Source organism: Ornithorhynchus anatinus, chromosome 9, assembly GCF_004115215.2.
Source record: "Ornithorhynchus anatinus isolate Pmale09 chromosome 9, mOrnAna1.pri.v4, whole genome shotgun sequence".
NCBI lineage: Eukaryota > Metazoa > Chordata > Mammalia > Monotremata > Ornithorhynchidae > Ornithorhynchus > Ornithorhynchus anatinus.
In genome coordinates this window covers 46,457,978-46,602,156 of record NC_041736.1, presented here as the reverse complement: position 1 = coordinate 46,602,156, position 144,179 = coordinate 46,457,978, and the positions used below count along the sequence as shown (strand labels likewise).

At 42.8% G+C, this 144,179-nt stretch overlaps 1 protein-coding gene and 2 long non-coding RNA genes across 4 annotated transcripts; 1 reads left to right on the top strand and 2 right to left on the bottom strand.

Annotated features, from left to right (window-relative positions):
• Positions 1-13,022: 13,022 nt before the first annotated feature.
• Positions 13,023-16,184, bottom strand: LOC120638617. Its single transcript, XR_005660368.1, has 2 exons — positions 16,105-16,184; positions 13,023-13,101 (listed from the first exon to the last, which is right to left on the bottom strand). It is a non-coding gene; the product is annotated as an uncharacterized LOC120638617 (long non-coding RNA).
• Positions 16,185-37,264: 21,080 nt separating this feature from the next.
• Positions 37,265-52,822, bottom strand: LOC114814358. Its single transcript, XR_003762156.2, has 4 exons — positions 52,704-52,822; positions 42,012-42,202; positions 37,993-38,154; positions 37,265-37,437 (listed from the first exon to the last, which is right to left on the bottom strand). It is a non-coding gene; the product is annotated as an uncharacterized LOC114814358 (long non-coding RNA).
• A 2,170-nt stretch (positions 52,823-54,992) lies between these two features.
• Positions 54,993-123,297, top strand: SNAP25 (synaptosome associated protein 25). 2 transcript variants are annotated; one of them, XM_029072237.1, is made up of 8 exons: positions 54,993-55,176; positions 95,579-95,716; positions 99,699-99,740; positions 103,383-103,431; positions 112,069-112,186; positions 115,550-115,675; positions 119,370-119,514; positions 122,051-123,297. In XM_029072237.1, the coding sequence occupies exons 2-8, from the start codon at positions 95,645-95,647 to the stop codon at positions 122,117-122,119; spliced, it is 621 nt and encodes a 206-aa protein (XP_028928070.1). In that variant the 5' UTR covers positions 54,993-55,176; positions 95,579-95,644; the 3' UTR covers positions 122,120-123,297. The 2 variants fall into 2 exon arrangements, with proteins under 2 accessions (XP_028928070.1, XP_028928069.1); XM_029072236.1 differs by lacking the exon at positions 112,069-112,186 and adding an exon at positions 112,349-112,466 and having other exon boundaries at positions 54,997-55,176.
• The last annotated feature ends 20,882 nt before the right edge of the window (positions 123,298-144,179 follow it).

Genomic DNA, 144,179 nt, shown 5'->3' with positions numbered 1-144,179 from the left:
AGCATGAAGAGAAGCTGCATAATGTAGTGGTGAGAACAGGCACCTGGGAGTCAGAGGATCTAGATTCTAATCCCAGCTCCGCTGCTTTTCTGCTGTGTGATCACGGCAATTCACTTAACTTCTCTGTGTCTCAGTTTCCTCTTCTGTAAAATAATGAGTCACCATCTGTTTTCCCTCCCTGTGGGACGGAGACTGACCTGATTAATTTGTATCTACCCCAGTGCTTAGAAGAGTGTTTGGTAGAGCCCACAGTAAGTGCTCAATAAATACTTCCGATTGAATGGTAAGTGCAAATCCACTTATCATGGTCTTGGGTCGAGGGAGGAGGACTGTTTTAAAGAGAATTCGTTTTCTCATTTTCATTCCTCTTTCTTCATTTGAACTAATCAATTTATTTACATGGCTTAATACATAAACACGCTAATACCTTTATCACTCCCTCACCCTAGGGTGAAGTTTCTGGCTGATTGAATCAGTGTCTTTTTACAAATATCGGTCCCAAATTGAACACAGTTACTGTATGAGAGTTAACTCTAGTCGTGTGGGTGTTTCCCATAAAACACAGTTTGGAAGCCCATTAAATATCTTTTTAAAGTCTCTGGGCTCCAGAAATGAAGTCCATTCTAAACGTACTTGGGGTTCACTACTACATATTTTAAGTGAGCATTTAATTATATATAATCACGGGGGAAATTATAGCACTCAGAAAGATTTCAGCAACAATTTAAAGTAAATGGGAACCTGATTAAGGCTGGTTAGAATGTAGAAACCTGAGGTGGCCAAAGAATAAATTGCAAGAATTTTTAAACCTGGATTCACACTGAAAAAAAAAAAAAGGAAATTTGAACAAAGCTATGAACACTCTTACTTAATCAGAGAGCTTCTTTCAAGTGGAAAAAGAACCCCGCCTTTGATACGGTTTAATAAACAGCTCCAGTCCAATTAAGGGTGGTTGTTTTTACAAAAGAACAATTATTATTATTATCATTATTGATTTTCTTAGATCAAAATGCACCAACTCCCCACAAGCCTCTAGGCTCCTGAAGGAGAAACCAAAACAACCTCTAAATATCTATCATCCATTAACCAGACCACATATGTCGATCATCCCACATAAGCAGGCAAATGCTTCAGCAGATGGGCTTCACACTGTGTCCTAAAAGCCAGCAAACATGGAGAAAACAAGCCCTTCATTTCATCTCTGCATCCCCTACTCTCCCTCCTTCCTGTTCCCCTCTAGCCTGTAAACTCGTTGTAGGAAGGGAACGTTTCTACCGCTTGCGGTGTACTGAACTCTCCCAAGTGCTTATGACAGTGTTCTGCAGTAAACGGGAAATGCCACTGATTGATCTCCTCAAGTCTCTAGACTATAAACTCATCTGTAGACTGTAAACTCATTGTGGGCAGGGAACGTGTCTGCCAACTCTGGCTGTAATGGAACCTCCCAAGCAGCGTGGCTCAGTGGAAAGAGCACGGGCCTTGGAGTCAGAGGTCATGAGTTCGAATCCCAGCTCTGCCACTTGCCAGCTGTGTGACTGCGGGCAAGTATCTTCACTTCTCTGTGCCTCAGTTACCTCATCTGTAAAATGGGGATTAAGACGGTGAGCCCCACGTGGGACAACCTGATTCCCCTGTGTCTACCCCAGCGCTTAGAACAGTGCTCGGCACACAGTAAGCGTTTAACAAATACCAACATTATTATTACAGTGCTCTGCTCATGGTAAGCGCTCAGTAAATACCATAGATCCGGGGACTCAGCGTAGGAGACACCAGCAGGTCTTACTCTTCTCAGAGGTGACAAGATAGAATAGATCACTGCAAAGGATCCCAGGTTCCAGGCCAGGAATATAGTCTACTGATTAGGGTCTAGACTGCTCCACTAGAGCCCTCATTTGATGTTAGGGTGATGGGTGAGGCAGGATGGTCCAATTAACGCAAATCAGTCTAGGCAGCCAGGAAACAAGGCTAATATTCCCCCACCTAGCTTTGAGACCTCGGGCAAGTTCGTCGCCGCTATTTTCTGAACACTTGCTGCTTGGAAACCACTGTTCTGGACCTTGGCACCTCAATTTCTGAGCTATATATGGAGAGAGGAAGTTAACATCTGCCCTCTGTAACCAACAGCGATGTTGTGAAGTGGAGGTGAAAAAAAAATCCTCAACATGCAATCATGTAAAACCTGTAAAACACTTTGAGTTATTGGGAGGCAGACAGCCCACATAAATACTTTTTCACCTAGTCAATATCAAATGGAAGAAAACTGAGGCTACCTATCAACCTGCATTTGAGAAGTCCTACCCCCCAAAACTGCGGCTTAGCGTAATCTAATATGTAAACCGTAAGCAACCCAGTGATGCAGAGATAGACAAGAAAGTTGAAAATTATATCAAGAAGGTAAGCATGTCCTTGGGGAGACTGGCAAATGGGGGCAACAACGTGGCAACAAGTGTTATATCAAAATAAAGATCCACAAACATGACATGGGCCCTAAATATCCAAAAAGTGGCCTCCTTTCTATGCGAGACTGAAGCCTACAGCAGAAGACACATCCAGCTTCTCTGTCAGTTTCACTAGTACCACCTCTAAAAATCAACAGGACATCAACCCACATCATATGGAAGATCAAGACTACTATGGCAACACCAGCACTGAAGTAGTACTCACAGCAACAAGGCTTCAGCGGGTGGGACACGCGAAAATGTTGTGTGATAACAGACTACTCATACACTGTTGTCTGGTGGAAGGAGGCACACACAAGCAGAATAAATGAGAGAAAATGCACCATATTCTCAAATAATCTGACCTAGCAGGGCATTCTGGGAGACCACCACAGCAGCCTTAATGGGAACCCTTGAGACGTGATGTGGTTTAGTGGATAAAACACGGGACTGGGAGTCAGAAGGACCTGGGTTCTAATCCCAGCCCCGCCACTTGTCTGCTGCGTGATCTTGGATAAATCACTTAACTTCTCCGTGCCTGAGTAACCTCATCTGTAAAATGGGGATTAAGACTGGGAGCCCAATGTGGGACGTGGACTGTGAACAACCTGATTATCTTGTATCGACCCCAGTGCTTAGGACAGTGCCTGGCCCATAGTAAGTGCTTAACAAATACCATTTGAAAAAGCAAATCACTTGAGAGAGAGATTACTCTGTCAGAGGCTTTGCAAAGATATGGGTGCCAAGACACATCTATGCCAACTATGGAACAAATAAATGCATTAGCAACTGATGGCTCCACTCTTAAGTCAAACCATATGGCAGAGTGTGTCGGTCTTATGACAGTTTTTACAGCCACACTAGGATGGGAACTCACCATCAATTAATAGTGTCTCATCTTTGAAAATGAAGAACAGTTTTATATGGCAATTATTACAAATGAGAATAAAGGACTATATTGTATCACACCCCTTCCTGGCAATGTCCGTGCATCGGAAGCACTTCCTTCTTGCCTCCCTGAGCCACGTGAAAGGACTGACCTCATCCTGAATGGAGAAATACGAGGCACAGATAGAAAGCCAAGGCTGCAAAATGTTTCAGGGGTGCAGTCAGAAATAGCAAGTCAGATTCTCAATTTCCAACTCGAAACTCTCCAGAGTAGACCACACTGCTTCCCGCGTTACGGCATCAAGATTGATGGCCGTCTTAAGAGAAATAGCTTGGAGTTTCCCCATAAATCTCTCTGCCACTCATGCAGGAAAGGCTATTTTCACTGAATATTCATGAGTGTGTGGGAGCAGTCGTGGCCTCTGTCACTGGAGGTCTCAGAAGTGTCTAAGCACACATAAGCCTGACTCCCTCTGGCTGCCTTGAAGGTCTGACCGTACTAATTAAACTCCCAGGTGATGGTCCTCACGGACCAAGTGTCAAGCAAGTTAGATTAACCTTGGCTTCCCTTCAAAGTCATGAACCCACTGGGTTAAAACACAGCATGTGCTAGAAACTGACCCTTTCCCTCTTGAGATCTGAGTTGGGAGGAGAGAGACAGGAGAAACAGAAAAGTATTTGGGCACGTGGAACTGAACAAACACATAGAGACTTTGGAGGGCAATAATCACTTTTCCCACAGTTAGTATGGCTTTATAGCTTCACAAAGTTTCACTTGATTCGCCAGTTATAGGATCAGAGAATCACAGATGCTAAAAATTGGAAGGGATTTTCAGAGACCTTGTGGCTTGACCATAATAATTAAGCTCTTTATGGGCAGGGAACATTTCTACCAACTCTGCTGTATTGTACTTTTCCAAGGACTTAGTACAGTGCTCTGCACACATTAAGCACTAAATATTGTTGATTGATTGGCATAAGGTCCTGCCAATGACTGTGTTATTTCTTGAATAAATTAGGCATTTGGGATGTCTGACAAAATTGAGGAACTCTGTGGACAGAGCCCTCTGCCTTACATACTGTATGAAGCCTGTTCTTGAGGAGTTTAATGAGCAAATAGAAAAGACAGGACCCAAAATGGAAAATGATTACACTCAGTTTTTCCTTTTAGCTCGAATGTTGAGGGAATTTGAGCATGTTTGTCAGAGAAGTCTTCCTTAACTTTGGGTTTTGCAAAGACATAGCCATTGTGTTGAAGGAGAACTTAGTGTCTAAATAATAATAATAATAATAATGTTGGTATTTGTTAAGCGCTTACTATGTGCAGAGCACTGTTCTAAGCACTGGGGTAGATACAGGGCAATCAGGTTGTTCCACGTGAGGCTCACAGTCTTAATCCCCATTTTACAGATGAGGGAACTGAGGCACAGAGAAGTTAAGTGACTTGCCTACAGTCACACAGCTGACAAGAGAGGGAGACACACACACCCTGCCAGCCTCTGCCTTAACTTGAGTAAGGCTCTCCAAGGGTGGGGACTAGGTCTACTACTTTGATTATGATTTCCCAAGTGCTTAGAATAGTTCTTTTTCCACAGCAGGCATTCGATACATGCTATTTGCTGATGATGACAATGATGTCTGCCTCAGGTACCCCGCCCAGAAGGCGAAGGGGAGCGGGGAGCACTTCGCATTATTTCAGTGGCTAGAATGTTTGCAGGGAGTTGAGCTGGGGAGAAAAGGAAAAAAAAACAACAACAAAACAAAAGCGTTCATAGTTCACCAAAATCAATCACCTAGTAATTTGAGAAGACTACCAGGGCCAGCTTCCCAAGGTGCTCCCTTACCTTTTTACTTAGAAAAGTAGATTTAAAATAATATTCTGAGTCAAAAGGATTTTTAAAGAGGAAGAGAAAAGGTTGCCCTGGGACAAAGCTCTGCAGTAATGCATTTGCTGCATCCAGGTCAGAGCTGATCCTTAGAGAATAGCTCTGGAACACAATTTAAGTCCTTATTTATCCACCTACTCCTGGGGTTCCATTCTCTTTTTCTCCTATCTGTATCTGTCCATTATTTGGTGTCTCCCCTATTTGACCGTAGGCTCCCTGAGGGCAGGGATTCTTAAGCTATTGTACTCGCCCAAGAATTTACTACAGCGCTTTCCACATAATATATACCCTAAAAAATACTATCAGAATAAGCAACTGCTTGTGTCATTCTCAGGGCTTTCCCAACTAGGTGGTAAAATACTTAAGGTTACTTTACTGTACTTTCCCAAGCATTTGTTTGCACAGTGCTCTGCGGACAGTACCTGCTCAATAAAACACCACTGTCTCATTAGTGTGTGTATCTTCAGGCAGGGAAAGGGGAGAGGGAGACCAAGCAAGCGAATCTTAAAAAAAAAAAAGATTATATTCCCTCTTTAGGGCTCAGAACCCAAAAGTATCACTTATGCTGAAGGAATAAAGTGGATAAGTCACATTCAGAAGCCACATCAAATACAGTCCTGAATCCAATTCATTTTCGAGGGGAAGGAGAGATTGCCAAGGGGAAGAAAATGGAGCAGCTGGAGGTAGAAAACATATCTACTGAGGGATGGGTGAGTGGGCTAGGAGGCAGGAGGGTTGCTAAGAGCAGAAGCCAGAACCCAGATACTGCTCCAGTGCAATTGAGAGAAGAAGAAAGTGATAAGAAGGATGCTGCTATTTTTAATAAACAGCATGTACTCAGTTCTTAAAATGCGCACAGAGAGAGAGATCCAGCAAAGTTAGTGCCTGGCTCCAACTTTTGTTTCTATTTTGCCTTGTGTTCAATAATAAGAGTTAGTTGAGGGCAGGGAACTTCCGCATCATGCTTGTTTAGGGATCCTCGGGTGAAAAAAGTATATGGCTTGGAATTTACTTTCCACCCTCCTCATTTATCCTTCTCATCATTCCTGTACCAACACTGGGTCTCCACCTGGCCCCAGGCCTTGATGCGCAGAAATCTGAGGTACGGGAACGGTTAGGAGAAGCCTCCAGCGGAACCTCGCTAAGTAAGGTACCGGGAATATGGCTTCCCAACAGAACTGAAGGACTAGAGGATTAAAAAAAGGCAGAAATGTTGGTGGAGTAACCTGAGACTGGCAATTAAAGCGTATCTGACAGGCAGGCTGAGTCTGCACAAGGCAAACATCCACTGAAACTCTCTCTGTGGGGGGCTGTCACCCACAAGAGACCTCTCACATGGAATGGAAAGATGGTGGTGACACTAATTCTCTTTCTAATCCTGCCCAGTAAGCTAGGACGTCAGCACACCTGGCTGATTGACGGAAGATATCTGGAATCCCCTCAGCCCCAAGCTCTCCCTCCCTTTCCTCCTGGAAGCTCACAGAGTGGAGCAGAAGCCCGTTGTGGGTAGGGATTGTCTCTACTGCAGAACTGTACTTTCCAAGTGCTTAGTACAGTGCTCTGTACACAGTAAGCGCTCAATAAATACGATTGAATGAATGACTGAACAGCAGTGTGAGGGGACACCCAGAATCCCCGGCATTCATGGGCAACAAGTGCCAGTCGGAACATCAACACACCATCTCCTGCTCCAAAATGCATGTTGGCCCAAGGCTCCAACTACTTGCTTTTAGAAGATCCAGAATACAGTTGGGAATGCCCCTTTGGCTAGATTGAAAACCAGGTGCCATTACAAAACTTGCCTGTTTCAGATATTTTTCTGCTAAAGAATATTGGCTGGTTCTCAGGATGCAGAATAGGACAAGCAATATGGCCTAATGGATAGAGTAGGGATTGAGAAGCAACATGATCTAGTGGAAAGAACACAGTCCTGGGTGTCAGAGGATCATGAGTTCTAATTCTGGCTCCACCACTTGTCTGCTGTGTGACCTTGGGTGAGTCACTTCACTTCTCTGGGCCTCAGTTACCTCATCTGTAAAATGGGGATTGCGACAGTGAGCCCCACATGGGATAGAGTCTATGTCCAACCTGACTACCTTGCATCTCCCCCCGTGCCTAGAACAGTACTTTGATACCTAGTAAGCACTTAAATACCAAAATTATCCTTATTGTTTTTCAACTCGGTTTACCCAGGAGCAAAACCTCTCGGTCCGGACGGGTGGAATGAGTCTGCAGAAATCTGTGACAAGGTCAGAGCTCAGAAACCCCAAGATGGCATCATGCCCATCCAGGCTTGGGGCCTCTTCTAGTACTGTCAAGGGCAGAAGCCAGTTTCACTCTCCTTTCCATCAGGCCCTTCCAGATGGGTGAGCTGAGTGGCTACCTCCTGCCCAACGTACTGACCTCTGAAAACTGATGGCTAATTATTTTAGAGCCATTTCCAAGCCAAAAAAAAACCCAACACAAAACCAAAACAAACAAACTTGACAAAGCCTGGCCAACCAATGGCTGCACTGGCAGCACAAAGACACACTCACACACACAAACAGGAAATCAACTGCACCAAGCTGGCTTCAGTGGAGCTGCTAAATAATTTAGAATGCGAGATGAGAAGCTGTTCCCACAGTGTAGATACGTAATGATTGGAGCCGCTCTACAGTGGCCAAATCGGTTCTCGCTCCCAGCCTGACTGCATACAAATTAAAAATAGAATCGGAGGCTTTAAAGAAAAAAAGCACCACTCGCTACTCGCCGTTTGGTTGTCTTAAGCGGCTCTCTTCGCTTCCACTGTGTCTGTGTAAGTCCCGCTATATATTTATAAGAAATATTTGCATGTCAAGGGAAAGAAGCCCAAGAATTCATTAAAACCACCAGTGTGCTCCTCGGATTTGAGATTTCTTTAAATGTCAAGGTTCTGAGTATTGTGGGCTCACTCTAGGGACCAAAGCAGATACTTCACCTCCATTAAAATCAGCTTGTAGGAAACTCATTTGCCTTTCTTTCTGGCCCCCAATGAAAATCCCAGGCGCAGAATTTAAGCGCTCTCGGGATTTGGGCAGCAGCTCCCTTATTCTCACTAGAAGCTTTGGAGGGATGAGAATTCTGACCTGTTCGTGTGAAAATCTGAAGAATGTGTCAGTGCCAATACTGGTTGGCACTTAAAGGAAATGAAAGTATGATGAGGGCTCAGATTACACTTTTTAATTCAGAAGGGTGCTCTCTCTGTCTCTCTGTCTCTGTGTTCCCTTCCCAAATCTCTTCCTTGTGTAGTCTGCTTCTTCCCTCTCCTCGGTTCCCTTCCTATATTCTTCAACAGTCTTCATACCTCCACTTATCCTTCTATTTCTCCCACATCCTCTTTTTGCCAGATTTCATATTCTCCTCCAGCTTCCTACTCGAGTCTCACTTTGCCATATTCCAAATACTCCCTCTGCTCTCCTCCCACATTCTCTCCATGAGCCATATTTGTGACTGGTTGGACTAGACGCGTCTGACAAGTAGTGCAGCAGCCAGAATGGAGAAGCAGCAAAGAAGAGGCAGTCTTTTCTGTATACTTCAAGTATGCATTCGTACATGCTCCATGAGGAGTGTAATAGAATCGAGTGTATTCATTGAGTGCTTACTGTGTTCGGGGCACTGTATTAAACACTTGGGAGAGCACAAGATAACAGAGTTGGTAGACACATTCGCTGTCGTGCGGCTTAGTGGAAAGAGCACGGGCTCGGGAGTCGGAAGTCATTGGTTCTAATCCCGGCTCCGCCACTTGTCAGCTGTGTGACTTTGGGCAAGTCACTTCACTTCTCTGGGCCTCAGTTACCTCATCTGCAAAACTGGGACTAAGACTGTGAGCCGCACGTGGGACAACCTGATGCCCTTGTATCTATCCCAGCGCTTAGAACAGTGCTTGGCACGTAGTAAGCGCTTAACAAATACCATCATCCATAATGAGCTTACAGTAATGGGGAAGTGTACCAAGTGCTACTTTCACAAGTTCCTCCCCACCCCAACTGCTCTCTCCCTCCCTTTTTTTCCTGCTTCCCTGCCCTCTGGTGTCATTACAGTATTTATGGTATTTAGTCCTTTCGAGGTAACAGGCACTTTGCTTGCTTTAGATTTGTCTGCCAACTCTGTTGTACCGTACAATGCTCTGCACTTAATAGAGGTCAATAAAACCATTTATAAATTCAAAATAATAAAATCAGACATTGTCCCCGTTCCCCATGGGGCTCAATCTAGCAGAATGAGTGACCCGAAATACCAGAGTGAATCTCCTCTGCACACCCATTTTGTTAATTCTTTGATAGGTAGCAGTGGCCACCTACATCAATCACTTGGTATCAACCAAAAATACAGATCCGATTTTAGGGTGATTAACATGGCCAATCCTTACCGTAGCCCTAAAGAGTTTTTTTTATTTATGCATGTGACTCGCAAACCAATGGGGCCAGGAACTTAGCAAGCTCCATTATGTATACTTCTCCCCACTTCCAACCTCATGGGCACAACCTGCTCCACTGTGAAAGGGGAAAGAGTCAGTCAGTCAGCCAATAGCCTATCCTGGGGCCCTCTCATGAGCAGAGCACAGTAGAGACACAATCCCTCCCCTCACTGACCTTCCTACCTACTGGGGGTAAAGGGAGACAAAATAATTTACACTGAAGAGGAATAAGAGAATGGGAGAATGGATGGCGCTTACGTGGGCAAGTATGTAAAATGATACATATGTAAGTGTTTTAAATGGTTGTAAGTATGATAGTACTGAAGTGGTATCGGGGAATTTTAGGATAAATTATTTCTTTATCTTCAAAGTATTTACTGAGCAACCATCTTTAAGAGGCTCTTGACAAAGCCAGTCTCAACCCCTTAGGATAAACAGGTATTAAATCCTCCATCAGCAACGTGCCATTAAAGGCGGGCAGATGGTTATGGTTTAAATGGAACCGTGAACATAGATTTTAACTGTGGACACTAATTAAAGACGTGGAAAAGAAGCAAAGGGGTGACTACTTTCCAAAAGGCAGCCGATCTGTTGAGTTGCCCATCCCTAAACTAAAACTGGGTAACATGAGAATGGACCAAGGGAAGTCACATGAATTGTAACGTGTTCCTGGGCAGAGATGCATGACGTATTGACTTTGACAGTACTCTTATGCCTTGTCATGACAATGAAGCTTCCAAATTGAGTCTGCATACTAGGAACAGAACGCTTGTCTCTCTTGGTTGTTTTGCAAACCATATGTAGTTTTTTTAATTTCATAGCAGGCAGCTGTATGGCAGCTGTATTTATAATCTATTTTTTTCCTAGTGGGTAGGCCTTCAATTTTCAGTGACATATCGTTATTAATTTGAGCTCAGGACATAGCGAGTCCATATTTCTTTTCCCCAGATTTATCACCTGGGTTTAGTAAATGCATACGTATGATATTAGTCGGGGAGGGAGGATTACAGGATAGTGGAGCTTATAGTTGCTAGGCTTGAGGGAAGGTTTTAGGAAGGAATGAAATCATCTTTGGAATGCTAAACTGAGAAAGATTCTCACCCCCATCAAAGGGTGCATGAACTGAATTTTGTTCATGCTTCCTCCATTCACAGGCCAGGCAGAATCCCACGAGCAAGGCTTCCAGAGACAAAACCTACTGGAGTTCTAGGAGATTTCACTCCTTGATATACATAGATCGTGTATACCAACTGCTCTATATTCTCCCAATCATATTTATTGAGGGCATAGATCGTGTATACCAACTGCTCTATACTCTCCCAATCATATTTATTGAGCGCTTATTGTGTGCCTAGCACTGTACTAACCATTCGGGAGAGTATAATACAACAGAGCTGATAGCTGTATTCTCTGCCCACAGTGAGCATACAGTCTAGATGGGGAGATATACATTAAAATAAACAAATTATAGATATGTATTGCACTTAAGCGCTGTGGGACTGAAGGAGGGGTGAATAAAAGATGCAAATTCAAGTGCAAGTGCGACACAGAGGGGAGAGGGAGAAGAAGAAATGAGGGCTTAGCTGGGGAATGCCTCTTGGAGATGTGCTTTTAATAAGCCTTTGAAGGTGGGTAGAGTGATATAGAGTTGAGTTGGCTATGAGAGGGAAGGAGTTCCAAGCCAGAGGTAGGACATGGAAGAAGGATCAGTAGGGAGATGGATGATATTGAGGTACAGTGAGTAGGCTAGGACTTAAAAGAGTGAAGCGTGCGGACACTTAATACAGTATCCAGCACAAAGTGAGCATCAACAATAATGAGCACGTGAACTCCAAAAAGCATAACAGGACCCTCGCTGCAAAAATTGAAAATACCCTCACGTAGCGCACATTGCTAACAGCTGGCAATGTACAGTGAAGGTTAAAAAGTAAAGTATTGTGGGCTGAAATCGGTACTCAGAAATGTCAGTGAATTCCCACTCCAGTCAGTGAGCTTCCAGCACACACCAGCGAGCAGAGCATGACTTGTCTCACTTCCTCCCACAACAAAGCCCAGACTCTCCTACAGAGTATCAAAGGGGCTCCACAAATCATTGCAAATCACAGCACATCCAGGTAATAATGCTCTTCACCTGTGTAATCAAGATGCACGGCTCCCCAATCCAAGGATCCTTTCCATTTCCACCTGCTTAATCCTTTCTATCTGATTAAAATTCACAATGGTTGGGCTTTGTGAGAGCCTTCTAGTGACCTTTTGTACAAACTTGGGGACTAAAAAGAAATTCCTCACCTGCCACAAATATTTAACAATTCTCCAGCTCCCCCATTCATTTGCAATGAATCCGGAGCCTGGTGGTGGAATCAATTATGTATTTTACACCCCTCCCTTTCCCACATCAAAGGTATTCATTGTTACTTATTCTGTGTAGAGTCCTGTACTAAGTGGTTGGGGGAGTACAATAGCATTAGTAGATATGATCCCTGCCTTCAAGGAGGTTACTGGCCAGTTGGGGAAACAGATACTAAAAATCAACTATGGGCAGGGAAAGTAATTAAATATAAAGATGCAAACATAAATGCTGTGGGATGGGGGCGGGGAAGGAGTACTTAAGCACTTAGGGGGGTATGGATGTAAGTACCTAGATGACAAAATAGGGAGGGAAATAAGGTGGGGAGATGAGAGATTAGTCAGGGAAGACTTCCTGGAGGAGATGTAATTTTAGTAAAGATTAGAGCAAGGCACAGTGAGTTAGGTTGGTATTGGGGAAGTGAATTGTGCAGGCTGGGCTTTAGTGAGAAAGGAATGAGTCATTTTGTAAATCGATGCCTTTCCATCGTATGAGCAACAGGAGGAGATTGGAAGCCTAAGGCATGAATTCAGACTCACCGTAGATCAACTTTCCTAAAAATAGAAGATGTCATTCCCAGCTTCTCCACTTTCTTGTGCTCTGATGTCAGGGATATAGCTTAACTTCTGCCTGATTTATTTTCTCCTTATGTGACACAGGGTAATAGTACTTACAACCAGGTAACGTCAGTCAAGTGTTTTAGGCTTCCGGGTGGAAAGCTACTATGTAAAAACAGAGACTAATAGTGATATTTGGAAGGTGTTGACTGGACTGGTTGTTTCTTGGTTTTTCAATGTTTTTATCATAGGGTGCTCTACTTTGAACTAATTCATTTTTTTAAAAGCTTTCCATATTAATCTAAATTCCATTAGCCATGCCTCCTGGCAACCAGTGTAAAGTGCCAGCCAACAGACTACACTTGACATTTGGCTACAGTGGTAGATGGCACAGAGTATTACATAAGACCTTCCTCTCTTGGGACTTTTGAATCCTTTATAAGAACTGTGGCTGACTTGGGTCTTTAGTATATTACAAAATACGGCTGTTTATTTTAGTCCAACACCCACTTCCATTAGTGGTTTCATTCTGACAGCTCCAGAACATCTAGGAAAAGAAGTAAAGAATTATTATCTCCTTTTATGTTCAAGAAGCGCAACTTGAACAGATTTTCTTTCCGTCTATAGTATAATGACACTGGTATTTCTTTTCAGAGAGAGAGGGAGAGATACAAATGAGATTTTCTCTCCCCCTAAAGCCTTAACTTCTATCCTGTCAGGGCTCTGGTCCCTGAAGCATTGTTCACGGCTAAGTAACACCGAAACACGTTGCTAGAAGTGTGGGAAAGAGTGGAGGCCGGAAAAAGCAAAAGGTCAGTGGAGCTCAACACTGAAATTTACTCAGCGGGTCTTTCCAAAATAGCATAGCAATCAGAGGCATATTGCAGTTTAAATTCCTCAGTGTGCCTTGAACACAGTGCACTTACAGCACAGGCGTATATTTGCAAGCTAGATCATTTATAAAGGTAGAGTCTCTAGGAGATGTAGATAAATATCAATCAAAACATACATTACTCCCCAGTATTGAATATATGGGAGAGTAATGGACTAAATTTAATGTCACAGCCGCTGCAGGACAATTTTGTGAATGCAGTTGGGTTGCCATGAGTAGGTACAGCAGTGTAATTTTAGTTCCACATAATTGATTTTCCAGGAGCATTTGCATGTCTTTCAGTAACATAAGCGGGCAAAAATGTAGTATTTGCTTTCCATTGTCACAGGAAAACAAGTTAGATTAAGAAGGCACATTCTCTGACTGGCATAACACCAGGTGAAGAGGGCATCTAGTTGGCACCACATCTGTTTGGTTTCTGAACCACAAAGGTACCTTACTTGAAGATGACAGGTGCCCCGCTGCTCTAGGATTTACACTCTTTGATCACCACTCCCTAAGTCCCATAGCACTTAGGTACATACCCATAATTTATTTATTTACACTAATGTCTGTCTCCCCCTCTCAACTGTAAACTCACTGTGGGCAGATAACTACCTACTCTGTTATACTGTACTCTTCCAAGCACAGTAAGTGCTCAAATGCAATTTAAAAAATGGTATTTGTCAAGCACTTACTACAGTGCTCTGCACACAGCGCTCAATAAATACAATTGAATGAATGAATGTGCCAGGCACTCTATCAAGTGCTGGGATAGATACAAGCTAATCAGGTTGGCCACACTCGATGTCTCCCACGGGGCTCACAGTCTTCATCTCCATTTTAAAGATGAGGTAACTGAGGCACAGAGAAGTTAAGTGACTTGCCCAAGGTCGCACAGCAGACTGACTGATAGACAATGATGACATTCGTAACTAGGAAGCAGTGTGGACTAGTGGAAACAGCACAGGTCTTGGAGTAGAGGTCCTGTGTTCTAATCCCACTATGCCACTTGTCTGCTGTAGGACCTTGGGAGAGTCACAACTGCTCTGTGCCTCAGTTACCTTCTCTGCAAAATGAGGATTCAGACTGTGACCCCCATGTGGGACACTGAATGTGTTCAACTCAATTATCTTGTATCTACCCCAATTCTTAGTACAACGCCCGGCACACAAGTAAGAACTTAAATACCCATTAAAAAAAATACCCATTAAAAAAATAACAAAACCGAGGAAGCAGATGCCATGAGCCCTAGAAAGCCATTGATGTCTCCCAAGAGTTACTCATAAGAGCAAAAGCTGATATTCGCTGGAGGTTGCATACAAATCACTGGGGGGAGAGGGAGGAGGTAAATGGATAAAAGGCAGAAAAGAAGCCACGAGTCATATCAACCCAAAAGATAGCTATGATGTTTATATGTTTTTAGCCATCCTTAGAATTTATGCCCAGTCAATTATTTATCCTGATTCTTCTATTCAGTCAATGCTATCTATTGAATTCTTATTTTGTTCAGAGCACAGTATTAAGCACTTGTGAAAATACAATACAGCAGAGCTGGTAGACATGTTCCCTGCCCACAAGGAACTTTCAGACCGAGGAAGAAACAGATATTAAAATAAATTACAGATGTGTACGTAAGTGCACTGGAATTGTAATTGTAAATATGACCTTGACACTTGCTAAAAACTTTCTAGGCTGCACGCGAGATGTTTAGAAACTAAACTACTTAACTCCAGAAAACATCAAGTTCTTGAGTTGAAATTATGTGGAATCCTGATCAACAGAGAAAGAGGCCAGGCTCTTATAATCCATTAGAAGGCGGGGAAAATGTGTTTTCTTTCTGGTACAGTAGTACTAATGATAGTGATTAAGCACCCACTGAGGAGGATGCACCAAACTAAGTATTTGGGAAAGTACTCAGCAGCACAGGATGTATTCCCATCCCACAAGATGTTTCCATTTTAACTGGGGAGACAGATAAACAAATATTTGTGAACTTGGATTTGCACCCTTTATTTACCCCTCTCTCATCCCCACTGTGCTTATGAACACATTCATAATTTACTTATATTAATGTCAGTCTCCCCCTCTAGACTGTAAACTCCCTGCGGGCAGGGATAGTGACTACCAACTCCATTATATTGTACTCTTTCGATTACTCGGCACAGTGCTCTGTACACAGTAAGCACTCATAAATATGATTGATTAAAAAGAGGAATCAGAATAATTAGCTATACCTAAGTTCCGAGGCTGGTTAAAAATGCATAAGCATTAGAGCCATCTGTTGGTTTGAAAGGACTCAAGATTTGGGGAATTAATCGGGGAGCTGTATTCCCCTAAGCATTTAGTAACGTGCTTTGACTTCATTAGATGTTCAGTAAGTATACAATTGGGAGAGCAGGGGCTAACCGGAAATTCTGAAGGGAGTCACAACTGCAGAGCTGCTATATTCTTTTCTGGTTTGCAGGAGTTATGAGAAAATGGTGGAGTTGTCCATTTCTGAAGTGCCACAGTTAAGACATTTCAGGTCACAAGAGAGCACTTGTTTTTCATGCAGGATAGGTAAGGGGTTCTCTTTGATTGGGGACTTTGCCCAACTAGCACAATAGCCACCAATCCCTCAAACTGGCATGGAATAACCAAGAATCAGAATGCACTAGGAGAAAAATAGTTTCCTACCTTCTAATAGCAACTAGCAGGAAGCAGTAGGCATCAGCAAGGAAGTAGGATTCAGCTTCATCTCTGGCAGCCAGGAACCTGGACAGGGGGAAGAGAAGAAATTAGAAGTGATCAGCTTTCCCCAAAGTCAGGTGCCATATCTGAGAGAAAAGAGAATATACGTCTCTGGAATCTAGCCTCTGAGATCCCTAACTCAGATTTTTTTAAAATGGTATTAAGTGCTTACAAAGGCTTACGATGCCAAGCATCGTACTAAGTTCTGGGATGGATACTAGCTAGTTTACACAGCCAATGCCTCACATGGGACTCAGAAGATTGATCTCCATTACACAAATGGGGTAACTGAGTCACAGAGAAGTTAAGAGATTTAACCGAGATCACATAGTAGATGAGTGGCAGAGCTAGGATTAGAACCCGGATTCTTCTGACTCCCAAGTGTGCTCTATCCACTAGGTCACATTACTTATCAATAAGCTTTCCACATTAGAGCAACTGACTCTCTTCCCATATAAAACACACCCTTTCAGCCAAAAAACAAAGAACCAAGACCAAAAGAGGAGGGCACTACAGTAACACTGATCGATCACGGGCGACCTGCCTCAAAACAGTTCAGTCCAAGGAACAGGACACAAGCCTTTAGAGAAAGTCATTTTTGCTCTAAACTGGTCATCATTTGAAAAAGTGAGGATTCTTGATGAGATGTGATCATTTAGAAATTTGAAATGCTGTCCACCAGACCTACATTTACCATCTCAAGCCTCAGAGAGGAAAATGACCCACTTCAATGGAGAGGCAAGCCCTTCTCTGCCCTAATAGCCTTTAAAAGAACAGTGGAAGGACTCAGAGGTGACCTCAATAAGAGGTTATAATTGGAAGGCAGCTGAGATGAGAAGCGAAGGCAGGTAAATGGGAAATAGCAGCAAAGGGTGGTAAAGTGCAGCCCTGGAAAGGCCATGATGAATAAATCAGGTGCTCAATCAAACCAGCAAGCAGGGAAGTATTATTTTTAGGCGTTTTGTTAAGTGCTTATTACGTGCCATGCATTGTTCAAAGCACTGGGGTAGATGCAAGATAATTTGGTGGGACACAGTCCATGTCCCACATGGGACTCACAGTCCTCATCCCCATTTTACAGATGAGGTAACTGAGGCAGAGAAAAATACAGTGACTGACCCAAGGTCATACAGCAGACAAGTGGGTGAGCCAGGACTGGAACCCAGAAACTTACTGTGAGGCTCTCTAGTCTATTAGCATTTGATGAAACTACACCCGCCACAGCAGGGGGAACTGGACAACAGGATTGAAAGGCCTGGTCACCCCTGATATTGCTCTGTAGGGTGGATGAATCCATGTCACCCATTTAATGTTGGTATTTGTTAAGCGCTTACTATGTGCCGAGCACTGTTCTAAGCGCTGGGGGAGATACAGGGTAATCAGGTTGTCCCACGTGAGGCTCACAGTTAATCCCCATTTTACAGATGAGGTAACTGAGGCACAGAGAAGTTAAGTGACTTGCCCACGGTCACACAGCTGACAAGTGGCAGGGCTGGGATTCAAACTCACGACCTCTGACTCCCAAGCCCGTGCTCTTTCCACTGAGCCACGCTGCTTCTCATAGCCACGCTGCTTCTCATAGCCTCGCTGCTTCCTCATTTGCTCAGCGGCCCTGAGTTTGGCTGGCTAAAACAGACCGCATCAAAAAAAAATGTTGCTGGGTTTATTAGGCCACTTAGAGTGTGGGACACTTTAAGGGGCTGAAGCAGAGATAAGAAACCACAGGGACTTGAAGTCTGGCTCTAACACTGCCTGTGTGAGTGGCTTGGCAGATAATTTAGACTAGTTTACCTGTTTTTCTTGGTAGGATTGTTGGGAGAAACAAAAAAGAAAACAATTACAAAATGCTTTCCAATGATCTATAAAAGCCTCATAAAAAAAATTATGAAAATGACTTTGCAACTCGGCTTTAAATGTTTGGTCTTCTCTTTCTGACAGAAGGGCGTGGACTCAGTGTTAACTCTTCCAGACGTAAAAGCTAAGGAAGACTCACATCATTCACGCACAGCATCCCTAGAACTGGTTAGGCATTTTGCTGAAAATAAAGAGAAGCAACGGTCAGAGTGAATGTGAGAACTTGACTATTTCTGGTGATTTCCAGCCCTGACACAGGCCAATCAATAAGACCTCTTCCTTGAGTAGAGACTCTGAACACTTTTAGCTTGAAGTTCACACCAGGGTTCGAGAAAAGAAAATTGCTTCAGGATTCAAAGATTTATCTCTTCCAAGATATTGCTTATTCCCTCACGCCTGATTATACGTGCGCGCACACACAATGAGTGTATAAACCGGTGGTGTAAGCAGATTTTTTGGTGATTATTCTGGGCAATTGGAAAGATGAGAAACTCATTTGAAGTGATGAGATTTGATAAAACCTTTAATCTCAGGTCTCAGCATTTTGAAGCCAGGGTAAAAAGATGGGTGGAGTTTATTTTTCACGGGAACTCAACTGAAAGCCCTGTCTCTCTTTAGTGTTCCTTCTTGGGAAGTTCAGTTCTCTTCCTTTTCCAGTTCTCTATCGGCATTTTCTCTTCCTAAGCCCCTCACCCGGAGACCCATGACTGGAAGAAAAAGGTGAAGAAGAAGCAGAGCCAAGTGGCTTTTCTCCCATGTTTTCTTACTCCTTGGTTCCCCTTCCTGTTTCCCAGGACCCTTTTTGTTCTTCCATGCCTGAGGTGAGGCGGTCGCACTAGCGACAGATTTTGGAGTTGAGTTGTCACCCAAACTGGGTGTAGGAGGGGACACCTGAACCTTGACCAGCCCAGCCTCTCCCCAAGCAGTACAGCCCTGAATTTGGGGACCAGCACCTGCCCCCACCCCCAAATCCCAAACTCTAAAATGATTTTCCTGCATCAGATCCCTCTTGCAAAGGGGCAGTCGTTCCTTCAAATAGTGCTGTGGAATTCATTTTTCTTACTTCACCTCTCACCAAGTGGCAAGGGATAAAGCCAGGTATGGGGCCTAGTGGCTAGAACACAGGACTGGGAGTCAGGAGAATCTGGATTCCAATCAATTTCAGGTTTGCTACTTGCCTGCTCTGTGACCTGTGGCATGTTACTTAATTTCTCCCTGGCTCATTTTTCTCACCTGTAAAATGGGGATTAAAGACCTGTTTTCCCTCCGCTTAAGACTCTGAGCCCTTTATGGGCCAAGGACTGTGTCTGGCTTGAGTATCCTGTATCGAACCCAGGGCTTACCTTAACAGATACCCCAGTTATTTAAATATAAGAAGCAGCAAATCCTAGTGGAGACAGCACGGGCCTGGGACTTAAAAGGATCTGGGTTCCAATAGTGCCTCTGCCAAATGTTTGCTGTGTGTCCTTGGGTGAGTCACTTTACTTCTCTGTGCCTCAGTTTCCTCAACTGTAAACTGGGGATAGGTGTTCTCTCACCTAATTAGACTGTGAGCCCCATCAATCAATCGTATTTATTGGGCATTTACTATGTGCAGAGCACTGTAGTAAACACTTGGGAGAGTACAATACAACAGAATGAGGGAGAGGGACTGTGTCCAACCTAATTAATTTGTAACTACCCCATTGCTTAGAATGGTGTTTTAAGATTCTAGGCTCTTAACAAATACCATTTAAAAAAATGTATCAGGCCCCCATTCCCTCCTCTCTCTCTTCATCGCCCTCCTTAGTGGGCAGTGGATGAGCAAGAGGACGTGGAAGGAGCTGTTCGATGTCCATCCCGAGTGGAGTATCATGTGCCAGCCCACCTGGACATAGAGATCAAAGCCCTTAGGAAGGTGGGCCGGGTCCCATCTGAGCAAGTCCAACCTCCCTGCCCCTTGCTGTAGCATGTGGGAGATGCAGGAGCTCAGAGACGGGCCAGGCCATGTACATTTGGGAAGGCAATGGCTGCCCACTTGTGGCTTTTTTATTCTCCTCATCTGTTTAATCTCTTCCTGACTCTCAAAATTCTCCACCTCCATAAAGATCAGGAATTAAATCTGTGTGTTGTGTATAGATCACCATGCTTTCCAAAAGTTCCTTCTGCCCATGCTTTGTTGTAACATAACGGACAACTCCATGGGGAAGGCGGTTGGCCATGGCATGGAGACTTGGGCTGACTCTAGGCAGCTCAGCAAAGCCTCAGACACATGGGGTCAGTTCAGTTGTGGTTTGGGGTCACTCGGAAGAGTTTGGCTCCAGAGTGGGAAGGCTTAGCAGAGCCATGTCCTTCCTAGGTTCTCCCAAACCTTGGTGAGAGAAGACCTAACATAATCATGTCTCTGCTTCCTCAGGATGATGATGATGATGATGATAAGAACTGTGCTTAAACCCTGGGCAGATACAAAGCAGTTGGATTGGACACAGTCCCCATGCCACATGAGGTTCCAAATCTACGAGAAGGAAAACAGATAAATTATCCCCATTTTTCAGAGAAGAAACTGAGGCAGAGATGAAGTGACTTGCCCAAGGTCACAAAGCAGGAGAGGGGCGGAGCCAGGATTTAGGCCTGGGTCTCCTGAATCTTAGTTCTTTCTCCATCCGCTATGCCACACTATGAGGAGAGTTGAGTTCTCCTCAACTGTCTCCTGAACAGACCATGAGAGCTCCAAAGCTCTGACCTAAGGGTCAGGCTGCTGCATTCGAGGCTCCATAAGTTGACACGGTGGGCTACTGAGTCTCACACTTTACTTCGCAACTGTGACAGGGCTGGGTATGGGATAATAATGCCTTCTACGGACCAGCAGCAATCTCTAACACCAAAGCTCGCCATTTATCTACTTAGGTCACATTCGGTTCAATCATCAGTACAAGTTGGTAACGACAAACGACAGCAGGTGAAGGACTGCTGCAGTCAACTCTAAAGCTCATAGAGTGCGAAGTTAACAGCTAATCTGACAGTTGTGAAGATATGGCACATTCATAAAGAGTATCTGGAGAGAGAAAAGTAAGTTAACACAGAAGTCAGCCTGGTATGAGTATCGATTTCCGGATAGCAGATGTGAAAGTTGGATGTTGGAAGCAGAAAACCAGGAGCAGATTGAAGCTTTTGAAAAGCCTCTGAGGCTTAAAAACAACAACAAAAAAAGACTTGATAGAGGTAGAATTAAAGGAAGTGTGGTGAATGGGAACTAGAACAGGGTGGTGGGCATATTAGGATTGAGAGACGAATCCCCCAAATGGTGCTGAGAAGAGACTGAAACCCAAAAGACGTTACAGTACAAGCCAGTCCGTGCCAAATGAGAGATTACAGACATTGAGGCCTAGAGGAAACTGATAGGTGTGCGTCTGCATGTGCGTATACATGCTTGTGTGTGTTCCTATGCTATTAAATTGGAAGTTTCTCAGCAAGGGCCCTTGGTAAAACTCCCATCTTTAGTTAAACGTTGTCAGTTAGTTGTATTTACTGAGCACTTACTTGAAGCAGCGTAGCTTAGTGGAAAGTCAGGCAAAGTGATTTTGAAAGAAATGGTTGTATGCACGTGGGCCTGGTGTTGGACACTGAGTACCACAACATGTTTTCCTTAATGCAGGGTTCTGCAGGAACACAGCTCCCACGTTAAAAGAGAACACGTCACAGTGATCAAATAGTGATGTAAATATTTACAAAAGAGACCTCAATTTAGATAGATTTTAATTCGTTCACATGAAAATACTTAATTTTCAAAATATTTTCTGTTATAGCCTATCCAGCATAAAGTCAGCCTCTTCTAAAATATTCTCATATTTTATCATTATCATTACTCTAGCATTATCTAGAGCCATACTCCTAATCAGTTCTATCATTATCCAGGCTAAATAGCTCTGCCAGTATCTAATGCTAAACCGAAATGAGCTTTAATAACCCTATCAAGTCAGCCCAAGTCCTTCAAAGATGGGGAGTGATGGGAAGTGAGGTAAATTTTACAGCACTGAGGGCAGGGATCATGCCTACTAAGAGTGCTTGTATTCTTCCAAGCATTTAATACAGTGCTCTGAACAGAATAAGGGCTCAATAAACACGATTGATTGGAGATACACTGGCAATAAAATTAAGTGGCACAATCATGAAACATTACTAAAACAAGAGCTTAAAGGAGGAGATTCATGTATTAGATATGAGCCAGTCACCAAACCAAAAGGGTAAAATTTGGAGGAAGGATAAACAAAGTCAAAGCAATGACATGCTTATATTTGGAAATGTTAGTCCCAAGCTGGAAATTAAGCAAGCCTGAGAGAAACAACATTAGGCAGAGGTTTCAGATGGACCAGTTTAAAAACTAAACACAGCCATTCTAAGTAATAAGTTGAATTAGGGTTGAACAGAAGCCACTTAAGAAAGGAAGTAGGATCAGGAGTTAGGGGGATAAAAAAAAAATTGCAGCTGCCACCTGAAATTAGAAGGAGGATTGAATGTCCCACATACTGAAGAAGCAGTGAGGCTTAGAGACGCTAAACGTTAGGGGAAGGAGTTGAATACTATCAATGGGTTCTAATTAGGTCACAGATTGCCTAATCTTTATTATTGAAAGCTTAAACAGCAGTAAAAAAAATGTAGTTGGTTTTTAAAATCCAGTTGATTCTGGGCTGCTGACTGGTGATTTGGTAAACTCTTCTCTTTAAACTTGTACACTGGGTTTGCATGAAAGCAACATATAAAATAACATTTAACAATAATAATGTTGGTATTTGTTAAGCGCTTACTATGTGCAGAACACTATTCTAAACGCTGGGGTAGATAGAGGGGAATGAGGTTGTTCACAGTTTTCACCCCCATTTTACAGATGAGGGAACTGAGGCACAGAGAAGTGAAGTGACTTGTCCACAGTCACACAGCTGCCAAGGGTTTTTTTTTAAACACACCACTCTTCAGAATATGGCCACCCTTCATCCTTTAATCCGAGTACAGTCAGATGGGAACTAGTTTGGGGAGAATCAAAATGGATGGATTATTTTGGACATAGTACTTAGCCTTGGAACAGCGATAGGGAAAGGAGTGGAGTGTAATGAAATCTGGGTAGGGGAGAGAAGGTAAAGAAATTCAGGCATATATTGATTGGACAGAGAACAAGATTGAGAGACAGGGCCATATACTCAATCAGTGTTTAGTAAATACTGTTAAAAGTGGTGATGACCTAAGTTCAAGCCCTTGTTTCTGGTCCTGACCTGTTTCATGTTGTGGGATAAGCCATTGCCTCAATTCCTTCAGCAGTAAACTAGAGCAGAGCATTTGAAAACAGAGATTATTTGAGTATTTGAGGTTGTTCCAGCAGCAGAAAGGCACTGTGGAATAAATGGTTAGAGTGGAATGAATAAACCTGCTCCTGGAACAAAAGAGCCAATTCATTTTTCACTACAGTCATCAACAATTTTTTTTTTTTGTCTTTCTCCTGTGGGGACACACATGAAAGAGTTCCTCTTGCCCTTCAATCACTGGTATTTGAGCACTTATTAGGTGTACAACACAGTGCTAAGATGTTGGGACAATACAACAGAGCTGAGAGACAAGATTCCTGCCCAAAAGAAACTACAGCCTAAAAGGGGAGAAAGACATCAAATTACAGATAGGTGAAATGGCAGAGTATAAGGACATGTACAAAGGTGTTGTGGGGCCGGGAGTGGGGTGAGTATCACAGTGCTTAAGTTAATAAGACCTAAGTTAATAAGGGGCTCAAAGGGAGGGTGAATAGCATGGTGAAATGACGGCTTAAGGCAAAGAAGACCTCTTGGAAGAAGTAAGATTTTAATAGGGCTTTGAAGAGAGTAGAGTGGTGATCTATCAGATACGAAAGGGGGAGTTTCAGGCCAGAGGAAGGGTTCGAAGGTGAGATAGATGAACTCCAGATACAGTGACTAGGTTGATGGGAAATGTGACTAATGAGTTAAATGGATGATGTGATAGAACACTCTCAGTAGGCACACAACAAGTAGCTGAAGACAAAAACAGGGGCCCTCGGGACCAAACTTCTAAAGTAGGGGGAAAGAAATCTCTGAAGACAGGAGAATTTCAGAGCTATCCTGCCTCCCTCCCCTCCAATCAGCTGTTCAGAGCTGCAGTCCTCAGGAACAACATTATCGATGTATCTCACCTCCCACTGCTTTCCACGTCTACTTTCTAAACCCTCTCCCCATCTCAAGGCAGGACTTTGGTGGAGGAAAAAGAAAATCACTAAACAAATCTATACAAGAGCATCTAAACACTGGTATGCAAATTGCTGCGGGACTACACTGAGCATTTGCCTAAAGTACTTCCATTAAGATTTTTCAGGCCTGTTCCCGGGGTGGATGAACGTGAAATATTTTTCAGCAGATTCATTCCCCTTCTATGCCTGCAACAGGAAAACCTGGTTGCTCAGCACTGCTGAATATCCCCTTCAGAGGCCACGAGGAGAGTGTGTGCCAGGTATTTCCCTGTTAATTATCCGAAGCCTGGCTGCGGTGCTCATTCCTGGTGCCAGTCTGGGAGAGAATCCACTTTGGCGTGCTTGTTAAGCTAAGCTAAATAAATATTAACCAGCATTAATGTCGTACTGTAGAAGATACACTTGAATCTACCAGCTTGTTCCCAAATTCCAGGCAACTATTGGCTAGGGCGACTGCCTCCTCAGGTATCTCTGGAGCCTGGGCCAGGAGCTGCTAATTTGGACCCCTTCCTTTACTGTTAACCCAGTTTGGTTTCAATCACAAGAGGGATTTTCTTCAAGGTTCAATGATTAGCTTGGCATCCTTTGTTCAGTGTTCTTTCCGATATTTTTGGTTAGCCCATTTGAGAGTTGAAGTAACTGAGGCAGTCGATGACAAGTGAATAACTCGTAACTCGATAAGGCAGGCTGGGAGAAGGGACTTACATTTTTCAGGCAGTGTCTTTAAGACACTTGCAGCCAAACGTCCTTCATGTTGGCTGAACAGTAGAGGGTGTATGTGAGAGATGGCACACTTTTGTTTGTTTAGATTTTATATGTTTAGTGTTAAAAATGCTTATAAATCCAGTTATCTTGATTATCTCATTGAAAAGAATCAGACATGATGGCCATCCTGTGTGTAAAGTGTAGTTGCTTGAAAAATATAAGACCACAGAGTCACAAGGCTAGAGAAGCTCCAGTTTGAGTGACTGTAGGACTCTTGATGATGCTTTTTCTCTTTTTTTATGGTATCTACTAAACTCTATGTGCCAGGCACTGTACTAAGCACTGGAGTTGATACAAGCTGGTCAAGTTGGACCCATTCCATGTCCCACATGGGGCTCACCGTCTTAATCCCCATTTTACAGATGAGGTAACTGGGGCACAGAGAAGTTATGGGAATCCATCATGAATTGCTCAAGATCACAGAGCAGACGAGTGGCGGAGCCAGAATTAGAACTCAGGTCCTTCTGGTCCATGCTCTAACCACTAGCCCACATTGCTTCTAATTTGTTGAGTTGCAAGTTTCCTAGAGGATCAATCAGAATGAAGCTACAGATTCCTTGTTGCATCCTCATGTGTGGCTGTTTAGTAGAGGTTGAATTGGACTGGACCTAGAGTCCTACAGTATTTGTGACTGACCAATAGCTTTCTACAACCAGCAGATATTTTTAGCTGCATCTGTACTTAGCCTTTATGCTTCTTGCAGTTGTTTTTATCTTTTTTCTTTCCTTCCCTACCTTCTCTCTTTCCTATCTCTCCCTCCCACCCATTCTGCTCCTTCCTTGATTCACTTCGCTCCCTGAATTCTGAAATGTTTTGACGTTAGTCAGGTGAATTGGAACTGGGGGCCGGGGGGAGTGTGAGGAGAGAAACGTGGAGTAGGATAAAGACTGTTAATCAGGGGTTATTAAGGTCCTCCTCTAGTCTATAAGCTCCTCTGCCAACTCTATTGTATCATAGTCTCTCAAGCGCTTAGTATAGTGCACAGTAAGCACTCAATACACACCACTGATTGATTGAGGCAAGACTAGTGTTGTATGTCTCTGTGAAAATTTACTAGTGGGAACAATAGCATTTATTCACTGCCCTCTTGGTGTGGAGCATTGTACTAGATGCTTAGGAAAGTACAGAATGAGGAAGTGATCCTTTTTCTGCATTCAATGAGCAGCTCAAACTCGGCTAGTGTTGGCCCTGAGCAACAAATTGCCCCGAGAAGAAGCATGACTACAATAAAATGTCTAGTGAAAAATTAGACACCAGCCTGATAGCATTTGAGTTGCTCCAAGCTCTCTCCCTCCATGCTTCCCCTATCCTGCTGCTGCCCTGACAGCTATAAACAGTCCCCAGAGCTCCGATTGGCATGACACCCACTGCAGAGAGAGACTGGCCCATAAGTATCTCTGGAAATGAGCTGTCAGCCGTGCCAACCTCTCAGTTAATCAGCAGACTCATTGCATAATACACACGCCTTGAATCTGCTTTCTTGTCTCCACACATCCAATCCTATATTTCCTGGGATATTCAGGCTCAGGAGAGACAAAGAACACCGATGACCCATCCCTGTTTTATTGGACTTAAAACCAGTCTGGGAACACAACATCCAGGAACGGAATCAGATTCTTTTCCTTGGTTTCAAAATGGCAAATTCTTTGCTTGGAGTAGAACTGGTATAAGTTATTTTCATAAGGAATATTAAAATGCAATTTAATGAAACTCCATTCTATTTTTAAAAGTACCATCTCCCCCCCAAAAACAAATGTATTGATCTTTGCTCAGACTGCCCAAGGAGAACAGATTAGTTTCTCATCTTTCCTTTACTGCCTTTGGGGCCCTGACCTAACAAGGCCTAGGGTAAATCCTAACCCAACGGCCTTTGCCTAAAATTAACAATTCAGTTGATACCATGAACATACCATGGTCCTTGAGTTTAATGCCAAACCTTCCTTGTAGGCAACACTGCTGAGGGTCCACTAACTTTTTCTCACAGCAGGGATGAAGTTACAACCCCAAGCCCTGGCAGAGTCCCAGAGCAGATGGAGTCCATCCCTCTGGAAGGGTCCTCTCAGTGCCTTTGGCTTCCCAGCTCTGCCACTTGTCTGCTGTGTGACCTTGGGAAAGTCACTTATCTTCTCTCTGCCTCAGTTACCACATTTGTAGAATGGGGATTAAAACTGTGAACCCCACATGGGACATGAACTGGGTCCAACCTGATTAGCTTGTATCTACCCCAGCACTTAATCCAGTGCCTGTCACATAATAAAGCACTTAATCAATACCATAAAAAATGAGGTCAGGCAGCTTGTAATGTATGGCTTTTCTCACTCTAAAAGAGAAAACAGATGGCATTACTACTATAAAAGGGATAATGTATATTTCTAGGATTGTTAGACAAGCGTATTTTTAGAAAGAAGAACAAAAACTAAGGGTTCAGATGTTTGCAAAGAACGCCAGGCAAAAGAAGTCAAAATAACTGCTAATTCCTTCTGCTTTACTTCTTGAGATACTAATGCTTCCAATTTGTGACACGGAGGCTTCCACTTGCCACCACCTTCTGAGAAAAGGGTAGATGAGAGAACATCTGAATCATCTCTGAACTCTTGGGAGAAAGCTGTGTCTGAGAGATTTTAATGTGGAAGATAGTGAAGGGCTGTTCCTCAGGAGAGATTAAGAAGAAATGACTTGCACAAAGTAGGACTGGGGTCAAACAGAAGGAAGAACGTCCTTTAAAAGGCTGGAACAAGCTGGGGCATCAACTTCCTCATGCATTGGTCTGAGATGGCTAAATGATGATGGTATTTGTTAAGTGTTTACTATAAGCCAGGCACTGTAGTAAGTGCTGGGGTGAATACAAGCAAATCAGGTTGGACAAGACCGCGTGCTACATTTTACATACGAGGTAACTGAAGCCCAGTGAAATAAAGTGATTTGTCCAAGGTCACACAGCAGACGAGTGGCGGATCCGGGATGAGAACCCATAGTACAGTGTTCTGCATACAGTAAGCGCTCAATAAATACGATTGAATGAATGAATGAAATAACTTTCTGACCCCCAGGCCCGGGCTCTATCCACTACGCCACGCTGCTTCTCAGTGCTCTGTATAGTATGCTCACAACAAATACCGCTGATTAATTGATGACCTCTGAACACCTTGCCAATGCCCTAAATTAGTAATCTATTGGATTTTATTTCTACACAAAGAGGGAGGTGATAGAGCTAGGTGAGCTGTGAAACGGACTGAAAAATTGAATGCCATTTCTATTTCTTCCTCCAGCTTGTCATCTGACCTGCTCTGGAAGGAGATGGGAGACCGAAGATGGACTCATCATCCAAAAGCAACTCCAAACAAAATACAACATTCACTCCAAAACAAATAGCAACCATGCTCACTCCCAAATGTACTTACACCCCCCAAACCCTTATCACCACTATACCAGAAGTCAATGGCATTGGATGGTAAACTATTCCAAACAACATTTTGATAAGCATGGAACACTGAACCTCCAGCCACTCAGTAATCAATAAAAATGGAATCATTTCAAATGGAAAGTGCTCATCCAGGGTGGCCTGTGATGTGCAGAAAATGTTAAGGTGTTTTTTTTTTAATGTTTTGTTTTTTATGGTATTTGTTCAGAGCTTACTAGGTGTCAAATACTGTTCTAAGTGCTGGGGTAGATACAAGTGAAGTAGGTTGGACACAGTCTCAGTCCCATATGGGGCTCACAGTCTAGGTAGGAGGGAGAACAGGAGAACTGAGGCCAAGAGAAGTTATGTGACTTGCCCAAGGTCACACAGCAAGCATTTGGCAGACCTGGGATTAGAACTCAGGTCCTGTGACTCCCGGGCCTGTGCTCTTTCCACTAGGCCATGCTGCTTCGCTCAGTTCCGAGTTTTCATTCTTTCTTTTGATGATGATAATAATAATGATGATAATAATTGTATTTGATAAATGCTTACTAAATGCCAAGCACTGTACCAAGCACCGGGGCAGATTCCAGATACTTGGGTGGGACACAGTCCCCGTCCCTCACGAGGCTCACAGACTGAGGTAGTAGGGAGAACAGTTAGTGAATCCCTATTTTACAGATGATGGAATTGAGGCACAGAGAAGTTAAGTGACTTGCTCAGGGTCACACAGCAGACAAGTGATGGATCGGAGATTAGAACCCAGGTCCTCTGACTCCCTTGGTTAGAGTCTTCTGATGTCTCTGTTTGTGCTTCCCAGGCCCCATGACCTCCCCATGACCTTCTACGTACAGCGCGGTGCAGAGCTTGTTTCTCATCCACCCACTTCTTTCTCGCTCCGATCTTGGCTGCCTTTCAATTCCCTTCCTGAAACTCTGCACAGCCGGGGCCGGCCGGCCCTTTTGTCTACAGTGCCCACTCTCTCCTGCGTCCTTCAACACCCTGAATCACTTCCTCTCTTGAAGTCTTTCATAAAAATTGTCCCCTTTTCACTTTAGATTAACATGCACATTTAAATTACAGGAGATGCTGTACTCTCTGTACCATGTTAAGTCATACTTTTAAGGATACAACATGAACTAGAAATGAAGTTTTGAGGGTTGTGTCCACGTAACATAGCATAGAGAAGCAGCGTGGCTTAGGGAATAGGGCACAGACCTGGGAGTCAGAAGGATCTGGGTTCTAATTCTGGCTCCACCACATACGTCTGCTGTGTGACCTTGTGCAAGTCGCTTAACTTCTGTGGGCCTCATTTGGAAAATGGGGATTAATAATAATAATAATAATAATGTTGGTATTTGTTAAGCACTTACTATGTGCAGAGCACTGTTCTAGGCGCTGGGGTAGACACAGGGGAATCAGGTTGTCCCACGTGCGGCTCACAGTCTTAATCCCCATTTTACAGAGGAGGTAACTGAGGCACAGAGAAGTGAAGTGACTTGCCCACAGTCACACAGCTGACAGGTGGCAGAGCTGGGAGTCAAACTCATGACCTCTGACTCCAAAGCCCGTGCTCTTTCCACTGAGCCACGAGCCTCCCGTGGAACAGGGACGGTGTCCAACCTGACGAACTTGTATCTATCCCAGCTCTTAGAACAGTGTTGGGCACATAGTAAGCGCTTAACAACTATTGTAATTATTGATTATTATTTGATGGCCCCAAAACCGTCTTCCCTCCTGAAGTTCCAACTCAGGTCAGTAGGTTTGGGTCTGGCTCTCTGGGACATTTCCACTCCTTCTCTCTTCAGCAGAGTGATAGCCTCTCCTTGGACTTCTGGGCCCAACCAGTGACCCTGGCTGTCCAGAGCAAGGCCCTCTGCTCTTTGTAGTGTTTTGTATTTTCAGTGGGTCCTCTGCTCTTGGTTGTTGGTTTTTTTTTCATTTTGGGGGATGGGAAGGGACAAGGGACTTCCTTCTGTGCTCTGTTTTCAGCAGTCCTCTGGCCAAGAGCTAAAGCCAGACTCACTGCTCTGACTTTAAAAAGCAGGGCCCCTTGAGGAGTCTTTCTGCCTGAAGGGTTTGTTTGAGAATGAAACCCGCAAAGGTGAGGGAGCCGGTATCCTCTGAGGGCACTGTAGCTCACATTCAGGTTTTCCAGAAGAAATTTTATTCCCACAACCAGCTTCTTTTCCTTGGAAATTTGAACAGTTTCCCCTTAGAGACAAACGGCTAAGACAAGAGGCTGCATTCTCTGAAAACCACAGATGACAATGCCCAGCACTTAAAACAGTGCCTGGAACATATTAGAGCTTAATTCATACTATAATTGTTACTATTATTATGCAGATTTTCATTTTCTTTGGAATATCTTTGGCCAGAGGGCCTACAGAGAGACATGCTTAAAGCACGCATGGCCTAGTCGCTAAAGCACAGGCCTGCAAGTCAGAAGGTCATGGGTTCTAATCCCAGCTCCATTACTTGTCTGCTGTGTGACCTTGGGCAAGTCAGTTCATTTCTCTGTGACTCAGTTACCTCATGTGTAATATGGGGATTTAGAGTGTGACCCTTATGTGGATCGGGGACTGGGTCCAACCTGATTAACTTGTATCTACCCCAGCACTTAAAAAAGTGCTAGGCACATAGTAAGTGCTTAACAAATACCATTTTTATTATTATCAGTATTGTTATTGTTATTATTAATAAAGGACAGAATCAGATAACTCCTGACCTGGCTTTTTTCTTTCTCCATGTTTTCCCAGTTTGCTGGGTTTATAACGTCATGGTTCCCTTTGTAATAGGGAACACCCTTCTCACCCAAGGTAGAGACAAGTCCTTGCCTTGGATTTACCATTATCAGAGCAGTTTAGCTAATAAAAAATCAAGACAAAAATTGGAAACAGGACCGAGCCTCATGACCCTCCCCAACAAGGGTCTCGAATAGCTATACGTGGAATCGCTTAAGGAAAAGATAAACAGCAGCTTCCCCCAGTCCTATCTGTCTGCAGGCAGTAAGCATTAGTCACGTCCTCGATGCTGCACTAGAGAGAAAGGCAGAGAATTTTGTCGTTCCTGCCAAGTCAGTGCTGCAATGAATCGATTCTGCCACACGACAGTGATTTGTTAAGCCCGGAGCCGGATGGGTTACAGTTTCATTGCAGCACAGTCTAGATGCTATTTCCTCAGCTGCTATTTCTCTTCTCTCTTATTTACCAGATTAGCCAGGCTGCTGCTGATGTACCAAGCCCTCAGTGGCTTCCTTGTGCATATAGGATTTCTCTAATTCAGGAAAACCAAAGGAGGTCCAGCTTGCTCTCCTAAGGCAAAGGAGGCAGGGTCCTGCCTAAGAGGACTGCAGGAGTTAGAGGAAACCTGGGTGTGCTGCTGGTATTCCCTCATGAATGTTGTTCGAATATTTAGAGGAGCTTGCTGTGAGGCCCTGAAATGAAGCCTCCATCTGAGGGCTCCTTTCTGACTCCTAATTTCTCATAGTAATATCAAATTGGGAACAAATGCCATTCCTGAAGCCCCAGTTCATTAGCTTCTGCTTTACAGTGTTAGCTCTTGGGTCTCAGCTTCTCTCTGTGTCACTGACTGTCCCTTTGCAGAGTTAGGAAGGGGGAAGAAAAATAGGAGGATGGGGTCCATAACAAGACTTTAGGAAATCAACTACCAGAAGATAAAAAAGTTAATGATCACCCAATGCCCAATAAAGCACCCTGCTGCACTGCCCCTGTATAACTATTTTTCCAAAAACTCTGGCTGCCACAGGCCCCACAGCATTATAGGGAAAAACTGGTACAAAGACACATAAATCTTGGTATCATCTAGGTCAGAGTAATGGACCAGGATAAGTGTCCGGTAATGGCCCTCACTTTAGACTCCCTATATGGATTATTTCTCTCCTCGAACGAAAAGATTCTGTAAAACTTTTTCTCCAAGTACGCAGTGATAGTGATGATATCAGGCTAACTTTAACCTTGTTAGAGATTTTCTATCTCCCAAAAGAATGATATCATATGACTGGCAGAGTTTCACCTTTGAAGTCAAGTGGGCAGGGAGCGATTATCCCACTAGACAGTGCCTCACTTGATCAGGGCAAGCCTTCTGACAATTAATCAGGCAAGGCTTCCTAGAGGAGTTTGATTTTCACATGATTTGGAATGAGAAAAAACACAGTGAGTTAGCTTGAGAGTAACAAAGACCGTGAGCTGTGGTGTAGTGGAAGAAGGGCGTGGATAAGTAGGAGGGAGAGAGATGGAATGGCTGACAACCACTGGGCAAGAGTTTAGTTTCTTTAATGATATTTGTGTTAAATGTTTACTATGTACCGAGCACTGTACTAAGCACTGGGGTAGATGCAAGACAATCAGGTTGGGCACAGTCCACGTCCCACATGAGACTCACAGCCTTAATTCCCTTTATGAGATAACTGAGGCCCAGAGAAGTTGGGTGACTTTCCCAAGGTCACGCAGCGGACAAATTGCAGAGCTGGGATTAGAATCCGGGTCCTTATTACTCCCAAGCCTGTGCCCTATCCACTAGGCCATGCTGCTTGATGAACAGGAAAATGGAAGCACATAGGTAAGAAGGCTTTCAGGGAAGAGAAAAACTATCTTTTACAAACATTACATACATTTTAAGCTTTTTCTTCCTTTTATTCCTTAGTATAAGGTAAATTTTTATTTGTTTGGGAGAGCACCGGCTTGAAGAAAGAGACAAAACGACTTCTCTCTGTTAGCCTAGCAGATTGTACTAATACAATATGGAACACCGAGCTCTCCTGAGAGGGAATGTGTGTTTCCATGTAGATGATGAATTACGCATTCGATGGTGAAATAGAAATGTTCTCTAATGAGAATCTTATTGCAACACACAGTTGGGGAGTGGAAAATTAGCTTTTTCTAGGGATTTCAGGAGCCCAGTGGAAATAGTGCTACTCTAGAGAGGGGGCTGCTACATGAACAGCTTGGTGAGTGAACACAGAAATTCAGAAACAAGAGGACTGAATCTAAGAAGGATTTAGGTTTCCCTGTTCTGGTAGACTATTCTTTGCCACCGTTAAAATTGATTTTTAATTAAATTAATGATGCTTCAATTTCACCCAGTGAGTTCTAGACAAGCTAAACATTTGAGCCTCCTGCTGCTGAGGCCAGGCCATTCTGAGACTTCTCTCCTTTCCCCAGCTCTTCCCTGTCTCCTTCCAAGATTAATAATAATAATGATGATGATAACAATAATAATGGTACTTGTTAATTGCTTACTATGTGTCAAGCACTGTTCTAAGCACTGGAATAGATTCAAGTTAATCAGGTTGAATACAGTCCATGTCTCACATGGGACTCACAGTATTGATTCCCATTTTACAGATGAGGTAACTGAGGCCCAGAGAAGTTAAACGATTTGCTCAAGGTCACACAGTAGATATGTGGTGGAACCAGGATTAGAATCCAGGTCCTTATGACTCTCAGGCCTGTGTTCTATCCACTAAGTCATACTGCTTTTCTATCATGGTCCCCAAATTCTACCTGCCCTAAAGACCTGGAGGTGGGGGTGAGGTAGAGCTGTGAAATCAATCAATCCATTGTATTTATTGAGTGCTTACTGTGTGCAGAACACTGTACTAAACACTTGGGAGAGTATAAAATACCAGAGTTGGTAGAAACGAGTTTCTGCCCACAACGAGTTTACAGTCTAAAGAGGAATGTGAAAATATTTAGAACGTTGAGAAATTTACTTTTCTTCTTTTAGGGGAAGGGAAAAAGGAGAGAAAAGGGTTAGTTTTCATATTTATTTGATATTTAACTGCTACCTATTTCTGCTGGTTTTCCCCTTGGATTGCAAGCTCCTTGTTGGCAGGGACTGGTTATAAACAAGGAACCTTTTTGCCTTTTTCTTTCTGATGCAAGAGTAATAACAGTGGTATTTACTTAGTGCTTACTGAGCCAAGTGTTGCACTGAGCGCTGGAGTAGATTCCAGATAATCAGGTCCCACCTAGGGCTCAGAATCAAAGTAGGAGGGACAACAGGTATTGAATCCCCATTTTACAGATAAGAGAACTGAGGCATGGTTAAGTGACTTGCCCAAGATCACCCAGCAGGTACAAGGTGGGGCTGGATTGAGAACCCAGGTCCTCTGACTCCCAGGTCCATGCTCCTTCCACTAGGCCACAGTCCTTGCATTGTTCAAACCAAGTAAAAAGCAGTCCTCCACGCCCTCAGCACAAGTTAAAAGCACGGACGGGACTATTCCATCTAATGGGCAGAAACTGAACCTGGAGGTGCTTCTGTTTTTCTGCCTGAACCTTAAATAAATTGGTCGACAACTCAGGAAGGTTTCCAAAGGAGGAGGACTCCACACCCCATTTCCCAACGATATAAGTTACTGAGACCAGGCCTCTCTTTACAAAGCAAACCAAATGGTACTTTCAGAAAAGAGTCAATAAACCTCTCTAGTTTCCACATGGAACTGAGAAGGGTCAGTGGACAGAGACCACTGTCTAATCAGTGCTATCGGATAGAAACTAAATGCCTCCTGGGTGCTAAGCTTGTTACAGCCACAGTCTCTGGCCTCAGTGAACTTGCGATCCAAGGGAAGACATTTATTTCACTGCAAAACTGTAACTCTTAGCCATGAAAGCCTTCAAGAAGAAGTGAGCTCTATTTGCTCCACTGAGAAACAGAGTCATTTCCGCACCGACACCTATCATGCAGGCTGACCAGTGAATCAGTTTCTTTCCAGTCAGAGGGCATAATTGTCCCAGTCTTCCGGAAAGTGCACCAAAATTAACCAGGAGGGACTGAACCGATTCTTCATATCCTGAACCACACTTGCCTCCAATAAACTGGTTCACTGAGTAAAACCAGGTTGGCCATTAGGAAAGAAAGGCCTACACAAACCTTTTTTGTTTTGGTGCCACAGAGATTCGGCCTGAGCCCGCTTTAATTCCATAAAGTGTAAGTACCCAGGCCAGCCTGCCTCTGCTCTTTTTCCACACCCATCCCCCTATTTCTTGGGGAAGGGGTGATGCTGTATTCATTTGAACTCTACAGGAGCTGACACAACTACCTGCAAAATTTACCTAGCTAAGTACAGCCCGGATGGAATGTAATAAAACCACATGCTCTTGCTTCTAGCAATGCCCAGAACCAACAGAGAGACCCGCTGAGAGGGTGAGTTACGTAAGTCACAAGATGAGAGAGATTTAAAATTAGCCACTGTCAAGATAGGATGTTTTCAGAGCCCCACTTACATGGGAATGAGGATGGTTGTCAGTCAAAATTTCACGGTCACACCTCCCTTCTGTCGAACCAATACATCCCTGGCCTCTCAGATAATGGCTCTGCCCCTCGCCTGGGGATTGGAGGAGCGTGAGTACGCTCTCTCCTATAGTGAGCTAAAACTCAGGACATTCGACGGTGCTGGATTATCTCCATAAGGTTTCTTTAGAAGCACCAAATTTGGCTCGGCTTTATTGATTATGCTGTTTGCTGCTGATCTGTCCCCACACCGTCATGACTCAGCACAGTTGTGGAGCAACTAAGCACGTGGAAAAAGTATCCCCAACTAACAGTCTTGAAAAAGAAATATCATTTGGGCAGCTGACTCCATCTAATGACTGCTGTATGGCACAGAGAGAGCTTGGGGAAAGGGACGTAGGCTCTGAGGCAGAACCCATTGTTATTTGGGGTTCTAATGCCTTTCAATTTCCCTTCCTATCCCGTGAATATCTTCTTTCCAAGTCAAAGTGAGAGGAAAAAAATACCTCGCTGTTTGAAATAACAATAAACCTTTCTAATTCTCCCTTTATCCATTGGCTGTTTCCTGATTCCTCACTGTTGCTGTGGTAGTGTTGTTGGTGGTACTAGATGTAGTATTTATCGAGGGCCCACTGTACTAGGGACTTGGGAAGTGCAAAACAAAAATAAGAGGCCTTTCCAAACTAAGCTCCCCTTTTCTTCAGCTCCCCCGCCACCATCCCCATCACCCCGACTCGCTTCTTTTGCTCTACCCCTCCACAGCACTTGTGTAAATATGTACATAGCTATAATTCTATTTACATTAATGCCTGTTTGCTTTGATTTGTATATATCTATAATTCTATTTATTTATATTGACGCTACTGATGCCTGCTTACTTGTTTTGATGTCTGTCTCCCCGCTTCCAGAATGTAAGCCCATTGTGGTCAGGGATTGTCCCTCTTTACTGCTGAATTGTACTTTCCAAGCACTTGGTACAACGCTCTGCACGCAGTAGGTGCTCAATAAATACGAGTGAATGAATGAATGAAATAAGTTTTCCATTCCCTGACCACAAGGAGCTTGCCTTCTAATGTTATTCTCTTACACTCATAGTTCTTCCCTTTGTTTATTCTGGTAAAATTGAATCCCAACCATGACTTAATAGATCCCAAATTTGTTGGTCATCAAGTGGGAACCCACCTGCTCCTTTCATGGACATGCGCGCACGCGCACACACACACACATATAAGGAGCGTAGGCTCTGTTCACACTTACTTTAACATCTTCCTCCTCTGTGTTTTGGATACTTTATTTTTAGCTTTCTCCCTGCCTTTCTCTCCACCACACTCTGAACAGCAGCTCATGCCCACTCCTGTCACTTGTGAAATTCAGCCTACAGTGAGTTCCAGATTCTCATGGAAACTCTAGAGGCCCAGAGGCATATGTCAAGTCAGATATTTTGCCTTCAGCAAGAACCGGGATGACATTTTCATCCATTCATTTAAAAATATGTTTTTTTTCAGCTGAAGCCTCCACCTTCTGCCCCCTCCAAACAATCTGTGGTCAAAGCAGACTGGTCAATAGAGCTGGCACCGACTGAAAGACACCACTGAAATCTTACCTTATCCTGCTTGGGTTCGGTTGAAGCGGGACTTCTCAAAGGTAAGGACTTAGTCCAGTGCAGTTTTCTCCACCCCATGGCCCAGGGGGTGGGATACTCAGCAATCCATCAGAGGTTTCTGGTGGGGGCTCCTTGACCTTCTAGCTCTTTTTGCCTTTCCAGGCTCTTTGTCCTCCTCTGGTCCAAAGCAATCAAAGAAAAAAAAAAAGAACCAAATCGGCATGTGTCCATTAAGAAATTCTTCCATTCAACATAAATTCCATGAGAAACGACGGAAGAGTTTTAGAAACACAAGTAAAATATATGCAAATGATGTATGACCTTTCTAGTTTTTTTGCACACCGGCATGTGGTCCTTAGGAAAGTCCCAATGGCAATCACTGGCTTAACATAAACTGTGTAGGTTGTATGGTGCTATGAGTCTCATAGGTGCTTAACAAACATTTATGAATGATAGGGTTGGGGAAAAAAGCCAGCTGCTATAGCTTTAAATGTTCTCCTCAACTTCCTTCTATTTCATTTTCATTACATTTTCTAATCACATTAAATGTGTCATTGCAGTAGCCAAAAGCCTCTCTTTGTTCATTATCTTGTTGTACCTGAAATATCTAAGTCATCAAAATGTATTTTTCCACTTAAATCCTTTGGTGGACTAGGCCATTCCAAGATAGGAACAGTGCACCAGATTTACGTTCCATGCATTTACAAAATAAAAGAAATTGAGACATTTTACCTTCTGCTTGGAGTCATTTCAGCGTGACCAAGTGGCCACATCCCAAATGGCCCTGGTGATCTGAGAGATTCTCCTGGAGGTGCTAATGCTCCATCCCCCTTCAGTGGCTGAGGGGGTCTGTGGAAATCCCTTGGATTGCCATGGAGCAAATACTGATCTGATCTGCAGTAAAGAAAAACACACAGGACTCTTGCTATTCCTGTTGAATAGCAATTGGATTTTATTCATACATTTGCTAGATTTCTATAGCAGCTCTTCTCCAAAGGGCTCAAGATGCTGTACAGTGAATACACGACTGGAGATAATTTTACATTGTAAACTGGAAAAAGAATAATAACTGTAGTACTTGTTAAGTGCCTACTAGCTGCCAATAACTGTACTAAGCGCTAGCTTTGAAACACGATAATCAGCCTACATGGGACTTGCAGACTAAGAAGGAGGGAGAATTTTTTTATGGTGTTGGTTAAGCTCATACTGTGTACCAGACTATACTAAGGGTTGAGGTAATTATAAGTTAGGTTGGACACAGTCCACATCCCACATGGGGCTCATGATCCTAATTCCCATTTCACAGATGAGGAAACTGAGGCAAAGAGAATTTAAATGACTTGACCAAGATTACTTGAATCCCCATTTTATAGATGAGGAGACTGAGGCACAGGGAATTTAAGTGAGCTGCGCAAGGTCACACACAAGTGGGGGATCAGGGATTAGAACCCAAGTCTTCTGACTCACAGGCCTGTGCGCTTTCCACTAGGCAACACTGAGAAAATCAAGGAAACAGGGGAAAATAGGGGATTAAGACTGAGCCCTGTGAGGGACGTGATTCATTTCTACCTACCCCAGCACTTAGTACAGTGCCTGGCACATTGTAGCACTTAACAAATGCCATTATTCAAAAGAGAACAGGCAGGAAAACAGAGGGAAAAGGGAAGAGGCAATTAAGGAAAAATCAAAGAAGAGACACAGTCTTGCTACATCCCAGGCCTTGAAAGGGGTAAAGGATTGCCACTAAAGGATTTTCGGGATGTGGGTGGGCTTCTCCACAGACCAATTTCACATTCTTCTGTCTTCTGGTTTTACATTCCTGGTCTCATTCCATTCACTCTCCATGGATTGAGTCACAAGGTAAGGGTGATGGACCTTCATCTCCCTCATTGCTGCAGCAGAATTTGTCGAATAGAAGAAGGCAGACTCTCCTTCTCTTTGTCAACTTTTGGTCAGCAGACATCAGCCCTATTATGATTTTGACCTTCCCCCTTGCTTTATAATCCACTCGGTTCTTGAATTGTAAAATGTCCACTGCTCTAATGTTACTGGATATTCAGCCTGCATCTGAATCCAGACTTTTCTCTTCTTCATTTCACTGTTTCTCATAGGTCTATGTCCACTAATTACTTATTTCCTAGGCATCGTGTCCACTAAATCTACTCTAGCCTCCCAATCATTTAGTATGGTGTTCTGAATGGAGTAAGCACTAAAATACTATTCATTGAGATTTCTCTCCTCTTTTTTATGGTATCTGTTAAACACTATGTGGCAGGCCCTGGTACTAAGGGCTGGGGTAGATACAAGATAATTGGGTTGGACACAGTCCGTATTCTACACAATGTTCACAGTCTTAATCCCCATTTTACAGATGAGGTAACTGAAGCCAGGAAAGTGAAGTGACTTGCTCAAGGTCACACAGCAGATGAGGGGCAGAGCCAGGATTAGAACACAGGTCCTCCAATTTCCAGGCCTGTGCTCCTTCCACTAGACCACGCTGCTTGTCCTTCATGGGACATACTCATTTTCAGGTATTATTGTTTTATGACTCAATTATGCCACTGCTGAAGAGACTCTATACAATCGTTCGACAGGGATGAGAATGTGGCAATATTACATAAGCCACTAGCACTATAATCAATTCCTCTCCTCAGACTCTCCACTCTGAAGGCTCAGAATCAAAGCTCATCCATCATCCCTGAGGGAAACGAATATACACTGAAAAGAAAATATCAGCTTCGATCTTTGCCCATAAATCTATCCCTCTGTTTCTTGAATCTGCTGCTGTTCTTTGGATTTTCTCCAGTAACCTTGAGCTTTTGGCTACCAAGATGTCTACCATAACTGCAAGTTTCCAAGATGCATCACTATAGCATGGTGTCTCTTCACAGGGGATCTAATCACTACATTAAAAACTTTACGTAACTCTGACTCACTATGACACCTCACCTTCACTGGATGAACTGGAATATATTACCTTGAGGAAGCATCTGGTTCTTTGGCCAGTTGTGATTAACTCTGTCTATAGACTTTTAACCAGTTGTCCTTGAATCACTGTTTATTTCCTAGTTTACATGGCCAATTTTTCAAGAAAAAACATCAAACTTCAATACCTGACAAATAGCAAATGTTTGACTTCTCTTACATCCCTTGCAGCTTCTTCTGGTCATTTGAAAAATACTTTAAAAGGATTTAAATGTCATAGAAGAGCAATTCCATTTCTACCTTGCTGAGAAAAATCAAGGTCAGGCTGGAGATTTTGCAATTTACTGAGCTCAAGCTGATTTCCCTAGATTACTCCAAACAAATTTTAACTTCTATTCTAAGTGCTATGGCCAATCCTCTTAAAGCTCTATGGCTTTCTGGCCTGCCAATTTGCACCTGTTACAATTATTATTCAAGCAGACCCAATCAGATTTTGCCTGCTTTTATTCTAACGGGGTCCTCTTTTATTTATAATGGCTCAAAATATTTGACTTTAGTTTTATTTAAAAGAGGATTCTTTGCATTGTGTTAGCATTCTTTTAGAGGAAAAAACTGCTCTTTTTCCTCAGGACTTGGATATTTTTCATTTTCAGCATCAGAACATGTGCTGTCAACCACTGCCTCTGATACAGTTCAGGTGTGGTCATCCTTCACTGAGCAGGGGAGGCAAAAGAGTCCAATAGACAGGGAAGCAAAAATAACTAGAACTGAGTTCCATTGACAAACTGTTTCCTTCAACGAATCACCTGACTATACCTGAGAAAATTATCATCTACAACTTTATTTAGTGTCCCTGTTTTAGGACAATGAAATATGCCCTTGAGAAGTTGTGGAAAGTTAGAGAAAGACTTTAACCTGGAATTTTCAGACCAAAAGACAAAAAATTATGGCTGGCCCCATGTAAATACATAAATATTGCCAAGAGATTCATGTGAAGTAACATAAGAATACAAGAAGTTGTAATTCAAATCACTGAAAAATAATTCACATCTCCTGATCTCCAACACAAGGTCCCATTTCACTCTACGGCTGGCTCTGACCCGGCTGGGTTCTGACCAGCCAAGTGGAGAACTAAACAGTGTGGCCTAGTGGAAAAAGTCCTAGGTCTGGGAGTCAGAGAACTTGGATTAGAATCCTGGATCTGCAATTTGCCCACTATGTGAACTTGGGAAAATCACTTCACTTCTCTGTACCTCAGTGTTCTGATCTATTAAATGGGGATTCAATACCTGTTCTCCTTTCTACTTAGAATGTGAGCCCCGTATAGCACAGGGACTGTGTCCGACCTGATTAACTTGTATCAATTTTTACTGATAATAATAATAATAATGTTGGTATTTGTTACGTACTTACTATGTGCTGAGCACTGCTCTAAGCGCTGGGGTAGATACAGGGTAATCAGGTTGTCCCACGTGAGGCTCACAGTCTTAATCGCCATTTTACAGATGAGGTAACTGAGGCACCGAGAAGTTAAGTGACTTGCCCAAAGTCACAGAGTTGATAGGTGGTGGAGCCGGGATTAGAACCTATGACCTCTGACTCCTAAACCCGCGCTCTTTCCACTGAGCCACGCTGCTTTTCTGTGAACCATGGTGTTTGGTGCTTGATACACAGTAAGCACTTAACAAATATCACTGTTATTATTATCTCAAATCCAAAATGATTTTCTTATCATCTTCTGATTGAAATGACAGAGGTATTCCTGGCATTGTCCATCCTGGCAAAAAAAAAGATGCGAGGTGCTTCTGTGTCGATAGTATACTCACTGGGAATTTTGAAGACAAGCCCTGATTTCTCAAAATAACCTGAAGTTTGGAAAGCATTGCTCTGGGAAAATCCAATGAGGTCTTTCTTCAATGAGATTTTCTTAAGTGCTGGAGCAAGCAAAGTTCAAGTCTAATGGAGTAATGAGGTACTTTCTTTCGAATCTCCTCGACAGGCATCTAATTCCTTCATCCTGTAAGTCACAGACAGAGCAATTTGCTTAACTGCAAAGAGTTCAAGGGAAAACTGGTAACCCGTTACTCATTTCTGCTTCTGGATCCTAGACTCTGAGAGATCAATGGATGAGGAAAGGGTTAGAAGAGAAAATAAGAACTCCAAATCAAATAATATTGACTCACGCATCAAAGATAAATCCCAAGTTCACCAAACGTTTGCCAATGATATATCACAACACGAAAGGATCTCTGTCTCTTAATGGGATAAAAATTAGAGCTGCAATGTGCACCACCTACTAAAGGCGGGATACCCAATTAAGCAGAAGCAACAACAAATAACTAACTCCTGAAATGCATGAACCCAGCTAAAGTTTCCTGTACAATTTATTTCCTGGATGAGTTTTTAAATCATTTGAATTTGGCCAGACCAATAGCTCTCTTGTCCAATTCCCCTTTCCCCTTCATTTTAATAACACCACAATTCAATCTACAGCTTTCTGATTCATAGATGACAAAGCTCTACAGAGGATACAGATACTGATAATGTCTAAGAATGCTATTTGGCTTCCAGAGCCATTTTACTCTTTAACTCAATTTCTCTTCTTTTCGGGGAGGAAATTAATTTGCGACCCAAAAGACTGAGTTAGTTGGGTTTGGAAATCCAAATGGGTATTATTTGGGTAGCTCATAAACTTAAGCCTAACTGACACTACCATCCCTCATCTGTAGGCAATGACCATAAGATGCACTAACAATCAGCAAGAAGGGACAACTGGAAAATCGTTCTTGGATCTTGAGCAGTTGTTGGGGCAGGAGCAGTCAGGCTGTGGGGTCAGACATTAGATCTATCTCTTATTTCAAGGGACAGATCCCAATCCACACAATCCATTCCTTCTAGGGTGCTCTGCTTTAGCCAACAGAACACCATCTCCTGGGCTTTTCCCAGAAAAAGAGGGAAACCGGATTGCTCAAAATAAGTAGCAGAGCAGCCTCAAGAAAATAAAATACTTGTTAACTTCACAAGAAATCCCATTCAGCCTCTTGATGACAGCCACCTGATGACCCAGATCCAGTGCTGGATCCAGCATTAGAGAATGTCTTATGCTGACAACATATAGGGATTATGGAACCTGATGTGCGTGGGGAACGTGTCTACCAACTCTGTTGTACTGTACTGCTATGCATCTGCATAAAGTACTCAATAAATAGTATTGGTTGATGTCAAACAATTACACCATTAGAAATTTAAGAAGGAGGATACTGATCAGCTCTTGTCCATTTCCAGGAAGAATAAAATGAGAAAAAATGGATTTAAATGATGGAAGGAAGGTTTTAGGTTGGTCACAAGAAGGAATTCATGAAGTCCATGACCTTGGGCAAGTCACTTAGGTCTCTGTGCCTCAATTTCCATCATCCGTAAATGGGGATTCCTGTTCTCCCTCCTACTAAGATTGTGAGCTCTATTTGGTACGGGGACTGTGTCCGGCCTGATTATTTTCTATCTATCCCAGAGTTTAGTACAGTATTTGGCACATAGTAAACACCTAGAAAGTCCCCCAGTTATGGTTACTATTATTATTTTAATGATGAATAGCTGGGGAAATGATCCTTAGTTCCTGAAATTGGCTACTAAGGGATTTGTTGAATCTTTTTCCTCGGCAGTGAAGAAACAGTACGGAGAGCCTCTTTCTGGAAGTTAGAGGGTGGAGGCAGGGGTTTGGACATAAGGACTTCTGGATGTCCCTTCCAACCCTCTGATTATCTAAGTGAGTGAGTCCATGTGGCTGCTTCCGAAAATAAACCATAACGGTGTCTCACAATGCCTGGGAAAAAATATAAGACAGATAAAAGAAACCACAGTACTGCAGTATCTTTTATTTCTGGAGTTCGTTTCTCCCCAGATGTCAAAGCCCTTTCTAGATTAAAATAAATTAGTTAATTACTCTTCACACCAGCAGACGGGGTATTACTCACTCCATTTCCACATGGAAAGAATGAAAAAGAATTCTCTTCTGGGGGATGGGCATTTTCTCCTGTCTGTAATTCATCTTAATGTCTATCTCTCCTACTAGACTCTAAGCTCCTTGAGGGCGGGGTTTATGCCTACCTGTACTCTGCTCTCCCAAGCATTTAATACAGTGCTCTTCAAAGAGTAAGTGTTCAGTAAATACCATTGAATGAATGATAGCATGCTATATTTAAAGTATTTCAATTACACCTTGACCCTTACTGCCCTCTGATCTTTCCCGTGTCCTGCTTACTCCAAAACATTCCTGGTGCCACTGGGAGAGGGACTTAAGTCCGAGAATTAGATAGCCTCTATGGGTCAGTGATCATCAGCTCATGGGTTGAGCTCCTGAAAGGCTCTAATAAAGAACCTTGGGAAGCTCTAATTCAGAATGATTTTTGATTCATAATAATAATAATAATTGTGGCATTTTAAGTGCAGAAGGGAGAGGGAGTCGGGGAAGAGAGGATTTAATCAGGGAAGGCCTCTTGGAGGAGTTGCAAGAGATTATAGATTTATTATCTATAAATATTTAGTTAGTTTGTAAAGACAGATCACTGTCACTGGCAAAGCTACAATTACAGTACATTTTGAATGGTATTTGTTAAGCACTTACTGCTACTGTTAAGCTTACTGTTCTAACAAATTAATCAGGTTGGACACAGTCCATGTCCCACATGGGGTTCACAGTCTTAATCTGCATTTTACAGATGAGGTAACTGAAGGACAGAGAAGTTAAATGATTTACCCAAGGTCACACAGCAGACGAGTCATGGATCTGGGATTAGAACCCAGGTCCTACTGACTCCTAGGCCCGGGCTCTATCTACTAGGCCCTGTAACACACTGTAAGCAATCCCTAGGTATATCAGCGTCTATAGTTTCTGAGCATGGGCAAAGGACTGAGAAGATTCTTGCTGACAGAGCTAAATCCCAGTGAAGGTTGTCCTGTCTATATAATATCTACTTTTCCTATTTGGATTCTTTCCATTTTCAGTCACTGCTCTATACTCTCACTGCTCAAAAACAAATATATTTTTAAACCCATATAAAAACCAACATCCAGATCGCTGAGTCATTGAGCTTCCAACTGAATTTTAACTACAGTACATGGATCAGAAAGTAGCACTTGCTAGAGGTGGAAAAAGCTTAGAAAAACAACGGTGTTGGAAGGAGCCTCCACGAAAGAAAAATCTTTGGGTCTTTGAATGTGAGGTGGGACGGTGATCTACTCTGCCATATCGTGCACACGTCTCTGATGAGGCACTTTGAACTTGGATTTCAAACTGTGATGACTGATCAATTCCACACTCACCAGGACACAATCTGATGAACGGTTCTGCTGTGTCCTTGGAATATCTAGGGATCTGTCAAACAGAGAAGTTAAATTCTGAACCTGGCACTTAAAAAGGAAAGTTAGGAAAAGGAAAGATAGAGAAGGGAAATGCAATGGCATAAACCAGGAGAGAAAAAGTAAAAAGGGACCAAATGAGGGAATCAGCAGAGGAGAAAACAAAATTCCCACATCATTCATTCATTCAATAGTATTTATTGAGCACTTATTGTGTACAGAGCACTGTACTAAGTGCTTGGGAGAGTATATTACAACAATAAACAGTCACATTCTCTGCCTGCATTGAGTTTACAGTCTAGAGGAGCTTACATCCACCAGCAACAACAACATTGCTATCTCCTGCCTTTGCTCACAGATGAAATAACAAGAACCTAAACCAGAACAGAATAATCACTACACATCTTGCAGTAGATTCATCATGTTTCTCTGGATCAAGGCAATGAATTTCAATTGCAGGTGATGAGGAACTTAGGAATCTCTTCTGTCCTCACAGTGGGTATACTCAATCTCCCCCTCTAGACTGTAAACTCGTTGTGGTCAGGGAACGTGTCTACCAACTTTGTTGTTTTGTACTCTCCAGAGCCTTTAGTACAATGCAGGGAATGTGTCTGTTTATTACTTTGCACACAGTAGGCATTGAATCCATATCATGAACTGATTGATGAATTGATGGACTGAATAGCTGAGGCTAGCAGTAACAGATAAAGGAAACCTTGCCAAATCGAGAATAAGTATTCTCATTCTCAATTTCACTCCCCTCCCCAGCTCCATCATACTGCACTTAACGCTGTGCTAAGGAAAGAGGAAAGTACCCAGATCATCTTGGTCAAATGTTGCTTGCACATAACCTCCCTCTCCACAAATACCTTCAATGATTATCCATTCCTACCTGCATCAAACAGAAACTCTTGACCCTTGGTTTTAAGGCATTCAACCGGCTCCCAGCCTCTTGATTGTCCACTTTCTTTCCCCACTACACCCGAACTCGCCCTCTTTGCTCATCTCACACTAACCTACTCACCGTGCCTCGTTCTTGTATCTCTCACCTCTGACCTCTTGCTCACACCCTTCTCTTGCCCTGGACCTCCTTCTCACCACCAAATGCAATTTAAATTCTACACTTCCAGGATCAAGGAGACCATGTATTGGACTATCCCCATCCTTGACCCGGAGACCCCAATCCCCCCCAGTATTTTAGGATTTGGGTAGTATATTGGCATAATTCGTGTTTGAATAAACAAAAAATATCATGGAAGTATCATGGAGACCTTTTCGCGAGCCTTCATTTCAGCACCCATGGGGATTTCATAGAGTTCTTTTGTTAGAGGTACATTGCCGGTATGCTGCAGGGCTCGACTGGGTAATGGGTGGTGAGATTGGCGATAAATCTTAGGCACAGCAGAGGTCACAGCTCTAAAATCCTTCGGGTACAGCAATCAGCTACACATCTCAGTTACAAAGGCAGGCAAAAATGAGGGAAATAAAACAACTAGTCTTTCCATAAGGTCATTGTAGTGTTTGAAATATACAAAAAATTCCAAAGGATTATAAGACACATTTTATTAGTAACATTAAGCATAGACTCAGGAGGCAGAGGACCTGGCTGGGTTCTACCCCCAGTTCTGCCTCTTGCCTGCTCTGTGACCTTGGACAAGTCACAACTTCTCTGTGCCTTTATTTCCTCATCTGAAATGTGGGGATTCGATACCTGTTCTCTTAGACTGGGAGCTCTTGGTGGGACAAGGACTGTGTCCAACCTGATTATCATGTATCTACCCCGGTGCTTTGTAGTACAGTATTCTGCACACAGTAAGCGCTTAACAAATACTAGTAATCATGATATTTGTTTAACGCTTACTATGTGCCAAGCACTGTTCTGAGCCCTTGGGTAGATACAAGGTTATCAGGTTTGGACACAGTCCCTTGTCCTACTTGGGGCTCACAGTCTAGGTAGGAGGGAGTGGATTTAATCCTCATTTTACAGATGAGGAAAAAGAGCTGTAAAGTGACTTGCCCAAGGTCACACAGCTGACAAATTGTGGAGCTGGGATTAGAGCTCAGGTCCTCTGACTCCCAGGCCCATGTTCTTCCCACTACTACATTAAGCTGCTTCTCTAATGCCATAATTATTTTTAATTATTCATTAAAACAAGAGTAGGAGTCACTTTTAAAGAAGTCTCTGTGATCAACCAACCAATTAATTAATCCAGAATATTTACTGAGCATTTACGGTGTGCAAAGCACTGTAAGAGCTTGAGAGGATTCAATACAATCAAATTGATAGACAAAATCCCTGCCTTCAAGGAGTTTACAGTCTAGGGGTGGGGGGAGCCAGAGATTTAATAAATAACAGATAGGGCAAAGTATAAGGACATGTGAAGCTTGCGGGTGGGGTGAGTATCAGAATGCTTAAGAGGCTCAGGCCCAAGTTCACTGTTGATTCAGAATGGAGAGCGAATAGGGAGGAGAAATGAGGAAGGCTTCTTGGAGGAAATATGACTTCAGGAAGGCACTGAAGATGGGGAAAATCATGGTCTCTTTGACATGAAGAGGAAGGGGGTTCGTCGGCATGAGGGAGGAGGTGGGCTAGGGGTTGAAAGGGAGAGAAATGAGATTAAGGTACAGTAAGTACGCTGTTGATAGAGAAGTGAAGTGCGTAGTGGGAGATGAGCAAGGCTAGGGAGAACTGATTGAGTGCCTTAAAGTCAATGGGAAGGAGTTTCTCTTTGTTCCAACAACCACTGGAGGTTTTTGAAGAGTGGAAAACTGTGCACAGAACTTTTTTTTAGAAAACTGATCCATAACTCTTCACTTTTGGGAAACCAGTGTCCCTTGCCACCATAACCTGTGGCCAGAGAAGCTTGTGATTTTAAAACCAAGTACTTGTAACAACCAAGGGATTGTTTTTTTCCAAATGGGCTTCGGCTCATTCCCCAAGATAGTTCCACTAGACTGTAAGCTCTGTGAGAACAGGAATCATGCCTACCAACAGTATCGTACTGTATCCTCCCACGCGCTTAGTACAGTGCTCTGTACATAGTAAATGCACAATAAATTGACTGATAGAAAAGTAAATCATTAGAGAAGAAAAGCCCTGATGATAATACTAGCCAGAACAAATGTTAGAAGGCACTAATTATGGCTGGATCACAATCTATTTTATAATCATGTTTAATATAATCATAATTACTCTAATCAGCCTGACAGTGGACTCCGGGATCAAAAGCATAGATGTGTTTACACCACTGGCTTGGCTTTGCCTTTACACTGTCCAAAAGATTTGAACGGAAAGGATCCCCAAATCATAAAGACTTGTCGTTGATGTGAAGCAGGTGAGAGACTGGGATGGGTTGAGTCATGCTACAGTTTTCTCAGCCACCAGTTTGGTCCCAAAGGCACCGATGGGAAGCATCGACTGCCTTCCATTCTCCAGATTACCGGTCAATTAGATGCTGATCAATGTTGTTCCAGATTCACCCAGAGTATTCCTCGGGATTTTAAGAAGTGCAGACATAATGTGTGGCCCAGTGGAAAGTGCACGGGCCTGGGAGTTGGAGAACTTGGATTCTAATACCAGTTCTGCCACTGATTGGCTGGGTGACCTTGGGCAAGTCACTTAACTTCTCTGTGCCTCAGTTTCCTCATCTATAAAATGAGAATTAATTCCTACTCCCTCCTACTTACACTGTGAGCCCCATGTGTTGTAGGGACTGTGTCCCACCTGATTATCTTGAATCTACCCCGGCACTTAGAACAGTGCTTGGCATACAGTAAGTGCTTAACATGTGTCATTTAAAAAATAAAATTGAAAGATAGTTGATTGGCTGAAAGGGGATTCCCAACTGCCTTGGGGAAATCTGACTCAAAATGAATGTCCCAAGGCAGTGAGACAATATTAAAAATCACTATCAGAAGACTTCATAACAGTTTAAAGACATTGGGCCTAAGTCTACCATATTGTGTACATAATAAATACCAGTGAGAATGAGAGGTAAAGGGCGCATCTTCTGGAGTTGCACAAACTCTTTCGGTCCACTGGAAAAACATTCATAACATAAGACTGTCTTTTACGCTCACTGTATTCTCCCAAGAGCCTAGAACAGAGCGCTGCAAGGAGTAAACACTCAATAAATACTACTGAATGAGTAAATGAAAAGAATGAGTAATTTACTAACCGGTTCTGCCCTGAGAGAATTGAAGCATCTCCTCTAATAGTAAAATCAGGCCCATTATCACATTCATCTAAACAACAATTCCAGTAGGAATAATGTTGATGATAATATTTTCCCTGCTGTACCGATCGGGAGATTGAGCCAGAGTTTAAGTTATTCGGCTAAAACACTACAGGATTTTAGAGGAAACTATCTGGCTAAAATCCTAGAGGAAGTCAGAAGCAGGTCTGGGTTGGAATCCAGATTTCTTGACTGCAACACCGTCTCACATTCAAATGACTGCTAAAATCTGCCTAGTCTTCCTGTAAAATGTATCCTAGAGCAAATCCTTCCTCTCCACCCAACAGCCACCTCACTGGTCCAACCATTTATCATTTCAAGCGTAGACTACTGTAACAGTCTCCTCACTGGCCTCCCTGCCTTCCCCACTACACTCCAAACTCCACATTACTCCCTGGAGAATCACCTGGGAACATCGCTAAACACCCATTTCTCTGCTCCTTCAAGACCTCCAATAGCTGCCCACCTCTGTGCATATCAAATGGAAACTCCCTATTCTCTTCTAGTATTTTTCATCTTATATATCACCTCTAATCACCTGCTGCTTCCCAGCTTGCATTCTTCACTCTTAGTTCACCTAACGAAACCCTAGTCAACACAGCCCCCATCCAATACATTTTTCACACTGCTTCCCCGTCCTTCCTGGCCTGGAACCCCCTCGCCAACCCGTGTGCCAACCTTCACTGTATTCTACCCTCCTAAGAGTTAGTACAGTGCTCTGGAAACAGGACTCAATAAATACCAGTGATTGATTGATTTTCAACACCCTCCTAAAGCCCCACCTCTTCCAATGAGCCTTCAATCAACGATATTTATTGAGCACTTACTATATGCAGAGTCTTGGGAGAGGACAATACAACAATATCATTGCAAAGTATATGCAATTTACATATACAACTCCCAGAGGAATTCAGTTCTTGAAATGGTCACTGCTTGTTGTCCTTGTGTCCCTTAGGACACCACCTCAAAGTCCCAGACCTGCTCACAAAGAAAACTGACAGAGGGTCTGGAGATTGAAACCCAAAACAAAACCATTTCCACCTTAGTTTTTCAAATTCATTTGGGTAACTTTTCATTCATTCATTCAATCGTATTTATTGAGTGCTTACTGTGGGCAGAGCACTGTACTAAGCACTTGGGAGAATATGATAAAATAATAATAATAATAAGGTTGGTATTTGTTAAGCACTTACTATGTGCAGAGCACTGTTCTAAGCGCTGGGGGAGATACAGGGTAATCAGGTTGTCCCACGTGAGGCTCGCAGTCTTAATCCCCATTTTACAGATACCTGAGGCACAGAGAAGTGAAGTGACTTGCCCACAGTCACACAGCTGCCAAGTGGCAGAGCCGGGATTCTAACTCATGACCTCTGCCTCCCAAGCCTGTGCTCTTTCCACTGAGCCACGCTGCTTCTCTGACCGACACATTCCTTGCCCACACTGAGCTTACAGTCTAGAGGAGCTTATTTTTATTACCTGGGGGATCGTGAGCTCCCAAACTGAGCTACATTGCTAACCACGATTCTTATTCCCCATCCCCACCCTGGCTCTCTACTTGCATTTTTCAGGCCTACTGCAGTGTTAGCAAGATCTTTCAGACCTTGCATTAAATGAGCATACGTGCTATTTTACAAAAAAGATGAGGGTTACGTTTTACAACCAAGCTATGACAAATACCTCAGAGCCATCTAACCTGGCAACCTAGAACTCGTTCCAGATCAGTTTCTGGGATTAGACATATTTTGAAGCTGGATCCAAATGGCTGCCTCTTCGTATTTCTGAACAGCAATACAAAAGCTAAAAGCGAGATGCAGGATGTCTTCCTCAGTTGTATTACTTCAGACAGAAGCAAATGGTAAAATACCTGCTGAAAGATATTGTCATTGCCAGGAGAATAATCACTTAGGGCAGGGATCCTCTAGACTTGCAAGCTCGTTGTGGACAGGGACTACGACTGTTATATTGTTATAGTGTATTCTCCCAAGTCTTTAGTAAGGGCTCTGCCCACAATAAGCACTTAAACCACACTACTTGCTTATCACTTTGACTTCTTCCTGGTTGTGCTTTTACCAGCCTTTGGAAATTGAGCTCTTATACCAATCCAGTCCTACCACAATGTGCCTTGACCATTTTTTTTCTGCAAAATCATCCTCCATCACTGACGTACTACTTTTTTTTTTCTCCAGGAAAACCCTTCACTTCCTTCACTCCCTCACAAGCCTTTCTGCTTAAAGATTTAATTCATCCAACAGGGATTTTAGCTTACCTCATCAATAGAGCTTCTTCCAAATCTTCTGACCCAGAATGCAAATTTTCCATAAAGGATACTTTTGGGAATTAGTCCAATGACATTTTCTTCCAATTCGGAATATCAGTATTGTCTGATTATAATGTCTACTGAGGGGGGGGGGGTGTGTGTGATACTTTGGGGAATTGATCCAATGGCATTTTCTTCCAATTCAGAATATCAGTACTGTTTGATTATAATGTCTAAGGGGGCGGGGGGTGTGTGGGGGGGGGAGTGCGATACCTTGGGGAATTAATCCAGTGGCATTTTCTTCCAATTCAGAATATCAGTACTGTTTGATTATAATGTCTAAGGGCGGGGGGGGCGGGGGTGCGTGTGTGTATCTGTCATTAGGAGGCTCCTGCAAGTCAGCAGTGGGACGAGGAGATTGCTGCAGCTCATTAACAAAGTTGAAGAGGAATTACTTCCAGATATCTTAATTAGGATAGACCCTAGCATTCCCCCTCTTAGCCAGAACCCTCTCTTATCCGACCCTGATGGCTTCTTTCCGTTTTTCTCCTTCCCTGGAGTCTCTTCATTTTTCTCCTTCCCAGTTCCCCTCCTCTCTCCCTCCCTCCCCCCTCCCCTCCGCACCCCCACCCCGACCACTGTGGTCATGCAATGGAAAGTCACATTACTGTGTTTCTGCTCTTCGGAGGCGGTGAGGAGGAGGGTGCTGGGGATTTTCCCGGGACACTCGACAGGGAGTGGATCGTTCGGCCTGCGATGAAGTGCCCGTTTTCTGGAGAGGGGTCATCAAGTTTTCTCCTATGAAGACACGATTCATAATCACGTTCTTTCCCGCAGGAGTACACCGAGTGCTTAATCAGAGGAGGGAGGAGGGGGAAGCTGGAGTTATTTCCCTCCACCCACACCATTCTCTCCCCTCCGCCCTCCCCGGCCCGGTGAATCATGCAACCACGACACGATGTGCTCCCCACCCCGGAATACATTTGCAGAACCCCGGGGAGCCGCTCGGGCATCTCTCGATGATGACGATGGCGTTCGTTAAGCGTTTACTCTGTGCAAAACACTGCTCTAACCCATCGGAGCCTCGAAGGAATCGCCTGCCAAGGAGCCCGCGTTAAAGCGCCCGGAGGCTCTTCTTTCGGTCACCCCTGGTGGCAGCGTGGCTCAGTGGAAAGAGCTCGGGTTGGGGAGTCCCGGGTCGCGGGTTCTAATCCCGACTCCTCTGCCCGTCAGCTGGGTGACCCCCCCGGGCAGGTCACTACACTTCTCTGGGCCTCAGTGACCTCATCTGTAAAATGGGGATGAAGACTGTGAGCCCCACGCGGGACGACCTGATTACCTCGGATCGACCCCAGCGCTTAGAACAGGGCTTGGCCCAGAGTACGCGCTTTAGCAGATGTCAACATTATTATTAAATCTCTTCACTTCTCTGGGCCTCAGTGACCTCATCTGTGAAATGGGGATGAAGACGGGGAGCCCCACGTGGGGCGACCTACCTTGCATCTACCCCAGCGCCTAGAACGGTGCCCGGCCCAGAGTCCGCGCTTAACAAATACCGACATTATTATTAAGTCACTTCACTTTTCTGGGCCTCAGTGACCTCATCTGTGAAATGGGGATGAAGACTGCGAGCCCCACGTGGGACGACCTGACTCCCTCGCATCTCCCCCAGCGCTTAGAACAGGGCTTGGCCCAGAGTCCGCGCTTAACAAATAGCGACGTTATCATTATCAAGTCACTTCACTTTTCTGGGCCTCAGTTACCCCATCTGTAAAAAGGAGGCGGTGAGCCCCACGTGGGACAACCTGACTCCCTCGTATCTCCTCCAGCGCTCAGAACAGTGCTCGGCACAGAGGAGGAGCTTAACAAATACCAACATTACTATTATCAGAGCAAGCGGAGTGTCCCGTCGGCCAAGCCCGGGCGCCAAGGTGCCTCGGGGGGCTGAGACGAATGAACTCTCCGGAGCCTGGAGTGCCCAGCCCTCCCGCCCGAAAGTCTGGATGGTTCTCTAAGCCCCATTCATTCATTCGATAGTATGTACTGAGCGCTTACTCTGTGCAGAGCACTGGGCACACAGCCCTAGAGCGTGAACCGGGAGCCGGCTGGTACCCAACCGGAACCTTCCTGACCCTTCCCGCAAAGAAAAAAAAAGAAAAATCAAAAAGCCATCGGCGTTTTTCGCGCAAACCGTGGCGCTGCATTCATCTCCGGCTCACATACGCCTCCGTGCCTAGAATAAACTAGCTCCGCCGAGGCCCGATGCAGGCGCCGCCTAAGATTTTAGGAGCGAGCTCTGTTTTCGCAACGGGGGAAGCGGCTAACCTGCTTGATCTGCATCCTCCCCCTCCCCGCCCGACCCCGATCCAAACAGGCTTTGCGTCCTTGAGCCGGAATCGTTCTTCTTCTGCGGCGAAGACGGGCGAAAAGGCAAATTACAAACAAAACAACAAGCGGATCGAGATCCGAGTTTCTGCTCCGCTAAGGGAGAAATCACCCATAAAAAGAGAGCCCACGTAGGCTGGCCATATATGGAGCGGGAGAGACTTCGGAGGGATGCCCCTTCGGGCCCACCCCTTTGGCGAAAACAAATGGCTTGGTGCATTCTCCTCTGCTTCCCCTCTTGCCCCCCCCCCCGCACCCCGACCAGGGCTTCGGCGCAAAGCCAACGGGCCATTGGCAGAAACCGAGCGACGGGGCTGCCCTCCATATAGTACCATCCCCTTGCAATCGGTGCCCCCCGACCCCCGGGTTTCTAAATCAAGGGTCCCCCCACCCCACTGAGGGGCTAAGCTGGGAAGGATGGCGATGCGCTGCAGGCCCGGAGCTGTCCAACCTCCGTCTCTGTCTCCTCCTCCTCCTCCTCCTCCTCCCTCCATCTCATTTCCTCCTCTGCCCTCCCCTCCGGGAGAGGTCTATTAAAAGCTGCTGACGTCAAAAGCGGACAGCCATCTTTGATGAGGGCAGAGCTCCCTTTGCATTGAAGAAGAAAACCCGGGGAGGTCAGGAGCGGCCGGTCCTGGCTCCCCTCCCTGCGGTGGCACAGCCTCTCCGCGCATCCTTAGACTTATAACCCGTTCCGGGCTCCGTGGGCCTCGCCTCTCCGCCCCCTCCCCATCCTCCCCCCCTCCAGAAGCCCAGGTAAGTGACCCCACCACGGTGTGTGGGGATGTGTGTCCAGGGCCACTGGGGCCGGAGCGGGGGGAGAGATCGCCTCCGGACGGGGCTCCTCCGAAGGCCAGGGGTTTTGGAGGGTCCCCGAGGGGCACATGAGCCTTTGGGATGGGAGGAGAGGTGGAGGTGGGCAGAGCTGGGGGGGGGGGGGCGTGGGAAAGGGGGCAGGGGGGCAACCCCTACAGCCCCACGGACGGGAGCCCCCTGGGAGCCCGTTGTTGGGTGGGGAGGGTCTCTATCTGCTGCCCAGTTGCCCTTCCCAAGCGCTTAGTACAGTGCTCTGCGCCCAGTGAGCGCTCAGTAAATACGATCGAATGAACGGATGCGAAAGAAAGAGCAGGGTGCGCACTCCAGTCTCGTCCGACTGTTCCCGGGACGGTTACTTTTCCCCTCCCCAGCCTTCGGGCTTCGAGATGTTTCTTTCCCCCCCACGCCGGGACATTTCTAGTAAACGTTGCTTGCGGTGACCGTCATCCTTCCCAATGATGCCCTCTCCAAGGAAATGAAGAATTAGAAAGGGGGGGCAGGGTGATCCACCCAGAAGCTGCCGGAGCAGTGGGAGCGGCTGCCCTCCGGGGCCCCGTCGGGATGGTCCTTTCTCGGGGGGTCGGCCAGGGGGACCGGGGGGGGGGGGGGGACACTGTGCCATCCCTGCTCGGTCCAGAAACCTGGAGGAAACTGGGGACTCTGGACAGGGACAGGCCGGGGATTGCGGTTGGAGCCGCTGCCACCTGCCAGGACCAGGGAGAGCGGAGCCTGCGACTCCCGCATTGCCCTGGCGCAGAGAGCGGGTGCCCAACCGTCCTGCCCAAATGCGGGCTCCGGGAAAAGCCCCCCACATCCCCCCGCCCCACCCCGAGTCTCCTTCAACCGAAAAAGGGGAAAACCTACCAATCTAGACCCCCCCCCCCCATCACTTCACACCTCCCTTCCCTCCCACCTCTCCCCCCTTCTCCTGATTTTAGATTGACCGGTCCGTTCGTGGGAATAAACCTGGATCTTCTCCCCCTCCCTTCCCCTTCTGGAATCCCCAGATATCCGCATTCAACCCCGGACCTTCCCGACGGATCACGGATGCGGTCCGCACAGCCTACAGATCGCATTCGCGTGTGTGTCTGCGCGCGTGTGTCTGTGTGTAAATAGTGGAGCGATGCTCTACATCAGTCCCTTATTTAAGGGATTGATGCCGTCCGTTCCCTAGTAAGCCGGGAAACTCTAGAGCTAAAGGGTCCATTTTTTTTTTTAATCAAGAGGGATAGCTTTCCCAATTACAGGACAGCTAAATAAAGTAGCATCGATTCCGGTTTGAGAGTTGGTTTCTTTTTTTCCCCCCTCCTTCTACTCTCTCCTCCTCCCGGCCCCATTTTAAGAGCTCACTCGGGAAGCTTCCGCTTCATCAGGCAGAAATAAATGTTTCAGAAGGAATATGTCAACAATCAGGAGGTGAAAGATATTTAGGAATTCACCTCTGCTCTCTCCGGCGTTAGCGACAGATCCCTCTGAGGAGAACCCAACGGTGTCCTCCTCAACCGTGACTTCAAGTGGAAGCATCTGGGCGGTTCTGTTTAAACGGGACCTTGTTCTAAAAAAGCTGCTGCAGTTCGGGCCGTGAAATTTCACAGGTGTTCCCTGAGATGGTCACGGTTACCCGAGATGTCAGTGAATAAAGGGTTTTAACCATTTCAAAGCCCTGGCTGGGTGCCTCTATACTGGCAAAAACCATCTCTTCCCTCTAGTTTCGGTAAAACGCGTAGAGCGCGTTCTAGGTCAGATTCTTTTGAGGAATAATGGTGACACTGTACAGATATTCACAGAACCATGTAAATGCCTACGTTGCATTAAAATAATATCCTCCAACATCTCCCAGAAAGTAACTGAGATCATTTTTGTGATGGAACTGCTGAACCTAAATGGGGAACAGAAAATTAATCTTCTGGTTCCTTTTCCCATAGGAGCATATGGGAGTGTGTGTTTGTGTGTGTGTGTGTGTGTGAATGTGTGTGCTAGTGTATGTGTGTGACAGAGAGAGAGATTGTAAAATTACCTTAGTGTTCATTTATCCAAGACCAGATAACTGTTTTGCAGAAAAGTTGGTGACTTTGCAGTCTCCGATGGACAAATAAACAAGTCTAGGTTTGGTTGTGGGCTGTGTTGCAGTGTGTGTGTGTGTGTGTGTGTGCGTGTGCGGGGCGGAGGGGGATGGGGGGCACGGAGCTGAAGAGTAAGGTGGGCAGGAGACATAAAAAAAAGGAAAACAGAAAGACTTCAACTTCATAGGAATGCTATCCTGCTGCACGTCCAGACAGCTCTCTGCGTAGTTGCGTCAAATGAAAGCCACTAGAGCTGCCAGATTTACGTGCTTGGGCATTAGTAATTACTGCTGTTTGTTCCCAGCTCATGAGAGAATGGGGAGAGGACAGAACTCTGCAGTCAACATTATGGAGGGGGAGGAGATGGCAAAATAGAAAGGGGAAAGAATATGAATACATTTGGGGGGCAAGTTTATAAGATCATGTTAGATCGCAAATTTAAATGAACTTATTCTGGGATTTCTCAAGAGAGAACAATTCCCTATGGACGCCTTTTCCGTTTGAAAACCTGGAAAGTGAGGTCAGAACGGATACCTAGACCTCGCAGATATTCAAGGGCAACCAGGGAAAAGACCAGAATTAGCTTGAAGGTCTTTCTATGAGATCTCAACAGATTCATTAACTCCCCGACCCCCTCACCGCCCTGAGGTCGTATTTCTCCCGGGTTGTCTCAAAATTCACATTTGAAAAATGCAGTCTCTGGAAAATCTTCGAGATGGAAAATTATCTTTTCCTCCGTTGTGATCTTGGTTTGTTTTCTATAGCCTGCTGTACATACGTTAACCCCAGTGAAGGTCTGCATCTCATCCAGTTCTGTTTTGACCCCGGTCAACAGAGCCTGGAAACCAGAGTTGCGGGACTGATAGAATTGAGGGGAATGGTGGGGAGATAGGAGAGAGAGGAAGAGGATTCAATCTACTGGGTTTGGATGATGCAGGTTCAAGAAACATCTTATCTCCATGTTTCTGGAAAACGTTTTTCAAACCCTTAAAGGTAAGAAAAGAAACGTTTTAAACTTTAGCACAAGATAAGCATCAGCAGCTCTTGTCAATGCAATTCGGTATGAGAGAGAGAGATCTCGAAAGATGTTGAGGAATCACCATTGGCTGGAAAAACTGACAGGCTGCCCCTCTCCAGCAAAAGAGGGGAGAGAGCTGCTTCCTGTGTGTCACAGGGGATGATTGATGACAGGAGCCAGGCAGATTGCATCAAACTCGAGGCACCGTTCGGTGCCGCTCTAAAGGAAGTGTATGCTTGCGTGTCTGTGAGTGCCCCCCACCACACACACACACACTCAAGCACGCCTTGACCGGAGAGTCAATGTAAATTTCACTTTGCCATTATTGAAGAGAGAGAACTATTGGGGAGGTACGGGGTCAAACCGCCAGATAGACTGTGAAAGCCAGAAATCCGTGGCGATGGGTAGTTACTCTGAGGAATATTCAAATAACAAACACTGTGCAGAATGCCACCAACTTCCTCTCTCCCGATCTGCGCACCTCCTGCATTTCAGAATAAATAGTCCAAAAGCTAAATGTTTCTGCTGACTGGTCTATTGAGAGAAGATGTCGGTGACACTGGGAATCTTGAAGGCGGCAGTAAACAGGCTACCCAGATGACTGGAAATAAAGTGCTGCAGTGCTTGAGTTCAGGTGCAGGGGTGGATAGGAGATAGTGCGGGCATGCATACATTCGTCTGTCTCTCTTTCTCTCTCTTTCTCCCTCTATCTCCTTTTCTTATCTCTCACTGCCCAGTCCCGCTACCCAATAGCCCACTCAGATGGCCAGTGGCTTTGTTGCATGTTTAATCTTTAGTGATTGTGGCAGACTTGGGAGAGGAACTGCTTCCCAAGAGAAAGACTAACGGCACTGCAGATCTAAAATAGACAATGTGACTATGTGGCAGGGTGTTAGTTGGGAGGGGGGTGGGATGGGTGGGCAGGAAGAGAGATGGCCATTGCAGAGATACATGTTATTGCTATTTGGAGAAGTGGGAACATAAATAGGAAGTCTCTAGGGAGTGTTCCCATTCCTTCTTAAGAAAAACATCTGGCTGGGGCGACTTGCACTAAATCTGATTTTTCTTTCCCAGACGGCTGACTGGGGAAAATTAGTTCAGAAGTGCTTTTTTTTTTCCTTCTCTGTTTTGCTGCCTCATGCAGAGGTGAACTGAGAGGTCAATTACCTGGTTTCTTTATGGGGCCAGCAGAGTGACTGACATCAGGTAAGAACAAGAGAGACGAGGCCAGGAAGAGATGCCCCAATCAATGATGAAGCAAGAAATGGAGAAGTGACCTTTATAAAAATCTGAGGACCACAGGCTGCAGAGGAATCTCAGTAGAATCCAGGTCATTTTGCCATATCCCAGGACATTTTCATAATGAAAATTCAATTGCTGGGGTGTTCCATACTTGAATGGTCAGGGAGCGGGGAAAAAAAAGAACCCGAAATTCTAAAAGCAGATTTGGAAAGCGATCGAAAATGATAAAGCACAAATGCTGGGCATATATCCAGGCATTACAAAAATGTTTAGAAAGAAAATGGCCTCCAAAATATGTCAGAGATTATTTAAGCCAGTATCTTACATCCCTTTGTGGAATAATTCACTATAAGGTCGCCGCTCGGTGGTGTTCAGTCTGCTGATAGCCCTGATGATAGCCTTTCCTTATCGCCGCCCATCCCCTTTCTGTTCCCAGCTTCAGCCTCTGATAACCCCAGCTGCCGCTGCTGCTGAGGGGGACAATGCCAATCAATGAAACAGTGGTAATTATCGAACACTTCCTGAGTGCAGAGACCTTGGGAGAATACAAAACACTGACGTAGGTGAGGTGACTGTCATGGAACCCATTTTTGAGTCTGAAAGAAAGGCCTCTCCCACCACATAGGGGAGATTCAGCTGATTTAAATTCACAAAGACTTGAGGTATGAGAAGTGAGGGGTTGCACCATGTCATATCCTGGCAGGAGGTGAGCTCCGGGAAGGGTGATGAGGGAGGGTCAAACAGCACCATTTAGGACTTGGAATGGTGGACAGGGCTGCTAATGATTCTGTCACCTTCGTGGTGACCATCCCTCACTCCCCTCTGATAGTTCATTCATTTATTCATTCAATCGCATTTATTGAGGGCTTACTATGTGCAGAGCACTGTACTAAGTGCTTGGAATGTACGATTCGGCAAGAGATAGAGACAATCCCTGCCCAACAACGGGCGCACAGTCTAAAATGGGGAGACAGCGAAACAAAACAAGTAGGCATCAAAACCATCATGTAGATAAAATAGAATCATAGTTATATATATACATCATTAGTAAAATAGAGTAATAAATAGTTCCTCTTTTTACTAGTTACTACTATTAATATTAATTATAGTTACTGATAGTTACTATCATTAATAGTAATGATAGTTCCTCTTATCCAACTGTATGGGGAAGGAGTAGTGTGAACAGAGGCCCAAGCGACTGCAGGCTGGACTGGAATTCTCCATTTGATGGATGGCAAGGACCAAGGGAAGTTTCTGTCTCTCTGTGAGTCCCAAAAATATATCACTGTACCCTCAGGAGCTTCACTTGGTGACAATAATTGGAATGGTAGTAGAAATAGAGATAGTAGTCACCTTGGGGTTTACTCAGTACCATTCTTCCCCAAACCCCAAGGGTTGCACATATCTTTTAGATTGATGAGGGAACAAAGACTGTTGTTTCAGTTCATTTGAGTGGGGGAAATTGAGAAACAGAGAAGTTAGATCAGTTACCCAGTGTCATACAGCAACTAAATTGCTGTGTGGTCTAGTGGAAAGAGCTCGGGCCTGGGTGTCAGAGGACCTGGATTCTAATTCTGCCTCCACCACTTGTCTTCTGTGTGATGTTGGGCAAGTCATCCCACTTCTCGGTGCCTCAGTTATCTCACCTGTAAAATGGGGATTAAATCTGTGAGGCCCATGTGGGATCTAGACTGCCCAGCCTTATTAGCTTGTACATACCCAATGCTTAGTACAGTGCCTTGCACATAATAAGTGATAAACAAATACCATAAAAAGCCCCACAGAGATCATAAATTATTGGACAGAATGTCTGTCCGGCAGGTAGGAGTGTTTACGTAAGTATTTTGTCAGGCAAAACCAGTTCCTAGCAGATTTGGGAGGCCATTTTATGATGAATCAAAACTGAGAAGAACATCTTCAAACAATCCCCAGGAGTGGGGGAAATACCTATAAAAGTGGACAAGAATCAATTTGGGCCTAAAGATGGGATTCAATTCTCTAAGCCCCAGTGGTCAGAGATTTTGAGTGATCACAAATATTCATGATGTAATGGGGGAGGGGGGTGTTGCATGACCTTTGAACTCTTCCCAACCACATACTGCATGTCTCCTGAGATAACCTATGTATTAAATTTCCTTGTCAGGTCCTTGCTATTTCTTAAGAATAATATTGGGCCAGAACCCGGGAGATGATTAAATTGCTCCTTACTTGTACCTAATGTATGGGAGTAGTGGTGGTAAACCTGTAAGAGTAACTAACATTAATTTGCATTCACCTGGTACATTTTCCTGAAGAGGCCATCAAATGTTGGCTTTAGTTGCTGACCTGGTACCCTAAGTTAACCCCCTTGGTCTATAAGCTTGTTGTGGGCTGGGAACACATCTTAACTCTCCAGGCGCTTAGTACAGTGTTCTGCCCACAGTAAGTGCTCAATAAATACCACCGATTGATTAACCAAAGCCCAAAAGGTAAAAGTCTCCCAAATCAATCAAATTCCCAAATCCGTGTTTTTACATGGAAGTACTTCATCAAGGAGCTTTCTGAACTTATGGTTTATTCCATGTGATCCTGCTCCAGTTGATTACTGTTTCTTTTATCCTGCACACGCTCAGAATAAATTGAAGGGAGATATAACTGTGAAGTTCTATCGTGCATTCTGCCTGTGAATGATAACTCATTTCTGAACCTGGAAGCTGAATTAGCAAAACACTTTCCCTTCTAAAAGCTTTCTCTTCTGAACCTTCCTCATTCTGATCTTGAGCAATATTAATAATATTAATAACAATAATAATAATGGTACTTGTTAAGCATTTACTATGTGCCAAGCACTCTTCTAAGCACTAGGAAAGACACGAGTTAATCAGGTTGGACACAGTCCCTGTTCCACACAGGGCTCACAGTCTAAGTAGGAGGGAGTAAGATTTAATCCCCATTTTACAGGTGAGGTAACTGAGATGCAGAGAAGTTAAGTGACTTGTCCAAGGTCACACAGCAGGCATGTGGCAGAGCCGGGATTAGAACCCAGGTCCTGTGACTCCCGGGCCTGTGCTCCTTCCATTAAACCTTGCTGCCCCCACCTGCCCCAGGGTGGTCAAAATGCCTTTAGCCTTTAAATATTAATATTTCCAAATTCCCCAAGTGGAATGAATCTGGTTGCTCTCAAAAACTGATCAAAGCAGGGAATGATCTTCTCAGGAGTCAGAGATGAGTTAATATTTCAAAGCAGCAGCGAGGACGTAGTCCAAGGAGAAAGAGACTTTCTGATCTGTGGGCTTCAAAATGCCTAAACCAGCAAGACTTTAAAAGTCTTCATGATCACCGTAGCGCCAAAGAGAGGACCCGGGAAAATGGCCATTGGACACTATTCCAAGGAAAATCATTTATCGATTAGGCCCAGGGTTCGAGAAGGTTTCTTTAAAACCAATCTCTGCTACAATTTACAACAGTATTCTCCTAGGGGAAAGCTGACTGTTAAAAAGGAAAATCTTTACACTGCTTTACTCACTATGCAGCGAGGCTAGTTATTCACAGGAGCATTATCTGAAGCATATTTTCTTTATCTCTCACTTATGGCTGTCATCATTTCCTTCAGGCTCCTCCCACACTGCAAAATCCAGGCCTCAACAGTGACTCTTTTCAATATCCACTGATGAAAGGCTACCTCTACTGTCCGAGCGAGACCTTTCTGGGACTGCCCAGCCAGACTCCAAGCAAGATTCCTTATATTATCTGGTGTTTTGAATTATCCACGTCACTGCTCCCCTCCTTTAGCTAGGATAATTGAGAATTACTAAACTGACAAGTGACTTCAACAGCTAAAACTCCCAATGAGGAAGATTAAGCAGAGGAATCTCTTTTATATGTGAAAGTCTCTAAGTAAATGCTTAAATTTAATCCCTGGGGGCTTCTGTTGAATCGAAACGCTTGATTTGAAAATGAAGGGGTAGATACTAGATAATCATGTTGGACACAGTCCCTGTCCCACAGGGAGCTCCCAGTTTAAAGGGGGGGAGAAGGAGTATTTAGTCCCTATTTTACAGACGAGCGACCGGAAGCCAGGGAAGTTAATCAATCAATCAATCAATCATATTTATCAAGCGCTTACTGTGCGCAGACCACTGTACTAAGGCCTCGGGAGAGTACAATTTAGCAGTATATCAGACACATTCCCTGCCCACAACGAGTTTACAGACTAGAGAAGAGACAGTAATATAAATAAATTATGGATATATACATAAATTCTGTGGAGTTTGTAGGGAGAATGAAAAAAGGGATCGAGTCAGGGCGATGCAGAAAGGAGTGGGTATAAAGGAAAAGAGGGCTTAATCAGGGAAGGCCTCTTGGAGGAGATGTGCCTTCAATAAGACTTTGAAGTTGAGGAGAATAATTGTCTGTCAGATATGAAGAGGGAAGGTGTTCCAGGCCAGAGGCAGGATGTGGACGAGAGGTCGGCGTCGAGATAGAGGAGACCGAGGGACAGTGAGTAGGTTAGCATTAGAGGAGCCAAGTAGGTGGGCTGGGTGGTAGTAGGAAAGTAGTGAAGTGAGGAAGGAGGTGGTGAGGTGATTGAGTGAGGTATTTAATCCCCATTTTACAGTTGAGGAAACTGAAGCCAAGAGAAGTTAAGTGACTGGTCCATGGTCATACAACAGGTAAGTGTCAGTGCAGGGATTAGAACCCAAGCCCCCTGACTCCCAGGCCTGTACTCTTTCCACTTGGCCACACTGATCCCAACAGATTACAGATTTTTGTGTTTTCCTCTGGTTCCTTTAGGTAGAAAAATGCTTCTTATCCAAGAAGTGAAGCTGAATTTTAAATCAAGTGAAAGAGGAAAATATTGTTCATCATTGCCCTTTCTTTATTCCTCAGGATGCTGAGATAACATATGGTAATTACCCAAATGGAATAATAGTAACGCCATAATTTACAATGGTTTAGATTGCTTTGCTACCTCACTGTTCCCCTTGTGATCTGATCACACAGCATTCCCCACTACTGACACGAAATATATAAAATCAATGAGATGCACCCATTTAGAGTTTTAGAGATTGAGTTCTTCATGTTATGGTTGAAATGGTAATGTGTCCCTTCAAACACATGCTAAAAATGTGAGATTATTGTTCAGGTCTGTTACACACCTGCCTCAGATGACTATCGGAGAGCATTAATGATGGTCACAGCTTTACTCTCTGGAAGAGTACTAAATGTAATATGTGCATATTGAATTCATTTACCATATGTTCCTTATCCTTCTACCTTTTTCATTTTTTTATGTATGTGATTCTTCCCTTCACAATACAAGCCAATTCATCACAGGGACAAATTATCAATACACCCAAGATAATAATAATAATACTATTTGTTAAGCACTTACTGTGTGCCGTAAGCACTGGAGTGGATACAAGCAAATTGGGTTGGACACAGTCCCGGTCCCATGTGGGGCTCATAGTCTCAATCCTCATTTTACAGATGAGGAAACTGAGGCACAGAGAAGTGAAATGACTTGCCCAAGGTCACACAGCAGACACGTGGCGGAGTTGGGATTAGAACCCATGACCTTCGGACTCTCAGGCCCGTGCTCTATCCACTATGCCATGCTGCTTCTCAGATGTGGTAACAATTCAGATGGTCAAGGCTGACACACCTGACACACCTCCTTCTCCACTAGACACAGACCCAGCAGATGTACTGGAACCAGATCCAGAAATTCCTCTTTTTTCCTTTTCCGTCTTGACAATTTCCAGCTGGATAATTTTGAAATTATTACTAAACCACTCTCCTTCTCGCTCTCTCCCCTTGAAAATGGAGGTAGTGCTTGGTGTCAGTGAACCGGGCAATGGTTATGAGATCCTTGGATAATTGTATTGTACTCTCCTAAGCATTTAGTATGGTGTTTTGCACATAGCGAGCACTCAAGAAATATGTTTGATTGATTGACTGAACATAGATAGACATACCACATGGGCAAAATTCATAGTTTTCAATAAAGGACATTGCTTTCCATGCTCTGACAATCTAGGATCTAGTGGAAGGGACAAATGGGAGCCATTCTATGCTCGACAGTGATAAATGAAGATTCTATTGTCCTAATAGCTCCTGATAGAACGAGCTTCAATGATATGTGTTCAGTGTTACCTATGAAATACTCTGAAATGTCAGATTGCAACTATCTTTGGTTCTTGTTTGCCATTGGTAGCTAAATGTTCTCAATTTATTTAAAGATTTACTGAAGTAATAGGTCTTTTTGCATCTAATTATTTTCTGGATTGAGCACTTTGGGTTGTGAAGTAGGAAAGAGAACCTCTGTTGTCTTCTGATTCTCCCATTTGGGGAAAGTTGAAAAATACAGTTGTGTGCCCTAGTGGAAGGAGCACACAGACCTGGGAGTCAGAGTTCCTGGGTTCTAATCCAAGCTCCCCCAACTTTCCTGATGAGTGACCATGGACAAGTCATGTAACTTCTCTGTGCCTCAGTTTCTTCCTCTGAAAAATGGTGATTCAAAAACTGTTCTCCATCCTACTTAGACTGTGAGCTTCATGTGGTACAGGAGCTGTGTTCAACTTGACTATTTTACAGCAATCCTAGCCCTTAACACAGTGCTTGACACATAATTAATGCTTAACAAATATAATTATTATTATCATCATTGATATTACTATTTCTGTCATTATGATCTGAGTTACTATGTAGAAGAAACAGTTCCACACTGGTCTTATCACTATGCTAAAGTGGTTTCAATACCCAGATTTAATCCAACTAGTTTGGGCTTTTAATTTAAATTATTCAAGACCCTTTCTTGTGATTTATATAATGAGCTTCAGGACCCTCAAGGATTTGAGAGTTTATATGCAAAACATCTTTTTATCCTTTGCTTTTTGAAAAAAGAAAACTGCTGCAAGCTATTTTGTAGCCTAGCATTGACATTACATCTGTTGACTTCATTTTATATTCTGTTTTGTTTGGGGCCTTTTTTTTGCCTTTATTATTTTTTTTTTGGTTTGTGGAAACGTGAATACAGTGAATCAGCAACTCTTGCAGCTGGCTTTGTTTGCTAGGGCCGCCATTTATAACCCATTTCTCCAAGCCCAGAGTTGATACTTGAGCCAAGAAATATACTGGCAAATTTTGTGAGCTGTGAAAATATAATTCCTAAAAAAACTCTAGCAAAATCTGCCTCTTCAGGGTGGCCTCCCATGGCAAGAAAGGTGAGCAAAGAAAAAGATGCTTGTCACTCTGGGTTCCTGTGTCTGGCAGATGCTTTGAAATTGTTGCTGCAATTGGGGGTTGCAGGAAAGGAAACCGTGCTGAGAAAATGAAGCTTTTCAACTTTAAATGTAAATGCCAGCAGCTGCTGCAGCATGTTCACAATTGGTCTAGGATTAGAGCAGAAGTTAGATGCAACTTCCACCTATCGCTGCCTCACCGGGCCTTCCAATAACAAATTCAAGAGGCTAACCAACAAGCCTATTTCCTAGTATGCCTTCTCCCCAGACCCACTGTATAGAAGACTTGTGAGCTGAGTCTCTGAGAGATCCCAGGCCATTTAAATCCTACGTTTCCTCCTCCTCTCTTGGCCTGCTCCTGGGCCACCTTGGGAAAGGAAAGAACTTAGGAAGATAAGAGGGGTGGAGAGAAGGGAGCCTGGGGAAGTTAGGACCATACAGCATCTGACCCAAGCTAATAAAGCTAAGTAACCTATTGCTGTTTCCCTTCTTTCTCATTTCCTTCTGAGTTTGCCAGTCTGACAAAAGGGAAGGAACATATCTGGCAAAAGGAAGAGTTTTCTCTTGCAGCTGAATCTCCCAGACCTGCTTTTCCCTTTGTGCTCCTTCCCAACTTTTTCCCCTTCCCCTGGACTCTTATAACTTCTACCCCAGCACTTAGTATAGTGCTTGGCATATAGTAAGCACTTATCGAATACCATAAAACACAAGTGGATAACAGCGGAGGGGCCGCCTTCTTCAAAAAGTTAGTAATCCTTCCGGAGACTGTATTCAGGGCCACCCGACAGTGTGGTGGGAATTTTGAGAGGAAGGAGTCAACATAGTCTAGATGCTATTTCTCCAGCCTTTCCACCAGTCAAGTGGCAGGCCTTGTACCCACAGTCCTCGCTCTTCCCAGAGTGAGAGTCAGGGAGCAGGGAGAGATGGAGGTCAGAGCCAGGACCTGGTCTCTGGTTAGGAGGTCTGCTGCACGCTCTGAAGGCCCAGAATTGGGTCCGGTGTTCCACTTGGTGTCAGGTAGAGCGAATCGGGCAGAGACATCTGCACCATTTATGGGCAGCAGCCTGCCCGCTGAGACTCCTCAAGCTAGGGTCAAGTTCAGGTTCAAGTTCCTGCTCATGATGATTTTCTGGGTGACAGATCACAAGTCGATAGGCCGAAGAAGCCAAAGGAGTCGCTCCTACTGAAGAAATGGCATCCTTGGCCTAAAAGGCTTCCGTAGACAAATGTGCACGAGTAACTGGCCCCCTGGGAGGCTTCCCATCCACCCCTCCACCCCGACACTCTCTCTGTCACAATGCCCACTCTCCATTTGGGTTCTTTGGATGCCTCACATCTGAATCTGGATGAAGCACAGCAACAGTTGGCACTGGATCTTAATGTGACTTCACTCCACTACTGAATCTACGCCAGCTAAGAAAGTGTGTGCCAGTGCCAGATGGCACCCAAGAGAACACTGGACAGTGTTTGGATTTGAGGAATGGGAGATTTGTAACGTGGTGATCTGGATGGGAAGGGGGAGGGCAAGGCACTTGGATTGCATACCAGGACAACAGCTTTCTCTTTCCAGCTGACAACAGACTGGTCACCTGCTATTTAACCTTAATGGTTAAAATGGAAGTAAGGGGCTATGGATTAAAAGGTCGTGGCAGAGATATCAGAAAGAGGGAGCAGGGGGAGGGGGAGAGACCGGGAATACGGCTGAACTTACTGGTTTATAACGCTTCTTTTCCAACGGGCAATAGGAAAAAGAAAACTAATCCAGTTTAAGGCCAATCCACAGAATAATTTTTTAAGGAATATTTTAAGGTCCTTAAGAACTATTTTGATCATGTAGGTAGTGCTCTTGAGAAATGCATGTGCAATCACCTGGGGGAAGGGGAGGTTAGAACATTGTTGGCTTTATAAAGGTTGATGCTTCCCTAACGTGTTGAATGTGGCCTGCTCATTGATTCTGTTTGCCTTCTCAAGTTTCCAGAGCATTATGCGTAGCTCATTACTGAAGTTTGTGTATTAATAATTTAGGGAGACTCCCCGGTGAATTTTTTTTTAAGAGCACTGCCAATGCAAGCTAGCGACAAAAAGCCCAGCCAAATGTGGGCAACCCTGCAGTCCCGAAGAGTCCGTGCTCTTCTCTTGAAGACTATCAGCTCCACAGGTTTAGAACGCGAGCTAAATAATAATAGTAATAATAATGATGGCATTTGTTAAGCCCTTACTATGTGCCAAGCACTGTTCTAAGTGCTGGGGGATACAAGGTGATCAGGTTGTCCCACGTGGGGCTCACAGTCTTAATCCCCATTTTAGAGATAACTGAGGCAAAGAGAAGTTAAGTGACTTGCCCAAAGTCACACAGCTGACAAGTGGTGGAGCCGGGATTAGAACCCGTGACCTCTGACTCCCAAGTCCATGCTCTTTCCACTGAGCCACGCTGCTTCTCAAATGGAGAGCAAGCTGTACCATGGGCAGCACGGTGATGCCACACCAGGAGAACTGGGGTGGAATTCTTGGCTCTGCTTGCTAGGATCTGCTACATGAACTGAGCAAGTGGCCTGGTCGAGTCACAGTTTTCCCTCTCACTTTGGGTTCTTTAGACTCCCTTTGGGATGCCTCACAGTTATCATTATCATCGATGCTATTTATTGAGTATTTACTGTGCACAGAGCACTGGACTGAGTGAAAAATACGATAGAGTTGGTGTACATGATCCCTGCCCTCCGGGAGTTTACAGTCTAGAGGGGAAGACGGACATTAAATTTCAGATGTACAAATGAACACGTATATACAGAAATACAAACAAATGGTACCGAAATACCTTCTTCAGAAAGCCTGGCATCCTCACTGCTCTTGACATCGACAATGTGGAAAGAGAATTCTCGGCAAACTGAAATACCTCTTAGATGTGGGACTGTCAGCTGCAGAGGCCCTGCCAGTTGAGTGAGCTTTGGCAACGGGACGCGAGAGAGAAGGCAGTGGAAAAATCCCTGAGGGCTTGGAGATTGTGCTGAGTGGAATGGAAAACACTATAGACAAGTTCTTTAGTGCCTCACAGCAGGATAAACTCTCTGCCCTTGTTTTAATTATTCCATATACTGTATTAGCAGGGGACTTCTGAGTCATCATGTTTTCTAGTCATACTCTTCTGAACAGTTAGGTTCTGAGTACTATTAGACTCTTCTTCGGCTCCCTTCAGGGACCGGCTAGCCAGTCACTGAATAATCACGTGGAGAGTCATTTGCTGACTTTAATAATGCTGCAGCCGGGCAGTATTGCTCCAAGTTATTACATCAGGAAGGCTGAGCTTTTTGTGGAGGGGAGAGCAGAGGTTCAGAACTGAGATGTGTCAGTGATCAGAGGGATACCAAGCTACTCGGCTACATAAATAGAGAAGCAGCATGGCCTAGTAGGAAGGGCAGAGGCCTGGGAGTTGGTGGACCTGGGTTACAATGCCACTGCTGCTACTCACCTGCTGTGTGACCTTGGGCGAGTCGCTTTACTTCTCTGGGCATCAGTTCCCCCATCTCTAAAATGGAGATTCGATACCTTTTCTCCCCTCCTTCTTAGACTATGAGCCCCATCTGATGATCTTGTCTCTACCCCAGTACCTAGTACACAGTAAGCACTTAACAAATACTACAATTATTATTCTTATAAGCGGTCAGTGGCGGTACGCTAGAAGACATTAACAAATTAACTTCCCAGATGTTTTCGGATCTTTTGAAGTTTTCATTATTATTATTGTTGTATTTCTAAACACTTACTGTGTGTCAAGCACTGTTCTAAGCACTGGGGTACATACAAGTTCATCAAGGGGGAGACGGTCCCTGACCCACATAAGCCTCACAGTCTAAGTAGGACGGAGAACAGATATTGAGTTCTTATTTTGCTGATGAGAAAACTGAGGCACATAGTTTTCTGCTAGGCAATGCTGCTGCTTGTCAAATTGGGTGCAAAGAGTTTTTAAAAGGAAGTAAATTGAAATTTTTTTTTAAAAAAACACCTATGTTTTCCTCTTCCTGTTGATCCTCTCTCATTCCATCTCTTCATGTTAGCAGTATCATTTCTAGAATCTCCTCCTTTTCCTTTAGTCCCCCCAGATTCTCTCTTGTTCTGGATAGTCATCTTTATTGCGTTGGTCTCCTTGTCCTAAGATCTTAAGCAATTCTCTGAGACCTTTGAATCCTAAAACCATGACCTCTGGTCTGTCCTTTTACTTTATTAAGCGATTCCAGGCCATCAATATTGTTATTTTTAGATACTGCAGGCTTGGCACTAGTGTTTTGGCTCCATTTCATAGAAGCTTCTGGATCTCTGTTGGTGGCCAGCAGAAATACACATTCGCTCCCTTAGGCATCTTGAGAGAGGACACTACAGATGGTTGGCCAAACAATCAGTAGCATTTACTGAGCGCCTACTATGTGTAGAGCACTTTACAAGCACTTGGGAAACTTCGGTGGAGATAAAGACACGGCCCCTACCTTCAAGGAGCTTATGCTCAAATGGGGGACAGGCAAACCCAGATTGTTGGCAATTAGGGGAGCGAGAGTGAAATAAAGATTTAACTGAAGACAAGAGTAAGCCAAGATAGGTGATTAAATAAGTGAATGGATAAGTAGAATCCATAGGCTGGTATATATCATTAAGTGGTAAGGATGATTATATGTATGTCCTGGGGACTTTTATACCCTTGGGTTAAAGCCAGTAAAACAGAAACACTCATTTTCTTGAATAACCGGATATAATTTGGGTCCCCCGGTAAATGTTCCAGATGATTGTTTAACACAGTGATGGATGGAGTCCCATAAGGGAGAATGATTCATTCCCTAATGCCATCGGGGAGGAGGGAGACGTACGGCAATCAGCCTCCAGGAATATGAGTGAATCCCAGCCGATTTTCCATCAACGTGGCTGATTCTTCCTAGCAAAACCAAGCCAAAGGGCATGCCAGGTGGTGACCCAGGCTTCCATTTGGAACTTAAGCACTCTAAACACCAGGCTTGAGCAGTAAAATAACAAGATTTGAATCATTTTCCCCTTCCCAAAGCAATCTCCAGGCCTGTTATACCTCCTTCACTGTGCCAACAAAGATGTCGGCAAGGGGACCGGAAAGGGAGGTGTTAACAGCTCTGAGGTTCCTCTTTAATCATGGCTTAGTCTTTAATAGGAGTTGTAGAAAATCGGTATCTATAATAATAATAATAATAATTATGGTATTTGTTAAGTGCTTACTATGAGCCAGGCACTATACTAAGTGTTGGGGTGGTTACAAGCAAAGAGGGTTAGACACAGTCCCTGTCCCCCCTGGGGCTCAGTCTTAATCCCCATTTTACAGATGAGGTAACTGAAGCACAGAAAAGTGAAGTGACGTACCCAGGGCCACACAGCAGACAAGCAGCGGAGCCGAGATTAGAACCAGTGTCCTTCTAACTCCCAGGGCTGTGCTCACCACTATGTCATGCTGCTTCTCTATCTAGTGGGCCTTCTTCATTTGGAGAAGAATAATTAGTTTGTCTTGGTTACTACCTAATTCTCTCCACATTCCAGGCTCGGGTTTTGATCTCCGAGAGATAAGTCGAGCGACTTCCTGGTGCAAATTGGAACCCTCTCGCCCCATTTCCCCGGCCATAAGTCACTGGGTACAGTACATCCATTACCTGACTGAACAGCACTTGGCTTGTGACGAGACAGTTAATGAGCCAGAGGCATCCCCTGCCTTGGAGAACACAATCTGTCTGGTATGAGGAAATGAGAAGAGATGCCCAGAGTGCCCAGCCAGGCTAATTCCTGGGTACACTTATGCTTTCATCCGGCCTGGTTCTCACCCCACTCAAATCCAATATCTCCCTTCTAGCCCCCCTTTTCTCAGTGGTATTTTTTAAGTGCTTACTATGTGCCAAATACTATTCTAAACGCTAGGGTAGATACAAGTTTATCAGGTTAGACACGGTCCCTGCCCCACATGGGGCTCACAGTCTAAGTAGGAGGAAGCACAGTTGAGGAAACTGAGCCACAGAGAAGTTCCGTGACTTGCCCAAGGTCACACAGCAGGCAGGTGACAGAGCTGGAATTAGAACCATCCGACTCCCTGGCTCGTGCTCTTTCCACTGAGCCGTGCTGCTTTTCTCCTTTTCCCCAGTTTGTTTACTGGCCATCCCCTTGGCCCTCTGGCCAAGGAATCTGACCTCTTTTCAGCCCGAGGCAACACTCGATTCTTAGAGCATATAATTCTGCTCAATCCACTGATCCATTCCTATCTTGTATAGCCCGGCTAGTTAAGGACAGAGAGTGTCTATATGGAACTGAAGGCTTGGGTTTAGGAAGTCCTGGCCTTCTGTAATGAACGTGAGACTCTGCTGTAGAAATACAGTGCAAACCAAACTACAGAGGCTGCGAGTCCTCAGAGGATTGGTCTCATAGTCCGCACTTCATAGAAGGAAGCAGGAGTTACTAGCTGCAAGCTGACCCCCTGATTAAAAGAGAAATTCTAGCAGATCAAAGGAGGCTCATAAATCAAATAATAATAGTACTTGTTAAGCACTTATTATGTGCTGAGCACTGTCCTAAGCACGGGGTATATACAAGTTGATCAGGTTCATTCAGTCATATTTATTGAGCGCTGACTGTGTACAGAGCACTGTACTAAGCAAGTGGAAAGTACAAATTGGCAACAGAGACAATCCCTACCCAACAACGGCTCACAGTCTTGGACACAGTCCCTGTCCCACACTGGGCTCACACTCTTCGTCCCCATTTTTTACAGATGATGTAGCTGAGAAACAGAAAAATGAAGTGACTTGCCCAAGGTCACACAGCAGACAATTGCTGGAGCCGGGATTAGACTCCGAAGCCCCTGCTCTATCCACTACACCATGCCTGGGACCTTGACCGGTTCACCCTGGGTCATCAGTCTCAGAAGCTCGTTCCAAATATACCCCAGAAACCACATTTGTTTGGGCATTTGAACTTTTGATTATTTAAGTTGGTCTCGATCCCAGTTAATTTGGATTAAGAAGAAGTGAAGCCCGATGGAAAGAGTATGGGCCTAGGAGTCAAAGGACCTAAATTTTAATCCCAACTCTGCCAATCTGCCTGCTGTGTGACTTTGGGCAACTCACTTAAATTCTCAGTGACTCAGTTTCCTCATTGTTAAAATGGAAATCAAATACCTGTTCTTCCTCCATCTTAGAATGTGAGCCCCGTGTGTTTAGAACATAGTAGCACATGCCATCAGCATTATTATTATTATCATTACTCTTATCATCACCTCTCAATGGTTCATGTAAAATATATTTTCTTCTCTCTCAATGAGACAGTGAGGGGACTCATTCTTCAGACTCTGTGAAGAAGCTCCAAACGGTAGTGGGGAAATCTCACAACATGGCAGGTCCTAGCAGACTCCGGGCTATTCCTAACCTCTTTTGTGTGTCTACTCTGACCAGCTAATGTATTTCTGCATTTGAGCTCTCTATCGCTCTATCTCAAACTGGAAACCACATAGATTTATGTGAGTGTGTTTGCCCAGATAAAACATTAATTACAGGATTACTCCCAAGCCAACATTTGTTTACTTGACCCAGAATTTATACAGTTCATAATGGGGAAGGCTCCGCGGTGGCAACTCAGACCTCTTACAGTTTCTGACATTGCCAGCCTCAGTTCAACCTCCATCTGGGCACATACGGTAACCGCAGGGAGGCAGGATCCCTGCAGTTCAGCTGGGACCTTGTCAGGTAGGTAGACATTGCAAACAACGACTAGGGGAGGAACACACACACACAAACACAAACACACATACCGTACTTCACTGGGAGAAAGTTAAAGCAAGAATGGTCACTAGACAATAGTGATGTATGGTACAGGTTAAGCTTCTTCAGCGATGAAATTTTTTTAGCAGGAAGACTATGAGTTCCAGTAGTTTATAAATCACCCTGATTAGGGTGTATCTGAAGAATTTTGAACAGATCATGATGTATCATTTACTGCACAACGAAACTTCAAGCATAATCACATTCTACACAGAAGAAAAGGATTTTTGAAAATGGTTTCTGTTAAGTGCTTACTCTGTGCTGGGCACCGTTCTAAGCACTGGGGTAGATATAAAATAATCAGGTTGGGTACAGTTCAGTCTCACAGTCTCACGGTACAAGCTCATAATCTTAATCCCCGTTTTGAAGATGAGGTAACTGAGGCACAATGAAGGTAAGTGAATTGCCCAAACTCACACAGCTGACAAGTGGTGGAGCTGGGATTACAATGCAGGTCCCTTTGACTTTCAGGCCCATGCTTTTTCCATGAGGCCAGGCTTATCTAATGTGTGACCTCGGGCAAGTCACTTAACTTCTCTGTGCCTTTGTTTCCTTATCTGTAAAATGGGGATTCAATAACTGTTCTCCCTCCTGTATAGACCGTGAGCCCCATTGTGAGACAGTGACTGAGTCCGACTTGATTTACTCGTATCTTCCCCAGTGCTTAGAACCGAACATATAAGTGCTTAACATATAAGTGCTTAACAAATATGATAATAATAATAAGCTTTCACAGTCAGTTGGGTGAGAAATCCCCTTATAGAAACACTTGCAGAACTCACATATTCAGGATTCTTTATTAACAAGCCCTACCCACATCTTTTCTAAACAAAGTAAGTTGATAATTATAATTTAAAATAATTAACCAAAATAACCTTTAAATTGTTCTGGCAGATGGAATAGAACTTCACGATCATAAAAATGGCTTGCTCGGCCACAGTGCGGGCAGGGAACGTATCTCGTGCTTTGGTTTTACTTTTCTAAAAGCTTAGTATAATCGATGAAGCAATCAAGCATTTGGGAGAGTTCAACAGAGTTGGTAGGTATTATTACTATTTTATTTGTTAAATGTTTACAGTCAAGCATTGTTCTAATAGCTGGGGTAGATACAAGTTAACCAGATTGGACACAATCCCTAACCCACATGGCTCATGGTCTAAGGAGGGAGGAGAATAGGCTTTGACCCTTCATTTTAAAGATGAAAAAACTGAGGCATAGAGAAGTTAAGTGATTCGCCCAAGGTCACTCATCAGGCAAGTTGGCGGAGTGAGGATTAGAACCCAGGCCCTCTGACTCCCAGGCCTGTGCTACCTGCATTAGATAATGCTGCTCAGATATGGTTCCTGACTACAATGATCTTACACCCTAATGGGGGAGACATTACAGATGGGGAAACAGCAGTGTTGAGGACGTGTGCCTTAGTGTTGTGGGGATAAGATAAATATCAAAGTGCTCAGAATATGGCCCCAAATGTATAGGTGACACAGCAGGGTGAAAGAATTCGGTGGGGACATAAGGGATTAATCAGGGAAGGCTTCCTTGAGGAGATATTATTTTAGTATTGCTCTGAATATGGGGAAAATGGCGGTCTGTTGGGTAGTACACCACATCGAACTCAGTGGGTATTTCATAAATGCCTTTACTTCTGTCCACAAAGTGTCCCCAGATATTAATTTCCGGGAATTGAGTGTATTTTCACATAAACGTGGAAGACTATGGTCCGGCTCTGGCTTTGGAGGAAATGCAAATGATCATCTATCATAGAGACTGACTGCAGCCTTCAGCTTGAAGACTAGGATTGGGGCCCCAAGATAATAATGGAAGGAGGAGGTAGCTAGCACTGACTTTCAGGGTTTTACTGTGATACGTGAAGGAAAATGCTGAGGGTTTTCTTACCTTCCGGGTGCCAGGATGCAAACCAGATAGCAGTCCTTAGTCTCAATCTCTGAGGCCATGTCCGTGTGCCACAAAGCTTGTATCTACCCCAGGGCTTACAGTAGTGCTCGACGCACGGTAAGCGCTTAATAAACCCCATTATTATTATTCCTGAAGCAAGTACCTCGGTGAAGGGGAAACTGCCTGTTTTTTGCTCCCATTTTTTCAAAGCTCGAGAAAGACATCAGTGGCTCTCTTCACAGCCATATTCATTAAGTGTAAGCCCACTGAACCACGGAGAAGGCATCCAACCGTAGATTTCATTGCCGAAACTGGCTTTATTGGCACGACGACAACAACAAAAATCTAGTAGGAAACTTTCAGTGGTGAGGGTGAAGAGGAAGTGGGTGGAACTTCAGTGATAAAAGCCTATTTTCCAAAGCGAACTTTTTGTGGTGATTTAGTTTTCCTACAAGATGAGAAAACGAAGTGGCCCGTTGGGGTGGCACTGACCTTAGAACAAGTGCCTGAATAATGCAGCATGGTGTGGGATGTCAGACAGCCCAAGGATTTCTCCTGTTTTATTAATATCGCCCAGTGTGCATTTGGGAACAGCCTTGCAAAGTCAGTGCATGTAAGGATAGTGAGTGAGGTTATTCAGTGGCACCTAATAGGTTGTCTCTACAATAAGTTAAATGACTCCAGGTAGCAAAAGACAGGAGTCCATGTGATAATAATAAGTCTTCAGCGTTTACGAAGCAAGTATTGTACAACGTGCTGGGGTAGATGCAAATAATCATGTCGGACACAGTCCCTGTCCCACAACGGGCTCACATCCTAAGGGAGAGGAAGATTAGATATTGAATCCCCATTTTTCAGATGAGGTAACTGAGTAGCGGAGAAGTGACTTGCCCAAGGTCACCCAGCAGGCAGGTGGCAGAGCCGGGATTAGGACCCTGGTCTACCCAAGAGAGTGAGTGTCGGGAGAGAAGCAGCGTGGCTCAGTGGAAAGAGCACGGGCTTTGGAGTCAGGGCTCATGAGTTCGAATCCCAGCTCTGCCACTTGTCGGCTGTGTGACTGTGGGCAAGTCACTTCACTTCTCTGGGCTTCAGTTCCCTCATCTGTAAAATGGGGATTAAGACTGTGAGCCCCACGTGGGACAACGTGATTCCCCTATGTCTACCCCAGCGCTTAGAACAGTGCTCGGCACAAAGTAAGCGCTTAACAAATACCAACATTAACATTAAAGGCTTCACTGGGGAAGGGCTGCCACTGCCTAGAAAAGGGATAGGATGGTCCCTCATGTGGAGGTCTGCAAAAGCCAAGATGATCCCGGAGCTGCGTTTTCCAAAGAGGAATTGGAAGCATCAGGTGGAATATCTATGAAATCCTTGGTGCTCGTTGATCAGAAGCCACCCTAAGCCTAAGGAACAAAGCATTCTAGTGCCTGTACACTCTGTTGCATCCCACTGCATTTAAAAACTTTCCCCCTGCTGTACATTATCTCTATTGTTTTTGCATATAACTGTGTTCCGTGTGGGAGGCTTTGCAGGCTCTGAGATTTCATTTAATCAGAATATCCTTGTCAAAGGTAATGTCCTTTCACCAAAGGTCTCTGCTTAAAACACCGAAAAATTGGTTTTAAGGTGGGTTGAAGCTTAGACGTCACAAACCACCCTTTTGTTGGAAAATTTGAAACTGAAAATACATGGAGTTCATTCATATTAGTAAAGCTGAGCTAATAGGATGTTTCCTTCCCTTAGATGCGATTGATGTTTGGAATAAAGTTGCAAAGGATGTTTACAACATTCTTTCATATTTTGTCTTCAGTGGTTAAAACCAAGGTGCATTTTTCCACCTTATTAGAGGGAACAATTTCAAAGTAGGCAACAAGACAGGACCTATACTTTTCTCTGTAAAGGCAGCTTCTGCTAATCAGCATGGCTGAGTGGATAGAACACAGGCCTGGGAGTCAGAAGAACCTGGGTTCTAATCCCAGCTCTGCCACATGTCTGCTGTGTGACCTTGGACAAATCACTTCACTTCTCTGTGCCACAGTTACCTCCTCTGGAAAGTGGGGATTAAAGCTGTGAGCCCTGTGCGGGAAAGGGACTGTGTCCAACCCATTTACCTTGCATCTACCCCAGCGCTTGATACGGTGCCTGGCACATAGTAAATGCTTAATACTACAATTATTATTATTAATAATTAGACTAGTGAGTGACTGTAAGATTGGGTCTCAAGAGGATAATAATAATAATGTTGGTATTTATTAAGCGCTTACTATGTGCAGAGCACTGTTCTAAGCGCTGGGGTAGATACAGGCTAATCAGGTTGTCCCACCTGGGGCTCACAGTCTTAATCCCCATTTTACAGATGAGGTAACTGAGGCACAGAGAAGTGAAGTGACTTGCCCACAGTCACACAGCTGACACGTGTCAGAGCCGGAATTCGATCCCATGACCTCTGACTCCCAAGCCCGTGCTCTTTCCACTGAGCCAAGCTGCTTCATGGGGACAGAAATTATTCAGTGATATTGAGAGCTTACTATGTGCAGAGCACTGTCCTAAATGCTTGGGAAAATGCAATATAACAGAGTTGGTAGATATGTTCCCGACCACATCAAGGGAACAGTCTACAGGGGAGGTGAAAGTCTGATTACGGTACGATTTGAGCATCCCGAGTTGGTTTCCTGACCCTATTTGACTGTGGAGGCAGCAGGTTTTGTTTTGCATGATACAGGTTCAGGTTAAAATAGTTGTCTCCATTTGAGAAGGAGCGTAGCCTAGTGGGTAGAGCACAAGCTTGGGATTCAGAAGGACCTCAGTTCTAATCCTGACTCTACCACTGGTCTTATGTGTAACCTTGGGCAAGTCACTTAACTTCGCTGTGCCTCAGTTCCCTCTAGACTGTAAGCTCACTGTGGGTAGGGAATGCGTCTGTTTATCGTCATAGTGTGCTCTCCCCAGTGCTAGTGATTGAGTAAGCGAATGAAGTAAAATGGGGAATAAGACTGTGAGCCCCATTTGGGACGTGGACCGTGTCCAAGATGATTATTCTGTGTCTACCCCAGAGCTTAGTACAGCGCCTGTCGCATATAAATGCTTAACAAATGCCATTACAAAACAAATAGAAAATCCCCTCTCAAAAAATTAAATGGTTCTGTGTAAAGTCAATCCACTAAATCCTTATGACTCCATGGTCTCAGGCCCCCACCTCTCCCAAAGTCTGCTCTGACCCTTCGTGACTAGCTAAGCCAATCGAGAAATCATTTTAAATGAATTTTTAAAATGAATTTTAAATTTAAATGAACTTTCAAAGACAAATGAATCAGTAATCTATTCATTTAAAGGGATAAATAGGGAAGGATTGGGAATTGACCCAGGAAATCATCTCTTTGGTGACCAGGGCGAACAATACTAAAGAGTTAATCATTGTAAAATACAATTCTCTTTGGAGATATGAATCACTGTTTGGTTTGTACTGAGCCCAGTCACTGCAAAATGTTAAGCACATACGCTTCTGGTACATGCACATATATTTGAAAAGTTTATTAGTATTTGTATTTGTGATTATGAGGGTTAACCTTTACTGAGGGATGTCCCCCCTGCTCACCCCCCGTCCATTTGAGTTATTCAAAAACGCTCTTCCTCTCTCTTTTCTGCCCTATACCCTGGGGTAGTCTTAACAAAACTAGCTGTCTATTGCCACTGAAAGGTCTACGGCTACATATTAGACCCCTTGAATCCAACTGGTGAAATTCGTGAGCTGTGGACCAGACTCGTTGACGGTGTCACTGTGAGTCCAGGCGTCGTTTTTTGAAAATGTTTGGAGTAGAACTCGGCACGTGTTAGGTTTAATCCTCACCCTAGGAGAAGTGCCTAAGCCTAGTATAGACAGTGTGTCCCGTAAGAGAGCTAGGTAGGACGGGTAGGTTGGAGCCTCCTGGTATTGGTGTTTGTTGATGCTCCTGGCCTAGGCCTTGAAGTCTGGTGCCCGGCAAGTCTTGTTTAGCAGAGATGTGCCTGTGAGTCCCCGACTGAGGACACAGATGGTGAGCCATCTGCCTGCGGGAAGAAGGCTCCAGGCCAGCTCTGGGACAACTGGGACCCAGCCAGTAAGGAAAATATCACTAGAGGGCAGCACCCATTCCTGCACCCTGCTCAATGGAGTTGGAGGCCTTAAGCCCTTTGATAATAATAATAATAATAATAATAATAATCATAATGTTGGTATTTGTTAAGTGCTTCCTATGTGCAGAGCACTGTTCTAAGCGCTGGGGTAGATACAGGGTAATCAGGTTGTCCCAAATGAGGCTCACAGTTAATCCCCATTTTACAGATGAGGTAACTGAGGCACAGAGAAGTTAAGTGACTTGCCCACGGTCACACAGCTGACAAGTGGCAGAGCCGGGAGTCGAACTCATGACCTCTGACTCCGAAGCCCAGGCTCTTTCCACTGAGCCACGCTGCTTCCCCACTCACCCCAGTGGGGTGCTACTCACCCCAGGCCCCCAACTCCTTAAATATCCTCACATTCTACTTTTTCCCGATCTGCAATTTATTTTAATGTCTATCTCCCCCTATAGACCGCAAGTTCCTGTTGATAGGGATCGCACCTACCAATACGATGGGAGTGTACTTTCCCAACCTTTTAACACAGTGCTCTGCATACAGTAAGTGCTCCTAAATATCACTGACTGACTGGGAAGGAAGTGGAGAGGAAGGACCCGACTCAGGGTCAAGTTGTTTTTGCAAAATACTGCTGCTGCTGGGACATTCAGACCTGAAAGCGGTGCTAACCAAGGAAGAAATGGGGATGAGCTCCCATCATCCCGGAGAAGATGAAGAATGCCCTCAGCTGACTGGCCAGGAAAGTTGTAACTGGTGGGGTTCAGCTTACTGATGTGTACCCATGCCCTTGATGTCATTTCCTATGTGGATTCACCCTCCTCCAAAGGATAATCTTCTGGATTATAGCCAGATATATCTGGCCCCAGGGGAGTGTCCCAAACTGCATCTGCGATTTCTATAGCTCTAGCAGTTAATCATTCAGTGGTATTTACTGAGAATTTACTGTGGGCACTGTACTAAGCACTTGGGCGAGTACCATAGAGTTAGTTGGTACCATTGGGCCCATTTTGAGTCTCCTTCCAGGTTGAGCATCCACCCATCCATCCCCTTCTGCTCCCAGTTCCTCCCCAAGCTGCTCCACAGACGCCCCAGAGTCACGCAAATGTCTCCCAGCAGGGTCGAACCCCCAGGAGGTTACCAGTGGCACCGAGGACACGTTTACCGTATTTTTTTTAATTCCTCGGTTAGTCTCCCTTGGTGAGTCACTTTCCCGGCTCTCTCTGGCAGTGCCACCAGCAGGATACCTGAGCCCTCCAGCACTGGTTCTTCCTGAGGCTGGCTGTTTCTGAGTGGCCGCCAGACATGGCAGAAAAGACCCCATTGGTGGCATTCACAGCACTATTTCGTACGGGCAAAGACAAGCAGCGCAGCACTGTGCCAGGGATGGCCTAGCTTTGAGCAGCGTGTCCTCTTGACGGGGAAAACTTGAGAAAGCACAGTCCACGAATGCGATCCGCTACAGGCCCAGGCAGAATAGGGTGTTTCTTAATGTTGGAGGGAGAGGATGCCCTTAGGCCGCACCCTGCATCCGCTCCAGGGAGCAGTCTGGGGTCACCAGAGAAGTGACCTTGTTATCTGAGGGATATCCGGGACACGAATCCTTGTCCTCAGTGAGATTACAATCTAATGAGAATGATTGCGAGGCAATTATTTAGCCTTAGAGGGAAGAAGAGGCACAAATGATTATGATAGGATGAAAGATGGCTGGTGAATCAATAAATGTTTAAATAGTAGATTCATAGATGGATGCCTCCTTAAGTACCGTGGGTGGATGTGGGTACCCGAGTGTTAAGATGACAGTTGTGAGAGTGTGATCTGGAGAGAAGAAAATTGCTTGAGGGAAGCCACCTGGAGGAAGTAGGATTCCAAGAGGGTTTTGAAGATGAGGAGTGGCGTAGTCATTCTCAGAGCTCCGTAGAGGAGACCCTGCCATTACGACTCTAATTTTAGGGAGACGAAACTAAGGTCCAGAAGAGTGAAGTGACTTGCCCAAAGTCCTTCACTGATTCAGTGATGGATCTGGAGAACGAGCGGGGTTATGTTGTCATATTTACTGCGGAGCCTTAAACCAGCATCTGCCCCTGTCTCCAGACGGTCTCTGCCCTCTGTGCCAGCATCCCCCAGAAGGCTTTGCTTGTCCCTGGCAGATTTGGTTCAGTCCCTCTGATCGTGTCTGTCTGTCTCTGTTTTCCTGCATATTCATTCCTCCTTCCAGTACTCAGTCGGGTCAACTAATAAATCAGTCAATGGTATTGAGTGCTTACTGTGTTCAGTGCCTTCTACTAGGCGCTGAAGGATACAATGCAGATGGTAGGCTCAATCCCTGCCCACAAGAAACTTAATGTCTAGAGGGTTGCTGTCTCCATCATCATCATCAACAACAGCCATGCAGTGGGGCCTGATTGAACCTCCGTTGCCCAGCCCTGCGGCAGGCACTCGGAAAAGCAACAGGTGGAGACTCACATTCCAGGGAGCCAAGTAATTACTGATGGTGTCAAGAACCCTGTTGCCACAGATACCTAGGGGGAGCTAATAATGTTGGTATTTGTTAAGCGCTTACTATGTGCAGAGCACTGTTCTAAGCGCTGGGGGAGATACAGGGTAATCAGGTCGTCCCACGTGAGGCTCACAGTTCATCCCCATTTTACAGATGAGGTAACTGAGGCACAGAGAAGTTAAGTGACTCGCCCACAGTCACACAGCTGACAAGTGGCAGAGCTGGGAGTCGAACCCGTGACCTCTGACTCCGAAGCCCAGGCTCTTTTCCACTGAGCCACGCTGCTCCCCCTAAAGAGATTGTCACACTGGGGAAATTGGGAGGGATAGAAATGGGGGCACTGCCATTTCTGTGGTGATTAAAAAATGGCCTGAGAGACCTTCCTCATACGGTTTGTCCTATTGGGTGATTTAATGAAGTTGAGTCCGATGTGGGTGGAAGAAATGTTGCTACGTGCGGGTGCTGTCATCGCCTAGCAATGTCTCTACAGTGGCCTTTCTCTCTGGAAAAGCCGCATTAATATTCATCGGCATAATTTACCTGCCAAGTAATCGGTTGAATCACTGCATGGGGTGTGCAAGTCGAAAAGAAAGCTGAAGATAATGGAAAAAAAAATCTAACTTAAGCCAATTCATTAACATATGGGATATATGCTATCCTGGATAAAAGTAAATTTATCTCCCATTTGTTACTGCTTAATGCATTCTACATGCTTCTTTTCAGAAGAAGATAACTATATTTTAGAGCCAAATTCAGGGTCTTAAGTAGCTTGTGAACTAGCCTAACTCTGTGACCAGCAATTACAGATTTAAATGAACACTAAGGAAAGCTGCTATGATGATCCATAAAGATAATATAGTCTCAAATTAGCACAGTAATGAGCAAAATCCTGAATTTCATCCATTTTAGGGGGAGAGCATCTCCTCGTACACCAGCACAGGCAAAATTAACCTTGCCCTTGGAGTGCCCTTGTGCCTCGGACTGCTCATACATCTTGTGGTTGCAGACTTCTCCCCCGTCCAGCTATTCTAAATTATAGTAAAACATTTAGATTGGGTGGGAGCAGTGTGGAATTGATGGGAGTGGTATGAAGAGATGAGATGAGAGTGATTGTGGAGGTATTCCCCACAGTCACTGGAGGGTGCACCTAGAGGCAGTTTACTTGGACACATAGCTGCGTCTTCAGGTAAACGGTCGCTTCAAGGTGGAGCTCGTGGTTCCAGAGTTAGGCAGCAGAGATTTGAAATGGTATCGATTCCTTGGCTCAGTGGGGGCTAAGAGGGAGAGACTCAGAGGAAGATATCTTTAGGGATTTCTTGTTTTGAGGCTTCCCTCCGTCTCTGTACTTTCTAAGGATCCAGCCCAAGGTCTGAAATGAGAGGGCAGTTCAGCCCGAGGGAGAGGGAGCCAGAATAGCAGAAACTGCCAAAGCTGGCCTACATTTGACTCCAGAAGTACAGAAAAAGGCTGGATTTCCTCAAGATTCACTAAGTCTTATTTAGGCCATATTCAGAAGACCCTCCTCTCCTATCCCATAACTCTGGGCTCTTTGCTAATTGGAAATACAAGTCATGACTCAGACCCCCATTCCTGCTGGCTGAAGGAAGACGAAATAGGAGAGTCTGGGGACGGCTCTTTCGGGGCCTAGAATTTTTAATGTTGCTGTTCTTTTGTCTTATCTTCTTGGCCTAAGGCTTAGCCAGTATTTTGGAGAGCTCAAAGACCCCTGTCATGAGGATTGTTGCAATAAACATCTTAGAAATTCAAGAATGAGGAAACTCTACTGAGAACACTGATGCTCCAGCCCAGAGGAAAGTCCTGGTTCCTATCTGGGCTCACAAATGGCTGCGGGGATTATTTTTTTTTAAGAGGCCCAGTTTTTCATAGTTGATTCGGGAGCCCAAACATGTTATCTGTGGGTCAAGGTCATGAGCGTTTATTTTAACTTTTTGTCCAAAGGAAATTAATTGGTTCTAAAATAGGCATGAGCAATCTAAGCAGTGGTGAGTGATAAAAATAAAGCCAAGTTAAATCAAGAGTAAAGCAACTGAAACTAAATACAGAGCAATCACTCTTTTCTCTCTTTCCAAAGACATGCCTTAGTTGTTAACTCTGTGATGAGAAGCACATTAGCTCAGTAGACTTGAAATTACTCTTGCCCTCCCTATGCAACTCATTGCCTAAGTAGGCCCAGAATCCTACTCTCTGTTTGTAAATCAGGCCCCGGGGGCGTTGACTGCACCAGCATTTCAATCACTACCGTGACACTTGCGTAGAGCAACCAAAATCACTTAAATTTTGTACCCGAGTGACCTGGATACCCGTGGCAAATCTGTGTACAGCCCAACAAAGTTACAGGTACTTTTATCATAGTTTATAAGATTTGTGAAGCTTTCGATGTCTCGGGCAGTGCACGGTGATTCTGCCATTCTTTCTCACCCTACTAGGAAGTGAAGGATTCTGCGTTTGCTAAATCAACAATCCAGGAATATAATGTAACAACATAAAGAACATGAGTTAAATCCCCATTTGGTCTTTCAGCAGAGAAAGGAAACTGACATTTTAAAAGGGAAAATTCTAGTACAATGAGCATTAGTCATGGCTGACTGCCACACTTTACAATTAAAGATGTCAATGCTCACTCCTCAGCAAATCAGACAGACTCCACCTCACATATCCAACTGCCCCAGAAAAAAATCTGGCGATTCCACAGCCCAAAGCCACCCACCACCCGGCTGTCACTAATCCTCCAATGTCTCAAAAAAAGAGTTTCAACCACATTTTGTGCATATACACGTTTTTAAAGCATTTGTCCTCCTCCCTGTTTCAATACTAACCATAGATTGATGGTTTTTAATGAGTCCTCACTCTATGCAGAGCACTGTACTAAATGCTTGGGAGAGACAATAGAGTTGGAAGACATTGATTACTTCCAGAGGTTAAGCTCATCATGAGCAGGGAACATACCTCCCGACTCTGTTGTACTCTATCACACACTTAATACAGTGCTTTGGTGCAATATGTGCTCAATGAATACCATGGAATGATTGCTTGATTTGATCCCTGCCTTCAAAGAGCTTGCAATCTGGTGGGAGTGATGGATATTAAAATAAATTACAGCTAGATATCCTGCAGTCATCAGCTAAGAGTCCCACTTCGAATTAAAAATAGGTTGCTTTGTGGGAGAAAGACAGCTTCAGGAATGGTTTTAGGTCTCTTTGCTGAGCTCTGGAATGGCAGAGGACCTTTTTCCCTTTGCCATTACCAAGTTGTCTCTGCTTGGAGAAGTTGAATTTGCCTCATTCATCCTTCCATTTCCAGAAGCAAAGAAGACCGGGGGTTGATATTATTTTTCTGCTCTCACTGCTCAGTTAAAAACTAATTACTTTGAGACTGAGTCTACCTATTACCTAATGGTTGCTCTACTGAAAGAGTATGTGCTTGGTTTGCCTTTCAGAAGCCCCCCCAGAGCACCCTAAGACTACTGCTTCCTCCAACTAAATGGAGAAACTCAATTGGAGACTATTTGCCGAGCTTCCCAAATCTGCCAGCTTCATCCCTCCTACCTTTCTTTAGCTCTGTCGAACCCCAATGACTATCTCTCTTGTTTGAAACATATTTCTTTATTGATGCAATGAAGAAATGACAGACCAGAATGAAATGACAAAGAGTTATACAACTAAAGGAAGTGTTTAAAATAAATTCCACCCTCTCCTGAATTTATGCAGTGAAATTCTTATTTAGAAAAGTCAGTACCTTTCCAACAACAGAAAGAATGAATATTTTTATAGGTTTTATAGAATTGTCTCAGCAGCAGTAAAAGTGCTTAATTGTTCCCTTAGAATTAGTGCTCTAAAATTTACAGTCGCTTTAACATCAAGGGTAGATTTCCCCTAGTGAAAATAATAGCAGTGGGCCCATGCTTGATAACTTTCTCATGCAGTTAATGTAGAGGAAAAAAAGATAATTAACTTCTTTCTCCAAAGAGATCAAAGTGTCTTATAGACATTTTCTTCCTTTGGAGGACAGAATCTCTAATTTTTACCAATGAAGGGGTCACAGAGATAAGGGTGCTTACTCACGGGGGCACGGTGACAAAGTTGAGGACCCGAGCTTGGTTGGGGTGGAGAATAGATGTCTTCCAAATTGGACTGTGTAGACATTTCCTTGAAATACAGTGCAATCAAAAGGATTTATTAAGTGCTTAGTCTATTCAGAACACTATACTAAGCATCCGGGAGAGTGCAATAGGTGGGACACACGACTCCCACACTCAAGGATCTTACAATACAATAATAATAATTATAATGGTGGTATTTTGTTAAGCACTTACTATGTGCCAAGCACTGTTCTAAGCACTGGGATCGATACAAAGTAATCAGGTTGTCCCATGTGGGGCTCACGGTCTTAATCCCCATTTTACAGGTGAGGTAACTGAGGCACAGAGAAGTTAAGTGACTTGCCTCAAGAAACACAGCCAATAAGTGGCAGAGCCGGGATTAGAAGTGGGGAAGACAGCCACTAAAATCAATAACAGGTAGGGGAAAAGCAACAGAGTTTAAATATATGTCCATATAAGAACTACCGGTGATGGGAGGAGGAGTGGGAGTAAGTATCCAAGTAGGGAATGTGGAAGTGCTGAAGTGGCAGTAGGGAGGGAAAAAGGGTGGGAAGACTAGTAAATAGTCACGGTTCCTTTGGGAGCTCAATACATGTTGACACATGGTGAGGTTTATCATATTTGATGGTTTCCGCAATAAATGAGAAAGGCTGTCATTAACCAGATTTGTTAATCCCAACTGATTACCAGGAGAGTATTATGGCACCTGTTTCTAATAATCCCATAGTAATCCCATCATATCAGGTGGAACCTAATATTATAAATATGCCATACTTTAAATGAAACAATGCTTAAATATTTCTGCAAAGGCAAATCTGTCTCTTCCTTGTGCAAGAATCATTCACTTTTTAAAGAATGATTGCAACTAGCAATTTTAACTCCAGGATAATCAAGAACGCTGGTGGTCGTTTTGTCTGAATTATGCAACCCATGTGCCTAAGCAGAACTATTGTAGAAATAACAGTCAATCGTATTTATTGAGCACTTACTGTATGCAGAACACTGTACTAAGTGCTTGGGAGAGGACAATACAACAGACACATTCCATGCCCACGTTACCGGTAATTGTCTCTGCACTCGGCAAAAATTGCTGAATTGATTTTAAGTAGCTACAGAGGTAAGCGTTTCCCAAAATGCATGTAAGTGAGTAACAAGCATTGATCATGGTGAACCAGTTATCTTCAAAGAAGATTGCCAGCATTTCTGTGAGTCCCGTTTGCCTGTGACCAAAAATTCAATTAATCTGAAAAAGCATTTTTGTGTCTTTGCCATTGAGTCTAAGTTCTTAACAAATAACTCAGTTCAAAGAATGAATGACAGCTGGTCTTCACACTTAGTACCCAGGGTCCTCTGGAATTTTCAACCCCCTGGCATTTTGGGTGCTGATGTAAAGTGCACAGATTTGCTACCAAGCAAAAGTACTATAGTTTGGCTCTAATGATTGGAAACTTTGAATCAGTGGAGGGGGGTGATAACACAGGAAAACCATAACACATTTACACTGACAAAGGTTAGCTGCTTCAAGTGATTAGAAAGTGCTGTAACCTTAGTTAATCCAAAAGCATTCTTGGTTTTCCATTTCACTCATCTTTTCTCCTCTCCTTCCCACCTAGAGTTGAAACTCCATCTGGGTCGGCAACATAATTACCAACTTTATATTATATTGTACTCTCCTAAGCATTTGTACAGTGTTCTGCACACAGTTCAGTTCAGTGTTCTGAGTAAACCTTGTACCACACCCCCAAGGAGCTCACAATCTGAAGATACAGGCATGTAAATTAATTGCAGCTAGGAGGAGTTAATAGGACATATATGATATGAACATAAGTTCTATGGAGCTTGTGAGTACTTAAATGCTTAGGTGGCAAAGAAGGGCTGAAGTAGCAATTGGGAGATATGATTGGAGAGGTTAGAGAATAGTTGGGGATGCCATCCAGGAGGAGATAGATTTCAGAAAGACTTTGGAGATGAGAGCTTTGGTCTGACAGACGTGAATGAGAAGAGAGTTCCAGGCTAGGGGAAAGACATGAACAAGAGATCGGCATCAGGAGAGACGACAAAGCACAGTGAAAAGTTTGAAGCCAGCCACTTGACCTCTCTGCTACAATTTCCCCTGGAAAATAGGGATTTGGAGGCTCTTTTCCTTCTCCATAAGGTGTCATTAAACTTTTTTGAAGGCCAGGCTTCATAGAAGAGCAAAATTTTCTCTTCAAAATATCTGATGAAAAAAGTGAGTCACTTAAAATGAACTTTAAAAATCCTTAAGGAGCAAAACAAAACTTTATATTCTGCATCCTCAGAAATTTAAGTAAACCACAGAGAGCAATGCGGATGCTGTTTCTTCAGGAAATCTTTCCTCTAGTGCCTTCTGCAAGAATTCACAGCAGGAGACCAGTGTCTAGTGGGGATCTCTGTGAATAATGAAGTAGAAAGATTGAAGTTTCTACTTCAACAGTTCCATCCATGGTTTATCCAATTAGAGAAAACTAACCACAGTACTTAGTAGCACTGTGACCTCTCCCGCATACTGGCTGGGTCTTGATTTTAAATCTCTTAGTTTTAAAGCAGCAGCATGGCCTAGTGGAAACACTGTAGGCCTGGGAAGCAGAGGACCTGCGTTCTAATCTCAGCTCCATCACTTATATGATGTGGGCAAATCACTTACCTTCTCTATACCTCAGTTATCTCATCCAAAAAATTGGGGATTAAAGCCACAAGCCTCAGCCGGGACATGGACTTTGTCCAACCTGATTATCTTGTATCTAACCCTGGTATGTAGTAAGCGCTTAACAAATACCATTAAAGTAAGAGTATTCACTAGATTATGTCCTAGGAATATTAGTTCTTCTCCGAAGAGCAAGGGAGGAGGAGTGGCTAAGGCACTAGTTCAGATTGAGATGTACTGTGGGATCTAAAATGAGTCATCTGTTCCTTTTCTGTCTGTGAAGGTGAAGTCTACGCTAGCTTGAAAAGTACCAAGACCGAGAAAGACTCTGGACTGATGATCCATTCCCCACTAGAAGAGGTGGGAGAAGAGTGTCGTCGTAATTTCCTGTTGAGAAACCCAGGACAGTCCTCATGCATTCATTCATTCATTCAATAGTATTTATTGAGCACTTACTATGTGCAGAGCACTGTGCTAAGCGCTTGGAATGTACAATTGGGCAACAGATAGAGACAATCCCTGCCCAATGACAGGCTTAAAACTACCTATGGCTGAAGAGAGAGACAATGAGCAGGAAATATGGGCAGAGAACACACCAACTCTGTTATATTGTACTCTCCCAAGAATGCAGTACAGTGCTCTCCACACAGTAAGCCCTCAATAAATGCGATTGATTGATTCAGCCTCTGTCTTTCTACCTCTGGTCACAGTGCTCATGCACAACCTTAGCTGTAAACCACCAATGGGAGTGTGGTCAAGGTAAATCAAGGCAGAACCAGCAATTCTCTCCCACAGATAGTAGTCAGACACCGTGCCACTCCCCAAGAGGAGTTTTTCTATGCCAACATATTGGCCCCCTTCTTCTCTACTGCAACCATTCAGGCAGAGTACTCGGTTGCACTCTCTCAAATGCACATGACAATACTCTGTGTCAAATAAGTGCTCAATAAATGCCACTGATTGGTTGGTGGTTGGCACAGTCTGTGACTGGAGTATTGTTGTTTGCAGCTGGAGATAGCCCAAATGAACCAGAGACTAGAGAAGGAAGCTGGAGAATGAGCTCAGGAAGGCACATAGCTACCCACCCTCTTAACAGGCAAGAATGGGAGAGCCAACGTTAATGGCTTCTCATCTGTAAAGTACTATTTAAAGAGCAAATTCTTGAAGCGGTTGTAATAATTATTAATCATCATTTCAATTGTGTCTCTTCAGTTTCCCTCTCTTAGAATATTAATGTGCATTTGCGGAGGTTTTGAAAGAAAACCAACTTATTGACCAACGGCAGTAAACATATGAAGAAAGGTCTATTGTCAAATCAAAATTTCCATCTTGAAATCAGCCACCTTATTAGCCTACTGTGATTGGCCCTCCAAATTTCAAGTATTGTGAACTATTGCTCTTGAGTGGTCAGACTCATCTAAATGTTTTACTTTTTAGCCCCCAGAACACACAGGAATTCACAAATAGTCTAGCAGCCACCCCCAAGATGTTCAAATTCCCTAGCAGGGATACTGTTTGGAAATAAAATAATGTGTTGGGGCTGGGTAGAACAGCATTTGAGTCTTCCCTGCAGAATATCTTTGCTTTAACTGATGTCCAACTGAGCACAATCAGCCTAGAGCCAGGAGGCCGTGAGCTATATGAAAGAATGAAGGTCAGACAACTGTTCTCTTCACACTAAGAACAGCAATTTATCAAAGATGATTGCCAAGGAAACACGAGCAGTTACTTTGTCTTCTTATTTGTGTAGGCAAAGAAAGCTGAGTCCAGGGGAAAAATAGCTACACTCTAAGTCTTAGAAGGCCACAGAGCTTGGCTTTTCAATAAATTTCCAGGATAGATCCGTCTGTGGATTTCTGTCAAAGAGCCCCTTGAAAGTTCTATGTGTGCAGTACATGGGTGGATTGCTACATAAAGGATGGTACCCCCTGGACCCTGTGTCTTCAGGCCTTGGGTTCAGAGGCAACAGTAGCGTGGCTCAGTGGAAAGAGCACGGGCCTGGGTGTCAGAGGTCATGGGTTCGACTGCCGGTTGTGTGTGACTGTGAGCAAGTCATTTAACTTCTCTGTGCCTCAGTTCCCTCACCTGTAAAATGGGGATTAAGACTGTGAGCCTCCTGTGGGACAACCTGATTATCCTGTATCTACCCTAGCACTTAGAACAGTGCTCTGCACATAGTAAGCGCTTAACAAATACCAACATTATTACATTATTATTACCCTTAAAAGGAAATGAAAAGTTAATTAGCAGACATTGGATTTGTCCCATCACTAACCAAAGGGAATGATTCTACCACGAAGAGGGGTGGGGTTTTTTTGTAAATCCTTATGGCTTTAATTCTGGTGATTTTCTGGATTTCCGTAATTCACAAGGGCTGGCTGAAAACCGGTTAGGCTAAGTCCCATCAATCTAACCACTGTTTCTGCAGCCTGCTGAAAAATACCTGTTTTCCTTGGAGATAATAATAATGGTAGTATTTGTTAAGCACTTACTATGTGCAAAGCACTGTTCTAAGGACCGGGGTTCATACAAGGTAATGGGGTTGTCCCAAGTGGGGCTCAAAGTCTTCATCCCCATTTTACAGATGAGGGAACTGAGGCACAGAGAAGTTAAGTGACTTGCCCAAAGTCACACAGATGATAAGCAGCAGAGACGGGATTAGAACCCATGAGCTCTGACTCCCAAGCCCGGGCTCTTTCCACTGAGCCACGCTGAGATGCTGGCTAGAGGTGGAGGTGGACAGAAAGGAGCAAGATAGGGTGTATTTAGGCCACAGTGGGTCTGGAAGAGGTTACTGAGTGCTCACACAACACCTCAGGAAGAGGGAGAGGGACAGGGTGAAAGAGAACAAGAGAGCAACCACAAATGGAGGAGAGGGGCAGAGGCAGTCACCTAAGAGTGCTGGCATGCCAGTGGTTGGCATGCCAAATGCCAAAAGGATGGCTTTGTTTGCCACCTTCACAATCTCACCCCCAAGATGTCCCTTCTGGAAGTTTTACTCCAAAACCGGTGGGGGTTTGGCTTTGCCACAGATTTATATGTGATTTGGGGCAAATCCCTTAATTTTTCAGTCCCTCAGTTTCCCAACTTGTTCAGTCCATCTGTTTCCCAACTTGAAAAATGGGGAGAGTGAGGTGTCGATATATCACCATCAAATAATAATACTCAATGCCTTCCTGCAGTGGATACTGTTCAAGGTGATAGCTAGGTAAAGAACCCAGAGATGTTCAAATAGCAAATGTAAATTAAATACCAAGGATTAAAAAAACACAGCAGGGATTATAAATGCTAAAACATTAACATGGGGATCCTTAGAATTAACATAGCAAAATTGTATCTGCCTTTTTTTCCTGTCTTTTCGAACAATAATCTGCATTGTCTCATTGTGGCCTCCTGAGGGTTTTAAGGATGAGTTTTTGCTCAGCATTTAAGGAGTTTCTCTGCTGGGAATCATCAAAGGTATTTATTGAGCCCTCATTGTGGGCAGAGCATCATACTAAGCACTTGCAAAAGTATAAAGAGTTGGTAGACATAATCCTGCCCACCGAGGAGTTTGCAGTCTTTATGAGAGGGCGGGCATTAAAATGAAAATCTTCTGGAAAAGGAAGAGAGAGAGGGAGAGCCAGAGAATGGGAAGTTTGGATTTCTGAGTTCTGGTATACTGCTGTCAATTTACTGGCCACAGCTATACCGGCTTCATCTGCAAAGGGAGAGTGAGCTGTTTGAATAGAATTTCCTGTTGAAAGATTTCAAGTGTGGGGCTAAATCTGAGCAGGATAAAGCTAAAAAATAGTATGTAGACAAAACAAGCCATAGGGAACCACATGCTGATAATCCCAACTCTGATCTCCACCCCAGTAATAATAATAGTAAGATTAATTGTGGTATTTGTAAAGCTTTTCAGGCTAAGCACTGTGCTTAGTGCTGGGGTAGATATCACACAATCAGATCTGACACAATTTCAGTCCCACAGTCTAAAGGGGGAGGTAGAATAGGTATTTAATGTCCATATTTCGGATGAGAAAATTTAGTTTCAGACAAGTCAAGAGACTCTTGGAATCACACAGCACACCACTAGTGGAACTAGATGAAACCTAGAGATTCTGAATCTCAACCCCAGGCTCCCTTCCCTAGACCATACTTCTAAATCATCCTAAATCATCAGGCTGGTGGATCAGCGACTTCTGTCAACCTTGAGAAGTCCAGGAGTGTTTCTTAAAGTTTTAATCAATCTCCATTAGGATTGCCAGAGACAGACATGACCGCTTTCTGAATTGGTCAGACCATTTGACCCTCTCTGCTTGAATATCCCATCAGCAAAATGGGATTAATAGTTTAAAGGAAATTCTTGTTTGGACTTGGAAGAGTATGGTCCACAGACTATACTGATACAGAAATTCTCTAAGGAAGAGTGAAGAAAGGGGAGAATAAGGACCTTGGGTAAATCCACACAACAGGCAAGTGGATAAGCCATGATGATGATGATTATTATTATTATGGCATTTAAATTCTTACTATGTGCCAGGCACTGTAATAATAATAATAATGGTATTTATTAAGCACTTACTATGTGCTAATCTAAATGTTGAACATTGTTAGCACTGGGGTAGATAAAAGATAATCAGGTCGCAGATGGGACTCACAGTCTAAGTAGAAGGGAGAACAGGTATTGAATCCCCATTTTGCAGATGATGGAACTAAGGGCACAGAGAAGTTCAGTGACTTAGCCAATCTCACCTCGCAGGTAAGTGGCGAAGCCAGGATTAAAACCCAGGTCCTTTGACTGCCCGGCCTGGGCTCTTTCCACCAGGCAATGCTGCTTCTCTTAGAATCCAGGTGTCCTAATTCACAGTTCTGTGATCTTTTCATCAGTCCTCTCGTGTGTCCCTTCTCGTGTTTCCCCCTGTTTAGAAATTCTGCTCCTAAGGACTACAGGGGTGAGCTTCTTGGGAGCCATGCTATTTAAGAGAAGAACTTGGCACGATCAGAGAAGCTGTCTCCTGAACTGAGTAAACGGCAGTGTTTCGTGGCTGAACTCGACATTCCTCCCTCCGTCCCCCCGTCCCTTTTCCCTCCTCCCCTTCGAGCTGGATTAGTGCTTCTGATGATGGCTAAATCCTGCTCTCTGTAAGCACCAAGATCACATGAGTCAAGCAGAGAAATAAGCTGGTAATGTAGTTGTCGCATGACACACGATGGGGCCCACTCTCCCCTTTCAAATCAGCTGAAAATCAATTACAAAAAGCGGGCTGTCAATTTTTAATGACAGCTGAGAGACAAAAGCCTCCCTACGTAATCACCTTTGTCTCCAACAGCCACAATGCTCTGTTAATACCGAACGTCATCCAGTTGAGCCCTGTCATTTCCAACCCCGAGTGTGCTTAATCCTAATTGCTGCTCGTGCCTTCAAAAACCTAATTCACTTTTCGTCAGAAACCGGCACCATCGGAGTAGCCAGAATATGTTCCCGTACCGATTCAAAGGAGTGACTAATATCCTGTGAATAGAATAGTTCTGGCCTTGAATGGTGGGCTCTTTGTGCTAGCTGGGAGTCATAGGAGTGATGAGAGGTTGGTTGGTAGGAAAAATACAAAGTCGAGTGTTTCCAGGGCTATTAACCTTCCACAATGTCACTGCGGAGTGTGCTGCGTCTAAGTGCCTCTAATTCTAGTGTTTCTTTTGCGATTTGTTGCATTGCAGGACTCTGGTGAAACAGTCACACAGCCTTGATCCATAGCTCCCGATATACCAACACACACCGTGACCATGGCAGAGGACGCGGATATGCGCAATGAGTTGGAGGAGATGCAGAGGCGGGCTGACCAGCTAGCCGACGAGGTGAGCCCAGGGGTCGTGGGGAGAAGGAAATAGAAAGTAGAGGAACTGGAAGTTAAGTCCTCTGCACTTCACGAACGGATCGCTAACTGGATAAAGCAAATTTGATGGTACTGCTTTCCACAAATAAGAAAGAGTGCATTTTAGCAAACCTTAAAATGACTTTTCAAAATTTGTCTTATTTATTTCTATTAACAATAATGATAATAATAGTATTTGTTAAGCACTTACTATGTGTCAAGCACCGTACTAAGTGCTATCGTAGATACAAGATAATCAGGTTGGAAGACTGTAAGCTCGTTTCGGGCAGGGAATGTGTCTGTTTATTGCTATATTATATTCTCCCAAGCGCTTAGTACAGTGTTCTGCACACAGTAAGCTCTCAGTAAATATGACTGAATATAAAGGTCCCAGTCCCACATGGGGCTCAGGGCCTAAGTAGAATGATGATGATAATAATAATAATAGTATCTATCCCATCACTTAGAACAGTGCTTGACACATAGTAAGTGCTGTATAAATTATTAGCTAATGAATTCGTTAAGTGCTTACTATGTGTCAAGCACCGTTCTAAGCGCTGGGATAGATACAAGTTAATCAGGTCAGGCATAGTCCCTGTCCAACGTGGGCTCACAGTCTAAGGAAGGGAAGAAAAGGTATTAATAATAATAATAGTTTTGGGTATTTGTTAAGCACTTACTATGTGTCAGACACTGTACTAAGCGCTGGGTTGAATACAAGCGAATTGGATTGGAAACGGTACCTGCCCCATGTGGGACTCACATCTTCAATCCCCATTTTACAGATGAGGTAACTGAGGCACAGAGAGGTGAAGTGAGTTGCCCAAATTCACACAGTAGGCATCTGCTTAGTACAGTGCTTTACACACAGTAAGCACTCAAAGAATATGATTGAATGAATGGGCAGAACCGGAATTAGAACCCAGGTCCTCGGCTCACTAGCCTGTAGTCTTTCCACTAGGTCATGCTGGTCTTTAGCCTAGAAGCTCATCCTTTAAAACTAAAATGGCTGGAGAAAGACTGCTGCCGGTTACCATATGGGATACAAAGTGATTTGGGTATTTATATCTTCCTCGCTATTGTCTAAAAAGGAAAATTTCCACTACAGTCAGTGAATATGCATATATCGCTTAATTTCGCCACCACAGGCAGCATCGTCATTTCTTTGGGTCAAGTCGTTACTTGAGAGCATTCATGCCCAGTTGTGAGAAATGTGGTTTAACTGTTCAGAATCCACTAACTCGAGAACAAGGATACTAAATTACTTTTCCATGTATTTTGGTGACTCTTCATCCATCATATACAATAATTATCTTCAGATTAGTTTGTAATATCAGTATCAGTTTCATTTAGGCCAATCTCAGGAAGACAAGCTCTAATTGAATTGCACTTGACTGATAATTTGGTAAGCCTGGCAGCCAAGGGACGTAGCAAACAGAGAGACTCAGTACATCAAGATCAGTTGAAAAAACACCAGCATTTTTCAATACAGGAGCAAGGAAACAGAAAGGTTTTTATTTTTAAACCTAGTTCAAGTAGAGGGAGGGAGAGCATTAAAGGCAAATTGTTACTCTCATAGAATCAAATTATTTTAAGCGTGCAGGGAAACTAAGCACTTAATTATTCACCCCACTCTTTCTCCCCACACGTATACGGATCTCTAAACTCTGTTGCTTCCCTCTAGCTGGAATTTATTTTAGAGTCTGTCTCCTCTGCCTGATTGTATGCTCTTTGAGGACAGGCATTGTGTCTACTGAGTCTGTTAAACTCTCCCGAGTGCTTAGTACAATATTCTGTACACCGTAAGTGCTCAGTTAATATAACTGGCTGATGGACTGAATTTAGGAGGTCAGCTCGGCCAGCTTTTCGCAACCATTTTTAGAGAACCCATTTTAGAGAAGCAGCATGGTGTAGTGGATAGCGCATGGGCCTGGGAGTCAGAAGGTCGTGAGTTCTAATCCTAATTCCGCCACTTGACAGCTGTGTGACTGTGGGCAAGTCACTTCACTTCTCTGTGCCTCAGTTACCTCATCTGTAAAAAATGGGGATGTCTGTGAGCCCCATGTGGAACAGGGACTGTGTCCCACCTGATTTTCTCGTATCCACCCCAGCGCTTAGTATAATGTTGGTATTTAAGCGCTTACTATGTGCAGAGCACTGTTCTAAGCGCTGGGGTATACAGGGTAATCAGCTCGCCCCACGTGAGGCTCACAGTCATCCCCATTTTCCACATGAAGTCACTGAGGCCCAGAAAAGTGAAGTGACTTGCCCACAGTCACACAGCTGACAAGTGGCAGAGCCAGGATTAGAATCCATGACCTCTGACTCCCAAGCCCGGGCTCTTTCCACTGAGCCACGCTGCTTCTCCCCAGGATAGTGTCTGACACGTAATAGCACTTAACAAATGCCGGAATTATTATCATTTTTGGTCAGGGTCATGCCCAAGACTGAGCAGTCAGCAGTGCCAGACTCTCCTCTCCTGTCTTCCCCTCCCCTCCCCCAGCCAGCCAGAGCTCTGGGAATGGAGAGTGGGAGAGATTGTTATAAATACCAGGCTGAGAGCCCAGTTTTATGCATGTATTTAGGTGCAGCATAAGCTTGGATCTCACTGGACACCCATCCGTGTTTTCCTGAACATGAGGAAACACCTGGGCGTGTATAGCGACATTAAAGAGAGCAAATTCTCAGGGTGCATGATGTGCCATGACGCCCTGGTCAAGACAGCCAGCCTTCCACTTTCTCATCTCAGGTAGGAAAGCTCCCATTTCAGTAAGGTCATAATTGATCAAATTTTTAAAAGCCTCCAATCAATCAATCGATATTTACTGAGTGCTTACTGCGTGCAGAGCACTGTACTAAGCCTCCAACCATTTTACTTGAAGCAAGATATATAGAGATATAGTAGGAGCCTAGAGTATTGCCTTATTGATCAAATCAATCAGTTGTATTTATTGTGTTTACTGTGCGCAGAGCACTATATTGAGCACTTGGGAGAATACAATATAACAGAGTAGACACGTTACCTGCCCACCAGGAGCTTACAGCCTAGAGGGGGAGGCAGACATTAAAATAAATTACAGACATGTTTTTCACTGCTGTGGGGCTGAGGGAGCAGTGAATAAAGAGTACAGATCCAAATGCAAAGGTGATGCAGATAAAAAGAGGGAATAGGGGAATTGCTTGATCTATTGCTCTTCAGACCGTAATAGACAAATTCAGATTTCTCCCCAAATCTGGGAGAATTATTTTAGCAGGCTGATGGGTATAAGGGTGACTTAAAATGGGAAATAATTTTACTCTCCATTTCTGCGAGTTTCTCTTTCCCAGTTACTCTGAAACCTATCACTTTGTAAGAGGGATTATGGCCCACCGAGCCATATTTACTGGGGTGAGATAGGAAAGAAAAGAAAATAAGGGCATATTTCTTATATTTCCCAGGACCTGCAGTCCCTTCTACCATTGACTTCAAAGGGAGCCCTGCAGGTAGACAGTTGAGAAAGGAAAATGGAAGAGTTGGAGAAAAAGATAAAAAAAAATCTTGGCAGTAAATTCAAAGACAGTATCTATTAGAGACTGTTTTTCTTAATCACATCTGATCTGGGCAGCAGGGGCATGGGAGAGAGTCAAGGACAGATGCTCAAGTTTATTGTGCGGAAGAAGGCAAGAAAATGACTTCCTTATTTTTATACCAAGAAAACTCTATGGATATACCAGAGCAAGTGCAGATGGAGGTAGGGCATTCTGGGAGAGATACGTCCATGGCATTGCTCTGTGTCGGAAATGACTCGACAGCATAAGACAACAACAGAAATAGGGTTCGAAAGAGAGAGCAGTGAAAGAGTGACAGTATCTTGATGTGGGAATTAGGTGAAAGTGTTTTTTAATAGCGTAACTTCATAAAATCCTACTGTAGTTTGGGATGGATCACTGTCAAATTGTAACTTCATTTTAAAATTATTTTTCAGTCACTGGAAAGCACTCGTCGTATGCTGCAGCTCGTTGAAGAGGTAAGCGTTGATCGTCTCAAAAAATTCAGTTTGATAATTAATTCCATATCCTGTTATCTCTATTCTCCTTGAATTCTCTAGACAAAGTTCCTACTGAGATTAGTGGGAGTTTTGCCATTCCCAAAGACAGACATATTTGTAGAGTGCAATGTCCAACTGAGGTGAACAAGTTTGTGATTAGGCCTTCAGTGGTCTAGCAAGACGTTTCTGGCCTTGGGCTATGCACTGTTTCTAGTCCCATTTGGGCAGCACCTGCATATGCCTTCCTACAAGTCTAACTTTTCATCTTTTATTTAATCAGGCTTTGGCAATTCCAAAATATCACGGGCTGGTTATTGATCAACAAAATCAATGCAAAGGAAATTTAGAGCAACACAAGAGGTCTTTGATATTTCAGATTATGATTTGAACATCCACCTGGGTGAGCCTCAGGCACTGTTCAGAAGTTTTGAATTGGGCCTTTTGCAAGGGTAACTCTGTGTTCTCTACTGACGATGTGTCATGACATTTGAACCAAACTTGCTGCATCTTCCTTTCACAAAATTGACATAAACCAATAAGAATCAAGTGATTCATTTAACTTGTTCAGAGAAAGAGATTAAGTGAAAAAAAGAATGTTCTTGACTATATTCTCCTTAATTGAATGAACTAAATCTAATAGCTTTTGTTCAACACTATACCAAGTGATACATGCTTTGAATCTACCTTTCAAGGCATCAGTTACACAATATGGTTATGATTTTCATAAGCTTCAACTGCTTCGTAGCAAAGAGATTAAATAATTTGCCCATTACATCCTGTTCCGTCTGAATATTATATATGCCAAGGACATAATAAAGGTAGAGGGCAAAAGAAAGGAAATTAAACCATGTCCTGGACCCTGACTGATCCAACTATAATTTCCTCTTCAGTAGTTCCAGGTTTTTACACGTGGGCCAATTCTATATCGTAAATAACACGTAGGAAAATAAAGTCAATAAGCCCTACAAGGAACATCAAGTGTCCTGAATAAATGACAGTCTCTGGCTAAGATTCATGGGGAAAACATTCAGATAAAATCAATGCTAAAGAGTCCCAGTGAGGGAGCACTTAGCAACATGAATCACCACAAAGCAGCTTTCCAAATCTTGAATCAAGGGGACCATTTTACACTTTAGATTATCATTTCAAAGAAGAGAGTAAACGGCACAGATTTAATATTTGAAAATGCTGGCTGGGCAGTAAATGTAGGCTTGCAGATTGCTATCTTAGGTGCTTAGTACAGTGCTTTGCACATAGTTAGCGCTCAATAAATATGACTGAATGGATCTTTCACGAACAGAAGCTTGTCATAATATCCAAGTGGAAATAAACAATATTTCTTATGTTGAAGCATACAGCTCAGACAGAAAATTAATAACAGTTTTACCCAGATTTATCACCCTTTGCCACCTACAATTAACCAAGTTATTAAGGCTAAACAATGCATTTTGGCCCAAAATATGAATAGTGGAGATGGAAGTGCATGATTAAGGTCCTATTTGCATATTGTACTTAATCACGTTCTAGGTTCTCTGATGATAGTAAGAATTTCTTTATATTTGAAAACATTCTGATAAATGTCAAAACAAATTTTCCATTCCCCTTTCCTCTGTGAACCTATGAAATACATTTTCATAAGATAGGAATAGTCACTCTTTCAAACAGGCATGGAAATACTATGCATCTTGACAAATAACATCAAAAAAGTGGAAAGGGGATTGGGAAATGTATTAGAACATATGACTAGGAAATGATTGCCAACCTTCTGGAGTTCAGGGGCTGTTGACATTTCTCTTTTGTGCTTTTTTAAAACCAGAGGCAATGTCAACCTGTCCAGATAAATAATGTCCTTAATAAGTTAATTGATGGCAAATGCATTAATTATAGATTTGTTTTTCAACATGTTTCTTCATCAATCATAAAGGTTCATTTTAATGAAATCAGTGAAAAAAAATGGAGGCAGTCTACCTACATTAATGAAGAAGAGAAACAGCAGATATAGCTTTGTTAACAGTGATTGTAGTTACTTTTGTTTCTTGCAAGGTTATTGTGTGCAAAATATCCATCACATCCAACTATTCCAAAGTAATGTTCTGCTTTAAATAAAAAGTGTTTTTTAAGGACACTATTCAATAATTCATGAAGTAATTTAGATGTTTGAAAATTTGAGAAATGAAGCACTATTTTGCCCATCAACATAAAGACCACAGTAACTTTGTAGGACTTGAGTTTACTTTAACTTCTCATTAAGTGTAATGTCAAAGACTGAATCAGTCACTGCACATATGAAAATCTCTACCATCTACCCTTCTTTGGGTTAAAGGATATGAATTTTATGAATATTTTTTATAAAGCCCATAAAATTCAACAGGATTTAATATTGAAAATGGGGGGTTAGATTTGTTTACTTATTTGTTTAATTGAACAAATTCTAAGGGGTGGTTCTTTGAGATTTTGTGTAATAAATATATTTGGTATGATTTTTTAAATTGACAACTTTAATCCTGAAATACTCTTGCTTGAAAAAATTAATATAGTGCCATCTATACTGTTTCGACTTCAGTGTAGATCTTTCCAGAAAATTTTAGGATTGGACACATCTCTGTTTAATAATTCCCAAAACAAAAAGCTTTCAACAAAGCTCTTTATTTCAAAGACTAATTGAGATAGTCTTATGTTACTTTTTAAACAGTAAATATTCACTAATCACCTGAAATTTTTGCTAATTTCACAGAACACTGTCAAATGTATATAACCTTGTTTAAAGTAAAATGGTCATACATATAAATATATGAATATGCATGCTTGTATTGGATATATATCTGCATGGCACATTTTCTCTCAAAGATTTATCATAAAAGACCTTTTATTGCACTTGGAGGAAATTATTTTTTCTACTTTCAAAATATACCTCTGTACAGAAGGTTGACAGTTTTCCTTAAATCACTTTAAAGCATCATTTAAATTTAGCTTTACAACAAAATATGATTAAGAAGGGTGTTATACTATCAGAAATTTGTTCTGGGATACTACCTTGATCTGGCTGGTCAAAAATCTCATTTTAGATGATACCTACTTAAATGTTTTAGTCAGTATAGGAACTCAATTGGTCCTGGTGATAGTCTTTCATTTGCTTTGTTAATTATAAAAGAGTCATTGTTGTTTCTGTTCTTTTTAACAGCCAGATATTCTGTGGCCTTCTTTGTGTTATATTCACATCTTCTTGAAAATTCACATTCTTGGGTAAAAGAGGACTTTAACTAGAATTTGGGAATGATTTTTTTCCATGGGAAAAAAAAAAAAGCAATGCAATCGTGGCAGGACAGTCCTATATTTCCTTTCTTCACATAATTTGTTTTAAAATAGTCCAATAACTCCATCAGAAATATGGGAAAGTGGGATGGTGTATCTTCTAATATCCTACATAATCTCCATCCACTTGGTCATTCCTATTTGCCTAGCCCATTAATTCCCTGGCCACATTTTCTGCATGTGTTTCTTTTGTCTTTCTGGATTTCCTTTTTCTAGGCCTAAATGTTCCCTTACTGATTTCGCTCTCTCTCTCTCTTCTCCCCCTCTTTCTACCTCTTTTTCAACTCTGCTACCATTACTGGAATGTAGAGTAAAGATGCTGGTATCAGGACTTTGGTTATGTTGGATGAGCAAGGAGGTAAGTTCAGATTGCTTTAGTAAGAGATATAAACCTGCATCTGTAAATGATCATCTGTCTTTGGTGATAAATATAAGGGAATGTATTTTCTTTCTATTTCCTTGAATGAGTAGAATTAATAAATATCATGGGAAGACAAGAAAACAAGAAATGGTTTCTTAAGGACTCCTTTCATTGAATGCTTCTTAATTGAAACTTTCAGGTAGCATTTTACGCAATGTAAGATTTTTTTTTGTTTGTTTTTGTTTTGGTTGGGTTTTTTTTTTCTCTATTGCCTTACTTCTCTGTTAGGTTTCTTCCTTTTGGTAAACTCAACCATTTGACAAAAATGAAGTACGTCATTAAGCAGAGGTCTTATCCCTATTCTGTCATCATCCCAGTGCAGCCAGTAGAATGTTGGATTAGAGATGGATTGTGGGAGATTCTTATGGGAGAGGAAATGACTTTAATCAGACAAAGAAGATTAGTGAGGTAAATTCAAAATGTGCCAAATCGATGAAATGTTTGCCACTTCATGCCCTATGTAACCTTGCTGAAGAAGCCAGAGATAATTCATTTCAATAGAAGTATTGCTATTTTAATGCAGTGATACCTACAGTGTCAAAAAGACATCTCAAAAAGTATCTCAGAAGGGAAATGTTATGAAATTTGACATTTCTGCTTCCCTCTGGACTTTAGTCCTCGCTCACTTTTCCTAGAGGTGAGGCAGCCACTTCCCTGAAGTCTCAAATTTAAGAGAGAACAACCTACTGGTGGGCTTTTTTCCATAATTCTTGTTAAATCTAATTCTGCCCCTATGTGGCGAGAAAGCATTCTATGGTCAGTTGAATAGGTATACCTAACCTAGGAGAGGGAAAGGAAGAAAACAGCCCTCCTGCACAAGATACCTGGAGTCCTTATGCAGAGTGAATCATGGAGGGTGTTTCGTGTCACTAGTGGGGCATGTGTGGAGCAAACTGTGGATTTACTTGCCCAGTTATTCTACTGTCAATACTTCCATTCCTATTCTGCTGCCTCTGAAAAATCCATTTAATGCACCACAGATGAGTGTTTTGGGAAGAGGTAGAATGGGCAAGAATGCATAATTTTGCCTCAGTGGAGAATAATGGAGAGAATGAAGGAAGATTGCTTTTCTCTCTGCTCACCCAAGGAGAATGTTTTTGTGTCCTCAGGACTTCCATTCATGAGAATTGGGTTCAACATAGAAAACTAGGATGTTAAAACATAAGAAAATTTTTCAAACTGGGAAGGTCACCCAATTTGGCAAAAATACATCAATGCTTATCCTCAATGTTATTCAATTCAGAATGACTTGACTTGGTAGGGAGTAGGGGATCTATGGAAGTTTACTGAATCTTGTCTAGGAATCATGAATGCTAAATTGACCTAAAGTAACAATTTGATCCTCTGAAACTTGGGAATCGGTTCCTTGGTCATTAGAAAACAATGTGCGTACACCCGTGGAAGAGAAGAATCTTGCCCATAGGTCCAATACAAAGAGAACATTACTTTTCGAACAAAGCCTCACCTTTCCCTGTTTCAAAGAGAAACATTTTCAAGTCACATTTTCAAAGAAGAAAATGGGTGACATTTTCCTAGACCAGAAGCAACTGGGACAAAACTTGAAAATGTAAAGATTTGTCTTTTGAATTAATTTTGCAATATTTACAGCATAAACTTTGCTCAAAATCTGCTAATTAGAATTTCTATTTTCCAGGGCAGACACCTTTTTTTTTCCCATTTACATTGTCAATTTTATTTCTGCCTTTTAAATATTTGTGCTCTAACAAATGTCATTTTCCAATAAAACAGTAAACCTAGGAAATTCAACATTCAGTTAGAGGGATAAAATGCATTCGTTTATAAACAAATCTAAAGGGAGCTGATTCTTCCCGGGAAAGTAAAATCTCCTACTTGGTTATGGTCATAGTAAAAATGTTCAATAAATTATTATTGCAGTTTTGGATTAAAATCTTAAATGATCCATGGTGTAATTGCAAATTGAAAAAATATATTATAATTATAGTGCCATACTAAGTGTATTTTAATTCCTTAATTTTAAAGTGTGCAACTTCAGTATTGTAGGAGAATGTTCCTTTAATTGTAATTTATCTATAACATGTTTAACAGGGAAAGTATTGAATGCACAAAATTATTAGATGATTTTAAAAAAGCATGTAAATGCTATAATCCATTCAGTGCATTTAAGTCATGGGCCACTTGACAGATCATCCTTTTAAGAAAGCCATCCATTAATGCTGCCGTGTGATTTTTTTTTCAGCTGACCTGCATTTGTATAGAATGACTCTGACATTGATTTTTGGAAAGAGATGTTATGGGAACAGTTAACCTTTCCGGTCATAAAACTCATCTGTTTCTTGGCTATTAAGGTTTCTTAGCAACTTGTTTGCCTTGATGTTTCAATACATAACTCGAGAAATTCCTCTGGGGCATCTTCACTCTGAATAGTGGAGAATTGAATTGTTTTTGGCACCAATAAGCTTAAGTCTTTGAGGCCATTACTGTAAGGTGAAGTGGCTGAAAAGCATTTTCTCCTACTTATTTATGAAAGTTACAGGGATAACAGTAATTGCACTTTGGTGATCAATCCTTTAGCTGAAGCCATAAACCTCCTCCCTGAAACCTGTAAGCTCCTTGAGGGCAGAGATCACATCTACCAGCTCTGTGTATTGTTCTTTTCTAAATGTTTAGTATAGTGCTCTGCACATAAGTAAGCATTGATTGATTGAGTCAACAAAACCACAATACCCATCATGGTTTTCTATCACAACAAAATTGCCCTATGTTTATCAAATTTTAACAAACCTATCAGGAGGAATATAGGTGTATAGAGAAGCAGCCTAGTGGCTAGAGCATGGGTCTGGGAGTCAAAAGGACCTGGCTTCTAATCCCAGCTCCTCCACTTATGTGCTGTGTGATCTTGGACAAGTCACTTAACCTCTCTGTGTCTGTTAACTCATCTGAAAAATGGCAATTAAGACTGTGAGCCCCATGTGGGACACAGTCTATGTCCAACCTGATTAGCTTGACTTTACCCCAGTGCTTAGTACAGTGCCTGGAATACAGTGAGTGCTTATTAAATACTATGAAAAGTGCACATATGAATATATATACACACCTATAAGAATAGGAATCTCATACGTGTAGAACTGTTTAAAAAAGGAGCTGCAAAACAGTTGAGAAACACACATATTATAAACATACACACATATACAAAACAGGAAATCAACAAATGAATGAAAATGTACTTACAGAACATCAATTGAAGGGGAGATCCTGCCTTGTCAGAGAAAGTTGAATTGTACTTCAGGTTGAGGAGGTGAAAGCATCCAAATTGAGGTGTGAACCCAAGAATGAAGCCATATTTCTTTTGAGTCCCTAGTTGCCACTGACTCGAATCCACATTATGGTAGTGATAAGAGGAACTCGGCATTGAGAGTCCAGGGCTCTACTGCTCTTTAAATATACTTCGTGATTTTAAAAAGTCTCTGATTCACAGGCTCAAAGTTGCATGATCAGTAAAGAATACTTCTTTCTTTTAATCTAATTATCTGGGTAACTGCTAGGGAAAAGGGAGCCTAGTTAAAAAAAAATTGGGGAAGGGCAAATAATGCATTATACTTAGTTGCAAGGCTATATAGGATTAAAGGCAGGGGGGTTTTCCTTCCTGTGGTATTTAAAGCCTGTGGCAAAGGTGACTTTCACTGTTAAAGAAATGTTAAAGAAATTCATCTAGGAAAGAAAAGAAATCACTCAAAATAAAGGCACACTCTTCAGGGTCAAACTATCCATGAAAAAGTAGATTCCAGTACCTCACATCATCTGGAACACATTAAAATGCATATTTTACTGGCTTAAAATCCATTTAGTCAGAAAAATGGACAGAGCATTTTCAATATTATCATGATTCAGTACAATGGAAAAAAATTAAATGGGCACTTAGCATCAAAACTCACATCATAGAAACCATTGCTTATAATTAATAGTTTGCTCTCAAATCTTACATTTTAATTTCATGATTAACTACTTCTTGCTCAATTCTAAACAATGAGCTTCTGTGCCACTAAATGTGATAATATTTCTATATGGAGATGTTCTAAAAAGATTTTATTATGATTGCTTACCTAAATAATTCTGTTTCTCCTGGGAGAATATGATAATTCCGACTGACGATACCATTTAAATAAGTCCCAAAGGAATAAGCACATACCCCATAACTACATTCAAAAGGTCTCTTCATCTTTCCCCAAAAGGAAGTCATTCACACATAGCTTTGCCCAGTGGACACCCAAATGCCCTTAAAATATGCAAATGCTAGGGTGAGAACACAATGAGTGAAGAGAGAGACCTTAAATAGGAAATATGGACCGCATAGAAAAGACTACTTTTTCATCGTAGCATTGAATGTGTGGGCATTAAATATGGGTAACATTTATCCTCTCTGTGTCTGTTACCTCATCTGAAAAGTGGAGATTAAGACTGTGAGCCCCATGTGGGACATGGTCTGTGTCCAACCTGATTAGCTTGACTCTGCCCCAGTGCTTAGTACAGTGCCTGGAATATAGTGAGTGCTTATTAAATACCATGGAGGTGCACATATGAATACATAGACACATCTATAAGAATATGAATCTCATATGTGTTAAATAGGAAACATTCATTCAGCTTTTGCACTGATTGAGCGTTTACTGTGTGCACAGCACTGTACTAAATGCTTGGAAAGGTATACAACGAGCTCACAGTCTAGAGGAGGATACAAACATTAATATAAATAAATAATAGATATATACATATGTGCTGTGGGAATGGGAGGGAGGATGAATGAAGGGACCAAGTCAGGGTAACACAAAAGGGAGTGCGAGAAAAGGAGAGGGAGGCTTAATCAGGGAAGGCTTCTTGGAGGAGATGCACCTTCAATAAGGCTTTGAAGTGGGGGAGAGCAATTATCTGTCTCATACGAGGAGGGAGACATTCCAAGCATCCAGGTAGGATGTGCGTGAGAGGTCGGCGACAAGATAGACGAGATCGAGGTACAGTGAGAAGGTTAGCATTAGGGGAACAAAACGTGTGGGCTGGGTTGTAGTAGGAGAGTAGTGAGGGAGCAAGGTGATTCAGCTGTCTTGTCCCCAGTCTTTGAGTCACATCCTGAAAGTAAGATGACACATTGAGAAAGGAATAGACTCTTTTAGGTCTCCAGGGAACCACTCATGTTTAAATGCCTTTAGGGGCATATTTAATTTTCGAGACACTAACTGGTCCCTATGCCCTTAGTTCCTGAGAAGGACTTTGACACTTGTGGTATAATGGGGACCTTGGGCCTTGGTGTGTCCTCAGAGAGGCTACTCTGAAGTGCAGGGATACTCAAGGGGGAATCCAGGTTAAGACCCCTGCAAGGAGCTGCCTGGATTTCCCCAGTGGAACTGGCCTCTTCATAGTCCTCTCCTCAGGAATCATTTTGGCTCCTCCTGGATCCCTATAAGGGTGATCCCCAAAGCCCAGGACACCCCCAATCTCCATGTAGCTCTTGGATTTAGTAGGTCCCAGCACTATCTTATAACACACCACTACTGGTCACCCAAGGATGCTAGGATTTTAGCGGACTAATCCGATCACCAAATCAGAGAGGTTGTACAAGGCAGAGACATTCTCCTTAGATGACGCTCAGGTGTACTTTTTTTCCCCATCCCCAAAAGCCTCTTAGCAAAGAATTGCACTAAGTACAATCCAGAAACACCTCTGAACTTCCATGACAAATGGAAAAGCTCTTGGTGACAAACGAATAACTCTGGGCTTCGATTTCATGTCAGAATAAAATGTTAAGGAAGACTGTGCATTTAAAACAAATTACGTTCTATTTTTGGTCTGAAATTTGTCATCTATAATTTTGCTCCCTTCCTTTTTACCTTTATCTTCCTTACTCTCGATCTTCTAAAATTCAATTGAAAATGCAACGTTTTAGAATCAAAATGTTCACCGAAAGGGAAATAAGTATATACCATTATGAAAAATATCACTAAAAACTCTTTTCAATGCATATTCAGTCCCATGAAGTGTGGAGACAAAAACGGAACTTCACGATTCCCTAAAAAAAGAGCCATTAAGTGAAATTCATTGACAAGAAAGCTAAGCCAAGAAATCTAATTTCTCATTTCCGAGTAATGTGAAAAGCAATAAAGAAGCAGCAGTAAAAATCAAGTTCAATCTAATGCACATGTTTCTAGGATTTTAGAAAGGGAAATAATTATTTCACCGAGATCGATATGGTTGATGTCACTTTAACCGGCAATCGATGGCATTTATTGAGCACCTTCTACGTGCAGTACGTTGTACTAAGCAGTTGGAAAAGTACACTACAAGAGAGTTGATCAGTGCATTCCCTGCCCGCAAGGAGCTCACAGACTATAGGGACAGACATTAAGATAGATTAGGGATAAGAGAAATAGTAGAATATAAAAATATTTACATAAGTATTGTGAGGCTGAGGGGAATAGCAAAGTGCTTAAAGGGTACACAACCGATTGCATAGTCGATAAAGAGGGGAAGCTGGATAGGAGAAATTAGAGAATTATTCTGGGAAGGCCTCTTAGAGATGTGATTTTAGGAGGGTTTTGAAAGAGGAGAGAGTGGTAGACTGTTAGCTATGAAAGGAAAGTAACTAATGTTTAAAATGGAGGAATGAAAAACTTTCAAACTTTTCAAATATATTTGCCTTAATATGCCATCTAAAAAACAAAGTCCATAAGGAAAACATACTATTGTACTCTCCCAAGCACCTAGTACAGTGCTCTGCACATAGTAAGTGCTCAATAAACACCATTGATTTGATTGCTTTATAACCACAATATCTATTTTTGAGTGCATATGTTCCTCCATCTCTATCTCCTCTTCTAAAATAATTTTGTGGTTAACACTCTCTCTGATGTGTTTTTTTTAACCTCTCCCTCACGGTTAAATCGAGTTTATGATGAGCTCTTCTTTTGATATTATGAAAAGATGATAGAGGAAAACTGTAATGAATAACTTCACAGAGATATTCTAGGCCGATAAATTGAACTACATGAAGCACATTTTTAGAAGTGGTTCAGAATCTCTGCTATTCAATGATACTGCATCTTAACCTCAGAGGTGGAAGGTGCGGGGCAGAATCAAGCCATCCGATCTCCTGTCAATTTGCTGCTTTGAGACCCATCAGTTGTGTTTTTTTCCAATCAAATACATTAAAAATTAGAAGAAATCTTGATCATTTAGGAATTAACTAACTTAATGCTTTTCTTCCAACATTTAGAAAATGATACAACTTTGAAGGAGCTCTCTAACCTCCCTTTTCTGGGATAAATATGATTTCCAGAATGTAATTCACTTTAGACAATCAAGGAAATTACTTAAAATTTCACACAGACAATAAGATTCAGTTTTATTCAAATCTTTCTTGGTGCTACCAAGGCTGATATACACGTGCAAAAATTTATAAGTGAAAGAACGAAATGAAGTGAGATTAGCTTATGCAGTTAGACAACTTGTAGAATGCATAGCTAGAGACTGTAAGTTCCTTGTGAACAGGGTTCACATCTCTGTTGTACTTTCCCAAGTGCTTCAAGTGCTCGGTACAATGTTCTGCACACAGAAGGCCCTCAAATATGATTGATTGATCGACTGCTGTCTTACTTTAATCAGCTTTAAAGCCATCTAACAAACCCTTCTGCGTGGACCGGCTGGCTTCTCATGTCAGTAAAATGGAATTTGGAGACACTGACTAGATTGTCATTTTGCCCTCGATTTTTTGGTTTTGACATGAATGCTTTTTCTAAGACCCCACATTTCCCTTTCTGAGATAATTTCAGTTTGGGCTGGACAATATCACCCATTACCATCTCCCCAATTTTGGAGATCAAGGTGCAGAGAAGTTAAATGGCTTTCACAGGCAGTACATCAAGTAATGGAAATGCAACAAAACCCAAGCCTCCTGAATCCTTTTACTTCACTCTATAACTGCTTCAGTCAGGGAACTAGCCATGGGAGTACATAATCAGCTCTCAGTTTATCGAGAGAGTCAGTCAGTGGATGAATGAAGAAGTGAAGGCATGGGAGCAAAATGAAGATTCATTCCACTGTTAATGGTTTTCACCCCATAAAGGGCAAATCAAAGAATCTTTTCTCCCCTCTCTACTTGAAACAAGTTAGAACTCCAAACACTGCACGTCTTTCCTGTTGCTGGAGATAATTTTTTCCAACTTTTGATGTCTCAATAATCGATTTATTTTATGCAAAGGAATAATGCCTTATTTTTCTTTCTCTTGGGTGTCATTGGTGTTAAGTGAATGTAGTGTGCTGTGTTTCTGGACACTAAGTTTAAACAGGCCTACCCCTATCATTACATCCTGTTTGAATTTAAAAACTATATGAAGCATCGTTTTTGTTTTCGTATCCACCCCATGCTAATAGGGTCTCGTCAGCCTTCAGCCTGCATACATCCCAGCAGCAATGCATCCACTCAGACAATGCATTGTAATCTTTCTCTCTCTCTCTTGAATTCCTTTTTACATAGTCATTTCTCATATTCTGTTGAAAACCAAAAAAAAAATTCATTCCACACTATCATCCCTTTGTCCTGACCAGAACAACTCGATCGTGTTGAAGAAGGCATGAACCATATCAACCAAGACATGAAGGAGGCCGAGAAAAATTTAAAAGATTTAGGGAAATGCTGTGGCCTTTTCATATGTCCTTGTAACAAGTAGGTACTGGGTACCAACTCTGCTCTGTGGTGTCCAGTTTTTTTTTTCGTTTTTGTTTTTGTTTTTTTTCTGTCAAAGTGAATGTCTGAAGTTTTGTCTTTTTTCTTTGTCCTTTTTCATCTGCTTCATTCTGTGGGGATAAAATACTTGTGTTTAATCAGAACAACTGGAACGCATCGAAGAGGGAATGGACCAAATCAATAAGGACATGAAAGAAGCAGAAAAGAATTTGACGGACCTAGGAAAATTCTGTGGTCTTTGTGTCTGTCCGTGTAACAAGTAGGTGCTGCCTGCCTGCCTGCCTGCCTGATTATTTGAGCATTCAAGGCCCAGCTCTCGGCCTTGCGAAGCTCATTCCTGCTAGGTGTATGGGCAGGATGAGCATGTGGCATGCAGAACCGATCAATACTGGTTCCAATGCATTCATCTCACAGTGTAGACAATTCAGTGGGGATTACTGTAGATGCATTAAAATCGGGCATACTGCAGTGAAAACTTCACTGGCAACACCTTTGATTGATGAACATTTCAACATTTTGCAGAAAGTGTACTCAAGTGTGTAGCCCTTCTAGAAAAAAAAAATCCTTCCGAGAGCAGGATTTCATATTTCCGCTTCCCCTCTCTCCGTGAGCCCGGGTGGCTAAATTTCGGGTTAACAAAATGTAAGAAGGCAGTTTGGAGGATTCTAAATCCACCACCAATCCAGAGACGTGAGGAGTCATTCCCCAAAGCTCCCCTGCAGGCCCCTTGACCGTAACACTCAGACGTTCATCTCGAGAGGCCCCAACCCAATTCCCCAAGCCCAGAGGGTTGCAGGTTGCAGCCATCAGATGCTAAGCAGGGCGGGCTAGAAATTGTCAGGGGAAATCAAGTTGGACCCAAATTGAACCCGGCTCCTATTTATTCCCATTAGACCTCCTGTACACTAGCTGAAATGTTGAAATGTGTAGATTTTGCATGCACATCCCCAAACTTGAAACTCTCCGAGGTTCTGCGAAGCTTGTTTTGAATGCAGCATAAAATGTGACATGTGGTTGTGACACTTTGAAACAGTAGAAGTAAAACAGAAAGAATAGGCCTCTTGAAGAAGCAGCTCCGGTGGACCGTGGTGGCGTGCACGAGAGGACTGTCCAAAGCGAATCAGGAAACTGAGGCAGCTCCATGGCTCACCCCCATCTTTCCTGTTGCTTTTTCTCAAAGCTCTTGTAATCCCTGTTCCAGAAGACATATTTCTATTTGGTCTATGCCTGGTCATAGAGTTGCTATTCCCCTTCGATAATAAGCTATACAGAATGTTCCAGTTCTTAGTTTGGGAAGGGATCATATGATAGAAAATAAGGATCACTGTTCCTTTAGCACATTACTTAATTTCATCACCTATTTTCCCACAGATTGTCCGGTTTTACTCTGGCTCATGATCCTTGTCAAAAGAGAAGTTTCCCCATTTCCAGCTGTTGGTAGAGAAGGCTGTGGAGATCCCTACTGAAAAGAACACCAGTTTTAACCCTGCCCCTAATCCTTTCATCTATCAGGTGGTGCCAATTGGATTATATTTTAAAGGCAGAAATTAAGCAGAAACCCCTAGTAAAAATGTTCCCTAGGATATATAAGTGATACTTTAAAAAAAGAAACAAAAAACCATGTGTCACAATTCAGTTGGGTAGTGCACCTGAAATTTTGAGGGCATCTTCCTGTCAGAGCATGTTTCAGGATTAAAGCAAGTGCATATCAATCAGCGTGGGTTGACGCGCAGCATTTGGGTAGCAGTGATTTGCCTTCTCTAGAAACGCCTTCTTTTTATCCTGAATTTGCCAAAGACGGCGTAGAAAACATCTTACGCAGCAGAAAGCATTACAAGTCCTGGTGGCTTGCTTTCATTACTGGGGAAGTGGGGGTGGGCGGGGAACACAGACTCCAGGTCGACTTCTTAAGCCCTTTTAACTAATTGAAGGTAGAACTAACCACCAGGCAAGGTGAATTTTGAGAGCTACAGCGACTGTGGAATGACATAGGCTTACGTGTGGGTGGAGGGAGTAGCTGAAGTTTACTTTAGCGAATTTTCAAATTGATTCTGAAGTTTGCTAGGTCACTGCACTGCCAATATCAGAGCCATTTTTATACCTGATCATAGCCCTACAGTGGAAGGAGAGACTAGTTAATTATAAAACCTGGTCTGAGTCCTGAATCTTAGGACAAAATAAAGCTCTCTTGCTCAATCCAAACTGTTGTGTCGCCTAGTCAAAGAACTCCAAACACCTTTGATTGATTTAGCTACCCTAGAATATGCTGCACTCTATACTTGCCACACAGATATGCCTCTATTTTAGTTTTCTCTCCTCTGCAGCTCAGTGAAAATGGCTCTTTCGAGATGGGGAAACTCAAAACGACCACCCAAAGACTAGCTCGATGCATCAGCTCCCAAACATTCTTCACCCTTATCCCAAACCCAACTGAAGACATTTGATGTGCGTTTCGCACTTCGCGAAGGCTATTACTGCTGGTGCATTATGAGAATGATCGATTTCTGGAGTAGTTTGTGCTCAGTGAGAATGCTTCACTTTCTACTCATGCCTGTAGCTGGTGCATGAAGAAGATGTGGAGGAATTTCCCTTTCTGATGCTAGATTGCTTGTATTTTTATTTTCTCCTGCATTCATTCCACTATGCCTCTTGTACTTTTTGTCTCTGTTGACAGAGGTTTGTACATCAACTCTCGATGTATGGTTACGGTTTTGAAGTACCGATATATTATTTTAGAAATCTACTGAAATTGCCCTGTGATTCTAAAGATGTGGGAGCAACTGTCCCCCTCCAATGCTTTCATTTTAGGCAGCATTGGTACTGTCAGTGGCTTACACGGCCACTATGCCACACATATACAAGAAAAGATGAAATCCGTGCAAGATGTTGTGTGAAAATTTAACCTAATCTGTTTCTCTAAGACAGTGTGTTGCTGTGATGTGATGTACACACTACACTTGGCAGTCTTGTTTTATGTCTGTCTGCCAGTACGTTCTTTGTGTTTTGTGTTCAGAGTATACCGTGTCAGTGAGATAATACTGAATGTCCTCCAGTTTCCTTAATTAAAAAACAACAACAACCCAACAAAAACAATTGAAAAATCCCACCCTTCTGTGCAATGTTGCAGACTTTACAATTACAACTGACTCCATTGGAAACGAATCTCTGAGTTTCATAGTTGTTGTGGCAGTAAAATGTTGGCGTCATGTTTATGATATATCGGTATACGATAATGCCCCGATGAAAGCTCATTTGCTTGAATCAGTTCTTAGCTTGAAGAAATAGACTTTTGCAAGTTCCTCTGTCACTTGGTGCTTGTTACTCACCCTCTCTTTTGCACAGGCTTAAATCAAGTGACGCTTACAAAAAAGCCTGGGGCAATAATCAAGATGGAGTTGTTGCCAGCCAGCCTGCTCGCGTAGTGGATGAACGAGAGCAGATGGCCATCAGTGGAGGTTTTATCCGCAGGTGAGGTTTAATTCACTTTGCACCACCCCGAATGGGTTATGATTCTTCCTTGGTCCCCTGAATTTCTTATCCTTTGGAGTAATTTTTTAATAGCCCTAATATTAATCAATCATATTTAGCACTCACTGTGTGCAAAAGACTACTAAGCACTTGGGACAGCGCTTCTAACAGAAGTGTTAGACATGTTCTCTGCTCACAGTGAGCTTACAGTCTAGAGGAGAAGACAAACATCACCATAAATTCATTACGGATATGTACTTAAGCCTGTGAGGCTGAGGGAGGGGTGAATAAAGGGTGATGTAGAAGAGAGTGCGAGAAAGGGAAGGGCTTAGTTGGGAAAGGCCTCACGGAGGAGGTGTTTTTGATAAAGCTTTGAAAGTAGGGAGAGTGAGCATCTGTCAGATATTAGGAGGGAGAGAGTTCCAGGCCAGAGGGAGAATGTGGGAGAGGGATCAGCAGCGAGATAGCGGTAGAGTGAGTAGGTTGGCATTAGAGGAGTGAAGTGGGTGGGCTGGGTTGTAGTAGGAAATCAGGGTGGTAAGATAGGAGGGGCCAAGGCAATTAGGTTGTAAGGAGTTTCTCTTTCATTCAGAGGTGGATGGCCAACCACTGAAGATTCTTGAGAAGTGGAGAAACATGGATTGAATGGTTTTGGAGAAAAGTGATCCAGGCAGCAGAGTGACTTTATGGGCAGGGGATATGTCTACCAACTCTGTTGTACTGTATTCTCCCAAGTGCCTAGTACAATGTCCTGCACACGATAAATGCTCGAATACCACTGATCGATCAAATGAATGATTACTACTACTTTTCATAATGGCATTTAGCATTTACTAGGTGCTAAAGGCTGGAATATGATGCAAGGTTAGAAGGCGGCACACATAGTCCCGGTCCCACAAGGGACTCATAATATTTATCTCAAACCTAAGTAGGACCGGGCTCTCAATCAGCTAATCTGCTTTAGTTCAGGAGTCACTAGCTACAGGCACTGAAAACAGTGTTTTTAAGAGCTACAGATACATAAATTTATATAGATATGTTGAGCAACCGTGTTTGCAAAAACAACTGTCAACAGCTGGTCCAAGACAAACTTCTACAGAATTTTGCTACTTGGGGACTGAAGAAACTAGACTATTAAAAAGTAAGTATTCTTCAAAGAACCAATTAGTTTTTATACAATGGGAAGCAAGAACTAAACAGGTTGCTAGGCTTGTTTTTATCTGCAAATATTAACCTCAAGCCCTTCAGACTGTTGCTAACCAACTAACAAACAGAATGAAATTCAGCTCCCTCATGAGTGTGCAAATAGAGACATATTAGCTCAGCCAGGCATCTAGAGATAAAGTCTGCAGAGCAACGCCAAGGATCATTTTTTCCAATTGCCATCGCTCCTTAAGAGTCAATAGTGATAATAATAATAATGTTGGTATTTGTTAAGCGCTTACTATGTGTAGAGCACTGTTCTAAACACTGGGGTAGATAGAGGATAATCTGGTTGTCCCACGTGAGACTCACAATCTTAATCCCCATTTTACAGATGAGGTAACTGAGGCACAGAGAAGTTAAGTGACTGGCCCACAGTCACACAGCTGACAAGTGGCAGAGCCGGGATTCGAACCCATGACCTCTGACTCCCAAGCCTGTGCTCTTTCCACTGAGCCACGCTGCTTCTCTACATCACCCAGTGATGGCTACCGCAGTCAATTATAACCTGTTTCCCCAAAGATGATCCAGGGTGGATTTTTTGAGATTCACTCTACTGAGAATCTACACATCCACATAAAGATTCACTCTACACATTGGCAACTAACGAGATAGTCACTCCGAAATGGGTTACGATTGCGGAGGGGAATTCTTTGCTCTGGGCCCTAATTGAATAATCAATCAATGGTATTGAGCACTTACGGTGTGGACAGCACTGTACTAAGCGCTTGGGAGAGAATACAGTAGAGGTGGTAGACAGGATTCCTTCCCACAAGGAGCTTACAGTCTGGGGAGACAGACATTAATATTCGGTGTGAGGTGAAGATGGCACCTGCTATGGCGATCCTCTGGATTACCTACGACGAATGTCTACGGGTAAACCCTCACTGGAGATATTTATAGCAACTCTGGACCATTATAATATCCCAGATCAGATGGGAAGGCAGTTTCTCATTAGCCAGGACACATACTCTTTGCAACACGACACAACAATCATGTGTTGCTAAGAAAGCCACTAAGCATGGCCTAGTGGAGAGAGCATGAGGCTGGGACTCTGGAGGACCTGGGTTCTAACCCCACGCTGCCACTTCTCTGCTGTGTGACCTTGGGCAAATCACTTAATTGCTCTGTGCCTCTGTTAGCTCATTTGTAAAATGGGAATGTAGACTGTGAGTCCCATGTGGGAGATGGAGTGTATCCAATTTGGAACATAGTAAGCACTTGAATACCATAAAAAACACCCACATTTTTTGGTGTTAGACATTTGCTGTCACTTATGCAAACCAGAGCTTTGAAGCAAGCTTTTTTATGAAAGAAGAAGAAGAAAAAATGACGAATCTTAGGCAGCCCTCCTTGGTTCTTTAATATAAGTTCCTCCATCAAACAAGTAATCCAACCGCTAAATAATTCAATGCCTTGTGCACTGGTTAGGTCTCACTGGAATTCTGGGGAAATAGACTTGCTTAAGGAGTGACCTGGTAGTAAAATTGGGCCTGATTCATTCCCAGATAAATGGAGAAGAGGGCTGCATCCATCTGTCCAGACTACCCTCAGATTTAATAATAATAACTGTGGTAATGGTTAAGTGCTTATTATGCGCCACGTCAGACGAGGTCCCTGTCCCACACAGAGCTCACAGATGAGGGACAGAGAATTTAACAGACTCACTCAAGTTCACACAGCAGGCAAGACCCAGAGTCAGGATTGGAACCCAGACCCTCTGACTCCCAGGCCCCGGGTTCTTTCCAGAAGGCCCCAGCGGGGACTTTAATCGCACAGTCATCCAATCCTGCAACACGTGACACTGCCTGCCAACGATGTGGGCCCATAATGCCACAGCCCCCAAAAAGCACTAGTTGGCCACAATATGCAGACAACAATCCTGTGACAAGGGCAAGTGACTGCAGTTGCCTGAGCAGCTCCCAGGTACCACCTAGTAAAGCAGGGGAAAATTTTTAGCTTCCCTCATTTCAACCCCAACTGGTGAGATTTTTCTAAGACCCCAGTAATTTTAGTTTTTCAATTATTTAGTTGTACCCTGGTTGCCTCCCTAGAAGACTTAATAAAGCTATTTCCCTGTCTGAGTCAGGCAGTCCTGTTATTCAAATGCTAAGTATTTCTACATGATTCTAAGGGTTCATATTAGGGGATATACATGGTTTCTGACCTTAAGCAATTTATAGACTAGTCTTTTTTTCCCCTCCCCACTGCTTTTGCTAACTGGATTTTTTTTTTTTTTTTACTAAACTGACTGAGCGTTTGGGGTAGAAGATTAATGTCATAAGTTTAGAATGCATAGATGTGATAGCTGATGAAATGGAAAGAAACAGTTATTGACCTTAAGTGGCAATTAAATATGGAAAGGTTCAGGAATGAGGTTATTTCCAACACATTTTTTTAACTATTCCTCAACCACCGGATATCTCTGAGTCCTTGGATCCAGGCTTCTCCAGTTCGTATTTCCTCAAAAGATTTGCCTCTTCACTCCTAGGGTAACAAATGATGCCCGAGAAAATGAAATGGACGAAAACCTGGAGCAAGTCAGCGGTATCATCGGAAATCTTCGTCACATGGCCCTAGATATGGGCAATGAGATTGACACACAAAATCGCCAGATTGACAGGATCATGGAGAAGGTAAAGGCTTTGAGATCTGCACGGCTCTCACCGATAATGCTTCTTTCTCCTCCAGTGATAACAGCAAAGTGGAAAGCTATTCAAAAGGAAGGAGGAACAGCAGGAATGATTCCCTGGAGGCACAGTTCTTGCTGATTTGGAACTTTTTCAGCTTTCTGATCTTACTAGGGGTCAGAGACTGGGAAGGGATGGCGGTGAGGAAGGGGAAATGAAATGCTGGGATCGATTGGGAATCCTGGAGGACACTGGAGCTTTAATGGCAGTGAAAGAGATGAATGAAAATGCAAACAGATGCTACTTTCCTTTTTCCCCACATGGAAGCTAAAGGCAGTTGAGATAAAGAACCCTAAAAACTGGGGAGGTCAGAGTAAGATGGCTTTAGTGGGAAGGAGGGAGGATGCATCATACATAGGAAACTCACACAGAAATCTCAATTTTTGCACCTGGTTAAATTGGTTGCCCTTTTTGGTACCATCTCTAGCTCCATAATGTCCTTTCTATGGGCCCATACCCCACCGCTAGAATAAAGGATAGTCTTTGAAAATGAAGGATAGTCTTATATGTACATGCAGATAGTTATGTCCACGTAGATCAGGCAAGCGGAACTATTTGCAGAATTACAGTTGTGCGGTTACCATGATTTTATATATTGTGGCAGAAATAGCTTTTCTCTTGTTTCTTTCCCTTTTCTGATGATACTCAGCATTCATTGGTTTCTTGACCTGACATTTCAAACTGGAACAGCGATTTGAAGAAACAGAAGAGCATGACTCCAAGATCTCTTTCTATTTTCATTATATATCTTTAGTCTAATCTTAATTTTTCTCTTAATTGTGAAGCAGCATTGCCTTAGTGGAAAGAGCATGAGCCTGGGAGTCAGAGGACCTGGGTTCTAATCCTTGTCTGCTGTGCAAGTTTGGAGAAGTCACAATCTTAGATTAGTTGCAATCTTAGTTGCAATCCAGAGCCTAGTCTGGGCTCTCCCAGTTGCTCGCTGTGTGACCTTGGGCAAGTCACTTAACTTCTCTGTGCCTCAGTTTCTTCAGCTGTAAAATGGGGATTCAATACCTATTCTCCCTCCTACTTAAGTCTGTGAGCCCCATGCAGAACAGTGATTGTGTCCAATCTAATTGACTTGTACCTCCCCCAGTGTTCAGTAAACTAGAACAAAGCTTACTAAGTTTGCATAGAATGTAGCTATCCAAAGATAGTATAAATAAGAGGAGAGGAACATAATAGATATCAGTTTCTCCCATGGAACATCCTTTACATTTCTCAGTCTATATTATGACTAAAATCCCTGAAATAGTTCTATCTGTAGGTTAGTGACCTCAACATCAGACATTTATTCACCCAATGCAGCATAAGATGACATGTTTCTTAATTGCTAGAAGGTGCTAGGAAGAAAAGGGTTTAATACACTGCCTGAGCTACAGAAGTCAGTTTTATTTCTGAATGAATAAAAACAGTGAGAACAGGTTAGATCTTTCTATCTCAGTACTCAGTGTGATGTATTTTTAAATGATATTTGTTAAGCAGTTATTATATACCAACTACTATACTATGTACCGGGGTAGGTCGGAGTTAATCAGTTCGGACACAGTCCCACAGTGAGATCACAAAGTAGGAGGGAGAATAAGTATTCAATCCTCATTTAAAGACGAGGAAATTGAAGCACAGAAAAAGGTAAATAACTTACCCAAGGTCACATGGCAGTTAGGTCAGGATTAGAACCCAGGTCCTTTGATCCCTAGACCCTGCTCTTTCTACTAGGCCATATTTCTCCTTCTGTCTGTGGAACCACATAGAGAACGGGAGTGAGAGAGGCCATAGTCCCTTGACCCCTATGAAGCTGCAGTTGTAACTGTCACTAGTTCCACCTGAAAATGAACCTCCACTAGGTGAGAGGACAGAAGTAAGAACAGGGAGCCAGAAGGACCTGAGTTCTAATCCTGAGTCTGCCACCTTTCTGCAATGTGACCTTGGACAAGTCACATCACTTCTCTGCCTCAGTTACCTCATCTGTAAAATGGGGATTAAAATGGTGAGTCCCATGTAGGACAGAGACTGCATCCAACCTGATTACCTTGTATCTATCCCAGTGCTTAGAACAGTGCCTGGCACAGAGTAGGCACTTAAAAATCATTTAAGGGAAAAAAAGTAAAGAGGAAAAAAAGGACTGAAGTTTACAGGGAAGGGAAAGACTTCTATTTTTCTCCTTATTACTCACTGCCCACAATCACATGCTATCCATCACATACTTGATTCATGAAAACATTCTACATAATCTGAAGAAAAAAAAAATCCTCCAAATCGGCGTAATCCTTAAAAAAAAAAAAATTGGGCTTATTTTTAAAAAAACCCAAAAAACAAAATGCACCACTAAACTGATGATTTTCGTAAGCGGACAAACACCCACTGTCTTCACACATCCCAGATCTGGAGAAACTTTAAAAGGCTTAACACATTTGCCAGGGTCCTTTTTTTGGAGGACACCATAAGTAACAAGAACTTTTTCTTTCCACCCTTATCTTAGGCCGATTCCAACAAAACCAGGATCGACGAGGCCAACCAACGTGCCACAAAGATGCTGGGAAGTGGTTAAATGCAACAATGTGGATTTTCTTCTCTGTGTCGTCTGGGACGACGGCACACTCATGCTTTCCTCATGGTATCTACCTACTAGGTTTGCACACATGCACATATCAGTCCTCATTGTAAATGTTGTCCTGTGTAGTTTGTCAGCTTTCCAACAATAATACTTGTCATTTTTTTTCCTAGCAATCTTTCCAAAGGTTGTATATAGTGTTGATTTGATGGCTCTGGCCGAATATTTTTTGTTTGTTTGTTTCATTTTCTCTCTCAATGACGTTTGCTGAATGACAACAATGTAGGAATGCTAAACGTGCTGTTGAACCTTTAAATATACAGTATTGTTCTTGTAAAACTGTGACATTCCACACAGCTACTGCCATGCTCCTTTCTTTGGGTGTCATGTTCTAAACACATAAAATTTGCTGTCCTTGGTTCTTCACGGCCATCATTTGTTCTTATGATTTCATGATTAGACAATGTGGAATTATATAACAAGCATTGCACTAAAAGTGATGTGATTTATGCATTTATGCATGAGAAATAAATAGACTCTTAGACTCCTAAAACAAGATCTTTCCATGGCAGTAGTACTTTGACAACAGAAAAAACACAAAAAAAACAACCACAAACCAACAACGAGAAAAAAGCATGCTCAGTATTGAGACACCGTTCGGACTAGGTAAAACCAGCAAGACTGCAGTAGTGCCACTTTATTTCTGTCAATATATAGAGTTATCATAATCATCATTTTTTAAATAAAAAGTTGGATATGACACTCACCATTTAATCATTTCCAGCAAATAAACGTTTGGCTGAAAATATGTCAAATGAGTGTAATATAGGATTTGTCGCCGCTTTTGAAGACTATCTTTTGGAGGAAACGACTACAATATGAAACGGTGCAGAGATGTAATTTTTATAAGCCTGTATCCTCTTAGTCGCTATTCCCCATGTGATTTGCTATCAGTACGGTTCTCTGTTGCTTACCTAGAGCTATGCACACCAAATCGCTGAGATGTTTAGTAGCTATAAAGAAAAACTTTAAAAAACAATATAAATGAATGAAATATAGATACTGAGATAAATATTACAGCATGAAATATTCAATTCCTCCTGTCTCCTGTCAGTTTGTGACGTGATTGACATTTTGTAGCTAGTTTAAAGTTATTAAAAATTATAGACCCCGAACTCTTCGCTTTATTTGTGTGTGACCTGGTGTCAGCGATGCCTTCTGGGATCAGAGAGTCAAAAATCAATTACAGTCTTAGTAGCATGCCATGGGTTCACGCTGTGGAGATGAAAAGAGTTCTCTCCTGAACCTGATTATGAAGCCACGGGTGACAATTCAGCCGGAACTGGTTAGCGTGAGTCTCCCTTGAAAATGACCCATTTGTGGGACCAATGAGGAGAAAATGCAACTTTCTATCAATAGGAGAAATTCCAATGCCAGACTACTTTCCGACTGGAGCAACTGTTATAACTTTGGGTCTGGCAACAAGGGGAGATGATGGATTTTTCTTCCTTGGAATCTTTTAAGACCAGGCTGGGCACTCATCCTCCTGGGGTTTTATGCTGATAGGGAAACACAGGGACAGGCCTAGATGCCCTTCGAAGTCCCTCCCGTGTCTATTATTCTCAAATCCAATGAAAGCAACTCCATATGTAGCCTGGATAGTCGGCCCAGTTTGCGTTGTCAATTATGTTTAACAAAGGACTATTCACAACCAAATATTTACAGAGAATGAAGACCCAGATTCTCATCTTTTGTACCTCTCTGGGAACTCTTCCAGAGAGTCATAAGGGGCAAGAAGCTGGCCAGAAATACTTTCAACTGATCTCTGCATATTTTCTGGATTTTCATAGTCAAATTGTAATTCTATGGATCTGAGTGAATTGAATGACAGATTCAAATAGATGAGCAAAAGTGATGAAGCCCAAATGTGCCTACATTTGTACATTTGAGATTTTTATTCCTTCTTTTCCTGTCTTTAGTTAATTGGTGTCAAACCACTCCAGGTAAGTCAATCATTTTCCCAGTTACTGAACATCTAATTATCTAGTTTACAGATGCACACCAACCTAGGAACAATAAAGCAAATATATCCATCACTTCATTCGCTCTCCAGCATTTTTCCTTTCACTGTGTCTTTGCCAAGTAAAAATGTCCTTGAGTAAGTGTGAAACATTTCCCTTTATAATCTGCTTTTCTGCTGCTGGACCCAGTCAAGTTTGAACCTATGTTCTTTAAGGAGATCTCTTACTTCAGCGAAAATTCTGCTCCAAGAGATGTCACATCCCAGAATTTATTCTATTCTCATTCCTATAAAATTTCAAGCATTGTTAATAATACCAATTCTCCACTTGCAAGCCCTGCAGAAAATCCATTGTCAAATTACTATTTCATCTGGTATAGACAGTGGGATATTGATTCTTCCAAAGAATTTTGTCCATCACACCACACTGCTTTTTCTGCACTTTCCTTTATTTTCTACTTATGTGTTAGGACCAGGTGTTCGAAGGAGACTTCCTTCATAATTAAAAAATAAATAAATAATAAAAAAATCAAGGCTGACGGCCCATCTGTCAGTACCACAATCACAAACAGACACACACACACCCTAATGGGTGTTGGTGTATATAAATCATGAATTGCATAAGCCTAGTTTCCAGAGGCCTCAGACCACCAGAATACCCTGCTCTCATCTATTCATTCTAATAGATTGTAGCTGAACAGACCCTTGGCAATTTCCCCATTTAACACCTTCCATTTCCTATTGCCTCTTGCCAAGAATCCTGCTGCTTTTTCGGGGAAATGTTCCTCAGGAAACACAGATGCCTCTTGGTTCTTAGCAGCAAATGCAACTCCCAGCCTTCCCTGAATGACATCCTCCTTTCTAAACATAGCATCCACCTGAGGCCAACTTAGTGTCTGCTCTATCAGCCACAATATGGCACCATGAGCCTCAGAGTTCTTTGCAGGATTTACCATCACCTAATAACATTTATCACACTGCTTTGTGTAAATGGCACTGGCCAAAATTCTTAGCCCCCTATGATCTAAAATGGCAATGTCAAAAAGATATCAAGACCACAGGCAGTTCAGGAAGGAATGTGTATTTCAACTAAATGGGAAGTCTGATATGTAATCATTCCTTTCTTTGCCCCCTATTTTTAGGGAAAAAATAGGAATCTTTTCTTCCAAAATAATGGATCTGTGTTCCAATTCCAAGTTGAGTGCTAGGACAGTCGAAATTTATGGAGCACCTACTTTGTGCAGAACACAGTCCTGGGTCATGGGAGATACAGTCGATTTAGTAGGCATGATCCCTGCCTTCAAAAAGCTTTTAATCTAGACTTGGAGGCGGGCACTAAATTCCACAGAGGATAAGGTAAGAGTTTATAAAACATGCATATAAGCACTACAGGAAGGAGGTTTGTGATTACTAAAATGCCTACCTGGTGTGGAAATGTAAAAGTGACAGTTGGGGGAATAAGATGAAGAAATGAGAAATTCTGGTTTTCCCTTCCAACTTCTAATACAATATTTTTCTATATTTTTTAACATGTACAAAAATTTCTTATTTCTCTCCCTTTTTTTAGGAAGAGAATGAGGATCTCTGCACTAATATGACAAAAAGGACATATTTCTTAAAGATCAGAGAAATCATGTGTGTCAGATAGCTGAAGTGTGTACATAATGTGCTGGGTAGAGGGTGGTGGTGAAGAAATAACTGCAGAGATGTGAGACACTTTTTCTTGCCTTTGCAGAGACATTTAAAATAAATGAGGAGAGTGTTGATGGTTATTTTAAAACTGAAGAGGCCTGTTGAGAAAAGTTCTTCCCTGAAGGCAGTTGAGACTTGGTTAATTTTCTCACTCTTTATTAACACTGAAATATAAACTATCTCATCTAGAGTATTACCATGTCCTAGCTCAATAATCACTGCATTTTAATAAACTTGAAGGATATTTGTGGGTAAAAAACAGGATATTCTAAATGGAAGGTTGAAGTTACTATGGGAAAGAAGGGGGAAAAAGAGTGAAAGGTAAATTTTTCTAATAAAGATTGGTGGGGAGTTTAAATGAAATCAGATTATTTTATCAGGAAAATAGAGACCAAGATACTGATACACCCTAGAAGAGTGAATAGGAAGTAGAAAGAAAACTCACAAAACAGAAACAGGGTGAGGGAACCCAGTAGACTAGAGAAAGACACGAGATGAAAATAGATAAATAAAATGAATAAAAGACCTAGCTAAAAGAACAACAGGGCAAATCCCAAAGTAACATATTGAAATATAAATGACCAGAAATAACTCTTACATGTGCTTTTCATTCTACTCAGAGGAAAGGTGGTATCTCAACCTTATAAAGAAAGGATTAACTCTACCAGAGCAGCAATTTCCATCATTTCAAAGGCAGCTTTTCATCCACACTATAAGAAATGCTCCAGAAAGTGATTTCTCAGGAAAGAGCTGCATGTGACCGAAGAAATAGAGCTTAACAGACCATTCTACCTAGAATTAATCTGCACAGTAAATAGAAAACCTAAATCTAATTCTTACAATATCTGAACAAGATTTTAAATTCCTCCTCTAGTTTGTAAAAATCCCTGTGGACAGGGATCATGTCTACCAACCTCAGCTTCTGTACTCCGAGGGACATGGATTATTCCAGTTCTCACCTGTGAATTTCCTCCTAGAGCTTAGTGTAGTGCTCTGCACTTAATAAGCACTTAATATTGTTGCTACTACTATCCCAAGTGTTTAGATCAGTGCTCTGCACACAATAAGTGGTTAATACCATTGAATGACTGATTGATGTCTTTCTAGCAAAAAAACCCAAAAGAACAGGAGAAATTTAAGCTCATTCAAGCTGAATATTACTTTATGTTCATCCTCCAATCCTTGTTGAGAAGCTAATTTATAATACAAGCTTGGGAATATGATGATTGTACCTTGACTTAAATCTATTGCTTTATTTTCAAAATTCAGTATTCAGCTGGAGCAAGGCACCCTTCTATTCAGTATTGATAAATTATTGGAAAGTTGAATAGATATATAGGTATATCAAGTTCAATAAAAACACTATTTAGCTTGGGGCTTCCTCTGTGCCAGAAAAAAAGAAAATTGGTGGCTGATGTTTTGTCAGGCCTGAAGGAGAAAACAACGAACTCATCTTGTCCCTAAAAATAAGGAAAAGAAAAAGCTGTAATTGAAGCTGGTGAGTCATATTGGGGAGGAAGGTAAAGAAAAGAGGAGGGCCAAGAAGACTATACAAAAAAAACACCAAAGCACAGAGCAAAAAAAATAAAATAAAATACAAGGTCAGCAGGATCTGAGCAGACCCGGCCACAGCCATGCTAGCTGTGGTATAACTCAGAGTCTGACAGCAGCATCCTGGCTCCTAAGATCTGACTGGAGCTTGCTGTCCTGGTTCAAAAACACATGGGTGAATGAATAGTCATGGAAGAAAAAAGTGACTCAAGATCCAGGGGTTTTTGCATTTTATATACCATTCAGAAGCTGCATAAGTACCTCTAGTGAGAGAACAAAACGTGTGTTTCCCTTATTCTCCTGTGCTTACTAAACGTCTTCAAGAGTTAGGGGGCTGAGTTAAGTTAGACTGAGTTGCTACATACTGAGGCTTTGTGATGAAATACTTGTTAATGTTTTCCTAATAATGGTATTTAAGCCCATGCTTTGTGCCAAGCACTGTTCTAAGCACTGGGGTAGATACACTGTGTATTGTGTCACATGGGGTTCAGAGTGTTCCCATTACTCCTTGCTCAGCAGAATCCTTGAGCAACAAAGTAATGATAAATGCGGTATTTGTTAAGCACTTACTCTGTGCCAAGCACTGTTTTAAGCATTGGAGTAGATGATAATTGTAACAATAATAGTACTGGTTAAATGCTTACTATGTGCCAGGCACTGTACTAAGCACTGGGGTAGATAAAGATGATCAGATTGGACCAGTCCCTGCATGGGCATTAAAGCTGTAAACCCTATTTTACAGATGAGGCAACTGATGTGTCATTTCACTCCCCAAAATCACCCCAGTCAGATTACAATTTTAATTTCACTTGGTAAATATTTCACACAAATTCAGTCTGCGAGCTTTCCGTCCTTACCAATTCCAGGACCTGGAACAGTTAAACTTTCAAATGCCCTGAGGAAAGGTGAAGAAAAAATGGGTCACACAGAAACTCTTTGACTCTATATAACTCCATGGATAATAATAATAATAATTCTGGTATTTGTTAAGTGCTTACAGTGTGCCTGGCATTGTACCTAGCTCTGGGGTGGATACAAGCAAATCTGGTTGGATGCAGTACAAGCAAATCTGGTTGGATGCAGTGCCTGTCCCATGTGGGGCTCGTAGTCTCAATCCCCCTTTTATAGACACAGAGAAGTGAAGTAACTTGCCCAAGGTCACACAGCAGACAAGTGGCAGAGCCAAAATTAAAACCTATAACCTTCTGACTCCCAGGCCCGTGCTCTACTACTCCATGCGGCTTCAACTCCACACCTATAAATATTAACTTTATAGTTCATCATCATCATCTGAACTGGCCTAGAGATAATACTTTCATCAAATCAATGTGTGAACTGGAACAGAAAGAGCCACTGCTATTTGACATGTTTTCCTGAGATAGTGGAGCAAATATTTAGATAGATGACAAATTCTTCATGGGCTTGGACCATGTCTACAGCATCTAAGGCTGTTCTCAAGGGCCTAAATTCATAACGTGCCTACATAGGATATTCAATCAATGCTATTGATGATGATAATTAAAAAGGGGGACCTATCGCTGTGAAAAGCTAAATGCAATTGGTTTTCATTTCAACAGCTAGAGGGAAGAGCGACATGACTTTTGCAAAGGTTCCAAATAAATAACCAGATTACAAAAGCTTCAGCATAGTTTAGTGGGTAGAGCATAGGCCTGGGAGTCAGAAGGACCTGATTTTTAATCCCAGCTCTGCCACTTGTTTATTGTGTGGCACTGGGCAAGTCACTTCATTTCTCTATGCCTCAGTTACCTCAGCTATAAAATGGGGATTAAGACTGGGTCTTTGTCCAACCTGATTGATATATAGTAAGCGCTTAAATGCCATCATCATTATTATGTTTAGGCACTTTGTATAGAAAAAGGGTACAGTCCTGTGAGTCAAACATTTGCTTATCAAATACCAGTCAGGGTCAACTTAATTTCAGAAAAAAAAACAGATTATTCATTCAATAGTATTTATTGAGCGCTTACTATGTGCAGAGCACTGTACTAAGCGCTTGGGATGAACAAGTCGGCAACAGATAGAGACGGTCCCTGCCGTTTGACGATTGTTTTCACAACTGAGAGTGACTTTGGAATAGAGAATATTTCATCTTGCAGTTTCACACAAGGGAGACTCTGAAGGCAAGACAGAGTACAGCTGTTGGCATCATTTCTCTGTAAAGCCATCATTTCCCAAAAGGTAAGTTCCCGAAGGATCATTGGACTTCACCAAATGCCTGCACTCTTCATATGCTACTCTGAGCAAGCTAGAACCTCGCCTGGAAGGCAGCTAAAAATAGAGATGTGCAGTTATGCCTCATCAATTGCGACTGTTCTTTTAAGCCCTTAAGAACCCAATCCGTTGCTACGGTGTTGTGTAGGAAAGGCAGAGCATGCCAACCTTACAACGATTTTCCCTCTTATTTTCCAACCCATTACCATTAAGCAATTGCAGCTGGGAACTTTAAACCCTTTATCAGTTTGCAAAGTCAAGGCTTCCTGCTTTGTAACTTTTCCCTTTGGCTATTTCAGGCTGAGTTTTCAGAGTGTGACTGTATAAATCTGTTAAATTTCTATTCTTTTCCTAATCTAGTAATAATCATTATGGTATTTGTTAAGCACTTACTGTGAGTCAAGCACTGTGCTAAGCACTGGGGTAGATACAAGTTTATTAGGTTTATTCACAGTCCCTGCCTCACAAGAGGCTCACAGTTCAAGGAGAAGAGAGGATATGCATTTGATCCAGATTTTACAGATGAGGAAACTGAGTAACCGAGAAGTTAAGTAACTTGCTCAGAGGACATAGATCCTCTGACTTCTAGGTTGGTGCTCTTCCCACTGGGCCACACTGCTTCTCTGCCCCTGCTTTTGAAAAATACCTTATGTTACCCTTGCAGTGCCTTCATTCATTCAATAGTATTTATTGAGCGCTTACTATGTGCAGAGCACTGTACTAAGCGCTTGGAATGTACAAATCGATAACAGATAGAGACAGTCCCTGCCCTTTGATGGGCTTACACTCTAATCGGGGGAGACGGACAGACAAGAACAATAGCAGAGAAGTTAAGTGACTTGCCCACAGTCACACAATTGCCAAGTGGCAGAGACAGGATTCAAACCCATGACCTATGACTCCAAAGCCCGGGCTTTTTCCACTGAGCCATGTTGCTTCTCACAGCAAGCAAGTGGAAAAATTAAAGTTAGAACCCAAGTCCTCTGACTCCCATATGTGCTCTTTCTCCTGCTTCTCACCATTCACCTAACCGCTAATTTTTCCCCTATTATAGACTTCTGAATAGCCAAAGTTGCATATACACAACTTCTCCTTAGATGCATAATACATATGGTGACATCATATGGTGTAATTTTTCATGGGTATGTGTTGGTCAGTGTGACCAGGTAAATGTGTGATTGACAGTGTTTCGTTTTTGTTTTTTTTTTTTTTTTACCAAATCCTTCTTAAGAATGTAAAATAACATTTGTTATTCATGAACAGATTTCTTTTACCAAATCCTTCTTAAGAATGTAAAATAACGTTTGTTATTCATGAACAGATTTTTAACCCAAAACAGTGAGATGGATGAAGAGCCCTGAAGCCAACGATTAGGAGTAGTTGTGTTGCGTGAGAAGAAATGAAATGAAGTGCTAGTAAAGCGGTGCCTCCCCAGATCTTGAAGCAATCAATCCATGTTATTGATTGATCACTTACCGTCTGCAAAGCACTAATCGTGATTCCCATCATGTGAGCCTCTACTCTCTAAAATGGAGGAACTTCTCTGAAATAATAATAATAGCATCTACTGAACACTTATGCTAGGTAGATATGAGGTTATCAGATTAGGCACGGTCCCTATTACGCATGGGATTTGCCAGCTACCTCATCCCCATTTTACAGGTGAGGAAACCGAGATCCACATAGGTTAAATCTCCTCTAGGCTGTAACTTGACTGTGGGCAAAGAATTTGCTCAACCAACTCTGTTATATGGTACTCGCCCAAGCACTTCTTACAGTGCTCTGCACACAGTAATGGCTCAAATACCTCTGATTGATTAAGTGATTTTAACCAACAGGCCAGAGGTAGAGCTGGGACTAGAAGCTGAATCTTCAGATTGTCATTCCTGTGCTCTTTCCTCTAGGGCCATGCTACGTCCAGAGTGTGTTTCTTTTTGGTTCTTCTTTATGCACCCACCTATCAGGCAAGAAATAAATCATTTGGGGCCCAGGCTTCAAGAGAATTGAGGTTGAGAAAAAGCCAAAAACATCACCAACCTCTGTACGGGGAAGAATGTTTCAATTTGGTCATTGTGGAGGGACCAACAAGTCACACATTATCCTATTCACATGTACCCAAGGAAAATTTCACCTCCAGATGTCAAATATACAGGGTAGAGTGGCCTATAGGGAACTCAGAAGACTGCAATATTTCTGAAAGGAAAGAAAGTTGCTGGGATCAAAACAGTATTTACTGAGCATTTACTCTGAGCAGAGCACTGAACTGTTTCAGAGAGTATGATAGAGTTAGTAAGACAATACCTGGATTTAAGAAGTTGACAATCTATCTTGGGAGCAGATACTAAAATAAATTACAAGTAACAGAAGCAACAGAGTATAAAGATATACACATTAGTGCTTGGAAGGGGAAGGAGGAAGGAAATACCTAAGTAATAATAATAATAATAATGTTGGTATTTGGTAAGCGCTTACTATGTGCCAAGCACTGTTCTAAGCGCTGGGGTAGACACAGGGGAATCAGGTTGTCCCACGTGGGTTTCACAGTCTTAATCCCCATTTTACAGATGAGGTAACTGAGCCACCGCGAAGTGACTTGCCTAAAGTTACACAGCTGACAAGTGGCCAAGCTGGGATTCAAACCCATGACCTCTGACTCCAAAGCCCGGGCTCTTTCCACTGAGCCACGCTGCTTCTCTGTATTTAAGCAGTATGGACCCAAGTGCGTAGGTGATTTAGTAAACAGAAAAAGCAGGGTGGGGAGATGAGGTTAGTCAGGGAAGGTTTCCTGGAGGAGATACGGGATGGAAAGGAAACTAAGTAGAATTTCCGTTTCAAGTTGTGAAAACGGAACATTACAGGAAAACTAAATAAGACCAGTTGATGTGAAGAGGAGCTAGAGATGAACATTGGAGAAGTGCCCTCATGGGAATTCCATAATTGGACAATTGGGATTATGGCTTATTCGTTTCACGGATATTGATGTAAGGAATTGAAACTGGGATCAGAACCAAATGCTTGCCTGTGAAATACCCTGAAGTCAGCAAAAGCTGCTCAGTAACAAAAGTTGGAAAATTTTGATTCTCTGAAGAGTGACTGCAATACATCTAAAAATATCCAGGAACCGTATTTTGATGTTTAAACTGGTGATTCACCTCAGCTGCTGAATCATTTGACTGGGGCACCAAGCTCTCCAGAACCAGTTAAAATGAAATTATAATTCTGAGTTGAGAAACTGTGCTACAAAAGTGGCTGTATTTGCCTGCCAAGCTAAATGGTGGTAGAGGGCAGATTTGGTATCGCAACCTTATCCAAGTGACACTTTGCCATGTGGGCTGGCTCAGGGCTGGTTCCAGAATCAATAGGCAACCAGGCCTGTCGTACTGCTCAGTGGAGCAAGAGACCACACAAGAGAGCATGGAAGGAGTACCTAATTGCTTAACAGGTTAGACTAACTGCATGGGAGAAGCACTATGGAGGGAAAATAGGGTGTGTTCAGCCATAAAGGGGAATAAGAACTTAGTCCAGGAGGAGATATGAATTCAATAGGGCTATGATGATGGGGAGAATGCCGGCCTGCCGAATCATAATAATGGTATCGAAGTGTTTACTGTGTACCGGGCACTGTACTTAGTGCCGGGGTGGATACAAGCAAATAAGGTTGGACACAGTCCCTATCCCTTGTGGGGCTCAGTCTCAGTCCCCATTTTACAAACGAGGTAACCGAGGCACAGAGAAGTGAAATGACTCACACAAGGTCACACAGCAGACAAGTGGCAGAGCCTGGATTAGAACCCATGATCTTCTGACTCCCAGGCCCGTGTTTTACATTCTACGGCATACTGGCAGGGGGTGGGAGGGGTGTGGGTGTGTATAGGGGAGATAAAGAGGGCCTGGCAAGAGGGAGGGCATGAGCAGGGGGCATCGGTGGGCAAGGCAAGAGCATGGAACAGCAAATAGATGAGTGTTAGAGGAGCAAAGATGTGGGCTGGCTAATAGTAACAACAATCTTGACATTACTAATAGTTAAGGATTTTCTTTTCTTCTCTGCATCCCTATCGTCTCCTCTAAATAAACTCAGTATGGATCATCTTGGTTTTAAACTAGATCAACTCTGAAGAAAACCCAAATTGGGAATGCAAACTCACAGACTAGAGTGTTCACAGGTGTCAAGCATGTCTAGAAGTTGCACACATCCTTTCAGGCCACTGTCAGACCCTGCCTAGTGCTGGGGAAGATAAGGAGGAAGAGGGAGTGGGTCAACCCTAACAGCCATTTAGATCACCTTCTGGACTTTGAGAGAGTTAAATCACAGGGGAGGGTGGGTATAGGTGCTCATCCAGCCACTCACCTGGTTGTGGATTTGCCCTGTTCCACCCACCCCTGCCTCCGATGGCCCTGCCACAGTTTAACTTTTTAATGTTCCACCTGCTTTTCATCACGGAGGATGATGTCCTAAAACCTGGCCAGAAGCCATCTGTAAGCAGAGGGCCACAAAGACTGAGTTCTCTGGGAACCATTCAGACCCATCCAAGAGCTTGGTACGGTGTTCTGCACACAGTAAATGCTCAAAAAATATCATTGGATTGATTCTTCCTCCTGTGCCCAGAAGAGTCCATGATGCTCACCCTATTGCAGTGATGAAAGAAAATTTGTTGTCCATGGTCTTACAGTTGCTTTAAAAAAAAAAGTTGTGGCTTTCATACAGTTGATTTATGAAGTCAAGTTGAAACTACGAGGCATATACTATTACAACTCTGTCCTCTAAGCATGATTTAGAGAGATGAGTGGAACGGTGTATGACTAAGAGAGTCTGTCTTTCTTCTTCGATGTGATTTTGAGTGATGTGATGTCACTAAATCCTCCACTGCCTCTGTTTCTTGATCTAGTAAATGAAGAGGTCATTTCTTTCTGCCTTCCTAGGACTAGTAATAGGCAGAATAATAATCATTCATTAAATGCTTACCGTGTATAAAATGCCAGGAAGAATTTGTGGACGTTCATTCCTCTAGGGTCACTAGCCCATGAAGGGCTCACAGTCAAAAGGAGCAGAGGACAGACACACAAGGTAAAAGAAAAAAAGTTTAGAAACAAATATCTCAGGCTCCTCAGAGCTTCAGCTCAGGCTGCCTTGAACAAACTGCCCTGACTGTACCTGCAACCCAAAGGCTAGAATAATAATAATGTTGGTATTTGTTAAGCGCTTACTATGTGCAGAGCACTGTTCTAAGCGCTGGGGTAGACACAGGGGAATAAGGTTGTCCCACGTGGGGCTCACAGTCTTAATCCCCATTTTACAGATGAGGTAACTGAGGCACAGCGACTTGCCCACAGTCACACAGCTGACAAGTGGCAGAGCCGGTATTCGAACCTATGACCTCTGGCTCCAAAGCCCGTGCTCTTTCCAAAAATCTCCCATGGTGATAATGATAGTATTGGTTAAGCGCTTACTATATGCCAGTCATTGCTTTAAGCACTGGGGTAGATACAAGGTAATCAAGGAACTGAGGCACAGACATGTGAAGTGGCTTGCCCGAGGTCACACGGCAGACAAATAGTGGAGCCGGGCTTAGAACCCATGTCTTCTGACTCCCATGCCTGTACTTTTTCCACTAAACCATGCTGCTTCTCTGCTTCTCCCATGGTGGTGGATGGGACCATCCCCTACAGATCCAGAGAGATAATAACAATAATAATAGCAAGGCAATTACAAGCACTTCATTACGTGCTGAGGTAGATACACGGTAATCAGGTCGGACACAATCCTCTCCTATGTGAGGCTCTTGTACTTAGATTAAGTAGTTTAAGTCCAAGTACTGTATATGAAGTGTATGATAATCAGGTCCTTCACTGGGGCTCACAGTTTAAGTAGGAGGGAGAACAGGTATTGAATCCCTGTTTTCCAGATGAGGCTACGGAGTTACAGAAGAATTAAGTGACTTGCCCAAATCCCACAGCAGACAAGTGGCAGAGCCAGAATTAGAACCCAGGTCCTCTGTTACCGAGGCCTGTGCTCCTTCCAGTTGGCCATGTTGCTTCTCTAGGAGGCACCATGGCCTGGTGGATAAAACACAGGCCTAGAAGTCAGAAGAATCTAGATTCTTACCCCAGCTCCACCACGTCTGTCATGTGACCTTGGACAAGTAACTTAACTTCTCTGTGCCTCAATTACCTCAACTGCAAAATGGGGATTAAGACTGTGAGCTCCATTAGGGACAGGGACTGCGTCAACCTGATTAGCTTATATTTGCCCCATTGCTTAGAACAGTGCTTGACTACATAGTAAATGCTTAACAGATATTATCATTACTATTCTCTACTCTGGTCATGGGCCTTGTATCACCAAGTCTTTGCTCCCCCTCTATAAGGTGGTGGAGTTTCTCTCCCTGGGTAACTGCTAAACTGTAAGATCCTTAAAGGGCAGGTTTTGTGTCTAATTCTAATGCACTCTCCCAGGTGTCTAGTACAGTGATTTGCTCCGAGTAAGCACTTAAATACTTTGAAGAAGCCACATAGGCAGCTGGAAATAGCATGGGCCTGGGAGTCAGAGGACCTGAGTTAGAGTAGCATTGCCTAGTGGTAAGAGCACAGGCTTGGGAGTCAGAGGACGTGGTTCTCATCCCGGCTCCGCTATCTGTCTGCTGTGACCTTGGGCAAGTCACTTCCCTGTGCCTCAGTTACCTAATCTGTTAAATGGGCATTAAGACAGTCCCACGTGGGACAACCTGATTATCTCCCTGAGTACTTAGAACAGTGCTTGACACTTACATGCCATAATTATCATTATTATTATTCTTGTTACCTGCTGCAAAACTCGAGGCAACCTCTGTGCCTCAGGTTCCTCATCTGTGAAATGGGGATTTAATATACGTTCTCCTTCACTTAGGCTGAGCTTCCCGTGTGGGTCAGGGAATGTGTTTGATCTTATTTTGTAATCTATCCCAACACTTAATTTGGTGGTTGGTGCAGAGAAAGCATTCAATAAATATTAACCGAGTTAACCATTTGGGAGATGTCTTGACATCCTTTTCCAAGGTGTGCAATATTTATGAACCACATATCTTAGACCATGCAGAATAGGCTATAAGAATTTAATAATTTAATAATATTAAGGCAAATTTTAAATACATCCAGCTTTGGGGGTTCTGAACAAAAGCTAATGTTTTTTTCTAAGATCTGCTTACTTGGTGCTGAAAATACTTTGCATTTCAATCAGCCAGTGAGATGGTTAACTAATAAATATGGAAATTCAAGCCTCAAGTTCACTTGCTGAGTATATTGCCTTTCATATACTGCTTGATATTTTTCTTTTTGTTTTGATTTTAGCTGCAAAAGTGCCCCAGTCAGTATGTTCCTTCCAGGTTTATCATATTGAAGCCCATCTGAAGCTTGGTGTTTTATCTGGGTTTCATAAATACCACGAGAAAACATACCTCCATTTTTTAGAGCTGCAGACCTATCTCCACCTCATTTTGCCACTGTCATGAAACCAGATAGTTAATACTTCTGAAGCAGTGAATCCAGTTACATACTGCTTGTGATTTTTATCTCTGGCATTCGGTATAGCTTTTATCACCCAGCAGAAACATGAATTCAAAATGAACAGGAATTGTTTCCACCTTAGTTCCTCCGCCAATTACTGTAACATTGGAGAAAGTCCATTGCACTTGCACCCAGCTTTTTAACTGGCATGAACTTAGCTGTAAGGCCCAAGGAGATACTGGAGAAAACTGATTTAGCTAACTGAGAACTGAACAGGGTGAAAAAGGAGGAAAGGAGACATCCTCTCAGTAGCTTTGGGTTGTGCTAATAATAATAATATTCAGTGACATTTAAGCACCTGCTATTTGCCAAACACTGGACTAAGCACTGCGGTGGATACAAGGTAATCAGGTCAAATATAGTCCCTGTTCTATAGTTTCAGTGGGAGGGAAAATTTAATGGATGAGTTCTTTACATTAGGAGCTAGCTTTCATTCGTTCAGTTTTTACACCCAAAGCATGACGTGATTTTGGAGATGGTTCTTAATCCTGTCCATTTCATTTGCATTAAGCCATCTGATGCCAAGTTTGCAAAGAAGATCAGGAATATGGCTCAGGAAGTCCACTCAGTGTAAACTCCTTGAAGCCAAGGAGGGTGTCTGTATTCTCTCAAATGCTTAGTATAGAAGACATTTGATAGCTATGACTGATTTAGAGCTTCAGTTTATTAAATGTAGCAGATCCTTTCTAGAGCCTTGACCGATAGTTTGGGAAATTAATTCTGGCAACTATACCCTGCTATTCTCTATCAGAGACACCATTTCTACTTGAATTCATAGACCTTTTCTAATCCTGGAAAGGAGGGTTGTGCAGCTAATGATTTGAACCAGGGAATAGCTGAAAAGGATGAACAAATCTTCTCTGGTTAGGGGAAGAAGAGATCCAGAGGATGATTTAAACCAAAAAAAAAAAAACCCAAACAAAAAACTTCCCAGAATCTACTCCGAATATTTTGAAGCATTTTCAGAGCTTTGTGAATTCTTTTGCTGCCATTAGGACTTAGAAAACAGGCAGTGGCTTGTCCACCAACTCCCCACTCTATTCATATCACTTAAGAAGAAAAATACAAAACAAAACACTTTAATGTCCAGCTGAGAGCTCTGCTCCATTTCTCCCAGAGAAATTTATGATCCATGGATGACAGAAAAGAAGAACTCCACAAAAGGAAAAAAAAAAGAAGCTGGTGACCTTTGTATAAAACTCTAGACACTAAAGTTATCATTAATTTGAGGTAAGGCTGCATTCACCTACTAAATAGTTTTGTATTTGTTAAAGGCTTACTATAGGCCGTCCACTGGGATAGATACAAGATACTCTGAACAGGCATAGCTCTTGTCCCACATGGGGCTCACAGTATAAGCAGGAGGGAGAACAAGTACTGAATCCCCATTTTACCAATGAGGAAATTGAGGCATAGAGATATTTAAGTGATTTGCCCTAGATCACATGGCAGACACCAAATCTCTACTTGAGAGACGTGAAAAATTTGGCTGAAATCAAATGTTTTTGCATGTTATTTCCTAGCTTCCCAAATGAAGGTATTCGGAGTGAATTATACAGTGAAGACATACCCATATGTCTTAGGGTACAGATTCTCTTTAAAGCTCTGGCAATTGTATTTGTTGAAAAAAAATCACATTTTTCACAGATTTCAGCATGTAAAGAGCCTTATCTCTAAGTCTTCAGGATTCGGGCCAAAGGGTCCTTCCTTCTGAAAATATTTCCCACTATCCCAGAATGGGGCTGATTGAATAAATTTTAGGTTCTAGTTCAACAGGCAATACATTCATCAATATCATTTATTGAAATGTACTGTGAGCAAAGCACTGTATGAAGTACTTGGTAAAGCAAATGGCAGCATCCCTGCCCTACTGTCTTCCCAAGCACTTGATATAGTGCTCTGGTGGGACAAGCACATACAAATCATTTACAGTTAGTGGCGGGGCAGTAAGGAAAATGGATACATGATAAGTAAAGAACATGGATCAATATGTACACAATTACTTGGGAAAACTGTCCATAGATATAAATGATTTAGAATGAGTGCCAGGATGATGCAATTCAATCAGAAAGTGCTTCCTGAAGGGGGTGAGATTTCAGAAGGGCTTTTGTCACCTGGTCCCTGAAACACTGGAGAGCAATCAATGGTATTTATTGAACATTTATGGTGTGAAGAACACTATACAGTGGAGTTGGTAGACATGATCCTTACCTTCATGGAGTTTACAGTCTAGCAGGAGAAATAGAGACACACACACACAAAAGGAGAGTGTAAGGATATATGCTCAAGTGCTTAGGGGGCTGGTGAGTAAAATAAGCACTTGAGAATATAAAGAGCAAAGCACTTTAGGGCATAAGTGAGGTAGAAGGTGGGTGAATAAGAAGGTGGAAAAGAACCAAAAGCAGGGTCTGTGCAACAACTCAAAAAAACCAAGCCCCTAGATCCTCACTGTCACCGTTTTATTACTACTGAAAAGAAAAGGGCTTCATTTTACAGCTGACAAGTTGGTTTTGCAGACATTAAGTTATTAGGTTGAAACAGAACAAAGATACGGAATATGAAAGCCTTCTTCAGTAGTTGCAACAAATATAACCACACCTCCATTTGTCTTTCTGATCCGTTGCCTAGGACCTAGCTTCATGGGGAAACACTGCAATAAAAATGTAATTCCTGTAGCCACACCTCTAACCTTTGGTTTCTAAGGAAATATTTGAAATGAAAATGTTTCTAGGATAGTCACTTTTCTGGGGAATTCCAAAAGTCTGGCATAATTACCTTTTCACCACTTAAAATGTCCTAGAGGTTAGTCTAGAAGGGGAAGTACATGAAGGTTTGTGACCTGAATCATTTTGCCAGAGATTAAGTGGGAAAAAAGTTAGTAGAAGGTTGTTTGCTTTTTCCTACTCCTTCTGTGTAATACCTAATCAGCCTCAAGTAGTCATAGGAAATGCCTGGAGACAACTTTTTAAAAATGAGATTTAGGTCACAGTCCAGCTACAGGCACAGGAGTCTGACAGATGTATACTTGGTCCATGTGAAAACTAACAGGAATTGCTAATATGAAAATGAAAATGTATTTTAAAAATCACAACTCTCTATAAAGTGCACGCCCCATTCATTTTATTAAAATCAATAGCTTATAGTTTATTCTATATTGTCAACCTGATTTTTTTGATATTAATTCTTCTTATTACCTTTTTTGCTCAGTCTCATGTGTGGAGATAGATTAGACAAGGAGAGTTAGTATGAAAAACCAGTGACAGATGCCTTCCACGAAGGTTCTCTATCTGCGTTACCATTTCAAGTGTTGGTCCCAAATCAGAATATATATATATATATATATATTTCCCCCCACCCACCATGAGGCTATTCCTTAAATATGTTTCAGTATTTTTGCTAGGAGGCAAAACAGAGGAAAATTCATTAGATTACCCTGAAAACAGCTACAGCATCTCTGTTCATTTGTATCCCTATGTGAAAATTGCATTCCTAGAATTGTGTATCATTAATGCCAGAGTAAAAATGGTTGGTCAGATAGCAGATTACAACAGAAAACAAATAGCATAAAGTATCTTACACTGTATTTGAGCAGCCACAGACATAGGCCTTTTATAACAAAGGAAACATGACTTAGTTTCGGACAGACCTGACTCCAGGTCAGTGCCATGGAAATAGATCATTTAGTAGTATTTATTAAGCATCAGCTGTATGTGGAGCATCATACTAAGAGTTTGGAAAAGTACAATAGGATAAGTAGACTTGATCCTAACCCTCAAGGAGTTTACAATCTAGTGGAGGATTGGCATGTTACCAAAAAGTTTAAAAAAGATAATAGTGTTGCTTAATTAAACTCATTCAATGGTATTTATTGAGCACTTACTATGTGCAGAGCACTGTATTGAGAATGTGGAAGAGTAAAATACAACAGAATTGGTCATCACGTACCCTGCCTGTAATGAGTTTACACTCTAGAGTCCAAGTTAAAAGTCCTAGCTTTTTCTTTTTTTTTTAAGGCATTTGTTAAGAGCTCTCTATGGGTCAAGCACTGTTAAGTGCTGGGGTATGTACAAATTAACCGGGCCAGATACAATCCCTGTACCTTTTGGGGCTCACAGTTTAAATAGAAAGGAGAAAATTCCCCTTTTACAATTGAGGAAACAGACACAGAAAAGGTAACTTTCCCATGGGCACACAGCAACCAAGTGGCAGAGCTGGAATTAAAACCCACATCCTCTGACTTCTAGGCTCACACTTTTTCCACTAGGCCAGAATGTTTCTCAGGTAGCACTTTTCCCCCCTTCCCCCCCCCCCGAACCCCCTTAACAAATGCAGTGTTAGAGAAGCAGCAGGGCCTAGAGGAAATAGCACAGGCCCATCCTGCACAGGGTTCACAGTATAAGTAGGAGTGAGAACAGGAAAACTGAGGCATATGGAAGTGATGTGCCCAAGGCCATACAGAAAGCAATTTGGCAGAGCCCAGGTCTCTGACTCCCATGACTGTGTCCTTTCCACTAGGCCACGATGCTTCTCATGCTTGTTTTGGCTGACTTCACTTTGTTATTCTTTGCAAGTGGGTGTGTCCTTCTCCTCCTGGAGACTGTGAGCATTCCTCTGTGCATGCACCCCAGATCAGTAAATACCCTCAAATTTCTCCCTAGATCTCAGCGACACCTGGCTTCGGGGTAGCACGCACTCTGACGCAAGAGTTTTCAAGGCCACCCCTGCCACATGTGACCAGATGACATCAAGAGGTGCACACCATTTGACATCATTACATCAGCATGTCAGCACATCGGCACGTCACCTGCCAGGCCTCACTGGGTCTCAGCTATTAGCTTTGTAGCCCTTAAACATCCTGGTACTCACCCCAGCCCCACAGCACTTACGTAAATATCCTCACATTATTTCTCCTCTCTGTAATTTATTTTAAATGTCTGTCTCTTCCTGTAGACGATAAGCTCCTAGTGGGCAGGGATCACATCTTCCAATTCTATTGGACTAATTCTATCAGTACAATTCTATTATACTAATGTACAATACGAGCACTAAAATAAGCCACTTGCCACCATTGCAGGTTTGTAAGTTCTAAGCTGGCAGAGAAGCTAGCACCACGTCCTGCTCCCTTTCTCACCATTCCATTCTGCAGTCTCTGACCTCAAAGCCGAACAACCTGGGCAGCTACGGCAACACAGAGTTCCCTTTACTGGCATCTAGCTCCAGGGCCAGAGAGTTGTGAGCCTGTAGATTCCAAAAACTCAGAGTCAATCCCGGAGGTGTAGGCCCGAGGCACTGGCCCAGGGCCATGGCCCAGGCCACACTATGGTTTCCCGTGCTTCCACTCCTTTGGCGGCTTGACAACCTTTCTGTCTGCTGCCCATCCTCCTATTCTCACTCTTTCCCTCTGTCAGCACATCCCCTGAACTCAGCTGTTGGTAGCTTTTGGGGGAAGTGAGAACCCAGAATTGAAGGAAGGCAAGCCAGCAGTCCCATTAACTCTAAATTAAAAAAGGAAAGAAGTCTTGTGACACTCCAGGAGCATGTTTATTTCTGGCTTCAGTGAGAGAAATGAGGGAGAAAAGGGAATCACTGAAAAATGGAACCAATACAGCTATCTCACATACCTTTCACTGGTGGGGATTGGAAGACTCTGCTCATGGGTGATAGCCATCTTTCTAAACTCTGATCCAGACGTTGGATGAATGATATTCCAAGTGGCAGCCATTTTGAAAGGGTCAGAAGGTAGGCAGTTGACCAACTCCACAGTATTTTACTCTCCCAAGTGCTTCCTGTAATGTTGTGCACACAATATGCACTCTAATGCTACTGATGGATTTGTCTTGAGATAAGCACTTAGCTAGTTTATCTGTGGTATTTTCTGAGGACTTACTGTGTCCAGAGCACTGTACTAAGTGCCTCTAAAGCTGGCCCTAGACTTAGTACAGAGGTCTATATAACATAAGCACTTAAATGTCAATACAACTGTTTTTACGGTTGTTAACCATAACTAACCCCTTTAAATCTCAACTCTCACAAGTTTCAAATTTGAGATTTTGCAATAATAATAATAATGTTGGTATTTGTTAAGTGCTTACTATGTGCAGAGCACTGTTCTGAGCACTAGGGTAGCTACAGGGTAATCAGGTTGTCCCACGTGAGGCTCACAGTCTTCATCCCCATTTTACAAATGAGGGAACTGAGGCACAGAGAAGTCAAGTGACTTGCCCGCAGTCACACAGCCGACAAGTGGCAGAGCTGGGATTCTAACCCATGATCTCTGACTCCCAAGCCAGGGCTCTTTCCACTAAGCCATGCTGCTTTTCATTGAGTATCTCTGGAAATCAGCTATCAAGAATAAGTGATGTTTGCCCTGTATATTTGTCTCCAGGTATCATTTGGACTACTTGCGTGCTCATATTTTCTGTAATAAAAAATGTGGAAAGATAATGGTACTGAGACTTTGAGAAATCAACCTTTTACTGGTTGGACTTAAAATAAGTGTCCTGTAGAAATTTCTGACATTTACTCTTTCTTGGGCTTCCTGGGAAGGTGAAGAGGGTCATATGTTTTACTGCTCCTCTGAGGGATTCTTGGCTACATTTTAAGTGTAGAAAAACTGCTTGATGGTTTCCTTGTTAAGGATTGAAGCCGAATGAGCTCTCTTCCCCAAGGTCTTTCACAACTCTCCTTTATTTACACTTGTCGTTGTGAATTCGAGGACTTTCCAAGATTGGGTGGGTGGATTAGCTATTAATTTTTTTTGAGAACTTCTGGAACCTTTATATTGCCAACAGACTTAGAACTGGCAGTCAGGAAGGATTTATCTCCTCTAGCAACAAGCCCATTTCTATTAATACTGTCACTGCATCCAACTCCTATCAACAGACACTGTATCTGTATTTAAATCTTCCAGAAATTGGAGAGTGAGAAAAAGGAATCTTGTTAACTGCATAAACGTGATGTGAAGTTAGTGATCAGGAGAAAGTGACAGATCTGACACTCACATCTCATTTACAATTCGTTCCT

Coding starts and splice junctions, on each gene's coding strand:
- SNAP25 (XM_029072237.1), top strand. CDS start 95,645: ATGGCAGAGGACGCGGATATGCGCAATGAGTTGGAGGAGATGCAGAGG. Junction 99,741..103,382: donor TGCTGCAGCTCGTTGAAGAG/GTAAGCGTTGAT, acceptor ACTGGAATGTAG/AGTAAAGATGCTGGTATCAG. Junction 115,676..119,369: donor AGTGGAGGTTTTATCCGCAG/GTGAGGTTTAAT, acceptor CTTCACTCCTAG/GGTAACAAATGATGCCCGAG.